Source organism: Coregonus clupeaformis, chromosome 24, assembly GCF_020615455.1.
Source record: "Coregonus clupeaformis isolate EN_2021a chromosome 24, ASM2061545v1, whole genome shotgun sequence".
NCBI classification, from domain to species: Eukaryota; Metazoa; Chordata; class Actinopteri; order Salmoniformes; family Salmonidae; genus Coregonus; species Coregonus clupeaformis.
Genome location: NC_059215.1, coordinates 38164395 through 38308573, shown reverse-complemented (window position 1 = coordinate 38308573; position 144179 = coordinate 38164395). Strand labels below are relative to the sequence as shown.

The following is a 144179-nucleotide window of genomic DNA, read 5'->3' as shown; positions in this document are numbered from 1 at the left end:
TGTGTTAACACACTAAACAGATAATTCGTGTCCGTGTCTAGTTCCTTTCATAACGCAGCAAAAATTAAACGTTGGCTAGCTAGCACATTAACATTGGAAACAACTCTCCACCGTTGCTAAACGTTACCAGTAGCTACCCGCTAGCTAGCTAGCCTCGTGCTTCGCCGGGCTCCGCCGTAAACAATACTTACCTACAATAATTACCTACGGAAACCTACAATAACTACCTAAATAACTACCTAAATAAACTACCTACAATACCTAACTACAACTACCTACCTACGATCTAAATACATGGTTTAAGCTTTACTCAACACCATATAAGAAGCCAAGCTTACCTCCTGCTAGAGAAAACACAACCTCTCCCGACCACATTAACTTTGTGAAGCTTTAACAGGGCCCCATTGTTTCAACAAACAGAGAAGCCTGTGTTTTAAAAAGAAAGAGCGCTGAGAGAATGAGCTGACTTGGATGACAGTGTTATTATGAGTGCTACCAATTAGGTTTATTTGACAAAGAGGGTATTGGAGTGGCATTGTTGACCTGTGAACAGTGAATTTCAGGTTCAAAGTGCAAACACGATTTTGTTAGGACACTTGATGTTGTACCCTTAAATAGCCTAAAATAATGGGGGGGACTCTATGTAGCCTATAGATATCAATTGCACAAGAATGATACATTTATCGATTTTTTTAAAGGTATTGTTTTCTCTTTATTCAACCTGCCCGCCACCAGCCCTTCATCCACACAATATTTAATTACCTACGCCAGTGTGTTGCTGGTGGGCTGCACAAAGAAGCAGCAAGCTACACTGGATAGGGTACAGAAAATGGCAAGCAAGATAATAACAAAAAACAGAGACATCCCACTGACCCTTCCACAACTACAGTCACAGAGAGAGCAAGCAGCAGTAAGATTGGGCACTCTCATGCACCAACCTGACCACCCTCTACATGATCTCCTACCACAGAGAAGGGGAGACAGCGCTGGCAGAGTCCTCCGCAACCAGAGCCAACTGTCCAGCCTTAATGCAAGAACAAATAGACTGAAAATTTCGACCATAGCCACTGACATCAGACTTCTTAAAACCAAATAGGCTTTTCAACTGTAATTGGTTAGGACCTTTTTAATTGAATGTAGTATCCTGTGTATTTTAAGCGTTTATCTAAATGTAACTGCATTCTGCATAATTCAGTGTCATCGACTACAAGCATGAATGAAATAAATCAAAATGAGGGTTATGAGTCAACCCGTGCATCACTAGAACACAACCCTGATCAAGGACCACATAGGGAACGCTGACCTGGTTATTATAACACTACATGCAAATTATCTGTGGTCCTCTGTAGCTCAGCTGGTAGAGCACAGCGCTTGTAACGCCAAGGTAGTGGGTTCGATCCCCGGGACCACCCATACACAAAAATGTATGCACGCATGACTGTAAGTCGCTTTGGATAAAAGCGTCTGCTAAATGGCATATCATTATATTATATCTGATGACTGCCTCCTCTAAATACATCCGATATTCTTCCAAAAAGGCGTAGCCTATATTTTGTTAGTTGAAATTATCAGAGTGGCTTGAAATATTACAGATTGTGGCTTTAAGAGTGACCACTATTCTAACCCTCAGCACATGCCCCATCCTCATCCAGTGGATGGTGGTATTAGGGATGGATGTGTTGTTTTGTTAATGTTAAGGGAGTCTAGCCAGCACTGCGTCCCTGCTCCCGGCATAAGGACCTGCCTCCTAATGGGATTGCTGTCTGGCTGTGTAACCACCCCACTCCGCTCCCCTCCCCGCCCCAGGCCATCCTGCAGAGCGAGATGGAGGGTGCACTTCTTAATTCAACCCCCATACCTTTTTGAACTACTGTTATTACCTCGCTAGCTTACTGAGTGGGTGGGTGGCAGTAGTTAAACATCTCTCAGAGTTATATGAAGCTACTTTTACTAGACAATGGTGTTCCCTTTCATTGCTCCCGATCCTCAAGCCTTCTTGTCTTTTTTATACCTTTGAAAATCAGTAGCCTGGAGCAGAACACCGGTTTAACTGACCACCCAAAATCTGCTGGCAAAAGTGGCAAATGATAGCACACATTCAAAAAGTCCCCTACACCAAAGGCAACTTTGCAGATCAAAAAGAAGACGATTTGCTTCATTTTGTGTTTTCAGTAACACTTTTCTATTTAGATGGTTCACAACATTACCAAAAGTATGTGGACACCTGCTCGTCGAACATCTCATTCCAAAATTATGGACATTAATATGGAGTTGGTTCCCCCTTTGCTGCTATAACAGCTTCCACTATTCTGGGCAGGCTTTCCACTAGATGTTAGAACATTGCTGCGGGGACTTGCTTCCATTCAGCCACAAGAGCATTTGTGAGGTCGGGCAGTGATGTTGGGCGATTAGGCCTGGCTCACAGTCGGCGTTCCAATTCATCCCAAAGGTGTTCGATGGGGTTGAGGTCAGGGCTCTGTGCAGGCCAGTCAAGTTCTTCCACACCGATCTCGACAAACCATTTCTGAATGGACCTCACTTTGTGCACGGGAGCATTGTTATGCTGAAACAGGAAAGGGCCTTCCCCAAACTGTTGCCACAAAGTTAGAAGCACAGAATCTTCTAGAATGTCATTAAATGCTGTAGCGTTAATATTTCCCTTCACTGGAACTAAGGGGCCTAGCCCAAATGATGAAAAACAGCCCCAGACCATTTATTTGTATTTTACCTTTATTTAACTAGGCAAGTCAGTTAAGAACAAATTCTTATTTACAATGACGGCCTACACCGGCCAAACCCGGACGACGCTGGGTCAATTGTGCGCCGCCCTATGGGACTCCCAATCACGGCCGGTTGTGATACAGCCTGGAATCGAACCAGGGGGTCTGTAGTGACGCCTCAAGCACTGAGATGCAGTGCCTTAGACCACTGCGCCTCTCGCGAGCCCACAGTTGGCACTATGCATTTGGGCAGGTAGCGTTCTCCTGGCATCCGCCAAACCCAGATTTGTCCGTCGGACTGCCAGATGGTGAAATGTGATTCATCACTCCAGAGAACGCGTTTCCACTGCTCCAGAGTCCAATGGCTTTACATCACTACAGCCGACGCTTGGCATTGTGCATGGTGATCTTAGGCTTGTGTGCGGCTGCTTGGCCATGGAAACCCATTTCATGAAGCTCCCGACGAACAGTTCTTGTGCTGACGTTGCTTCCAGAGGCAGTTTGGAACTCGGTAGGGTGTGTTGCAACCGAGGACAGACGATTTTTACGCGCTACGCATTTCAGCACTCGGCGGTCCCGTTCTGTGAGCTTGGGTGGCCTACCACTTCGCGGCTGAGCTGTTGTTGCTCCTAGATGTTTCCACTTCACAATAACAGCACTTACAGTTGACCGGGTCAGCTCTAGCAGGGCAGAAATTTTATACACCTGTCAGCAACGGGTGTGGCTGAAATAGCCGAATCCACTAATTTGAAGGGGTGTCCACATACTTTTGTATATATAGTGTATATAAAACGGTACCATTGAAGTCAAATGGCCTTTGTTAAATAAATTACCATGGTGGACATGTGTAGCTCAGACAGTAGAGCATGGCGCTTGCAACGCCAGGGTGGGTTTGATTCCTGCTAGGGAATACGTAAAATGTATGCACGCATGACTGTAAGTTGCTTTTTTTTAAAGTGATAAAAGTGTCTGCTAAATGGCATATATAAGTAGTATAAGCAAGCAGATACATGTTGACAGGTTAAAAACAGCCTTGATGTTTTTGGATGAGCTACAGAATATCGTACAAATTTAGCCTCAAGATTTTTTCATTTTGGTCACAAGCCTGGGGAACCACAGAGGTGAATCTCAGTCACAGTTGCATATTTTTATTTATTTACAGAGTAAACAACTATCTCTCCACGGATCTAGTCTCCAGAAGGACAATGAGTTATTCAACTGATACAAGTCTATGTACAAAGTAGACAAGCCCACTGATCTAGAATTATGGCTTGGCCATAGAGTAGTCTAACTGTGTAAATGACAGAAAAAGAGAGAGGGAGACATAATCTGAAATGCATGTTAGGCCAAAACAACGCACTCATGTAACTGAATCAAGGGGCGATTCTTGGCTATTCCTGAGTCGTTAACATATGTGGCAGTGGCAGCATATCTTAGCCATATCTCAGCTATCTTTACATGCATCGCTTACCTACCACACACAGGCGCACAAATCAATGTATTCTCTTAAATTACAGTGGCGTGCGAAAGTATTCACCCCCCTTGGCATTTTTCCTAGTTTATTGCCTTACAACCCCCAAAGTGAATACTTTGTAGAGCCACCTTTTGCAGCAATTACAGCTGCAAGTCTCTTGGGGTATGTCTCTATAAGCTTGGCACATCTAGCCACTGGGATTTTTGCCCATTCTTCAAGGCAAAACTGCTCCAGCTCCTTCAAGTTGGATGGGTTCCGCTGGTGTACAGCAATCTTTAAGTCATACCACAGATTCTCAATTGGATTGAGGTCTGGGCTTTGACAAGGCTATTCCAAGACATTTAAATGTTTCCCCTTAAACCACTTGAGTGTTGTTTTAGCAGTATGCGTAGGGTCATTGTCCTGCTAGAAGGTGAACCTCCGTCCCAATCTCAAATCTCTGGAAGACTGAAACAGGTTTCCCTCAAGAATGTGCCATCCATCATTCCTTAAATTCTGACCAGTTTCCCAGTCCCTGCCACCACCATGCTTCACTGTGGGGATGGTGTTCTCGGGGTGATGAGAGGTGTTGGGTTTGCGCCAGACATGGCGTTTTCCTTGAGGGCCAAAAAGCTCAATTTTGGTCTCATCTGACCAGAGTACCTTCTTCCATATGTTTGGGGAGTCTCCCACATGCCTTTTGGCGAACACCAAACATGTTTGCTTATTTTTTTCATTAAGCAATGGCTTTTTTCTGGCCACTCTTCCGTAAAGCCCAGCTCTGTGGAGTGTACGGCTTAAAGTGGTCCTATGGACAGATACTCCAATCTCCGCTGTGGAGCTTTGCAGCTCCTTCAGGGTTCTCTTTTGTCTCTTTGTTGCCTCTCTGATTAATGCCCTCCTTGCCTGGTCTGTGAGTTTTGGTGGGCGGCCCTCTCTTGGCAGATTTGTTGTGGTGCCATATTCTTTCAATTTTTTAATAATGGATTTAATGGTGCTCCGTGGGATGTTCAACGTTTCTGATATTTTTTTTATAACCCAACCCTGATCTGTACTTCTCCACAACTTTGTCCCTGACCTGTTTGGAGAGCTCCTTGGTCTTCATGGTGCCGCTTGCTTGGTGGTGCCCCTTGCTTAGTGGTGTTGCAGACTCTGGGGCCTTTCAGAACAGGTGTATATATACTGAGATCATGTGACAGATCATGTGACACTTAGATTGCACACAGGTGGACTTTATTTAACTAATTATGTGACTTTTGAAGGTAATTAGTTGCACCAGATCTTATTTAGGGGCTTCATAGCAAAGGGGGTGAATACATATGCATGCACCACTTTTTCGTTATTTATTTTTTATAATTTTTTGAAACAAGTTATTTTTTTCATTTCACTTCACCAATTTGGACTATTTTGTGTATGTCCATTACATGAAATCCAAATAAAAATCCATTTAAATTACAGATTGTAATGCAACAAAATAGGAAAAACGCCAAGGGGGATGAATACTTTTGCAAGGCACTGTACCCCGTCTCCTGATGCTTCAAAGTGATAGGGGGACACTGAGTGCATAGTGTTGACAGTAAGATCATGCTCTTTTCCTTGTCCACTTTGTAGCGTTCCTCAAAGGAGAGCCACGGTTTTCTGTTTGTCTGAGTATCCAAAGATAATTGTCTAGTAAGTGACATCTATGACAACCTTATGAAGGCATTATGTTGAAATACTTGACGTCCTAAAGAATGATGAAAGCAAGTGACGTCTATGACAACCATCTTTACAATAGGTGAAACATTCAAATAAAGTGTTTAAGAACATTGAATGGTTGGCATTGTAACTGAGCAAATACAGTACAACTAACTTCCTTGTGTTACTACCCACCTCTTTTCACTTTTATTCTCCCAATCGCTGTAAGTAATGTTTGCCCACAGGATGGTAAATAGTTATAGCATAGAGAACAGTCCGATGTTATTTGCTTCGTAACCATAAAATGTGATCTATCTCTCTCTCTAAGTCTGCTTAAGCTGCTGTCATCACTGTCCATACAAGGCTTACACTGATATAAAAGCAGATGTACATAACAGACAAGAGCCAATGTCAACATCACAAGCTCACATGGCTTTGGGGAAGCGGAAACTCAACCTAGAAATGATCCTGCACACACAACACAAGTTACATCATTGGTACCTTTTGATGTATGGCTGATACAGTATAATAATTCATAATGACGTGAACATTTGTCCAAAGTTGGTCACATTGTTTCCTTGACTCAGTGAGAAGGTCAAAGGTACAGTAGACATGAACCATGCCTGTGTGATAAGGAACCTTGCCAGAGACCTGAAACTCCCAGAGCTAATGCCTAGGTTTTAGCTCATCAAGCTAACACAGTCTTGTGTTGCGCTGGAGACCTGAGTTCGAACCCAGTCATTCCACAGTCTGTTTAGCCTCAGCCAAGGCGACTCTCCATTGACCAGAGAGACTAGACAGAGGAAAGCACAGTGTTTACTACATAGCAACAAAGCTGTGGACAGTTAAAGACTTCCCTGACATTGTAACACTATCCTCCATGCATTTAGTGGACAACAGAGAACAAAGGAAATGGCTGAATGAGTAGAAAAGACTCTCTGGCTTCCAGGTTGATGATTTCACATGGTTAGTTGATTGCTTGCGCTACTATGGTGATTGTGAGTAAACAGGCTACAGGGGTGTCTGCTCAAATGATCTGTGTTAGGATTTATACAGGGCTGACCCTGGGACTGCATTGACCAAACCGTGTGTGTGTGTGTGTGTGTGATGTGTTCCAGATGGGAGGAGGAGCTGTCTAAGCGCCAGCAGATGGAGGCCATGGTGGAGACACTACAGGAGGTGAGAGCTCATCTCTGCCATCTTAAATCATTACACCCATACCATACTCGCTCTTCTAGCTAACTGCATCCCAATACTCTGTATTTTCTCCTGAAGTATCCAGGCATGGGCAAGAGGGAGTTTCCAACATATTTCTTATACCAGTAATTTCCTTTTAAATCCAAAGTTCAAATGTCATTGGCCATTAAAGCTAGACTCCTTAGTTGCTATTAGTATACATAGTGGACAAAACATTAAGAACACCTTCCTAATATTGGGTTGCACCCCTCCCCTTTTGCCCTCAGAACAGCCTCAATTTGTCGGGGCATGGACTCTACAAGGTGTTGAAAGCGTTCCACAGGGATGCTGGCCCATGTTGACTCCAATGCTTCCCACAGTTGTGTCAAGTTGGCTTGATGTCCTTTGGGTGGTGGACCATTCTTGACACATACGGAAAACTGTTGAGCATGAAAAACCCAGCAGCGTTGCAGTTCTTGACACAAACCGGTGCGCCTGACACCTACTACCATAACCCGTTCAAAGGCATTTTTTGTCTTGCCCATTCACCCTTTGAATGGCACACATACACAATCCATTTCTCAATTGTCTCGAGGCTTAAAAATCCTTCTTTAACCTGTCTCCTCTCCTTCATCTACACTGATTGCAGTGGATTTAACAAGTGACATCAATAAGGGATCGTAGCTTTCACCTGGAATCACCTGGTCAGTCTTTGTCATGGAAAGAGCCAGTGTTCATAATGTTTTGTACACTCAGTTTTGTACACTCATTGACCCTTGAAGAATATAACGTATAAATGCCTCTTGAGCCTAGTTCGTATCCCATCAGAACCCAAAATATAAGCTTGTTTTACTCCAATGTTGTAAACAATATAAATATAAACAAACACTGTATAGCCTCAAAACATGGTTAAAACTATAATTTTGATTTCATGAATGATCAGTTATTACATTCATAGATCTATCTATGAATGATCTCTGTCTATGAGTGGTTATATTTCTCCATGCCAATCCCTTTAGCTTTTTACCAAAACAGAGGTGGGGTGACCCTTTGGTATTGTTTCAATGAAGGATTCTAGCTTTAGGGGACAATCCATGAAGGGAAGTGAACAGGTGCACACTTCGGGAGAAAATACAGGTTCTTGGGATGCAGGCTCAGCCTCTGTGCCATGTTTGTGTGTATTTAGCATTTTGCCAGTAAGCCCCCTATTCAGCAGTTGTGATAACTTATCTACGGATGCCTCTGACATACTGTAATGTGCTGTGTGTCTGTATGTCGTTTTACAAAACAGAATGAGAAAGTGAATGATAGAAAACAAATATGGGCGGGGAGTGGGGACTTCACATGCTTTAGTCCCTGTGTACATGTTAGTCAGTGGGAACCAATGATGGGCATGTAAATGCGTTTTAAAACCCCCCAAAGACCGAGATCACATTACCCCAAAAAACAGCCAAAAGCACTGACTCGCCCTGACTAGCTATGTTTCAACTGTTTCCTGCTAGCTACATTCCACATTACTTTTATTGAAGTTCTTGGCCTAAACCCAAGACTCAATCCACTTTGGAATTTTTTGCTGTGATGTATCAAAATAGTGGATTGTAGAGTAATAAAATGAATTTTCGAACATGTTATGCAGACTTCAGAAAGGGATATCAATCAAATTTCAATCAAATGTATTTATAAAGTCCTTTTACATCAGCAGATGTCGCAAAGATGTCACAGTGCTATACAGAAACCCAGCCTAAAACCCTCAAACAGCAGATACTCTTATAAAAGGAGTTACATTTACGTTTTTGTAAGGTGTTTTAGGACACATTTTCAAAACACATCCCTTCCGCATGGTTATTCATAAATGTGTGTAAAGTTTATTGAGCCATGGTGTGTCAGTAGATTAGATGTAGAGTGTGATGTGGCTGTCTGTTCCACGGTCTGACCTCCCCAGAGTGCCCAGGAGTCTGAAGTGGTTCAGGGGGAGCTCACTGTGACGGTGGAGAGACTCAAGACAGAGCTGGTGGTCTTCAAGAGCCTCATGACCGACAATGTAAGTATGACACTTAGGCTTTACTCAACAGTCCCTTATCCTCCTGATATTTACACAGAAATATCATGGTAAAAGGGAAAGTACATAGTAATCACTTAGTAGTTTGTGTGCTCCATTTAAACTAGGAACACCCAACCAACTTTAAATTATGCGGACTGGTTCAACTCACTGTAAGTTGCAAAGCTTTTTGACACTATTTATACTTTTTTTTTTTATCACACCCATTTATTACCACCTACCCAACGTAAATGTGTTCATCCATCCACCCACCTCTTCTGCAACTGATGCATGCTACCACTCTCACCTGTAGGTGATATGTACAGTGGGGGAAAAAAGTATTTAGTCAGCCACCAATTGTGCAAGTTCTCCCACTTAAAAAGATGAGAGAGGCCTGTAATTTTCATCATAGGTACACGTCAACTATGACAGACAAAATGAGAAAAAAAAATCCCGAAAATCACATTGTAGGATTTGTAATGAATTTATTTGCAAATTATGGTGGAAAATAAGTATTTGGTCAATAACAAAAGTTTCTCAATACTTTGTTATATACCCTTTGTTGGCAATGACACAGGTCAAACTTTTTCTGTAAGTCTTCACAAGGTTTTCACACACTGTTGCTGGTATTTTGGCCCATTCCTCCATGCAGATCTCCTCTAGAGCAGTGATGTTTTGGGGCTGTCGCTGGGCAACACGGACTTTCAACTCCCTCCAAAGATTTTCTATGGGGTTGAGATCTGGAGACTGGCTAGGCCACTCCAGGACCTTGAAATGCTTCTTACGAAGCCACTCCTTCACTGCCCGGGCGGTGTGTTTGGGATCATTGTCATGCTGAAAGACCCAGCCACGTTTCATCTTCAATGCCCTTGCTGATGGAAGGAGGTTTTCACTCAAAATCTCATGATACATGGCCCCATTCATTCTTTCCTTTACACGGATCAGTCGTCCTGGTCCCTTTGCAGAAAAACAGCCCCAAAGCATGATGTTTCCACCCCCATGCTTCACAGTAGGTATGGTGTTCTTTGGATGCAACTCAGCATTCATTGTCCTCCAAACACGACAAGTTGAGTTTTTACCAAAAAGTTCTATTTTGGTTTCATCTGACCATATGACATTCTCCCAATCCTCTTCTGGATCATCCAAATGCACTCTAGCAAACTTCAGACGGGCCTGGACATGTACTGGCTTAAGCAGGGGGACACGTCTGGCACTGCAGGATTTGAGTCCCTGGCGGCGTAGTGTGTTACTGATGGTAGGCTTTGTTACTTTGGTCCCAGCTCTCTGCAGGTCATTCACTAGGTCCCCCCCCGTGTGGTTCTGGGATTTTTGCTCACCGTTCTTGTGATCATTTTGACCCCACGGGGTGAGATCTTGCGTGGAGCCCCAGATCGAGGGAGATTATCAGTGGTCTTGTATGTCTTCCATTTCCTAATAATTGCTCCCACAGTTCATTTCTTCAAACCAAGCTGCTTACCTATTGCAGATTCAGTCTTCCCAGCCTGGTGCAGGTCTACAATTTTGTTTCTGGTGTCCTTTGACAGCTCTTTGGTCTTGGCCACAGTGGAGTTTGGAGTGTGACTGTTTGAGGTTGTGGACAGGTGTCTTTTATACTGATAACAAGTTCAAACCGGTGCCATTAATACAGGTAACGAGTGGAGGACAGAGGAGCCTCTTAAAGAAGAAGTTACAGGTCTGTGAGAGCCAGAAATCTTGCTTGTTTGTAGGTGACCAAATACTTATTTTCCACCATAATTTGCAAATAAATTCATAAAAAATCCTACAATGTGATTTTCTGGATTTGTTTTTCTCAATTTGTCTGTCATAGTTGACGTGTACCTATGATGAAAATTACAGGCCTCTCTCATCTTTTTAAGTGGGAGAACTTGCACAATTGGTGGCTGACTAAATACTTTTTTTCCCCACTGTACAGCCTGGCAGTCAGAATGCTCACCACACATTTTTATCATACCACACTCTCCCTTGAACCCTGAGGCCAATAAATTCCTTTTGAATTGGTTAAAGCCAAGTTAGCTTCACAGACAGAAAGGCAGGCAGACGGACGGATGGGCGGCGGGCAGACGGACAGATAGACTTGAGGCAGAGTAGCAGTGAGATGAGAAACCCTTGTGGCTCGCCTCACACAGCCTCCGCCTGTTCTTTGAGGCCCTGTGGTTTTGGCCAGCTTTCTAATGAACTCCAGCTGGGCTCTGGACTCTCCCAGTCTGTGGTCTGGAGTAGCTACGCTCACAGATTAGCCAAAACCCGCCCCAACTACCGTTTCACACGCAACCACACTTGGCCCTTCCCAGTCACTTTTGAACCCTTTCAAGTTAATTTTTTCATTGTCAAAGGGGAAGTTTACCTAAAGTCCAACATTTCCTAAGTGATTCCATACATTCAAACTATACTGACAGGTGTGGCATATCAAGAAGCTGATTATACAGCACGATCATTACACAGGTGTACCTTGTGCTGGGGACAATAAAAGGCCATTTTTTTTGCAGTTTTGACACACAACACAATGCCACAGATGTCTCAAGTTTTAAGGGAGCATGCAATTGGTATGCTGACTGCAGGAATGTCCACCAGAGCAGTTGCCAGAGAATTGAATGTTAATTTCTCTACCACAAGCCGCCTCCAAAGTTGTTTTAGAGAATTTGGCAGTACGTCCAACTGGCCTCACAACCGCAGACCACATGTAACCATGCCAGCCCAGGACCTCCACATCCAGCTTCTTCACCTGCAGGATCGTCTGAGACCAGCCACCCGAACAGCTGATGAAATTGTGGGATTGCACAACCAAATAATTTCTGCACAAACTGTCAGAAACCGTCACAGGGAAGCTCATTTGCGTGCTCATCGTCCTCAGCGGGGTCTTGACCTGACTGCAGTTCGGCGTCGTAACCGAGCTCAGTGGGCAAATGCTTACCTTCGATGGCCACTGGCACACTAGAGAAGTGTGCTCTTCACGGAAGAATCCAGGTTTCAACTGTACCGGGCAGATGGCAGACAGCATGTATGGCGTCATGTGGGCGAGTGGTTTGCTGATGTCAACGTTGTGGCACAAGTGCCCCATGGTGGTGGTGGGGTTATGGTATGGGCAGACATAAGCTATGGACAACGAACACAATTGCATTTTATCGATGGCAATCGGAATGCACAGAGATCCTGAGGCCCGTTGTCGTGCCATTCATCCGCTGCCATCACCTCATGTTTCAGCATGATAATGCACAGCCCCATGTCGCATGGATCTGTACACAATTCCTGGAAGCTGAAAATGCCCCAGTTCTTCCATGGCCTGCATACTCACCAGACATGTCACCCATTAAGCCTGTTTGGGATGCTCTGGATCGACGTGTACGACAGCGTGTTCCAGTTCCCACTAATATCCAGCAACTTTGCACAGCCATTGAAGAGGAGTGGGACAACATTCCACAGCCAAAATCAACAGCCTGATCAACCCTATGCGAAGGAGATGTGTCACGTTGCATGAGGCAAATGGTAGTCACACCAGATACTGACTGGTTTTCTGATCCACGCCCCTACCTTTTTTTCAAGGTATCTGTGACCAACAGATGCATATCTGTATTCCCAGTCATGTAAAATCCATAGATTAGGGCCTAATGAATTTGTTTCAAATGTACTTATATGAACTGTAACTCAGTAAAACCTTTGAAATTGTTGCATGTTGCGTTTATATTTTTGTTCAGTGTAGTTAGGTGTAGTTTGCCTTCTCCCCCTCTCTCTCCCTGCAGTCTAGAAATGGAAAGCTGCAAAAACAGGTCAGGTGACGTGTCTCTGTGCACTGCCAGCTCTGCTCCGTTGTCAGTGGACAAATTCTTTGTTTTATTGAAAGCGTACGTCCTAATGATACATTTTTATCAAAAGTACTATCGGTCAGGAAATGTGTAATTTTCCACCTAAAACAATTTGGATGATTTTATATCCTTATTTTATGTGGCCGACTGCAAGAACAGCAGAGATAGGTAACAACTGCGTATGTGCGCTCTCGTGAGGGAACCCTTTACATAAAAACTGCATGTACGGCCCTTAGAAACAATTACAGATGCAGGGTTTTTTCGGGGAAGAAGTGAAGACAGTAGCCTAGTGTTACAGATTAGGTATGCGAAAGTAAACAACAACCTACAACCATGTCTGACGACGAAATACTCGCGAGTGATGAATAAAACTACTGGAGGGGCGCTGATGGTGTCGTCTAACCGTATTTATTTGAGCCTGAGAATTCTGACAAATTGAACTTCAGATGGCCGCTGTCGCTCTTGCCACCGAGGCCGCAGCAACAGCAGGACCACAGCCCCAGCCTTTCCCAGGATGAAGGCAGATTGGTGGTGCAGTTGTGGTAACTGTGCTTCAATGTTGAAGAATGCTTATGCTGCAGAGAATTTAATGATGAGGAGCAGTTAGTTTGCTTTCGCGACCACAGGGATTTTGCTGTCCACATCAACTCTGGTGCCTGGAAACATTTGTACGTATCCCAAAAAGAAATTGGAGACGCAACCCCGTTCCGGCTGGGCTAAATGGACAGTTATCCAACGATTAAGTAGCTGAACTTATTGAACGATCACTTATCATAAAGCTCTATGAGCTGGACCGTTGTGGGTTTATGTTTTTACATTAGCCCAAACACTGTCCTGATATGTTTTCACATTATCACAGTGTTTTTGGCATCTTTTATTTGAGTAGGTTATAGGAAATATAGGCCTACACATTAAACTTGAAATAACAGCAACATATACGAAAAGAAAAGAAGAACCTGTTTTCATATTGTCAAAAAATTAAATGTTATAAGTACATGGCTGCTGCTCCAGATTCTCAAATCCACTTTGCCCTTTGATCTATAATTGTTAATCTAGACAGTTCAGTCTTCTACCGCATCATTTTGGAATGTGTCCTCCGCGGTGAGACACTGGGTTCAGGAGTCCGGATTCCTCTCCCATCCTGCATGGTACTAAATATCGCCCTATGGGGTCTACACTGTTTTTCAGGAAGTGAAAGACTCCCAGGACTTGTAAATAGTCAAAGTTACAAGTATGTGCTACTCCCAGCCTGTGATGGGTGTGTTGTGTGTCAGGTTAGGTACTGTGACTGCATAAATAAAGAATATCCATGCAAATGGACCAATAAGGCAAGTATGTTATTTTTAGTCATAAAAAATGTCCAAAAGAAAAGGGAAGACATTTGGTTGCATATAAAAAACAAAACAACCTAGTATACAACATAACTCTTGTATGTGCATCAAAAGCATTTGCCACAGAGGAGAGACCTGAGAAAGAGAACCTGGTCAGAAGACATCCCTCCAGAATGAGCAAGTAGCCACAAACAATGTTGTCTGGAAGGTTAGGCTTGAGCAGGTGGTATGAAGGATCTCTGTAAACCACCGTTAGATCCTATCGCCGCTCCAGCACCTGGTCAACCAGTTTCTCTCTGAACTGGAACTGTTTATGGTTCATACATTTTTTTGGCCACCCACTGCTTGCACTGTTTCGGGAACACAGCCTTGAAGCGTTTCTCACCTACACAATTAATGCAGAGTGCAATTAGACATATATATATTTTTACCTTTATTTTAACTAGGCAAATCAGTTAAGAACAAATTCTTACTTACATTGACGGCCTACCCCGGACCAATTGTGCGCCGCCCTATGGGACTCCCAATCACGGATGGATTGTGATACAGCCTGGAATTGAACCAGGATCTGTAATGATGCCTGTAGCACTGAGATGCAGTGCCTTAGACCGCTGCGCCACTCCGCAGCCCATTCAGGTTGCTTATGTTGTAACAGGGAAGATGGTACTTTATAGTATGCTAGACATAATTGTCTTCAAAGAGTGATGTACATGCAAGATAAAAGTAATATGTAAAGTAAATTGGGTTTATCCATTCATTCAAGTTCTTCAAGTAGCTGTGGCAGTTGTAGCTTGTTCCCTGCCCACATTTTCATTGTGGTCCATTATGGTCACTGGCCAGCTGGGTTCTTGCAACTATGGAGAGGGGACGAAAATGGAATCGCTTCTGGGTATACTTAAGCATGGTACTGTGGTATGACTCAAGCTCTCCTGTGGACAAACGTTTACATCCGGATATTAAAACACTTATTTTAAGTTTGTACAGTTCAGTCAACTTCAAATCACCTTTCAAGACAAAAATGTCTACCTATTACTGTTTATTAAACTGCATGACAGTTATAGTAGGACTTTCAAATCTCATATGTATTATAAAAATCACTACAGATGTGTTGTACAAAAAGTTATGAAATGATGCAAGTTTTACATGCCATTTGCTCCAAGTCCTTTTCAAGTCTTTTGTCCAGTGCAATGGCAGTCAAAGCTTTGTAGACCTCAGATGTACAGTACTGGAGATCCACCTTTTCTGTCTCTGCTTGTCCTCTGACAGGTCTGCATGAGAGCAGCTGTACTGCACTCAATTTTCAGTCCAACTGAGCGTGCCGCAAATGGAATAGAGGATGGATCGCCATATGCATTTTGATTTGAAACATAGTGTGTAAACAGGAACAAATGAGTTACCATTTCATGTAATATGCTTTTCCCTATGTATAGAATAATATCAGTCCGGACAGACATTTTATTTTTATTTAAAGGTTATAGCGGTTTGTGTGATTCAGCCAATTAATCGCAATACATATTTGTAGCATAAGGACAGGTAAGCTACTTATTAGAACACTGGGCGAAAAGGGTCAATAGCAGGGGATATCTTTATATATATACACAGTACCAGTCAAAAGTTTGGACACACCTACTCATTCAAGGGTTTTTCTTTATTTTTTACTATTTTCTACATTGTAGAATAATAGTGAAGACATCAAAACAATGAAATAACACATATGGAATCATGTAGTAACCAAAAAAGTGTTAAACAAATCAAAATATATTTTATATTTGAGATTCTTCAAAGTAGCCACCCTTTGCCTTGATGACAGATTAATTTCAAATATGGAACTAGGATATTCTCCATAATGGGACAGTTTCTACATGCATCCAATCTGGACCTCAGAAATCTCCCTGCTACAGGATGAGTCTAGGCATATATCTTTGGTGAGATCCCTTCAAGACATGCCCCTGATGCAAGTGCACCCCCTTACATATTTGTAGAATATTTTAACTCAGGAAAGGGTATGTGTCAACATGCTGACATATCTAAGCCTTTATATGTAGGCATGAAGTAATCCACATACTATCTGTAGTCATTACCTGATCATTTATGGATCCGTATTTCTGCAAAAATTCAGGATTTCAATAAATATCCTTACATGATATGTCATATTCATCTTCATATGTCTGGTCGAAAATGGACTAAATCTGACTCGTGATCAATGTCCAGCGCACAAATTATTTTACCTGTTCATGTGCCGAAAATCATTGTGCTTCTTCACATGGTGACATACACTACATTACCAAAAGTATGTGGACACCTGCTCATCAAATGTCTCATTCCAAAGTCACGGGCATTAATATGGAGTTGGTCACCCCTTTTCTGCTGTAACAGCCTCCACTCTTCTGGGAAGGCTTTCCACTAGATGTTAGAACATTGCTGCAGGGACTTTCTTCCATTCAGCCACAAGAGCATTAGTGAGGTCGGGCACTGATGTTGGGTGATTGGCGTTCCAATTCATCCCAAAGGTGTTCGATGGGGTTGAGGTCAGGGCTCTGTGCAGGCCATTCAAGTTCTTCCACACCGATCTCGACAAACCATTTCTGTATGGACCTCGCTTTGTGCACAGGGGCATTGTCATGCTGAAAAAGGAAAGGGCCTTCCCCAAACTGTTGCCACAAAGTTAGAAGCACAAAATCGTCTAGAATGTAATTGTATGCTGTAGCGTTAACATTTCCTTTCACTGGAACTAAGGGCCTAGCCCAAACCATGAAAATCAGCCTCAGACCATTATTCCTCCTCCCCCAAAATGTACAGTTGGCACTATGCATTCGGGCAGGTAGCGTTCTCCTGGCATCCGCCAAACCCAGATTCGTCCGTTGGACTGCCAGATGGTGAAGCGTGGTTCATCACTCAAGAGAACGCGTTTCCACTGCTCCAGAGTCCAATGGCGGCAAGCTTAACACCACTCCAGCCGATACTTGGTATTGCGCATGGTGATCTTAGGCTTGTGTGCGGCTGCTTGGCCTTGGAAACCCATTTCATTAAGTTCCCGACGAACAGTTCTTGTGCTGACATTGCTTCCAGAGGCAGATTGGAACTCGGTAGTGAGTGTTGCAACCGAGGACAGATTATTTTTACGCGCTTCAGCACTCGGCGGTCCCGTTCTGTGAACTTGTGTGACCTATCACTTCGCAGCTGTGCCGTTGTTGCTTCTAGACGTTTCCACTTCACAATAACAGCACTTATAGTTGACCGGGTCAGCTCTAGCAGGGCAGAAATTTGACGAACTGACTTGTTGGAAAGGTGGCATCCTATGACGGTACCACGTTGAAGGTCACTGAGCTCTTCAGTAAGGCCATTCTACTGTCAATGTTTGTCTATGGAGATTGCATGGCTGTGTGCTAGATTTTATACACCTGTCAGCAACAGGTGTGGCTGAAATAGCCGAATCCACTAATTTGAAGGGGTGTCCACATACTTTTGTGTATATATAGTGTGTCTTATACTGAAGAAAAATATAAACACAACATGTAAAGTGCTGGTCCCATGTTTTGCGCTTGTAATGCATCTCTGAAAAATATCTACGACAAACTTAATGAATACAACACAGCTTTGGTGACACCACTGTCTCAAAAACGAATGGTTTTGAGATTTGACCGCTTGGAACTTTGATTTAATGTAGCTTCTCCTCCCAACGGTGCAGTTCTACTCGTAAAATGACTACCAACTTTACCCACTTCATGGTAAAATGAAAAACTGCTATTGGGTAAAGTATATCTACTTGAATATGAAGTTGATCCCCCTTCTCCTAAAATTATTATGTATTAAGACAATCATATTTTTAAGTTCACGTTTATTGTCCATAATTGTCTGTTACACGATTATACGATAATTATGCCAGCCCTAGTGAAAAGTCAGTCGTTACAAACGATACAGGTACACCCTCTGTTCAGTATGGTGTTCAGCCCTCTCCGAAATCCAACTGATTCAATTGCCATTGAGCTGGTGGCTTCAGTGACATGTTTTGGAAAATACTAAAAACAAGAGGTATACAAAAACATATTTGAAAAACCATTAACATTTGACCATTCACATTGACTATACTGAAAGCAATAACTGCAATGAATGGACCTACCTGAATCACATCAGCTTGAATTACTTTCTTGGTCCTGTCATCCATGAAGCTGTATGAATGAAGGAAGGAATTAATTAATTATTTTTATGTCAAGTAGAGAACCCATTGTTTCATACATATGCTATGCAGAACTAAAATTCCCTTAACATTTTTGGGATTACGGGGCCTCCCGAGTGGTGCAGCGGTCTAAGGCATTGCATCGCAGTGCTAGAGGCGTCACTACAGACCCGGGTTCGATCCCAGGCTGTCTCACAACCGGCAGTGATCAGGAGTCCCACAGGGTGGCGCACAATTGGCCCAGCATCGTCTGGGTTAGGGGAGGGTTTGGCCGGGGGGGCTTTACTTGGCTCAGTGCGTGATAGCAACTCCTGGCGGGCCGGGCGCCTGCAGGCTGACCTCAGTCATCCGTTGAATGGTGTTTCCTCTGACACATTGGTGCTTCCGGGTTAAGTGGGCGGGTGTTAAGAAGCGCAGTTTGGTGTTTCAGAGGACACATGACTCAAACTTTGCCTCCGGAGCCCGTTGGGGAGTTGCAGCAATGAGACAAGATAAAAAAAGGGGGTAAAAAACAACATTTAATTATGATCTGGTTATCATTTCAATTACCTATATGTCGTAAATTTAGCGGAGTAGCCAGCCAAGGTTGTCCCTCCTTCCGTCACCACAGATGTGGACTGCCTTCCCTGCATTTCCATCCTGAACCATAGTGGAAATGATATTTTCGTGCTTCAGTCTGTCTGTAATCCTAGTTTATGACCGGTAGGAAGTAAGAGGACTGTGAAAAGTATATTGAAAAGTATGTTGTTTGTGAAGGGAACTGTATTTGACATAGTTCAGCCCAGTCATTTATGTCTGTGAAAGTGGCACCAGTGAACAGCACTGAAGAAGCTGCAACTACATTAGCCTGTGGCATCCCTCTAACATTTGGGCAAGATTCCCAACTTCCCATACATCCTTTAATGCACTCTGCCAGTTGATCTTGATTTGGCTTCCTTTTAATATTTTGCTGGTGTTGATTATGATAGACCCACACTTTTGGCAAACCTTCATGAGCTCCATGACTCATGCACAATCAACTTTCGTTGGGTCCACTGATCACGGTTGCTTTTAGATGTGGTTGAGTCTGACTTGAGTTTGAATCAAACGTGAAATCAAATGTGAAATAATTAAATGTGAATGTGTGAATGAACTCTCAAAGCATGTTTTCATTATGCAATGCCAAGTTCCAATTACAGAACTGGTTACCTTCTGCCTGATCTTCTTAGCGGTAGGGGACACATGGGTAGAAGGTCCAGAGCTTTAAGAGATGGGTAGGGGACCAGGATGCCTGAAGGACATCAGGCCCCGGCTGGGTGGACGGCCCGGAGCTTTGACTTGTTGCTGCAGTCTTTCATAAAACAGATGTAATGCAACATTAGCATTCTGTCAGTTCATACAGTATTTATATACAAAAGCAAATGTGACAGGGAATAATAGTTGATATAGTATGGGTTATATGCCAAATTATTATTGTTATGTGTATTGACAAAGAAAAACTTCCACCTTAACACACAAGTGATAGCATGTTTAGTAACCTGTTAAACATATGGCCATAGTGCTAAAAGTAATGGCCCCTATCGACGGTGGGAGGTGGGGGTTACAAATACACAATAGACCAGACTATGGGCAATCATATACCACAAGTGGTTCCTGGGGCCAGGTATTCCACGAAAGGCTATACAGTTGCCTGAAAGTTTGTCACACAAATAAGCCATGGCTAGCCACAGTGGTGGAAAAGTACCCAATTGTCATACTTGAGTAAAAGTAAAGTTACCTTAATAGAAAATGACTCAAGTAAAAGTGAACGTCACCCAGTCAAATCCTACTTGAGTAAAAGTCTAAAAGTATTTGGTTTTAAATATACTTAAGTATGAAAAGTAAAAGTAAAAGTATAAATCATTTCAAATTCCTTATATTAAGCAAACCAGACGGCACCATTTTCTTGTTTTGTTTAATTTACGGATAGCCAGGGGCATGCTCCAACACTCAGACATCATTTACAAACGAAGCATGTGTTTAGTGAGTCCGCCATATCAGAGGCAGTAGCGATGACCGGGATGTTCTCTTGATAAGTGTGTGAATTAGACCATTTTCCTGTCCTGCTAAGCATTCAAAATGTAATGATTACTTTTGGGTGTCAGGGAAAATGTATGGAGTAAAAAGTACATAATTTTCTTTAGGAATGTAGTAAAGTAAAAGTTGTCAAATATATATATAGTTAAGTAAAGTACAGATACCCAAAAAACACTACTTAAGTAGTACTTTCAAGTATTTTTACTTAAGTACTTTACACCACTGGCTAGCCAACACATTAGACATTGGGAAAAAGTGTGAAAATATCCAGTAGACAAGGTCAACTCACATTGGTGCCAGAGGAGCTTGCAGTTCTTTGGGGTCCATTGAAGAACAATCTATTGAGGCCAGAACCTGCGAGTGAGTTGGGGAAATTGACCTCACAGTTATTTGTGACACAATGGGAGTTCATGATACATACAATTCTAGACGTGAAAGGTATTCCTTCCAGTTCTCTGCTGCAAATGACTGGAACGAACTGCAAAAATATCTGAAGCTGGAGTCACTTATCTCCCTCACTAACTTTAAGCATCAGTTGTCAGAGCAGCTTACCGATCACTGCACCTGTACACAGCCCATCTGTAATTAGCCCACCCAACTACCTCATCCCCATATTGTTATTTACATTGTTATTTATTTTGCTCATTTGCACCCCAGTATCTCTATTTGCACATCATCTTCTGCACATTATTGCCTTACCTCCATAACTTACTACATTTGCACACACTGTATATAGATTTTCTATTGTGTTATTGACTGTACGTTTTGTTTTGTTTATTCCATATGTAACTCTGTGTTGTTGTTGTTTTTATCGCACTGCTTTGCTTTATCTTGGCCAGGTCGCAGTTGTAAATGAGAACTTGTTCTCAACTGGCTTACCTGGTTAAATAAAGGTGAACTAAAAATAAAAAGTATTGACAGTTGATATAGTATGGGTTATATGCTAAATTACTGTTGTTATGTGTATAAACTAAGAAAAACTTCCATCCTAGCTGTTAGATTCTAGTTTCTGGTACAATAATCCTGACGGACTCCAAGAAAAACTCAAGCTAGGTTTATTCACCACACTGGGTGTTGCAGCTGCAAAACCACCCCTACAGGTCACACAAGCACATATATTTATACCTTCCTATTAGGCGGAGTCACCTCCTTGTATTTCTATGTTAAACAATCAATCTCTGTTGTTGGGCAAGAACACTGAGTCTGTTCCTCCTCTTGGTGTTATCGTGTCCCAGCCTAAATCCAGAGCTTTTGTATTCCTCCATGCCTTTCACAGGTCTTCTTATCAGTCAGGAGAAGCCTTGAGTTATTGGAAGTTCACATTCCTACAGTCTACTGCAGTCCACTAGATAATTACACTTCTCATACACAAAGAGCTTAAACCTAACACTACTTTCAATCTCTAAGGATATATAAAAATGGGATATTCATATTAAGAGTATATAAGGATATAAAACAGTAAATATATAAGACAGTGTTATTGATGAGTAATTACGATCTATCAGCTCTAACTCCAGACACATGACTGCTATTCAACCCTTATGGAATCATTCTTGCCCCCTTTCCCTCTGCCCAAATACAATGCACATAGATCATTCCATCTAACCCATAACACGATAATTACTACTGCTACAAATACAATGCACATAGATCATTCCATCTAAACCATAACACGATAATTACTACTGCTACAAATACAATGCACATAGATCATTCCATCTAACCCATAACACGATAATTACTACTGCTACAAATACAATGCACATAGATCATTCCATCTAACCCATAACATGATAATTACTACTGCTACAAATACAATGCACATAGATCATTCCATCTAACCCATAACATGATAATTACTACTGCTACAAATACAATGCACATAGATCATTCCATCTAAACCATAACACGATAATTACTACTGCTACAAATACAATGCACATAGATCATTCCATCTAACCCATAACACGATAATTACTACTGCTACAAATACAATGCACATAGATCATTCCATCTAAACCATAACACGATAATTACTACTGCTACAAATACAATGCACATAGATCATTCCATCTAACCCATAACACGATAATTACTACTGCTACAAATACAATGCACATAGATCATTCCATCTAAACCATAACACGATAATTACTACTGCTACAAATACAATGCACATTGATCATTCCATCTAACCCATAACATGATAATTACTACTGCTACAAATACAATGCACATAGATCATTCCATCTAAACCATAACACGATAATTACTACTGCTACAAATACAATGCACATAGATCATTCCATCTAAACCATAACATTAAAATTACTACTGCTAGGCTAGTTATACAATTATAAATAGATTAAAACGGGCTCAAGTCAGTCTCCAACAGTAACACACAAGTATAATGTGAGACCACGTTTATAATCTGTAATACATTTTTTATGGCCATGGGGCTAAAAGTAATTATATTGTTAGGATAGTCATGGCCACTATCGACAGAGGGAGGTGGGGGTTACAAATACACAATAGACCAGACTACATGCAACCAAATAAGCCTACCCCAGGTGGTTCCTGGGGCCATGTATTTCATGCAAGGCTATACAGCTGTTAAAGCATGAAATGTTGTCATGCAAATAAACCATAGCTAACCAACACATCAGACATTGGAGATTATGATTATGAAAAAAGCGAGTAGACCCGATCCTAAGTAATTCAAATGCAACAACACCTTTCATTTTTATTCTGCAACGTAAGATGATACAATTACTGTCTATTACAATGTAAAATGACACTATTACTGTCTATAATCTCCTCAACCCCATTGTCATAAAGACAGGGCACATATCCTAACCGGAAGAGCGCCTAGGCTATGTCTACATGATATGGTGCAATGGTTACAACACAATAAGATCAACTCGAACTGCATTGATTAGACTACATACCTCCGCACAACGTGGTCTCAGAGCATTTCGTATTATTCTGTATGTAAATCCGAGACACTGCATTTAGTATGATATGTTACGTTTTGTATGGTATCTATTAATTTGTGGATGTCCATCAACCATTTCGTATGATATGTTACGAATTACAAGTCATATGATATGTTAGGAATGCAATTCGTGCAATATGTTAAGAATTTGCAAAAAAGTACAGTATGTTACGAATTTGCAAAACGTATTATATGTTACGAATTCCAATTTGTTGTGGCTAACGTTAGCTAGGGTAGGGGTTAAGGTTAGGAGTTAGGTTAAAGGGTTAAGGTCAGAGTGAGGGGTAGGGTTATCTAAAAGGGTTAGGGTTAGGGGAAGGGTTAGCTAAAAGGGTTAGGGGAAGGGTTAGCTAACATGCTAAGTAGTTGCAAAGTAGCTAATAAGTAGTAAGTAGCTGAAAAGTTGCTAAATAGCTAAAGTTGTCCGTGATGAGATTCGAACACATAACCTTTGGGTTGCTAGACGTTCGCATCATACACCTACACATCCACCCCGACCTACCACCCTACTTTCATTTTTGCCTTAACATCTTATTTACTGTTTTTTATCGCTACTAGCTATCTTCTGCATCTTTCAACGGAAAAGAGTGACATTTTTTGCCGTCTTCCCTAGATGTCTTATATAAAGTGCAGCCAGGGACCGAACACCAGCTTACTCTTGCTGCCATCTCTTCCGATTTCCACTTTTCAGAACTAACATTAGGCTACCTGTGATACGTTTTTCAACTTTGCTCCTTCTCCCCCCCACACACATCTGTGACGTCAAGCTCCAAACAAGGGCATATATGTCACAGCGTTGCCCCACGAGAGTGCACATGTGCAGTTCCTACCCATCTTCACTGTTGTTGCAGTCGGCCATGTTGTTGTTTACTTCGTATAACTAATCTGTAACGCTAGGCTGTCTTCACTTCTCCCCTGAATTGTTTTTGCATCTGTGATTGTGAATAAGGGCCTTACGTGCAGTTTTTATGCAAAGGGTTTCCCCCACGACAGAGTTACCTATCTCTGCTGTTGTTGCAGTCGGCCACATAAAATAATGATATAAAATAATTTAAAATAATCCCAATAGTTTTAGGTGGAAAAGTATACATTTCCTCATGCAAAATCGATAGTACTTTTGATTTAAAAAAGTATGTCTAATTTGGCCGTAGGCTTTCAATAAAACAAAACATTTGTCCACAATTCGCGGATTTCTCAATCATTCGTTGACTGAAAACAGAGCAGAGCTAGCAGTGCGCAAAGACACGTCACGTGACCCGCTTTTGCCGCTTTCCAGTTCTAGACTGCAGGGAGAGAGAGGGGAAGAAGGCAAACTCCGCCTAACTAGTTTCAATGTATGGAATCACTTGGATTTATTTTCTTCATAAACTTCCCCTTTAAGTGAGTTTATTACCTTTAAACTGCAAGTCATTGCCTTGAGATACTATGAGATTAACTAAAAAGATGGGATGATGTTGCGAGGTTGAGGTTCCGCCTCAGAAAACTGTACACTCTTACTTGCAGTATTGGGCAAATAGTAGACGGTGACACAGCTCATGGGTATAATATTATGTGATCATCATAACCAATGAAATATTTATTGTAGGAAATGTCAGACTTGGACACTGCGATCCAGGAGAAGGCCATGAAGGTGGACATGGACATCTGCAGACGCATTGACATCACGGCCAAACTTTGTGACGTGGCTCAGCAACGCAACTCAGAAGACATGAGCAAGATGTTCAACATGAGCCCACACATGAGCCCCTCCAGAGCACCCCCAGAGAGCAAGGTAACTGGATCACTTTTCATATGTACCTCATGTGAAAAATGGGACACAAATGTCCATGAAATATTTTCTCCACACACATACACGCACACATTTCCCCTCCCGTTCACACACAGCTGACTAGTGTGTGGTGTGTGTGGTTTCACAGGGGGCTGCATCTTGCAGGAGGAAAGAGTGTAAGGCTGTGAATGAGGAGAGGAGTCCTGAGATTGAAGCTGAGTCTGGTGCTGGGGAGGAGGATGAAGAGGAGGAGAAGGAGAAGGTCGTAGAGGCACTCAACATCACAGACGAGATGAAACGCATGCTCAATCAGCTGTGAGTGGCCCAACCTTTGTTTGACCTGTGTTATGTAACTTCTTGTTTAGCCTAAATTGCTAATGAGTGCTAGCTGAAGGACTAGGGTCGATATGTTATCCAACTAACTGTGTTGTTTGAGCCATACGATCTCATTCTGTGAATTAAATCCCCACTGTAGTCTGTCTCGTTAGATAGCATCTCATAGTCCGTTTCATGTGTGCTTTGTTACTTTGTCATGTTTTCATCTCTGTCAGTCACTGTCTCTGTTGTTTTCTCTCTTCCCTGTCCTCTTCATTTGAAAACCCTTTTAAAATGTGCACGCCTTTCCGTTTGGTTTTGGTTTTCCCCATTTTTTTGTCTTCTCTCTTTTCTCCCCTCCCTTTCCACCTCCATGTCTCCTCTCTTTTTCTCTGTCCCTCCCACTCCCCTCTTCTCCCTCCCTTTCTTGTATGCAGAACTTGCTCAGATGATAATTCCTTTGTCACCAGGAGGGAGACGTTTGACTTTGATGACGACTGTGACAGCCTGGCTTGGGAGGAGAATGAGGAGACACTGCTCCTCTGGGAGGACTTTGCCAACTACAACACCCCCTGTGCTGCAGCCAGTGCTACTGCAGGTGCCTGCACTGCAGCAGAAGGACAGGGGGAGGGCCCTGGGCAGGTTAGTGTTGGCCCCTACTGCTCATCCAAAAGCAGTGTCAGATACAGGTAACTGCCCAAATAAAGGAAACACCAACATAAAGCGTTTTAATAGGGCGTTGGGCCGCCAGAACAGCTTCAATGCGCATAAATTCTACAACTGTCTTCCACAAGAAATTCCATAATTTGTTGGTGGTTTCAGGTGCCGCTCCAGAATCTCCCATAAGTGTTTAATTGGGTTGAGATCTGGTGACTGACACAAACACAGACACAGACACAGACACAGGCATTTGAAACCCCTCTTTCAAAGTCACTGAGATCTTTTCTAAGTCATGGTAGCCAAAATAATGGGCAACTGGGCATTTGTATACATGGCCCTAAGCATGATGGGATGTTAATTGCTTAATTAACTCAGGAACCACACCTGTGTGGAAGCACCTGCTTTCAATATACAGTGTACTTTGTATCCCTCATTTACTCAAGTGTTTCCTTTATTTTGGCAGTTACCTGTATGTCTCTGTTGATTATTTTTTTAGGCCTTCCCTCTGTATCTCCTCATGCTGTTATGCTGTAAGGCATTTAGTCTGAGTGGCCTCAGAAACTGTTAAGGAATATGTGTAAAATACAATTGTGTAATTATTTATTTGAATTGATTGTTTGTCTAATTGTGTGTTGGTGTGTATTGCTAGATTGTGTGTTTGACCGATCCCACTGGGCAAAAACTGGTTGAATCAACATTGTTTCCACGTTATTTCAACCAAAAAAGTCAATGTGATGGCGTTGAATCAATGTGGAAAACTGATTGGATTTGAAAAAAGTAATCACGTATGGGAATTCCATCTTTTTTTAAACCAAACTTTTAACCTAAATCCAATGACATGGTGAAATGTTTTGTTGATTTCACGTTGAATTCATGTTAGTTGACAACTCAACCAAATGTAAATCAAAACTAGACGTTGAACTGACGTCTGTGCCCAGTGGTATGTTTATTTACCTCATCTGTCCATCTACATTTTACGACTGTACGAATGTAAATTGTGTGAAAGTGTTTATTATAAATAACGGTGTCTCCAAGCTGCAAAGTAAAGTCTACTACTGCACTTTGAACGTTGCTACAGTACACAGTTTATATGGGTCTGTTGGGGATTGTTAGGCCTCTCAGGATGGCAGTTTGGGCAGCCTGATCGATGAGACCGAGATGCTTTTCCAGAACCGAGAGAAGGAGTACCAGGAGACCATGGGGCAAATAGAGGTAAGAGACCAAGCGAAGAGAGGTCAAGGTTCATGTGTGCGACTCACTCTCCTGTGTGTTAGTCATCAATTATTACTGCAGAGGGTTTGGCTGCAGTCCGTCTTTGCCCCTTAATCTCTGCTTCTCCTTTCAATCCCTCTCTCTGACTCACCCTCTCACATCTCCTCCCACTCTTTTGCTCTTACTCTCTTACATCATTCACTTCTCTCACCCTCCTTTTGACTCCTCCTCTCTCCCACATCTTGGATTCTCTTTCTCTCCTCAGTATGAGTTGGCTACAGCTAAGAGTGATATGAACCGTCACCTAAAGGAGTACATGGAGATGTGTTCTATGAAGAGAGGCCTGGATGTGCAGATGGAGACCTGCAGGAGACTCATCAAGGGCTCAGGGGGCACCGGCAGGTCAGATACACCTCTTTCTCCACACATGGCACATGGCAAACAATGGCATTTCAATGTCATTGTGCATTGTTCCACTGAGACTTGTCTTGAGAAAGGCCTCGCTACACAGTAGGCATAATCACACAGATATCAATCACACAGATATCAATCACACAGATATCAATCACACAGATATCAATGACTGACATCTGTCCTTGTTTCCCCTCTCTCTGGTGCAGGAACTCTCCATCGTTCAGCTCGGTAGCAAGCAGTGACTCAGGGAACAGTGATGAGATCCAGGAGGAGCTGGAGAAGGACGGAGAGGCAGTAGGAGGGGTCAGCTGATAACTGACCCTTGACCCTCCGGCCCCTGGCTACACCATCACCTGACAAGGAGAAGATGATGGAGGAAATGCCATTGTTCCTCAATGCTGTGATCCCCCTTTTCTTCAGCAGGTTTCCAGTTGATCTAGGAGGAGTCCTGTGGAAACTATTGGTGCTTCACCGTTTTACCCATATATGGATGAACTTGTATTCCACAACAAGGTGCAGTGTTGGTTCCTCCTCACTGCTCCTCATTGGCCTACTACTGATCAGAGCGGTCACCCCTACTCAACACAAGTATCTACACACACACTCAACTTACTGTACACCTATGGTCATTTTACTGTGTATTCACCCCAGTATTCATCCTAACCATGTTAAGATAAAGGAAACCGGACATATTCAGCCATTAGTGGTCTAGCAAAGCATTCAGTGGTCCATATGATATATTTAAGCAATTAGGCCCGAGGGGGTGTGGTATATGGGTAATTTTTTACAGCTAAGGGCTGCTCTTAAGCACGGCGCAACGCGGAGTGCCTGGATACAGCCCTTAGCCGTGGTATATTGGCCATATACCACAAACCCCGAGGTGCCTTATTGCTATTATAAACTGGTGACCAATGTAATTAGAAGAGTAAAAATAAATGTTTTGTCATACCCGTGGTATACCATGGCTTTCAGTCATTCAGCATTTATTGCTCAAACCACCGAGTTTATAATTCAAAATAAGGGCTAGATTCTATCAGATCCACGCTAGCCGACACCTGCATAGCAGTTGTTTTCCACAAGTGGCTCCGGGCATTATACTTAAAGTGGACATTGCCATTAGCTGCATTAACAGAAATCCCATGCAGCGTTGTTTACAAGTTTGAACACTGAACTGTGAGATGTAATCTACTGAAGTAGGCTGATAGAAATCTTCATTATTTTGTTGAATGATTTTCAATTTGAGCATCATTATTTATTTCTCGTTCAGAACTTCTAACGCGAGTGGGATGGGTGTGGCATCGTGGCAATGATCACAAGAGCAGCTGCTCACCGATTTGACAGCGTCAACGCAGTTACACCCCCGACACCGCCACAATATCAGCTATGTGGGTGTCGGCTATCGCTGTTGATCTGATTGAATCTAGGCCTACGTGTTGGCAGGGAAAATCCATTTGACATACTAGACACAAGAGGTCAATCTTCACTCACTGAAGTCAGATTTAGATTCACTCTGAGATTGCCTTACTGTAGATGCCATTGCTTTTGCGCATACAAAGAAGGCCCGGAGTGCCTTTGCAGGTACTGTATAAATCGGTAAACTTGTCCAAGTTCCCCCATATCTGGACACAGCCATAACAGGAGGGGTAAAAGTGAGTTGAAGTACTGTACTATGCAATAAGCAAGCCTTATTTTTCTGGACTAACCTCCATTACTTGTCTTAGTTTTTTTGCTGGGTGATTATGATCCATCTGTTAATCTGACAGCCTAGAAGACTTGGGGCCAGATATACTTATCATTTGCACCAGTCCAAATTTTCAGAAGGGAATCAAAGAGACCAAAATACAAAGCTAAAAGCTCTTTACCTTTTCCTTAACTTTTTGTTTGAAATCTCTCTAAAACTAACAGTGCCCACGTTTAGCACATCTGGCCTCAACATGGTGTGTCAGATGACTCCACTCTCTTTGAGGAATGGTGTCACTCAGTATTTTCAGAGGGTAAATATCACCAAACATGGTCATCTAAATGAACCTGTGTGCCTACTGATACACTAGCCTGGTCTCAGATCTGTTTGTGCTGTATAGCCAACCATAGGAGTTGGCAAGACAGAGCAAACAGATCTGAGACCAGGCTACTGATATGCTGGACTCAGAATCAATATGAATTGCCTTATTACATAGTTTTATTTTTGTTAAATGCTACTTTAGCACTAACATTTATGATTTATATGATACACACAGCCTGTTATTGATCTATGTCTAGATTTCATTATCGTTTGTATGCTCTCCAAAAATGGAAGAGCCATTTTGAATCATATAAAGGGATAATCATGTGTAAGTTGTTCATGATTTTTGACATTCGTATTTGAATATATCTGTTAGTTTCTTTGGGAACAGTCATGGGTGCCAGGGATTTGCTGGCTGCAAGATTCATATTTTTATTTTATGTGCAGAATACAGCTGAATGCAGATGCTTGCAAATCTACTGTGTGACTGAACCGTATATTTAATAAAAATTGTTTTAATAAAAAGACTGCTCTTTATTTTAACGTTATCTCTTGGGGCAGATAGCAAATTGACAGCCTACTGTGTAAGATTTCAATTTGTGCTTCTCTTAGCTTGATGACAAAAATAATTAATCTGAATTACTAGAGTGGTGCTACAAATTTCAGACAGTTACATTCACCACTGTGTGAAATATGAGATATTAGATAGAACATTTATACTGAACAATATAAATGCAGCATGCAACAATTTCAGAGATTTTACATTTACATTTTAGTCATTTAGCAGACGCTCTTATCCAGAGCAACTTACAGTTAGTGAGTGCATACATTATTATTTTTTATTTCATACTGGCCCCCCCGTGGGAATCAAACCCACAACCCTGGCGTTGCAAACACCATGCTCTACCAACTGAGCTACATCCCTGCCGGCCATTCCCTCCCCTACCTTGGACCAATTGTGCGCCGCCCCATGGGTCTCCCGGTCGCGGCCGGCTACGACAGAGCCTGGATTCGAACCAGGATCTCTAGTGGCACAGCTTAGACCACTGCGCCACTCGCCACTTTTACTGAGTTACAGTTCATATAAGGAAATCAGTCAATTATAATGAATTCATTAGGTTCTAATCTATGGATTTCACATGACTAGGGAAATAGATATGCATCTGTCGGTCACAGATACCTTAAAGGTAGGGGCGTGGATCAGAAGACCAGTCAGGATCTGGTGTGACCACCATTTGCCTCATGCAGCGTGACACATCTCCTTCGCATAGAGTTGATGAGGCTGTTGATTGTGGCCTGTAGAATGTTGTCCCACTCCTCTTCAATGGCTGTGTAAAGTTGCTGGATATTGGCGGGAACTGGAACATGCTGTCGTACACGTCGATCCAGAGCATCCCAAACAAGCTCAATGGGTCACATGTCTGGTGAGTGCAGGCCATGGAAGAACTGGGACATTTTCAGCTTCCAGGAATTGTGTACAGATCCTTGCGACATGGGGCTGTCCATTATCATGATGAAACATGAGGAGAAAGCGGCGGATGAATGGCATGACAACGGGCCTCAGGATCTCGTCACGTTATCTCTGTGCATTCAAATTGCCATCGATAAAATGCAATTGTGTTCGTTGTCCGTAGATAATGCCTGCCCATACCATAACCCCACCGCCACATGGGGCACTCTGTTCACAATGTTGACATCAACAAACCGCTCACCCCCACGAAGCCATACACACTGTCTGCCATCTGCCCGGTACAGTTGAAACCAGGATTCATCCATGAAGAGCACACTTCTCCAGCATGCCAGTGGCCATCGAAGGTGAGTATTTGCCCACTGAAGTCGGTTATGACGCCGAACTGCAGTCAGGTCAAGACCCTGGAGAGGATGACAAGCATGCAGATGAGCTTCCCTGAGATGGTTTCTGGCAGTTTGGGTAGAAATTCTTCAGTTGTGCAAACCCAGAGTTTCATCAGCTGTCCGGGTGGCTGGTCTCAGATGATCCTGCAGGTGAAGAAGCCAGATTTGGAGGTCCTGGACTGGCGTGGTTAGACGTGGTTTGTGGTTGTGAGGCCGGTTGGACGTACTGCCAAATTCTCAAAAATGACATTGTGTTGTGTGACAAAACGGCACATTTTAGAGTGGCCTTTTATTGTCCCCAGCACAAGGTGCACCTGTGTAATGATCATGCTGTTTAACTTCTTGATATGCCACACCTGTCAGATGGATGGATTATCTTGGCAAAGGAGAAATGCTCACTAACAGGGATGTAAACAAATTTGTGCACAACATTTGAGAGAAATAAGCTTTTTGTGCGTATGGAAAATTTCTGGGATCTTTTATTTCAGCTTATGAAACATGGGACCAACACTTTACATGTTGCGTTTATACTATAGATAGAAAAGACCAAAGCTACAATTAAATAAATGCAATGATATTTAATGAGTTTATAATTAGACTTCCTCTACAGCATGTGTCAAACTCATTCCATGGAGGGCTGTGTCTGCGGGTTTTCGCTCCTTTTTTGCTCAATGACAACTTAGACAAAATATTGTTATTGTTACAATAAAATAATATAATAATAACATTTTAACCAGCACATCTGCATATCTCTTGTCTACCTTATAATTGATCTTGAACATATTTGACAGGAAGCTGAACTTCCCTCTGCCTTTCTGGACAGCCTCAGCTTGAGGAAGACTGGCATCGCTCCGTTTCTCAACAGCAGACTCAGTGGGGAGAACAGACGTCACCTCTCTGTCATGGATGTTGCCTCCATCTTGAGAGGTTCCTTGCTTTCCTATGGGCTCTATCTCCATTGAGGGTTAAGACAACTGGGAGAAGTCCATCAAGTAGCCTTTGTGAACAGATTCACAGCATTGGCACAGTCCTGTGAGGAGTTGTTAGAGACCAAAGAGCCTCCACAAGAAGTGCTGCTTGAGCTTTTCTGGCCAGACACCAGTTGGATCCTGTGAGGCTTCCTGATCTACCCCCAGGAAGCAGAAGGGATGAGAAGAGGGAGAAACAACCTCTTCACTGCCTCCTCAGTAAACGCATGAATAGGTTCAGAGGAGAAAAGCTTCCCTGATTGTTTTTGCCTCATTAAAAATGTCGAATCAGCTGCCACCGATTCCAAAATAAATAGTTGTTTGTGCTTCATAATTAGGTTCTGAAGTTCATCGACCAGTTGATCATGGGACATAGAGCAAACCTACCCCTGGGCAATTACTTCCTTCAGTCTCTTCAAAGCAGAATCAATAGGAACCTGCTGGAGTCCGGCTGGATTTACAATATCCAGGATGATACTCACAACGTCAGACATGGTTACAAAGTACGAAAACCTTTGCACTCACTACTGTAAGGCGCTCTGGATAAGAATGTCTGCTTAATGACTAAAATGTCAATGTAAATGTCAATAGTTGTACTCTTAACAATTGGACAACTAGTGACTGATACCTCAGTTGGAATAAGGGTCCCTGGGAGTGAAGTTTTAGTCCTAAAGACCTTGATAAGGAGGAAGTGGTCCTGGGTGGCTTGTACACCAGATCTCCATTGCCTTCACAGTCAACCTTTCTGACAGTTTCCAACATACTAGCCACAATATTATTAAGTCTGGCAAGCTCCCCTGCAGTCATCATGTCGTCGAACATGAACATGTCCTCCTGGATGGTCAGTAAGATTTGACTGATACATTTTGGGACATTAGCCACGGTAACACTGCTTTTGACAGCTCTCACTAAGCATTTGGTGCTCCTCTGTAGCTCAATTGGTAGAGCATGGCACTTGTAACGCCCGGGTAGTGGGTTCGATCCCAGGGACCACCCATACATAAAAATGTATGCACACATGACTGTAAGTCGCTTTGGATAAAAGTGTCTGCTAAATGGCATATTATTATATTATTTACCGACTGCGACGTCTTTTGGACATCTTTTTTGGAGACCGGCCATCTAATGTTTTGAGACCGGCCGTCTGATGTCCGGCCTTAATTTCAACGACGTCGATTTTTGGTCCGGATCGGACCAAATCTGAACCAATGTTTTTTATACATTGTAGAAAGAAAGAAAGATGTCCAAAAGACCAAATCTGAACCAATCATAGATATTTGTTTCACAAGTTTGGACAGCACAGCACAGTACAGTACAGTAGAGCACAGTAGAGTACAGTACATTACAGTACACAGTACAGTAAAGAAAAGTAGATTATAGCACAGTAGAGTACAGTACAGTAGAGTACAGTAAATAAAAATAAAGTATAGTGTCACGTCTCCTCCCGTTGCTCCCCTCCGGCGCTCTGATTCGCCGGTCTACTGAGCTACCGGTCTGAGCGCACCACCTTGGCAACACAGGAATGGAAACCCAATGCACCCTAATCACCTCCAGTGCACCTGCACCTCATCATCTCATCACCACCACTATATATCCCTGGACTGTTCAGTCATTGTTGTGTGTAATTGTTAGCTTCGTGTCGTTTACTCGCTCCTTGTTATTCTCTTTCTCTATGTTAAGTAAACCTTTACCTTGTTGATTCCTGCCTCTTCGTATCCTCAGTACTCGTCACAGAATTACACACCTCTCACGAAAATGGATGCAGCAGGTAATCCTCCTAGAGTTTCCCAGCGCCTCGACCAGCATCAGCAGCTGCTAGCCCAGTTGAACACCGCCATGCAGGAAGTGCTCCAATCTCTGCATAATCTGCCCAGCGCTCCGATTCCACATCAGGGAGCGGCGAGTGCACCCAGTCCACCTGTTCCCGTGCTATCACCAACTTCTGAGGGACCCCTCGCCCTACCGGAGCGCTATGACGGTAAAACTACTAAATGTAGCGGCTTCCTGCTACAGGTTTCACTTTATCTGGCGCGTCAGCCTGGGGCATATCCATCTGACCAAGCCAGGATAGCGCTGGTGATTTCGCTACTTAAAGGAATGGTGCTGGATTGGGCCACGGTAGTCTGGGAAGGAGGTGAGGCCGCGGCGCTTCCCTACTCCACCTTCCTCGCTCGGTTCAGGGCGGTGTTTGATCATCGCACGGAGGGAAAGGACGGGGGTGAGCGTCTCCTCCAGCTACAACAGGTAGAGGGGCCCACTTCCGAGTACGCTCTGAGCTTTCGCACGGTGGCGGCGTCTTCGGGCTGGAATGAGCGTGCTCTGTGCACAGCCTTCAGGGGAGGCTTACGGAAGGACATCAAGATGGAACTCGCATGTCGGGACGACGAGATGGACCTTGATACCCTCATCGCCACGTCCATCCGTCTTGATGACATGTTGAGAGACAGACGGCGTTCCCAACACCTCCCGGAGCCTCAACGCTCACCCCATCTGAGCTATGGAAGCCGCCCTGCCTCCGAGTCCTCACCCATGGAGGTGGGCAGCACCCCCTACACCACCACAGACCACAGATCTCCTGGCGGCTCCCAATCTAGGCGGTATGACTCCCGTCGCCACTCCGTAAGTGTTACGGCATCTCCTATCATAAAACCATTGTTTTTAGTTCCCATAACGGTGACTGGTCCTTTTCTTCCATTTCCACTGCAATGATAGATTCCGGATCAGCGGGGAACCTTATAGATAGGAAGCTGGTCTCTGAATGGGGGTTGCCCACCGTGCCACTGCCTTCTCCGCTACACGTCACCTCGCTGGACAATAAACCACTTGGATCAGGCACCATTACGCACGTCACTTTCACCATCACCATTCCCACACTACCGGAGCACCACGAGGAGCTGTCATTCCACATCAGCACGTCACCTCTTCACCGGATCGTCTTGGGATTGCCCTGGCTCAGACTACACAACCCCACCATCAATTGGATCACCAAGAGGATCACAGCCTGGTCCGTCCACCTCATGCCGGAAGACCTGCCTGCCGGTGGTTTGTTGTTCCACGTCAGTGGAGAATCCGGATTCCGCCCTCCAGCCCAACATTCCACATGAGCACGCAGATCTCTCCGATGTCTTCTCTTCATCAAAGGCTATGTGTCTCCCTCCGCACAGGCCCTGGGACTGCGCCATTAACCTGCTGGAGGGACAACACCCCCCGAAGAGTCGCATTTACTCCCTTTCCATGGCAGAGACTGAGGCCATGGAGAAGTATGTGGTGGAGACCATGAAACAGGGGTTCATCAGACGCTCTAACTCTCCTGCCTCCGCCAGCTTCTTCTTTGTGGCCAAAAAAGACGGTGGACTGAGGCTGTGCATTGACTACAGGGGGCTGAAAGCAGACACCACCAAGTACCGGTACCCCCTCCCTCTGGTTCCGTCGGCCATCAAGCAGCTACAAGGGGCCCGGTACTTTAGCAAGTTGGACCTGAGGAGTGCCTACAACCTGATCCAAATCCGGGAAGGAGACGAGTGGAAGACGGCATTCAGCACTATCTCAGGCCACTATGAGTGTCCTACGGCCTCGCCAACGCACCTTCTGTGTTCCAGTCCTTCGTCAATGACGTGTTCCAAGACATGCTGAGTAGACAGGTGGTGGTGTACATTGACGATATCCTGATCTACTCGGCTACGTTCGAGGAGCACGTCAGGGACGTCAGAGCTGTCCTACTCCGCCTCAGGGAACACAGCCTGTTGGTGAAGGGGGAGAAATGCGAATTCCACCAACAGGCCATCTCCTTCCTGGGATACAGGATCAGTCCTCAGGGGGTGTTCATGGAAAGAGAGAAGACGGACGCCGTCAGGTCATGGCCAGTCCCCACCACCATCAAGGGCCTACAGAGCTTCCTGGGCTTTGCTAATTTCTACCAGCGTTTCATCAGGTCGTTCAGCTCCATAGCCGCCCCGCTCACCTCTCTCCTTCAGGGTGGGCCTCAGAAACTGGCCTGGAACCCTGAGACTGACGCTGCCTTCAAGAGGCTGAAGGGGAGGTTCACCACAGCGCCCATCCTAAAACACCCAGATCCATCTTGTCCTTTCATCCTGGAGGTGGACGCATCTGAGGAGGGCGTGGGTGCGGTCCTCTCCCAGCGGCAAGGTAAGCCAGAGAAAATGTATCCCTGTGCCTTTTTCTCTAAAATGCTTACCCCTGCAGAGAGGAACTATGGAGTTGGAGACAGGGAGCTGTTGGCGGTGGTCCTCGCTCTGGAGGAATGGAGACACTGGCTGGAGGGCTCAGACCATCCATTCCGGATTCTTACTGACCACCGGAATTTGGAGCACATACGGGCAGCGACACGGATGAACTCTCGTCAAGCCAGGTTGGCCCAATTTCTTACTCGCTTTCAGTTCATTCTGTCCTACTGCCCAGGATCCCAGAATGTGAAAGCCGACGCACTCTCCAGGATGCACCATACCGGAGAAAGGAAGGACATGGGGGCCCTATCCTGGGGGCCCTATCCTGCCCCCGTCCCTCTCCACAAAGGAACTCTGGAGCTCTGTCAGAGTGACCATCGGGTTCTTGGTCACCTCCCTGACCAAGGCCCTTCTCCCCCGATTGCTCAGTTTGGCCAGGCGGCCAGCTCTAGGAAGAGTCTTGTTGGTTCCAAACTTCTTCCATTTAAGAATGATGGAGGCCACTGTGTTCTTGGGGACCTTCAATGCTGCAGAAATGTTTTGGTACCCTTCCCCAGATCTGTGCCTCGACATAATCCCAGATGCACCTGAGCTCAATTTCGAGTCTCATTGCAAAGGGTCTGAATACTTATGTAAATAAGGTATTTCTGTTTCATATTTTTAATACATTTACAAATATTTCTAAAAACCTGTTTTTGCTTTGTCATTATGGTGTATTGTGTGTAGACTGATGAGGGAAAAAATTAATTTAATCAATTTTAGAATAAGGCTGTAACGTAACAAAATGTGGACAAAGTCAAGGGGTCTGAATACTTTCCGAACGCTCTGTATATTTGTGTTCAGTATATATAAAGTGTAATATTGGGATGCAAACTCAAAATTGAATACATTTCAACTCTATATCTGACGGAGCCAATCGTCTCTGAACATAACATGAAAGGTCATTTTTTGACCTTGGACTAAAGGAGTAGGCTCCTTTTAATACATTATTGGGCTAGGTATACCGCTTGTCACTAGTTACCACAGCCACAAAGTCAAAATATTGCTATATCGTAAAAATTCATTAAAATAAAAATGAGGTTTCTGGTCTTCATTTAAGGTTAGCAGTGTGGTTAGGATCGAACTGACAACTGGAGTAACAAATAAGTGAGCAGCTGTTCAGAAAATACCTCAAAGAACTTAATTTGAGATGTTTTATTTATCTTAGTCACTAGAATTTAGAACCGTAGCTAATTTGGCCAGCTACTAGCTGAGCTAGCTAGCTAGGCTCGATAGGGGGGTAAAAGCTAACTGGTAGCCTAGCTAGCTAACAAGTAACGAAATTGCTTTACCTTCAGGGAAAAATAACAAGCCTCAAGGTGACAGCTAATGTTTTAAAACGTTTAGGCATATTTTATATTACTAGTTAATATAAGCTAGCTAACTAACTTGGCTAACACCTAAATTAACTCTCAAAGTCCTCCTGACTGTGTTGTGGGTCACGTGGGTCGCGTCAGCCAGGCTACATACAAGCTGCATTTCACTAAAATAACAATACAACATGATAATATTGCTGTTTTACAGTTTTTCTCAATCGCATGAAGCAATTTTTGGATCTGTGTTGAAGTATCTATAGCAGCAGAAGAGCAAGGCTCAAATACATTTACAGAACTTCTGATCCGTTTTCTTGCCTTTAAGTGTTTTGTTCACAGAATATGAAAACATTTTAATCAGAAGAGAAATGTGTTCATGGTAATACAAATTGAAGCCAAGTCTAGTAAATTGACCTTGTGTGTTAGGGTGACCATCCCATTTTCCCCGGGACAGCATCAGCCCGATTTCAGGTGTCCCGACATTTCAGGCTACAAAAAATTTAAAAATTGTCAGCAAGGCGCATCAATTAATGTAGGCCAAATCAATGGCAATTGCTGAATGTCATTAGGCACACTTTTTGGTGGTTTGTAACAGATGTCTATTTCCATTAATCAAATGGCGCAAGTAGGCTATACATGCAGGAGTATACCTGCAGTTTGGATGCTGGAATAATTTTGGAGTGGACGAACATACACAAAGGTAGCCTACTTTTAGAAGTGATTTGTTTGACAATCAGATGAAAATACACTGCTCAAAAAAATAAAGGGAACACTTAAACAACACAATGTAACTCCAAGTCAAACACACTTCTGTGAAATCAAACTGTCCACTTAGGAAGCAACACTGATTGACAATACATTTCACATGCTGTTGTGCAAATGGAATAGACAACAGGTGGAAATTATAGGCAATTAGCAAGACACCCCCAATAACGGAATGGTTCTGCAGGTGGTGACCACAGACCACTTCTCAGTTCCTATGCTTCCTGGCTGATGTTTTGGTCACTTTTGAATGCTGGCGGAGTTTTCACTCTAGTGGTAGCATGAGACGGAGTCTACAACCCACACAAGTGGCTCAGGTAGTGCAGTTCATCCAGGATGGCACATCAATGTGAGCTGTGGCAAGAAGGTTTGCTGTGTCTGTCAGCGTAGTGTCCAGAGCATGGAGGCGCTACCAGGAGACAGGCCAGTACATCAGGAGATGTGGAGGAGGCCGTAGGAGGGCAACAACCCAGCAGCAGGACCGCTACCTCCGCCTTTGTGCAAGGAGGAGCAGGAGGAGCACTGCCAGAGCCCTGAAAAATGACCTCCAGCAGGCCACAAATGTGCATGTGTCTGCTCAAACGGTCAGAAACAGACTCCATGAGGGTGGTATGAGGGCCCGACGTCCACAGGTGGGGGTTGTGCTTACAGCCCAACACCGTGCAGGACGTTTGGCATTTGCCAGAGAACACCAAGATTGGCAAATTCGCCACTGGCGCCCTGTGCTCTTCACAGATGAAAGCAGGTTCACACTGAGCACATGTGACAGACGTGACAGAGTCTGGAGACGCCGTGGAGAACGTTCTGCTGCCTGCAACATCCTCCAGCATGATTGGTTTGGCGGTGGGTCAGTCATGGTGTGGGGTGGCATTTCTTTGGGGGGCCGCACAGCCCTCCATGTACTCGCCAGAGGTAGCCTGACTGCCATTAGGTACCGAGATGAGATCCTCAGACCCCTTGTGAGACCATATGCTGGTGCGGTTGGCCCTGGGTTCCTCCTAATGCAAGACAATGCTAGACCTCATGTGGCTGGAGTGTGTCAGCAGTTCCTGCAAGAGGAAGGCATTGATGCTATAGACTGGCCCGCCCGTTCCCCAGACCTGAATCCAATTGAGCACATCTGGGACATCATGTCTCGCTCCATCCACCAACACCACGTTACACCACAGACTGTCCAGGAGTTGGCGGATGCTTTAGTCCAGGTCTGGGAGGAGATCCCTCAGGAGACCATCCGCCACCTCATCAGGAGCATGCCCAGGCGTTGTAGGGAGGTCATACAGGCACGTAGAGGCCACACACACTACTGAGCCTCATTTTGACTTGTTTTAAGGACATTACATCAAAGTTGGATCAGCCTGTAGTGTGGTTTTCCACTTTAATTTTGAGTGGGACTCCAAATCCAGACCTCCATGGGTTGATAAATTTGATTTCCATTGATAATTTTTGTGTGATTTTGTTGTCAGCACATTCAACTATGTAAAAAAAAAGTATTTAATAAGATTATTTCATTCATTCAGATCTAGGATGTGTTATTTTTAGTGTTCCCTTTATTTTTTTGAGCAGTGTATAATGACTGGTTGTGTTTATGCCACATTAAAAGGTAATTCATTTTTACAGTTTAAATGATTTCTTAATTGTTAGGCCCATTAAATGTTTTTGTGCACCTCAATAGAGACTCCCGAATGTCATGGTGTAATTCGCACTCTGTTTTCATCAGAAGAGAAATGTGTGTAATTGTGTTCACTGTTTTCAGCAATAAGTAAATAGTACTGCACAAAATTCTAAATCCCCCTATCAGTGTCATACCATGTACAATATAGGGTAAGATCTAGGCAATGGGGGCTGTCAATTATTATATCTTTTTTTTTTACAATATTACAGACATTCAGAGATGCAGAGAATGAAGTTGGGTTACTTCTAAGTAACTTTGGCTTACTCCTAAATCATCATCTCCAACATGTGACCTTCCATTATAGAGCTTTGCTTTGATGTGGATTGAGGCCTATACATTCATATCAGTTGTGTTCCTCAATTTTATTCACCTCTCCTTATTTCTATTGTGGATTATGTTTCTGTAAGCCAATGGAAAGTCTAGAAAACTATGAGCAAACCAGCCTATGTATTGATACATGGAATTGGATTGTGATGATTTTTAATTTTTTTATTTAACTAGGCATGTCAGTTAAAAACAAATTATTATTTACAATGACAGCCTCCCAAAAACCAAAAGGCCTCCTGCGGGGACGGGGGCTGGGATTAAAAATAAAAATATGGGACAAAACACACATCACAACAAGAGAGACACCACAACACTACATAAAGTGAGACCTAAGACAACAACATACAGTGCCTTGCAAAAGTATTCATCCCCCTTGGCGTTTTTCCTATTTTGTTGCATTACAACCTGTAATTTAAATGAATTTTTATTTGGATTTCATGTAATGGACATACACAAAATAGTCCAAATTGGTGAAGTGAAATGAAAAAAAGAACTTGTTTCAAAAACTGAATAACGGAAAAGTGGTGCATGCATATGTATTCACTCCCTTTGCTATGAAGCCCCTAAATAAGATCTGGTGCAGCCAATTACCTTCAGAAGTCACATAATTAGTTAAATAAAGTCCACCTGTGTGTAATCTAAGTGTCATATGATCGGTCACATGATCTCAGTATATATACACCTGTTCTGAAAGGCCCCAGACTCTGCAACACCACTAAGCAAGCGGCACCACCAAGCAAGCGGCACCATGAAGACCAAGGAGCTCTCCAAACAGGTCAGGGACAAAGTTGTGGAGAAGTACAGACCAGGGTTGGGTTATAAAAAAATATCAGAAACATTGAACATCCCACGGAGCACCATTAAATCCATTATTAAAAAATTGAAAGAATATGGCACCAGAACAAACCTGCCAAGAGAGGGCCGCCCACCAAAACTCACGGACCAGGCAAGGAGGGCATTAATCAGAGAGGCAATAAAGAGACCAAAGATAACCCTGAAGGAGCTGCAAAGTATCTGTCCATAGGACCACTTTAAGCCTTACTTTGCTCCATCTATGCCTGTATATATACTGAGATCATGTGACAGATCTTAGATTGCACACAGGTGGACTTTATTTAACTAATTATGTGACTTCTGAAGGTAATTGGTTGCGCCAGATCTTATTTAGGGGCTTCATAGCAAAGGGGGTGAATACATATGCACGCACCACTTTTCCGTTATTTATTATTTTGAATTTTTTTAAACCAATTTTGACTATTTTGTGTATGTCCATTACATGAAATCCAAATAAAAATCAATTTAAATTACAGGTTGTAATGCAACAAAATAGGAAAAACGCCAAGATGGATGAATACTTTTGCAAGGCACTGTAATACTATAGACATCAAGAAAGCCAGTCAGTTGATTATTGATGAGTTTTTCCAACACTTTTGATAAACAGGGCAAAATAGAAATTTGCCCATAACAGTTAGGATCAGCTTGATCTCCCCCTTTAAATAAAGGACATGATACCGATGAATGAATCATGCACACAATGTGCTCATTTTTTTATGTTATTTTTTATCAGGAATCAAATTTGATGTGTAACAAATTGTTTGGTGAAAAATGCATAAAAGGAGAGTAATTGCCCATAATTCTGCACCTTTGGATAGTTGTACTTCCAGTTTTGATCATCATGATTTAGTGACCGCAAAGAACATTTATGGATCTACTGGGATTTTTTTTAAAGACTAACTTTCTGTTTTGTCTTCTTAGACTCAAGAGATAAGTATAGTTGTGTTAATCTTTTGCAGGCAGTCTTGTTCTTTTGATGAATGTATTTGCAATTTTGACAGTATAATATAGTTTTGATTAATGTATTTATATTTTTAAAAGGCATTTACTGTTTTGCAAAAGGTCTGTTTCTTGTGGACTCTGTTTTGAAAATCGACAACATTGTTCCAAAAAATGCTTGTAGGCAATTGAGAAAAACTGTACTAAGACAGTTGCTCCCTGATTAAATAATACAGTCTGCTGAACAAAAAACAATTACAGCATTTGGTATTCATTTACATTTACATTTACGTCATTTAGCAGACACTCTTATCCAGAGCGACTTACAAATTGGTGCATTCACCCTATAGCCAGTGGGATAACCACTTTACAATTTTTTTGTTTTTTGTTTTTTTTAGGGGGGGGGTAGAAGGGATTACTTTATCCTATCCCAGGTATTCCTTAAAGAGGTGGGGTTTCAAATGTCTCCGGAAGGTGGTGAGTGACTCCGCTGTCCTGGCGTCGTGAGGGAGCTTGTTCCACCATTGGGGTGCCAGAGCAGCGAACAGTTTTGACTGGGCTGAGCGGGAACTATGCTTCCGCAGAGGAAGGGAGCCAGCAGGCCAGAGGTGGATGAACGCAATGCCCTCGTTTGGGTGTAGGGACTGATCAGAGCCTGAAGGTACGGAGGTGCCGTTCCCCTCACAGCTCCATAGGCAAGCACCATGGTCTTGTAACAGATGCGAGCTTCAACTGGAAGCCAGTGGAGTGTGCGGAGGAGCGGGGTGACGTGAGAGAACTTGGGAAGGTTGAACACCAGACGGGCAGCGGCATTCTGGATGAGTTGTAGGGGTTTAATGGCACAGGCAGGGAGCCCAGCCAACAGCGAGTTGCAGTAATCCAGACGGGAGATGACAAGTGCCTGGATTAGGACCTGTGCCGCTTCCTGTGTAAGGCAGGGTCGTACTCTCCGAATGTTGTAGAGCATGAACCTGCAGGATCGGGTCACCGCCTTGATGTTAGCGGAGAACGACAGGGTGTTGTCCAGGGTCACGCCAAGGCTCTTCGCACTCTGGGAGGAGGACACAACGGAGTTGTCAACCGTGATGGCGAGATCATGGAATGGGCAGTCCTTCCCCGGGAGGAAGAGCAGCTCCGTCTTGCCAAGGTTCAGCTTGAGGTGGTGATCCGTCATCCATACTGATATGTCTGCCAGACATGCAGAGATGCGATTCGCCACCTGGTTAACAGAAGGGGGGAAAGGAGAAGATTAGTTGTGTATCGTCAGCGTAGCAATGATAGGAGAGGCCATGTGAGGATATGACAGAGCCAAGTGACTTGGTGTATAGCGAGAATAGGAGAGGGCCTAGAACTGAGCCCTGGGGGACACCAGTGGTGAGAGCACGTGGTGCGGAGACAGCTTCTCGCCACGCCACTTGGTAGGAGCGACCGGTCAGGTAGGACGCAATCCAAGAGTGAGCCGTGCCGGAGATGCCCAGCTCGGAGAGGGTGGAGAGGAGGATCTGATGGTTCACAGTATCAAAGGCAGCAGACAGGTCTAGAAGGACAAGAGCAGAGGAGAGAGAGTTAGCTTTAGCAGTGCGGAGAGCCTCCGTGACACAGAGAAGAGCAGTCTCAGTTGAATGACCAGTCCTGAAACCTGACTGGTTTGGGTCAAGAAGGTCATTCTGAGAGCGATAGCAAGAGAGTTGGCTAAAGACGGCACGCTCAATAGTTTTGGAAAGAAAAGAAAGAAAGGATACTGGTCTGTAGTTGTTGACATCAGAGGGATCAAGTGTTGGTTTTTTGAGAAGGGGTGCAACTCTCGCTCTCTTGAAGATGGAAGGGACATAGCCAGCGGTCAAGGATGAGTTGATCAGCGAGGTGAGGTAGGGGAGAAGGTCACCGGAGATGGTCTGGAGAAGAGAGGAGGGGATGGGGTCAAGCGGGCAGGTTGTTGGGCGGCCTGCAGTCACAAGTCGCGAGATTTTATCTGGAGAGAGAGGGGAGAAAGAAGTCAAAGCATAGGGTAGGGCAGTGTGAGCAGGACCAGCAGTGTCATTAGACTTAACAAACGAGGATCGGATGTCGTCAACCTTCTTTTCAAAGTGGTTGACGAAGTCATCCACAGAAAGGGAGGAGGGGGGCGGGGGGGGGGGAGGATTCAGCAGGGAGGAGAATGTGGCAAAGAGCTTCCTAGGGTTAGAGGCAGATGCTTGGAATTTAGAGTGGTAGAAAGTGGCCTTAGCAGCAGAAACAGATGAAGAGAATGTAGAGAGGGGGGAGTGAAAAGATGCCAGGTCGGCAGGGAGTCTAGTTTTCTTCCATTTCCGCTCAGCTGCCCGGAGCTCTGTTCTGTGAGCTCGCAATGTGTCATCAAGCCACGGAGCTGGAGGGGAGGACCGAGCCGGCCGGGAGGATAGGGGACACAGAGAGTCAAAGGATGCAGAAAGGGAGGAGAGGAGGGTTGAGGAGGCAGAATCAGGAGATTGGAGGGAGAAGGATTGAGCAGAGGGAAGAGATGATAGGATGGAAGAGGAGAGAGTAGTGGGAGAGAGAGAGCGAAGGTTGCGGCGGCGCATTACCATCTGTGTAGGGGCAGAGTGAATAGTGTTGGAGGAGAGCGAGAGAGAAAAGGATACAAAGTAGTGGTCGGAGACATGGAGGGGAGTTGCAGTGAGATTAGTAGAAGAGCAGCATCTAGTAAAGATGAGGTCAAGCGTATTGCCTGCCTTGTGAGTAGGGGGACGGTGAGAGGGTGAGGTCAAAAGAGGAGAGGAGTGGAAAGAAGGAGGCAGAGAGAAATGAGTCAAATGTAGACGTAGGGAGGTTGAAATCCCCCAAAACTGTGAGGGGTGAGCCATCCTCAGGAAAGGAACTTATCAAGGCGTCAAGCTCATTGATGAACTCTCCAAGGGAACCTGGAGGGCGATAGATGACAAGGATATTAAGCTTAAATGGGCTAGTGACTGTGACAGCATGGAATTCAAATGAGGAGATAGACAGATGGGTCAGGGGAGAAAGAGAGAATGTCCACTTGGGAGAGATGAGGATTCCTGTGCCACCACCCCTCTGACCAGATGCTCTCGGGGTATGCGAGAACACATGGTCAGACGAGGAGAGAGCAGTAGGAGTAGCAGTGTTTTCAGTGGTAATCCATGTTTCCGTCAGCGCCAGGAAGTCGAGGGACTGGAGGGTAGCATAGGCTGGGATGAAGTCAGCCTTGTTGGCAGCAGAACGGCAGTTCCAGAGGCTGCCTGAGACCTGGAACTCCCGGTGTGTGGTGCGTGCAGGGACCACCAGGTTAGAGAGGCAGCAGCCACGCGGTGTGAGGCGTTTGTGTAGCCTGTGCGGAGAGGAGAGAACAGGGATAGGCAGAGGCATAGTTGACAGGCTGTAGCAAATGGCTACAATAATGCAGAGGAGATCGGAATGAAATGAACTAAACATCTGGGAAAGGAGAGAGAAGGGCCTCCCTCACCACAACTCCCAAATATAACTCTCCCAACTTCCACCTCAGAAACTATAATTGTTTCACTGAAACACCCGAATAAAACTCTCCCAACTTCCACTTTAGAAATTAGAATTGTTGCAAACTACAGCGGTTCAATGTTTCAAGGAATAGACTCAACTTACTTTATTCAGCTAGCTAACTATGACGCCATAGCTAACTAGCATGCTAGCATCCAATAACACACGGTTTAGCACCAATACTTGGTTACAACAAACTACCAGGCAGTGTACCATCCAAGGACTAACCAGGCCCGACCCTGCTTAGCTTCCAAGACCGGGCGTATTTAGGCTGGTATGGCCATAAGCCAATGACTGTATTGTATATATGATATGTATATATACTGTAAGCAAAGGAATAACTCTTTGTACACTATATTACGTTTATGTCACTTGAAAAAGTGCAGTGAGAAATCATAGAAATAGAATCAATGGGATAAACAGCCATAGTTACTTTGTAACACAGGCAGATGAATTACAAACCTTGTTTGTGAGGGTTGATTTATCTTTACAATGACAGGGGGTTCACCGTTCCTGGAGGTACTGCAATACCAGGTCGATGCGTGGAGTGGACGGAGCAAGCCCCTATTCCATCTCCCTGTTCCAAAAATCTATTTAATATATGGTCCCCAGATAAGGGATGTATCAGATATTAAACTGATAAGAACAGATTTTTTTTTTTTGAAAAATGTTTTTGTCACACCCTGGCTCTGGGACTCATTATGTTGAGCCAGGGTGTGTTCATTTCTATGTGTGTATTTCTATGTTGGTGTTCATTCTAGTTTGTTGTATTCTATGTTTGCCTGAGTGACTCCCAATCAGAGGCAACGAGTGTCAGCTGTTGGCTGGTTGTCTCTGATTGGGAGCCATATTTAAACTGTATGTTTTCCCTTTGTGGTTGTGGGTTTTTGTTCCGTGTTCGGTCATTGATACCGTGGACGTCACGAGTCGTGTTTTGTTTTGTATTTTGACGCTTTAACTAATTAAAGTCATGTTTGTTCATCACGCTGCGCCTTGGTCTACTCCTTACCTCGACCTTGACAGAAAAACCCACCATGCAATGACCAAGCAGTGTGTCCAGGGGCAGCTCTTGGGCTGGACATGGGAGGAAGCGCCGGGAGAAGAGACGGTGGAGGCGCGCCGTAGAGAGGAGCTACGGCGTGATCAGGGTCGTCGTCGGACGGTCGTGAGGCAACCCCAGAAATTTTTTTAGGGGGGCACACGGCATGGACGACGGGGCTGACGGAGGAGAAAAGGGGGCGGATCCAGAAGGCCACCAGGCCAGGGTACACCGCCCTGTACGTCCTGTGCGGATGCCTCACACAGAGTGTGTGAGGGTAGGCATTCAGCCAGGACGGGTGGTGGCCGCTCTTCACTCCAGGCCTCCTATCCGTCTCCACAGCCCGGTTCGGCCTGTCCCTGCTCCACGCACCAAGCCTACGGTGTGCGTCGCCAGCCCAGTCCGGCCTGTCCCTGCTCCACGCACCAAGCCTACGGTGTGCGTCGACAGCCCAGCCCGGCCTGTCCCTGCTCCACGCACCAAGCCTACGGTGTGCGTCGACAGCCCAGCCCGGCCTGTCCCTGCTCCACGCACCAAGCCTACGGTGTGCGTCGACAGCCCAGCCCGGCCTGTCCCTGCTCCACGCACTAAACCTACGGTGCGCGTCGCCAGCCCGGTCCGGCCTGTTCCTGCCACCCGCACCAAGTCTACGGTGCGCGTCGCCAGACCGACCCGGCCTGTTCCTGCCACTCGCACCAAACCTACGGTGCGCGTCGCCAGCCCGACCCGGCCTGTTCCTGCCACTCGCACCAAACCTACGGTGCGCGTCGCCAGCCCGGTCCGGCCTGTTCCTGCCACCCGCACCAAGTCTACGGTGCGCGTCGCCAGCCCGACCCGGCCTGTTCCTGCCACTCGCACCAAACCTACGGTGCGCGTCGCCAGCCCGGTCCGGCCTGTTCCTGCCACTCGCACCTAAGCCAGGGGTGCGAGAAGTCAGCCTGGTAAGGCCCGTCCCTCTTCCACGCACCAAGCCAGGGGTGCGAGTCGTCAGCCTGGTAAGGCCCGTTCCTCCTCCACGCACAAAGCCAGGGGTGCGAGTCGTCAGCCTGGTAAGGCCCGTTCCTCCTCCACGCACCAAGCCAGGGGGTGCGAGTCGACAGCCTGGTAAGGATCGCTCCTGTTAAGTCCAGTCCTGCTCCAGCCGGCGGGGCCAGACTGGACCAGGGGCACTATGGGGGTGTATTGGAGGGTGGTGGTCAAGGCCGGAGCCAGAACCGCCGCCGAGGAGGTATGCCCGCCCAGCCCTCCCCCGGGTTGTTTAGTTGAGGCGCGGTCGCAGTCCGCGCCTTTAGGGGGTACTGTCACACCCTGGCTCTGGGACTCATTATGTTGAGCCAGGGTGTGTTCATTTCTATGTGTGTATTTCTATGTTGGTGTTCATTCTAGTTTGTTGTATTCTATGTTTGCCTGAGTGACTCCCAATCAGAGGCAACGAGTGTCAGCTGTTGGCTGGTTGTCTCTGATTGGGAGCCATATTTAAACTGTATGTTTTCCCTTTGTGGTTGTGGATTTTTGTTCCGTGTTCGGTCATTGATACCGTGGACGTCACGAGTCGTGTTTTGTTTTGTATTTTGACGCTTTAACTAATTAAAGTCATGTTTGTTCATCACGCTGCGCCTTGGTCTACTCCTTACCTCGACCTTGACAGTTTTTTATTTTCATTTCACATTCAAATACAAATTCAGTGCATAACGTTGTACATCACATGGATTTATAAAAACAGTATCAAACAGTACCTTAACCGTATCAAAATAGCAAAACTCCTCAAAAAAGTGCTGTTCTGCGGAACCTGACCAGCTTATACAGTGCATTCGGAAAGTATTCAGATCCCTTTACTTTTTCCACATTTTGTTACGTTATACAGCCTTATTCTAAAATTTATTAAATTGTTTTTTCCCCCCTCATCAATCTACACACAATACCCCATAATGACAAAGCAAACGCAGGTTTTTAGACATTAAAAATTAAAGTTAAAGCACCTTTGGCAGTGATTACAGCCTCAAGTCTTCTTGGGTATGACGCTACAAGCTTGCCACATCTATATTTCAGGAGTTTCTCCCATTCTTCTCTGCAGATCCTCTCAAGCTCTGTCAGGTTGGATGGGGAGCGTCGCTGCACAACTATTTTCAGGTCTCTCCAGAGATGTCCAGGCTCTGGCTGGGCCACTCAAGAACATTCAGAGACTTGTCCCGAAGCAACTCCTGCGTTGTCTTGGCTGTGTGCTTAGGGTCATTGTCCTGTTGGAAGGTGAACCTTCACCCCAGTCTGAGGTCCTGAGCCCTCTGTAGCAGGTTTTCATCAAGGATCTCTCTGTACTTTGCTCCGTTCATCTTTCCCTCGATCCTGACTAGTCTCCCAGTCCATGCCGCTGAAAAACATCCCCACAGCATGATGCTGCCACCACCATGCTTCACCGTAAGGATGGTGCCAGGTTTCCTCCAGACGTGACGCTTGGCATTCAGGCCAAAGAGTTCAATCTTAGTTTCATCAGACTACAGAATCTTGTTTCTCATGGGCTGAGAGTCCTTTAGGTGCCTTTTGGCAAACTCCAAGCAGGTTGGCCTTTTACTGAGGAGTGGCTTCCGTCTGGCCTCTCTACCATAATGGCCTGATTGGTGGAGTGCTGAAGAGGTGGTTGTCCTTCTTGAAGGTTCTCCCATCTCCACAGAGGAACTCTGGAGCTCAGAGTGACCATCGGGTTCTTGGTCACATCCCTGACCAAGGCACTTTTCCCCCGATTGCTCAGTTTGGCCAGGTGGCCAGCTCTAGGAAGCGTCTTGGTGGTTCCAAACTTCTTCCATTTAAGAATGATGGCGGCCACTGTGTTCTTGGGGACCTTCAATGCTGCAGACATTTTTTGGTACCCTTCCCCAGATCTGTGCCTCGACACAATCCTGTCTCAGAGCTCTACGGACAATTCCTTCGACCTCATGGTTTGGTTTTTGCTCTGACATGCACTGTCAACTGTGGGACCTTATATAGACAGGTGTGTGCCTTTCCAAATCATGTCAAATCAATTGAATTTACCACACGTGGACTCTACAATCAAGTTGTAAAAACATCTCAAGGATGATCAATGGAAACAGGATGCACCTGAGCTCAATTTCGAGTGTCATAGCAAAGGGTCTGAATATTTATGAAAATAAGGTGTTTCTGTTTTTTATTTTAAATGTGGAAAAAGGGAAGGGGTCTGAATACTTTCCGAATGCACTGTATGCCTACATTCAAGAGAAGCATGTAAACAATTGCCTCTAACAATCTCCAAAAGCTGATCTTTTAAAAAAAAATCTCCTGAGTGGCGCAGTGGTCTAAGGAGCTGCATCGCAGTTCTAACTGTGCCACTAGAGATCCTGGTTCGAATCCAGGCTCTGTCGCAGCCGGCCGCGACCGGGAGACTCATGGGCGGCGCACAATTGGCCCAGCGTCGTCCAGGGTAGGGGAGGGAATGGCCGGCAGGGATGTAGCTCAGTTGATAGAGCATGGCGTTTGCAACGCCAGGGTTGTGGGTTCGATTCCCACGGGGGGCCAGTATAAAAAAAATATATATATATGTATTCACTAACTGTAAGTCGCTCTGGATAAGAGCGTCTGCTAAATGACGTAAACGTAAATGTAAATGTAAAAGAATACAACAATTATATAAATAAAAATATACAAATATACCAAAGTGAACTCTGAATAAACCTCAGTGTACATCAAATATTTACAAAGGCTTAGCCTATATTTCATTTTAAATTACAGAATATTATTATATATAGGCCTAGGCCTATATATAGGCTATAAAAACGTTTACAATGAAGGGAATATCCCTTTCCATCTAAGTTTTACTCATGTGATGCCCCACTTATCTATTTAGAATTGCATTTTTTCCTCAATTTCTTGTTTTATAAATTGAACTAATCCCGTCCGTGACCACTTGATGGTGTCATTGACCGCACCACATCTGGCCTCCCAAAGTTTGGTCTTGATAAGGGACACCAGTCACTAATTAATAATTGAGCCTTTCCACATTTTTTGGTTCAAATTTGGCCACCTCTTCATAATCTATGTTTTTTAAAATATCAAAATCTATTTTTATTTTTTCCAAACTAATTGGGCAAAGGAACATTCCCATAAAACATGGGGAATTGTTTCAATTGCGAAACAATTGTCCCTGGGACAACATTTATTCAGGGTCAAACGGACCGGAAGACGTATGTGTAAAACAAGCCAATTAAAATATTTCAGTCTGTTGTCTAAACCTTTTAATTGTATCCGTAGCCAGGTGGAAGGTGATATTGGTAATCGGTCTTTAGGACGACAATTTTCTATCAATTTCACATATAGCATTCTGTGGTTGAGTCCATTTTATTTTACTTTGCAGACAGGGTTTTTCCTTGCCCATTCAACTATTTTCTTAAAAGGTAATGGGATAATTTCAGCTTTTGGCTTACTATTATCCCACTCCACCATGAACCTTAACGGTACGGACAGTCAGAATTTGATTAAAATGTAATATTTGTGTACAGAAGACGACAAAACACAACAAACGTTTGAGTAGAACAACGTATCTAGTTTGAGAAGAATATGAGGGAAATCCCTTCCACCAGCCTCTATAGGCTGATACATCCGATCTCTACAGATGTACTCATACCCCCCCCCCAAAAAAAAAGAAATTAAACAGTACCAGTATGAACCTCCCATATGCTCCAAACCAAAAATAACTCTAAATACTTCCAAAAGATGACATCCAATTAAATCCCAAAAAACTACGTAAAACTCTTTAGAGTGCCCATCAACTCCTGATACTTTTATCTTTCATTCTTCAGTGCGATATACATTTAATCTAATTTCAATTCCCCATCTAATTGGTCTCTAATATCTAAAGGTATCTGCACATCCACACATTATAATCAATTGTTTGTTTTTGGAATAGCTGAGAAAAGTGCTGGGTAGCGACACTAAGCATGCCATCTCCATCCTCAACCGTCTCCCCGTCTTGGTCCAATAAAGACGAAATAGTCCTCCTCTTTCCCCTAGATTGAATTTGTTTGAAAAAATATGCAGAACACTTCTCATCATTATCCCATTTATCGTGCTGACTTTTAAACATGAAGTCTCGAGCTTTCTTTTATTTTTTATCTAAACCACCACCATTCAAATTACCTTAGATGTGCAGATCTTCTAGTTCATTCTGCAATTTTAATCTTTGTGTTTATTACGTACTTTATCTTTGTAATAATTCTGAATAAAAATCTTTATTCGTAATTTTGTCCTCTCCCACCACTTGACAGTAGAATAAAATGATTTCATCGTTACACAGCCCTGGGAAAAATACCTAAATCTTGTCTCAAATGTTTTTTAATGTAAAATGCTGTTATTAATTTTCCAATATCCTTTTCCAAATTCTATTGTTTTTAATTATACTGTCACGGACAGGCAACTGTGGTCAGAATAGAAGACCGGAGTGACGCGCAGAGGACACACCGAGTCCACACGGAACAAACACATAATATATGCGGCTCCTCGCTCCCCTGCTGTTTCCCCAGGTGAAAACCGGGATAATTTGCATGGGCCACTCTATAAGTATCAACCAAATTATATTTATCTATTAGATTTTTTACAAAATGCCCACCCAGATTACCCTGGTCATATGATACATTAAAATCTCCCCCCATAAAAACCTGTCTGTTTGTCATAAAAATAAGGTCTAGGGTCTAGGTTGTTAAGCATTTCCCTCCTTTCCTTGGGTGTCGATGGTGCATATACAGTGGGGAGAACAAGTATTTGATACACTGCCGATTTTGCAGGTTTTCCTACTTACAAACCATGCAGAGGTCTGTCATTTTTATCATAGGTTCACTTCAACTGTGAGAGACGGAATCTAAAACAAAAATCCAGAAAATCACATTGTATGATTTTTAAGTAATTAATCTGCATTTTATTGCATGACATAAGTATTTGATCACCTACCAACCAGTAAGAATTCCGGCTCTCACAGACCTGTTAGTTTTTCTTTAAGAAGCCCTCCTGTTCTCCACTCATTACCTGTATTAACTGCACCTGTTTGAACTCATTACCTGTATAAAAGACACCTGTCCACACACTCAATCAAACAAACTCCAACCTCTCCACAATGGCCAAGACCAGTGAGCTGTGTAAGGACATCAGGGATAAAATTGTAGACCTGCACAAGGCTGGGATGGGCTACAGGACAATAGGCAAGCAGCTTGGTGAGAAGGCAACAACTGTTGGCGCAATTATTAGAAAATGGAAGAAGTTCAAGATGACGGTCAATCACCCTCGGTCTGGGGCTCCATGCAAGATCTCACCTCGTGGGGCATCAATGATCATGAGGAAGGTGAGGGATCAGCCCAGAACTACACGGCAGGACCTGGTCAATGACCTGAAGAGAGCTGGGACCACAGTCTCAAAGAAAACCATTAGTAACACACTATGCCGTCATGGATTAAAATCCTGCAGCGCACGCAAGGTCCCCCTGCTCAAGCCAGCGCATGTCCAGGCCCGTCTGAAGTTTGCCAATGACCATCTGGATGATCCAGAGGAGGAATGGGAGAAGGTCATGTGGTCTGATGAGACAAAAATAGAGCTTTTTGGTCTAAACTCCACTCGCCGTGTTTGGAGGAAGAAGAAGGATGAGTACAACCCCAAGAACACCATCCCACCGTGAAGCATGGAGGTGGAAACATCATTCTTTGGGAATGCTTTTCTGCAAAGGGGACAGGACGACTGCACCGTATTGAGGGGAGGATGGATGGGACCATGTATCGCGAGATCTTGGCCAACAACCTCCTTCCCTCAGTAAGAGCATTGAAGATGGGTCGTGGCTGGGTCTTCCAGCATGACAACGACCCGAAACACACAGCCAGGGCAACTAAGGAGTGGCTCCGTAAGAAACATCTCAAGGTCCTGGAGTGGCCTAGCCAGTCTCCAGACCTGAACCCAATAGAAAATCTTTGGAGGGAGCTGAAAGTCCGTATTGCCCAGCGACAGCCCCCGAAACCTGAAGGATCTGGAGAAGGTCTGTATGGAGGAGTGGGCCAAAATCCCTGCTGCAGTGTGTGCAAACCTGGTCAAGGCCTACAGGAAACGTATGATCTCTGTAATTGCAAACAAAGGTTTCTGTACCAAATATTAAGTTCTGCTTTTCTGATGTATCAAATACTTATGTCATGCAATAAAATGCAAATTAATTACTTAAAAATCATACAATGTGATTTTCTGGATTTTTGTTTTAGATTCCGTCTCTCGCAGTTGAAGTGTACCTATGATAAAAATGACAGACCTCTACATGGTTTGTAAGTAGGAAAACCTGCAAAATCGGCAGTGTATCAAATACTTGTTCTCCCCACTGTACATTAATTAATTGAAGACATTTACCCCTCCAATCGATATCTACTATTAAAACCCTCCCGTGTACTGCCGAAAAACCTCCCACTATTTTTAAATCCCTATTTCTACATAGAACACCAACCCCTGTAGAATGCACCCCGCCGACACGCCACCTTGACTCTCCCTGAACCCATTCCCTCGTAAATCGCTCCACATCATTTTGATATTTTAAATGTACTTCTTGCAAAAAACAAACAGAAAAGCAAATGGAGGACAAATGGTAAAAAACTGTCGCCCTTTTAAGGGGGTTCCTAAGCCCTCTAGCATTTATTCTAGCTATGTACAAAAACTTTACGACATGGCGAAAGGAGGGAATCGGACAACTATCTAAATATGACATTCATTTCCAGACTCACTTTTAGTACAGTTCCTCGTTAGGAGCCCTGTCTGGGAAACGGTGGTCCCCAGTGGGAGGCCTGTCCACAAAGATAGGGGTCGGGAAAACACTGTCCTCAGAATGCTCCCCCTCAATCTGTGTGGGTGCTGGAAAACCACTGGGCGCAAGACCGCTGCTGTCGATGGAGCTCGCGCCTGACAGGGAAGGCAGTATCCTCTGCGCTGCCTGGGTTTCCCTCGCTTTTCACCTCAGCCTCCCAGCTTGCAAAACAACTGAAACGATTCCCCTCCAGGGAGGAATTCTAGGTCGCCTCCATGCGGATGAGTGGGGAAACAGGGCTCATCTGCTTCCTCTTGACAGAGCACTTCCTCCTCTCTCCCACGGTGGTCCAGCTCTCCGGAGCCGAGGGTGTTATGGGCTCTCCCGTCATGCACCCCACTAGTGGGTCAGGCGGCGCCCTACTGTCTGATTCATATTGCATGATTTCTGATGATTGTTCTCGATTATATCGACTGATTGGTTCTGTATCGGGTATCACCCGTAGCCTCCTCCATTTGCTTGCTCCAACTCCTGTCCCCCGCGCCGCTCTCCTCAGAAGGTGATGATGGCGCCCCACTCCCGCTCTCCTAGACCTCAGACTCTCGCAGTTCTCTCTCCATCACTAGCTCCTCCACGACCTCCTCAATAGCGCGTAGCGTCGTGACTTCTCCCTCATCTGCTATTTTCACGCTCACCGCTCTGTCGTAAGAGGGGGCTGCCTTCGGGCATTGACGGAACAGGTGCTCATCTGAGCTGCACAGACTGCAGCGCTTAGGCACCGTGCAATCCCTCATTACATGGCCGAGGGTCCCACAGGTTCTGAACCTTGTCTGGGTGCAGGCATCGGCGAGGTGCCCGTACATGCTGCACTTCCTGCAGAAGCGAGGCTGCTCAGCATACATAAGGTAGCCCCTGTCTGCACGGATAGAAAAAGACGCGGGAGGATGGAGGTAGCCATCATGGCCGCTCTCGTCCTCCTTCAGCTGCACGCGAAACTGCCTCTTCCCTGTCCAGATGCCTAGGGCGTCCTTAATATCTCTCACTCCTGGCAAGATGGTCAAGTACAGGCTGAGGTATCACACTAGCGTTTCTTCAGTGACCCTGGGGTTGAACATGTGCACAGTTAGAACCCTCAGATTGTGCCAGCACAGGGACTCAACATGAAAACCACTGAGGGCGGGCTGTCGCGTTCACTCGGAAGAGCCCTCTCACCTCCTCCAGCCGGGTGATTGTGTAGAAAGACACATCATAGAACTTCTTGGGTGTGTTTTGTTGCAGGCAGTGCACATCCTCTGCTGTCAGTTATAGGGTTCCAAAAAGAACGTCCTTTCCAAATCAAATGCAATTTTCCAGTCCATTGAAAACACAGTGTACTGTTTAGTCCAGCGGCTGCCGACTGTGAAGTGGCCGATGACACCATCGCCCCATCTTAAGGAACGCTTAGCTACTACACTATCTTGATCTTGATCTTAACCAAAAGGCCAGCTACTACTATACTTTACCTTAACCAAAAGGCCAAGAAGTGATATGACTATGCTTACGGGAGGAAGACGCAGTTCTCGGACATGTCAAAATCAACTATGGTTACAACAAAATGAGCTCTGTAAACTTTCCAACAAATATCAATGATAATGCTTTAAAAAATGGTGGCATAGATTGGGAGTTGATCAAAGTCGGGAATAACCACTTTCGACTGATCCAAAGTAACAAATTGGTAGGTTTCAAAGTAATGTGGTCATAGGCCCTCCAATCGGAAATGAGAGAAAGCATTGTTAAATTAAAACCAGATTAACAACTAAATTGGAATAATCTATCAAATACGGGCTGGGGAAACAATTTGGAGATAATAATATTGACATAACATTTGATCTTGTGTCAAATATCTCTGCTAGCATTGCTGCCACAAGGGAACTGAAGCAATTGTCCACTTGATGGCGCCAGAGTTCCACCGACCGTCGCTTTTTCCAAGCTGTCCTGTGTGGTCCATCAAACTGCATTTGAATGTTGAACCACTTGACTTAAATACATCATCAACGCAAATAATGTGTACAATATACAGTTGAAGTCGGAAGTTTACATACACCTTAGCCAAATACATTTATACTCAGTTTTTCACAATTCCAGACATTTAGTCCTAGTAAAAATTCCCTGTCTTAGAGGTCAGTTAGGATCACCACTTTATTTTAAGAATGTGAAATGTCAGAATAATAGTAGAGAGAATGATTTATTTCAGCTTTTATTTATTTCATCACATTCCCAGTGGGTCAGAAGTTTACATACACTCAATTAGTATTTGGTAGCATTGCCTTTAAATTGTTTAACTTGGATCAAACGTTTTGGGTAGCCTTCCACAAGCTTCCCACAATAAGTTGGGTGAATTTTGGCCCATTCCTCCTGACAGAGCTGGTGTAACTGAGTCAGGTTTGTAGGCCTCCTTGCTCGCACACGCTTTTTCAGTTCTGCCCATATATGTTCTATAGGATTGAGGTCAGGGCTTTGTGATGGCCACTCTAATACCTTGACTTAGTTGTCCTTTAGCCATTTTGCCACAACTTTGGAAGTATGCTTGGGGTCATTGTCCATTTGGAAGACCCATTTGCGACCAAGCTTTAACTTCCTGACTGATGTCTTGAGATGTTGCTTCAATATATCCACATAATTTTCCTTCCTCGTGATTCCCCCCTTTTCCTCCAAACATAACAATGGTCAATATGGCCAAACAGTTCTATTTTTGTTTCATCAGACCAGAGGACATTTCTCCAAAAAGTACGATCTTTGTCCCCATATGCAGTTGTAAACCGTAGTCTGTCTTTTTTATGGCGGTTTTGGAGCAGTGGCTTCTTCCTTTCTGAGCGGCCTTTCAGGTTATGTTGATATAGGACTCGTTTTACAGTGGATATAGATACTTTTGTACCTGTTTCCTCCAGCATCTTTACAAGGTCCTTTGCTGTTGTTCTGGGATTGATTTGCACTTTTCGCACCAAAGTACGTTCATCTCTAGGAGACAGAACGTGTCTCCTTCCTGAGCGGTATGACGGCTGCGTGATCCCATGGTGTTTATACTTGCGTACTATTGTTTGTACAGATGAACATGGTACCTTCAGGCATTTGGAAATTGCTTCCAAGGATGAACCAGACTTGTGGAGGTCTACAATTTTCTGAGGTCTTGGCTGATTTCATTGGATTTTCCCATGATGTCAAGCAAAGAGGCACTGAGTTTGAAGGTAGGCCTTGAAATACATCCACAGGTACACCTCCAATTGACTCAAATTATGTCAATTAGCCTATCAGAAGCTTCTAAAGCCATGACATCATTTTCTGGAATTTTCCAAGCTGTTTAAAGGCACAGTCAACTTAGTGTATATAAACTTCTGACCCACTGGAATTGTGATACAGTGAATTGTAAGTGAAATAATCTGTCTGTAAACAATTGTTGGAAAAATTACTTGTGTCATGCACAAAGTAGATGTCCTAACCAACTTGCCAAAACTATAGTTTGTTAACAAGAAATTTGTGGAGTGGTTGAAAAAATAGTTTTAATGAATCCAACCTAAGTGTATGTAAACATTTTCTTTTTCTGTAGAGCCTTGAATGAGAAGGCCATTGTGAGGAGGCCTTTATAAAGTTGCCCTCCTAAATTACTAGAGGCCAAACTTCAAAGATGTCCATGGCACTGGACTGCAGTGAGAGCTAGGCCTACAGTGCGGCCTACGGAGCGGTCCTGGCGTATGGTCCTGGCTGCCTAAATGTGTCCTCCACTTAGTAAACTGTACAAACATGGCACTTTTGAGACTTACTTTTACAATTAGGCTTACTCAGTCACTACAAGAAACTTCCTATCATCGACATAAAATGCCATTAGGCCTATTGAAGATATATGTAAGTTACTTGGTTGGTGTCTTGTGAATCAACCTGAATGCGCATCCCACCCAAACTGCACTCCGTCAAGTTTCCCATTGCAAACTTCAAATACCCGCAGTCTACATCATAAAGCAGTGATATGTTGTTATTTTTTATCTTTGTATAGTAGCCTAGTAGTAATCAGTCGGAGGGCGATTACGATTTAGGAAAGTATGCCTTTCTTATGCACACCTTTCCTAGAGCACTTCTCAGCAGTTGGTATTCACTTACCTTATGAAGGAAGGTGCATAACAGGCTTTGCAGGCATGGTTCCTTTGTGAATGCTGAATAAATGCAATTTAACCTGTGAAAACACTCCCACTTGCTGGCCAAAAGATTTTCTCTTGGAGTGTTCATTCAATAGGGTTTTCAGCAGAGGAGGCTGGTGGGAGGATCTAAAAGAGGACAAGCTCATTGTAATGGCTGGAATAGAATCAATGGAACGGTATCAAAGACATCAAACATATGGAAACCGCAAGTTTGACTCCTTTCAATTTATTCAATTCCAGCCATTACAATGAACCTGTCCTCCTATAGCTCCTCCCACCAGCCTCCACTGGTTTTCAGTACATCTATCTTAAGCCATCCCTTTAAATACAGTGTACCTTTAATTAGAGTTTTGGCAACAGACTAGAATACATGGAGAAGGGGTTCAGAAAATAGGGATCAATTAAAGAATGTCATCTATTCATCTTTGTCTCCGTTTCAGCACCAACTGGTAGATAATAAAATACTCTGATCTTGTAGATTATTTAGGCACATTTTAGGGTTGGGAAAGTATGTTGTATGAATCTTTAAAAAATAAAAACTGGTTTGGAGAGTTGTTAAGCACAAAATATATTGATGAACAAAAAATACAGTGGTTGGTTCATCCTGAAATACAGTGGTTGGTTCATCCTATTCAAGTTCAATCCATTAAATATTGGAAGGTGGAAAAAAGTGTACAATAGGGGTTAAACAATAGCCCTATAAATCTACCCCAATTCTCACTAATCATGGAACTGTATGACAACTGTCCAGTTGTCGTGAACCGTGCGCCAGGCTCCAGGTTTAACCTGCTATGTGTGGTCTGAGTTCCATAATGATTCAAATAGGCTAGATATCGCAAATTATTGCATAACGTTAGCCAAATATGATCCACTAATGCGACCCTCAGAAACAACGTACACGGACGTGACAGAGGAAAGAAAGGTAAGCAGAATGGAATGATGCAAAATGTTAGCTACAATTTCAAAAAAACTAACACTAAAGTGACAGTTATAAATGTATGTGGGTATTACTGATGGTGGCTCCCGATAGCGGCTAATATTTTACATCATAATTGTAAAATAAAAAGGAGAAAAGCCCCGGCATAGGCTATAATTAAACATTCTAAAGCGGAAGGTTCAGCCCTACTGAAGCCTATAACTTGGGTGTCCAAATTTCATCCTCGCAAATTATGAGGGCACACAATTAAAATTCTGAATAACTGCACAGCTATTTATAGCCCCTATTTCACTGTGGAAAAGGGGCCGCAATATATGTCATGTTGATATGATTTTCAGTTTGCTTCCATATGACTGGTTTCACATTCGTCTCCAGAGATTATAGGGAAAAGTTATCTAAAACAATTGTGTATTTACAATCCCTTTCTCCAAACGGATTACTCATTTACCTAGCTCTTATCAATAGATATTATCCATTTATAAATTACAGTGCATGGAGAATGCTGTTATTTCTATCGTTAAAAAGAAAGTAGATGCTTTTCCCACTTTTCCACTGGTTTACAGTCCACCTATCAACATGTCTGTAAACAATTGTTGTAGTGACATCATAAACATTCTATTGTCGTTTAAAAAAAGTATAAACACAAAATGACAGCCTCTGCATTACATCAGCAGCCAGGTGATACAAATAGCATACATTCTCTATTTTAACATCAATAAACCCATCCATTTAAAAATGAATTCAGTAAATGTCAACGTAGCAAGCCAGGCAACTAACAGCAATTTTCTAAACAATGTTTTGGTCCGTTGCTACTAGCTTGCTAGCCAGTTCAAATAATGACCAGAGTATAGCTGACAACATCTTAACATTAGCTACTTTTTATTCATTATTAAAGGAAAATAAACAACATGATAATTTACACGGAGAGCTTACAGAAAATAGCTTACTGTCACAGTGTGACGAAATAAAAGTAGGTCATTCTATATAAGAATTGTATAACTCCTGCATTATCTTGTCACAGGAGGATTTGGTCTGGCTGCTGTGGAAGTCTGGTAACCACTACAATGGACGTTGCCACAGTCCCAGAGACTCAAAGTCAAACTTTGTTCATGTCTGACATTTGCAGTGACGGTCTACAGAGATTCCACCGGAGTATAAATTAAATGTTGTTTTTACCAGCGATACTTGTCACATTCTAATTATCTACAGACGAAGTATAAACTGGCCTTTACATTTGGTGGTGGTTCGCAGGCCTGCGCAGTTGTTGGCTTTGTATACTTTTTTTGTGTATTTGGTCTGGAACGCACCCATCAGCTCGTGTCTTCTTTATGAAGATCTTTGCTGCCACCTACTGGGCTGGAAACTATATATTTTTTTCAACATTTGAGAAAGTAAGATATGAAAGGCAAATTATGATATTATAAAATGTAATATGTATTGAATGCATCGTGGTAAAAATTAGTAAATAAATAAATAAAATGGAAGCAAAGGTTACAGGTGATGTCAGATCGACTTTTCCGGTATACTTCCGGTATTGATTGAACACATGCCGCTGTAGCAGAGTAGTGCTTGCTGTCTGACTCTCGCTCCGTTACATTTTTTCATAATATCTTGATTTATAATATGGCTTTTGACCTGTCCTCAGCCAGTGCATCTGCAAATGCTGAGGCCTCGGAACTTCAGAGGATGATAGCAGTCGAGCAACAGAAAGCTCAGTTTCAAGCACAGGTAGCTAATGTAACTAGCTAAATTAGCTAGCTATTTTAAAGTGATAGCAAAGACAGTACAGTATGAAGATAGGCTAAAACTGCTTTTCCAATAGAAATCCCCGATCACAGTTGTAGGTGACGTTGGCTAGCTAAACTGATGCGTAGAAATACGAAATTGGGGAGAAAAAGGGGTAAAAAAAAATATGTGCGTGTATATGTAAAAAAAATATGTGCGTGTATATGTGTGTATATATATATATATATATATATATATATATATATATATACAGTGATCCCTCGCCACTTCGCGGTTCACTTATCGCGGATTCGCTATTTCGCGGATTTTCATAATGCATTATTTTTTTTTGGTGCATTGTGCTCTGCATTCTGATTCGCTAAAAACTCACTCCCGCTTCTTGTATCAAAACATGCTACGAATTGTGCTATCATTTTGTCGTCTCGTGCAGTTATGTGTACGTACATAAAACAGCTTGGCAAATTTACATTAAGTTGGCCAAATTATCTTGTAATTTCGAACATCTCCTAAACCCATAATGTCGACGAAACGGCCTGGACCGACAAAAGCACCTGCGGATGGGCCCAAACGGCGGAAGATGCTACCTATCTCAGATAAAGTTAAACTTCTGGACATGCTAAGGGAAGGTAAAAGCTATGCAGCCGTTGCTCGCCATTACGGAATCAATGAATCTTCCGTTCGTTACATAAAGAAGGAGGAAAAAAACATAAGGACGACAGCAGCAGTCAATTTTAATACGAATGCAAAAAGGGTTGTAACTGTCCGCAACAAGACCATGGTACGGATGGAGACGGCATTAGCTCTGTGGACTAATGACTGCAGGAAAAAAACATAACCCTGGATACAAACGTTATCTGCACAAAAGCGAGAATGCTGTATGAAAACTTTGCTGTCAGTGACGGGGAAGAGGGAGAGGATGCCGGGCCCTCAGCAAGTGCTGCTGACACAGTGGGAGAGGATGCCAGGCCCCCAGCAAGTGCTGCTGACAAAGTGCCAAGCGCATTTAATGCAAGCAAGGGCTGGTTTGAAAAGTTTAAGAAACGCTTTGGACTTAAAAATGTTTGTCTGCACGGTGAGATGGCGTCTGCGGATACCGCTGAGGCAGAAGCCTTCGTGAACAATAAATTCAAGGCGATCATTGAGGAGGGGGGATATAAGCCCGAACAAGTTTTTAACATGGATGAGACTGCCTTATTTTGGAAACGAATGCCCTCCCGCACCTTCATCATGCAGGAAGAAGCCAAAGCCCCAGGATTTAAAGTTCACAAAGACCGTTTGACCCTGGCTATGTGCGGAAATGCCGCAGGTTTCATGATTAAACCGGGGCTGATTTACAGGTCTAAAAATCCCAGGGCGCTGAAAAACAAAAATAAGGATGATTTGCCTGTTTACTACAATGCAAAGGCTTGGATGACAAAAGCGCTCAATCTGGATTGGTTCAAAAACTGTTTCATCCCGGAGGTCAAGTGTTATTTGAGAGGAAAGGGACTGGACTTTAAAGTGCTTCTGCTCCTTGACAACGCCGGAGGTCACGGTAATGATTTGGCATATGATGGTGTGCAAATCGAATTTCTGCCGCCAAACACTACATCCCTGATTCAGCCCATGGACCAAGGAGTCATCCGTGCTTTCAAGGCTCTCTATACGCGCAACACCCTGCAACATCTTGTTGACGCTATGGACTCGGATCAAGATTTCTCACTGAAGGACTACTGGCGTGGATACACCATCGCATCGTGTCTCCAAAACATTCAGAGGGCCATTCAGGAAATGAAAACGGAAACTCTGAAGGCCTGCTGGAAAAAACTATGGCCAGAGGCAGTGCAAAACGCAACCGGAGGCTCGCTTGACGAGGTCCACCACTCTGCCGTAGAAACAGCTGTGAATCTGGCTAAACAGATTGGAGGAGACGGCTTTAATGACATGAGTCCGGATGACATAAACGCCCTGATTGATGGAGACGCACAGCCGCTGACCGATGCAGAGCTGGCAGAAATGACAAAGCCACAAAGCGACGATGAAAGAGAAGAGGGAGAAGAGGACACGAGAGATGAGGAGGAAGGACTAACGCTTGGTCGCTTAGCAACCATGGTGCGAATGGCCACTGAACTTAAGCGAGTAGCTGAGGAATGGGACCCTTTGATGAGCCGTTCGTTACAGTTCTCCAACGTAATCGATGGTGGCATGTCGGTGTACAAGGATCTTTTTGCAAAGAAGAAAAAAGAGCGACAACAGCTGCCTATCACTATGTTCTTCTCCCGAACAAACACACCTGCACCGCGGGCTTCAGAAGAAGAGAACACTGCAGAGCGCAGTCAGGATGCAGCGGCCCAGTCTGAAGAGCAGTGAAACGGCCTACACGTGAGTCACTGTATTTGTATACATGTAATAGTTGCTAATTGTAAAAAAAAAAAAGTTTTCTATTTCGCGGATTTCACTTATCGCGGGTCATTTTCGGAACGTAACCCCCGCGATAAACGAGGGATTACTATATATATATGTGTGTGTGTGTGTACGTAATGGGGTGTAACGTCGTCTCGCGCCGAACTGCGCATGTACAGGCCGTCAAATCAAAGGCACTCCTTTGATATAAAGTATTTTTTTACGAAAATGAAAACATGTCAGGTTGGAGTAATAACATGTTGAACTACGTAAGACATTGGCTCGAATCTAGGTTGTGCCTTTGGATTTCGAGAAAATGAAAACTAAGGAATAATTGACTTCTCAAACCCCGGTCTGGTCTGGTCTGTTTCTCAAGCGTTGCCGGAAGTCTCGCGATGTTGCGCCTCTGGGTTTAGAAACTGGGGATCGCTAGCAAGTTAACTCCCCAAATACATTTCCCTATTGTTTTCTGGACTTAAAAGTTGTTGAAAGTCAGATCATTCAGTTATGTCTCAATATCAAATAAAGGGAAAGACGATTCCTCTATCCAGTCTATTTCCAATTGTGCAACTGAAATTATGTTGAAATGTTATTTTCTCTCAAGGTTTTAGGGTATTCCTTTACTATTAGACAGTATAATCAAAAATAGCTATTTGCAGGTGAACTATTGCGTAATCCCTTTAAAGACATTTGACTTATATCTTGTGTTGTGTTTATGGCGTTTTTTTCTTTCTTGTAGGTGCACACCTTCACCGACGTGTGCTGGGACAAATGCATGGACAAGCCGAGCAGCAAGCTGGACTCCCGGACGGAGACGTGCCTGGCTAGCTGTGTAGAGCGCTTCATTGACACCACCCTCACCATCACAAACCGCTTTACTCATATGGCGCAGAAAGGGGGCATGCATTGACTCAACTCAACACTCAACAGGGACAAGATGAAGAAAGGGGTTATGCATTGATTCATTCAGTCATTGAGCCAGACTTTCATCATAGTAGGCTTGTTAGATTTAACTCAACACTTCAGGGACAAGATCAAAGGACCTGTGCAACGATTATCATCCAGAAATGGTGTGTTCTCTTGGACTCTGTGCTATTGACAACAATTGTCCAATGACTATGCTGATCTATTTTAATTTTTATTATGTTATTTGGCAGGGACAAAGCACAACAAAAACATATTTCTCGTAGCACTGAGAAATGATGTTGCACCAGATTTAGCTAAAAGCTACTTTCCATCTGTAGTCCCCAGGCAGGTGAACATGTAAACATTATATACAAAACAGACAACATAAATACATCAGACATAAAAAAACCAGAGATTAGGACATAGATACATTTTTAACACAGAAGTCAACACATTGCCCATAGAAACACATTGCTGTTGGATAAAAAGTGTAATCTGTAATGATGCAGGCCTATTGACTTTGTACATCACGTTGTTACAGAGTTCTAATGTGAGATCTGTAATGGTATTCATTGCTCTGCTTTGAACATGTCAATAAAAGGAATAGCCTAATGAGCAAATAGCCAGATGGGAAAATTCTTTATTTTAAGGCAGACACTCCTCTCTGTGAATTATAGGGCGAGCACGTTTTGCATCGCCCAGTCCCCTGGCTGTTGCCTGGGTGAGAGGAGTAAGCACTTGACTTGCAATTTCAAATCAAGTTTTATTTGTCATGTGCCGAATACAACAGGTGTAGACCTTACAGTGAAATGCTTACTTACAAGCCCTTAACCAACAATGCAGTTTTAAGAAAGAATACCCTAAAAAATGAAATAAATAAAAGTAACATAATTAAAGAGCAGCAGTAATATAGCAATAGTAAAATAACAATAGCGAGGCTATATACAGGGGGTACCGGCACAGAGTCAATGTGCGGGGGCACCGGTTAGTCAAGGTAATTGAGGTAATATGTACATGTAGGTAGAGTTATTAAAGTGACTATGCATAGATGATAAACAGAGTAGCAGCAGCTTAAAATATTAGATGTTCAGGAGTCTTATGGCTTGGGGGTGGAAGCTGTTTAGAAGGCTCTTGGACCTAGACTTGGCGCTCCGGTACTGCTTGCCGTGTGGTAGCAGATAGAACAGTCTATGACTAGGGTAGCTGGAGTCTTTGACAATTTTTAGGGCTTTCCTCTGACACCGCCTGGTATAGAGGTCCTGGATGGCAGGAAGCTTGGCCCCAGTGATGTAATGGTCCGTACGCACTACCCTCTGTAGTGCCTTGCGGTCGGAGGCCGAGCAGTTGCCATACCAGGCAGTGATGCAACCAGTCAGGATGCTCTCGATGGTGCAGCTGTAGAACCTTTTGAGGATCTGAGGACCCATGCCAAATCTTTTCAGTCTCCTGAGGGGGAATAGGTTTTGTCGTGCCCTCTTCACGACTGTCTTGGTGTGCTTGGACCATGTTAGTTTGTTGGTGATGTGGACACCAAGGAACTTGAAGCTCTCAACCTGCTCCACTACAGCCCTGTCAATGAGAATGGGGGCGTGCTCGGTCCACTTCTTTTTCCTGTAGTCCACAATCATCTCCTTTGTCTTGAGCACTTGAGAGAGATGATGTTGTCCTGGGACCACACTGCCAGGTCTCTGACCTCCTCCCTATACGCTGTCTTGTCTTTGTCGGTGATCAGGCCTACCACTGTTGTGTCATCGGCAAACTTAATGATGGTGTTGGAGTCGTGCCTGGCCATGCAGTCATGAGTGAACAGGAGGGGACTGAGCACGCACCCCTGAGGGGCCCCCGTGTTGAGGATCAGCGTGGCGGATGTGTTGTTACCTACCCTTACCACCTGCGGCCTGTCAGGAAGTCCAGGATCCAGTTGCAGAGGGAAGTGTTTAGTCTCAGGGTCCTTAGCTTGGTGATGAGCTTTGAGGGCACTATGGTGTTGAACGCTGAGCTGTAGTCAATGAATAGCATTCTCACATAGGTGTTCCTTTTGTCCAGGTGTGAAAGGGCAGTGTGGAGTGCAATAGAGATTGCACAATCTGTGGATCTGTTGGGGCGGTATGCAAATTAGGGTGGGTCTAGGGTTTCTGGGATAATGGTGTTGATGTGAGCCATGACCAGCCTTTCAAAGCACTTCATGGCTACAGACGTGAGTGCTACGGGTCGGTAGTCATTTAGTCAGGTTACCTTAGTGTTCTTGGGAAAGGGACTATGGTGGTCTGCTTGAAACATGTTGGTATTACAGACTCAGACAGGGAGAGGTTGAAAATGTCAGTGAAGACACTTGCCAGTTGGTCAGCGCATGCTCGGAGTACACGTCCTGGTTATCCGTCTGGCCCTGCGGTCTTGTGGATGTTGACCTGTTTAAAGGTCTTACTCACATCGACTATGGAGAGCGTGATCACACAGTCGTCCGGAACAGCTGATGCTCTCATGCATGTTTCAGTATTACTTGCCTCGACGCGAGCATAGAAGTAATTTAGCTCGTCTGGTAGGCTCGTGTCACTGGGCAGCTCGCGGCTGTGCTTCCCTTTGTAATCTGTAATAGTTTGCAAGCCCTGCCACATCCGACGAGCGTCGGAGCCGGTGTAGTACGATTCGATCTTAGTCCTGTATTGACGCTTTGCCTGTTTGATGGTTCTTCTGAGGACATAGCGGGATTTCTTATAAGCGTCCGGGTTAGAGTCCCGCTCCTTGAAAGCGGAAGCTCTACCCTTTAGCTCAGTTCGGATGTTGTCTGTAATCCATGGCTTCTGGTTGGGGTATGTAGGTACAGTCACTGTGGGGACGACGTCATCGATGCACTTATTGATGAAGCCAGTGACTGATGTGGTGTACTCCTCAATGCCATCGGAAGAATCCCGGAACATATTCCAGTCTGTGCTAGCAAAACAGTCCTGTAGCTTAGCATCTGCTTCATCTGACCACTTTTTTATTGACAGAGTCACTGGTGCTTCCTGCTTTAGTTTTTGCTTGTAAGCAGGAATCAGGGGGATAGAATTATGGTCAGATTTGCCAAATGGAGGGCGAGGGAGAGCTTTGTACGCGTCTCTGTGTGTGGAGTAAAGGTGGTCTAGAGTTTTTTTCCCTCTGGTTGCACGTTTAACATGCTGGTGGAAATGAGGTAAAACGGATTAAAGTTTCCCTGCATTAAATTCCCCGGCCACTAGGAGCGCCACCTCTGGATGAGCGTTTTCCTGTTTGCTTATGGCTGAATACAGCTCATTGAGTGGCGGTCTTAGTGCCAGCATCGGTTTGTTGTGGTAAATAGACAGCTACAAAGAATATAGATGAAAACTCTCTTGGTAGATAGTGTGGTCTACAGCTCATCATGAGATACCCTACCTCAGGCGAGCAAAACCTCGAGACTTCCTTAGATATCGTGCACCAGCTGTTGTTTACAAATATACATAGACCGCCACCCCTGGTCTTACCAGAGGCTGCTGTTCTATCCTGCCGATAGTGTATAACCCGCCCTCTCAAAATTGACGACGAGGCTGGCTAGGAGGGGTGGAGTCAAAAATAACAAAACTAATGTGTTGAGACAAACTTCTGATCATTGATTAACAGTGGCGTGTATTCATGGGTGCCAAGGGAAGCCAGGCTTCCCCAGAAAATGTACAAAGAAAAAAACATATAAAATATATATTTAGTCTCTCTGTGTTTCATAATTTTGCTTCAATTCGCAAGAGGCTGAATGTATCTCACCGGAGAAAGCATGTGTAGGCCATCTATCTGATGCTGTCTGGTCAAAAAGAGTATGACATTGTTGCCACCCGTAGCATTGAATGCAAGAAAAGCCAGCGATCATTTGGCCTCCCTTGATAATTAAAAATAATAATAATAATTGGCAATCAGTGTTAAGCTAAACTGAGTGAGCTCAACTGTGAATGGTCCTGGCGCACCAACAAACAAAAAAAATGTCAAGGGAAGCCAGTTTGGATTTGGCTTCACTCCAAACACATCACATCGACATCAAATATGTCATTGATAGAAACAACTTGAATTGTTGCATCTCGTTGTGTTGTTGTCCTCCGGTGGCTAGTTAGCTAAAATTGGCCCTTTCCTAAATTAGCCATGAATGGAGGTAGGGATTTGTGGTTTTACTTAATTCTCCGTACTGGGCAGTGATTATAACGGCGATTCTGATCCCACCATAAATTCATACATTGTGCCCCCGGCCTGAATGGATGGAAGTTCAATATTTAGCCAGATGTAGAAGGCTAATGTTAACTAGCTAACGTTGCCCATGAAAGGAAGTTAGGCTAGCGAGGTAGCCTAGGACAACAAAAAATAAAAGTGTGTACTGTATGACAGTCATAGACCGTTTCGTCAACATGAAAGAGAGGAGGATGGCATTGGCGTTTCTGTACAAGTAGGGTGAGTCAACATGTTGTTTTCTACTTGCACGAATGCACACACACACATCAGAACCATGGACAGCCACATCATATTTAGCTTAAGTTGATTGGACTAAATAGTTTTCGGTATCTTTTAGTTGTCACTGTATTAGACTAAGCATAGGTGATTTGATGTTGTTGAAATGGAGCTGGAATAGTGGAGGCAGCTCCTGTTTTCTTTGCTACTTGCGGTAACTCTCTGCGGTTCTAAATCAATAGTTTAGTTAACATTAACTTGTTTGACCATGCTGTAGGTCATGTAACTGTGCGCCCATGATGATTTTGCGCCCATTATGATTTTGTGATGACAAAGAAAACTAGGGAATGGTCAACATGTTCTTCAAGTACTTCTAGCCCCTATAATCTAAAGGGTGATGACAGGACGTGGCCATTTGGGACGTGGCCTCCACCCCTGCGGCTACAGCTGACCAGTCCTTTACAGCAAAATACAGTGAGGCTGATTGACTGACTTATGGATGTCATATCATATCTGTCAGTTGTGAGAAGTCATTTCTCAGACAGATGTATGGGAGTCTGAGCCAGGTTACACCTGGGTTGGTATGTAGAGGAGAGTGGGACTGATAGTTGAAATGGCTTTTTCTGCTGACTGCAGTACATTATCATTTATCACATCCCTCAAAACAATATTTCATAGAATAGTTCCTGGGTTGTCAATAGTCAAAAAGACCAGTAGTTCAAATGAGGTCCTCTGTAGCTCAATTGGTAGAGCATGGCGCTTGGAACACCAGGGTAGTGGGTTCGATCCCCGGGACCACCCATACGTAAACATGTATGCGCACATGACTGTAAGTCGCTTTGGATAAAAGCGTCTGCTAAATGGCATATTATTATTTATTATTTAGGTTTGAATGAAATAATAACTGAGGGAGAACATGGTTGAGTAGGCCCTTTTTTCATGGTGATTTAAAAGGACAGAAGTTGTGTATGTATTGTGCAATACATTTCACTAACTTATGATCATTCCCTCAACCAATTGCATTTTTCTATTCAAGAAATGTTAGGCCTACATGAAAAACTATACTTGCAGTAGTGGTATGATATTTTTTTTCCTTACATCTTTTTGTTGTTGGAACAATTACATAGTTGCTTGAAGAATAAATAGGCTTATAGGCTACATGCATGACATGCCGAGGGGTATGTGTGTGTCACTTTAAGAACTTGAATGGAAAGTAAAAGAAGGGTTTGTAAGCATACTGGAGAATCAAAAGTGAAAGAAAAGTGATCCTATGTGTCGAAATAGCTTCACCTGTATATTTGGCTATACTTCCAACAGGTTCGTATAACGTTTAGAATGTATTTGACTGTGTATTTGGCATTGTCAATTGGTTATTTTATTAGGATATGATTACGTGATATATTTGGTCCGCCATAAGGCTACCTTTTGCCCTTGGACTAAAGAAATATAACTTCCACAGATACCGACTCATTTGCATTGACTATGGAACTACAAGAGATCACTTTTTCTGGCTGGACTGCGATTCAGGAGAAGAAGCTCCATGAAGGCGTGGAGCCCAAACAAGAGAAAGTTTACACCATGTACCATGGCACGTATCTCAAGTTTGCCCAGACTATCATCACCGGTGGGTTCCAGCGCTCCAGCGGTGGAATGTTGGGACCGGGGGTCTACGTGAGCCGCAATATCGATAAGGCAAAGTGTTACCCGCTGAATGCTGACAAAAAGGACGCGATAGTGTTAAAGTTAAAGGTGCGGGTTGGCAAGGTGAAGAAGATCGACATTGATAACCATCCGCTTCAGAAGACATGGCACCAGAACGGTTACGACAGTTGCTGGGTGCCACCAAACTGTGGCATGACCGCTATTAAATCTGGCCGTGAAGAGGATTGCGTCTGGGATCCGGCCCGGATTGTGGTGGTGGATGTGGCCTGCTGTCTGGACGATAAAACGCGCTGGGACCTCCGAAAGCAAATACGCGGAATGAAGAGCCATGGCGCAAAGAACGGGTGCAGCCAGTGCCATCAGAATACCTCAACCACTGGGTCTCACCCTATTCAAAGATGCTGGGCCTGCATCGAACAGATTTGCCCCTTTCAGAATAAGCATGTGTGCACAAACAACTAGTCCTACTTTGCGTGGCCTGTCTCGCTTTTTGACATATCACCCAAAATCTGGCCCATCACCTTGTATTCCATATCAAATTAAGCTTGTTTTAACGTGTTGTCGATGTCATAAAATGTGTTCTTGTATTTTTTGTAACCATTGCAGCCTAATCGTATTGGGATCCCATTGATTAGACAAATGAAGCAATATATAGGGCCAACATGGAATAAAATACTTTACATAATTTGACATAAAGAGTTTACATTGGTGATGAAGTTTTTGTCGTAGCCTATTCTTTTGCATGTGATATACGGTATAGCCTATGCTTAAAAAAACAAAAAAAAGAGGAGCCAGCCTAGTCTACTACGTTTACTGATAGGCTGCAGTAATATCAAACGAGCAAAATGTGTAATATTTGACAAGGAGACAGCTGTTTCTCATGCTGCGTTCACGTGCTTGTTAGAACTAGGAAACTCGGTAATGTCCGAATCGATGAACGGGGCACTTGAATAACTGTAACCAGTTAACAAGTCGGAAATTTCAGAGTGTCCTATTTCCGATTAGCACATGAACGCGGTATCAGTCAGTGGACACGCGTGTATTTACAGTCTTGTCAAGCTTCTCCGCTTCTTCTCCGCCTGAAGACCAATGGACAGGACATCAACTTCATGGGTCATCATGACGAGGTGCCGGGAGATATGCGCGTTAACCTGCAAGTCGGAACTAGGAAACTCAGAAATGTCCGATTTGCTGACTAACCGATTGAACGCGGCACGTGTATAACTACAACCAGTTAGCAAGTAGGACATTTTCAAAGTTTCCCAGTTATGACTAGCACATGAACGCGGCAATATCCAGGTGCAATAGCCAGGTGCAGAGTCATACAGTGTGTATGTACCTAGCCACCTACCTAGCCACCTAGCCATAGATAGGTATATATATAACCAGAGCTAGATAGAGCTATATATATATATATATATTCTCTAGCTCTATCTAGCTCTGGTTATATATATACCTAGCTATGGCTAGGTGCCCCATCACCACAGTAGGTGGCGGTACTTACTGTAAACGTCATGGACACCTATTTCTGAGATTAGAGCAAGATGGCTCAATGGGAAGCAGGAAGTAAATACATGTCATTGAAGAGATTAAAGCGAAGAGACTCAACAGAGCCTCGAGAAGAAGGTAAATTATGAGAATTTCATCACGTTTGGGGTAAGTTCTTGTGTCCTATATTGTTTTACAGTGGAACTATTATATGTTAAAAGGCAAAGCTTCATGAAAAAAACGCTATAGGTTGTCTTGTTGCACAGATTTTTTCTATAAACAACCAAACCACTGTTGATTAGCTTAATTTATGTGTTTGATTGATTTTAAAATATGATATTTGCTTGAGGTTAGCCCTGCTGCTGTGACAAACCTAGTTTGCCCATGGTAGAGCTGTCCTTCAGCACCACGAAGTTTGCCCTGACTACCATAGACAAGGGTTTGGGTTAATCCCTTGCCGATCAGCAGAGCTGTCCTTTCAGCACAACACAGACACTCTCGGGGCTAGTTTGTAGGCTAGTGGCCAATCCTCAAAAAGGGATTTAGTTTTTGAGATACCCTTACGTGGGGAATAACAAAGCAAAATCATTTATGAAATGGAGGGTTGTGTACAAATATTTTACTGCAAAAGTTTTAAAATGTATAGATATTGTGAAAAAAATGTTTTATAGCCAATCAGTGTTGAGCTAAACTGATTGAGCTCAACTGTGAATGGTCCCAGCGCACCCCCAAAAAAAGTCAAGGAAAGCCAGTTTGGATTTGGCTTCACTCCAAACACATCACATCAACATCAAATATGTCATTGATAGAAACAACTTTAATTGTTGAATCTCATTGTGTTGTTATCCTCCGGTGGCTAGCTAGCTAGCTAAAATTGGCCCTTCCCTAAATTAGCCATGAATGGAGGTAGGGATTTGTGGTTTTACTTAATTCTCCGTACTGGCCAGTGATTATAACTGCGATTCTGATCCCGCCATAAATTCATACATTGTGCCCCCGGCCTGAATGGATGGAAGTTCAATATTTAGCCAGATGTAGAAGGCTAATGTTAACTAGCTAACGTTGCCCATGAAAGGAAGTTAGGCTAGCGAGGTAGCCTAGGACAACAAAAAATAAAAGTGTGTACTGTATGACAGTCATAGACCGTTTCGTCAACATGAAAGAGAGGAGGATGGCATTGGCATTTCTGTACAAGTAGGGTGAGTCAACATGTTTTTTCTACTTGCACGAATGCACACACACACATCAGAACCATGGACAGCCACATCATATTTAGCTTAAGTTGATTGGACTAAATTGTTTTCGGTATCTTTTAGTTGTCACTGTATTAGACTAAGCATAGTTGATTTGATGTTGTTGAAATGGAGCTGGAATAGTGGAGGCAGCTCCTGTTTTCTTTGCGACTTGCGGTAACTCTCTGCGGTTCTAAATCAATAGTTTAGTAGTCCGAAAATGTCGGAAACATTAACTTGCTTGACCGTGCTGTAGGTCATGTAACTGTTTGTTACATGTAATATGCTTTGTGGACTTTCCCCGGACAGAGGTTGCTTTCTGGATTTGTGATGAAACAAAGGTGTGGATTCATTTATTCTGCCACTGTCTTCTTATCAGGGTCGCAAGGCATATGAACTAATGGTTATAGAGTAAACAACACAATTATCAGTACACATAGGTTGTAATATGGCTTTTTTTTCTGGCTTGGCTTCCCCAGTGATTTTACCAACGCACCGCTACTGTTGATTAACAAACATTTCAACAGCCATTTACATCATTTTTTTTTTTTTGTCATTTAGCAGACGCTCTTATCCAGAGTGACTTACAGTTAGTGTGTGCATACATTTTTCATACATCAAAGGCAAATGGAACAGTGTCATGTTGCTGTCTGTCATTAGTTACAGAAATGATTCTTGCCCTTTTAAGCTGACATTTCTGTCATGTTTTAGTTAGTGACGACATTCATCGCCCCCGGCTCTAAAGTACTCAATAACAGCAGCAAACTCCACCTTCGCCGCCTACGCAGTTCAGAGTCCACAGGGGGTGCAAAACGAGTGCGCCCATGATGATTTTGCGCCCATGATGATTTTGTGATGACAAAGAAAACTAGGGAATGGTCAACATGTCCTTCAAGTACTTCTAGTCCCTATAATCTAAAGGGTGATGACAGGTTTGAATGAAATAATAACTGAGGGAGAACATGGTTGAGTAGGCCCTTTTTTCATGGTGATTTAAAAGGACAGAAGTTGTGTATGTATTGTGCAATACATTTCACTAGCTTATGATCATTCCCCCAACAAATTACAGTTTTCTATTCAAGAAATGTTAGGCCTACATGAAAAACTATACTTGCAGTAGTGGTATGATATTTTTTTCCCTTACATTTTTTTGTTGTTGGAACAATTACATAGTTGCTTGAAGAATAAATAGGCTTATAGGCTACATGCATGACATGCCGAGGGGTATGTGTGTGTCACTTTAATAACTTCAATGGAAAGTAAAATAAGGGTTTGTAAACATACTGGAGAATCAAAAGTGAAAGAAAAGTGATCCTATGTGTCGCAATAGCCTCACCTGTATATTTGGCTATACTTCCAACAGGTTCGTATAACGTTTAGAATGTATTTGACTGTGTATTTGGCATTGTCAACTGGGTATTTTATTAGGATATGATTACGTTATATATTTGGCCCTCCATAAGGTTACATTTTGCCCTTGGACTAAAGAAATATAACTTCCACAGATACCGACTCATTTGCATTGACTATGGAACTACAAGAGATCACTTTTTCTGGCTGGACTGCGATTCAGGAGAAGAAGCTCCATGAAGGCGAGAAGCCCAAACAAGAGAAAGTTTACACCATGTACCATGGCACGTATCTCAAGTTTGCCCAGAGTATCATCACCGGTGCGTTCCAGGTGGAATGTTGGGACCGGGGGTCTAGGTGAGCCGCAATATCGATAAGGCAAAGTGTTACCCGCTGAATGCTGACAAAAAGGACGCGATAGTGTTAAAGTTAAAGGTGCGGGTTAGCCTATTATTTTGCATGTGATATACGGTATAGCCTATGCTTAAAAAAACAAAAAAATAGGAGCCAGCCTAGTCTACTACGTTTCCTGATAGGCTGCAGTAATATCAAACGTGTCTGTTTCTGGTCTCCTTGTGTTGATGTCCTGCAGTAGCTAGCTTGCTAAATTGGCCCTTTCCTAAGCCATGGATGGAGATGGGCTTGTGGTTTTGACTTAATTCTCTGTACAGGTCAATGATTATGACGGCGATTCGTGGTCCTCTGTAGCTCAGCTGGTAGAGCACGGCGCTTGTAACGCCAAGGTAGTGGGTTCAATCCCCGGGACCACCCATGCACAAAAAAAAATGTATGCACGCATGACTGTAAGTCGCTTTGGATAAAAGCGTCTGCTAAATGGCATATATTATTATATTATCTAACCAGGACTAAGATTGAATCCTACTACACCGGCTCTGACGCTCGTCAAATGTGGCAGGGCTTGCAAACTATTACGGACTACAAAGGGAAACCCAGCCGCGAGCTGCCCAGTGACGCGAGCCTACCAGATGGGCTAAATGCCTTTTATGCTCGCTTCGAGGCAAGCAACACTGAAGCATGCATGAGAGCACAAGCTGTTCCATTGCACCATTGAGAGCATCCTGACCAGGGTAGTGAGTACAGCCCAGTACATCACTGGGGCCAAGCTTCCTGCCATCCAAATCACATTTTTCAAATCAAATCTAATTGTATTTGTCACATGCGCCGAATAAAACAGGTGTAGACCTTACAGTGAAATGCTTACTTACAAGCCCTTAACCAACAATGCAGTTTTAAGAAAAATAAGTGTTAAGTAAAACATTATTTTAAAAATCATTAAAGAGCAGCAGTAAAATAACAGTAGCGAGGCTATATACAGGGGGTACCGGTACAGAGTCAATGTGCGGGGTCACATGTTAGTCGAGGTAATTGAGGTAATATGTACATGTAGTTAAAGTGACTATGCACAGATAATAAACAGACAGTAGCAGCAGCGTAAAAGAGGGGGGGGACAATGCAAATAGTCCGGGTAGCCATTTGATTGGACCTATATGCTTGGCGGTGTCAGAGGAAGGCCCAAAAAATTGTCAAAGACTCCAGTCACCCAAGTCATAGACTGTTCTCTCTGCTACCGCACGGCAAGCGCCAAGTCTAGGTCCAAAAGGCTTCTTAACAGATTCTACCCCCAAGCCATAAGACTGCTGAACAATTAATCAAATGGCCACCCAGACTATTTGCATTGAGACCCCGCCCCCCACCTACAGCTACTCACTGTTTATTATCTATGCATAGTCACTTTACCCCTATCTACATGTAGAAATTACCTTGACTAGCCTGTACATTGACTTGGTACCGGTACCCCCTGTATATAGTCTCATTTATTGTTTTATTTTGTTACTTGCCCATGCGAGGAAGTCAGGCTATGACAACAAAACCAAAAGTGTACTGTATGACAGAGTCATAGACCGTTTTGCCAACATGAAAGAGAGGAGGATGGCATTGGCGTTCAACTAGTCTACAAATGGGGTGAGTCATCATTTTTTGTTTTACTTGCGCACGCACACACACACAGAAATCAGTTATGGACAGCCACATGATATTTAGCAACATTGATTGGACTAAATCGTTTTTGGTATCTATACGTTTGTTTTCAGTGTATTAACAAAGCATATATAGCTTTGTTGATTTGATGTTTAAATGTTTACGTTGAGAATGTGCTGGAATAGCGGAGGCAGTGCGCCTGTGCTGCCTTGCGGTAACTAAGTCAGTAGTAAGCTGTCCAAAACATGAACTTGCTTGACCATGCTGCATGTGATATAACTGTATGCAATATATGCTTTGTGGACTTCACCGGACAGATGTTGCTCTCCGGTTTTGTGATGAACAAATGTATGTGTAGTTGAATTTATTCCGCCACTGTGTGACTGTTGTCTTTTTGTTGTCAAGGCCTTATTGTAAACTCAGCAAAAAAAGAAACTTCCTCTCACTGTCAACTGCATTTATTTTCAGCAAACTTAACATGTGTAAATATTTGTATGAACATAAGATTAAACAACTGAGACATAAACTGTTCCACAGACATGTGACTAACAGAAATTGAATAATGTGTCCCTGAACAAAGGGGGGGTCAAAATCAAAAGTAACAGTCAGTATCTGGTGTGGCCACCAGCTGCATTAAGTACTGCAGTGCATCTCCTCCTCATGGACTGCACCAGATTTGCCAGTTCTTGCTGTGTGATGTTGCCCCACTCTTCCACCAAGGCACCTGCAAGTTCCCGGACATTTCTGGGGGGAATGGCCCTAGCCCTCACCCTCCGATCCAACAGGTCCCAGACGTGCTTAATGGGATTGAGATCCGGGCTCTTCGCTAGTAATGGCAGAACACTGACATTCCTGTCTTGCAGGAAATCACGCACAGAACGAGCAGTATGGCTGGTGGCATTGTCATGCTGGAGGGTCATGTCAGGATGAGCCTGCAGGAAGGGTACCAGATGAGGGAGGAGGATGTCTTACCTGTAACGCACAGCATTGCGATTGCCTGCAATGACAACAAGCTCAGTCCGATGATGCTGTGACACACCGCCCCAGACCATGACGGACCCTCCACCTCCAAATCGATCCCGCTCCAGAGTACAGGCCTCGGTGTAACGCTCATTCCTTTGACGATAAATGCGAATCCGACCATCACCCCTGGTGAGACAAAACCGTGACTCGTCAGTGAAGAGCACTTTTTGCCAGTCCTTTCTGGTCCAGCGACGGTGGGTTTGTGCCCATAGGCGACGTTGTTGCCGGTGATGTCTGGTGAGGACCTGCCTTACAACAGGCCTACAAGCCCTCAGTCCAGCCTCTCTCAGCCTATTGCGGACAGTCTGAGCACTGATGGAGGGATTGTGCGTTCCTGGTGTAACTCGGGCAGTTGTTGTTGCCATCCTGTACCTGTCCTGCAGGTGTGATGTTCGGAAGTACCGATCCTCTGCAGGTGTTGTTACACGTGGTCTGCCACTGCGAGGACAATCAGCTGTCCGTCCTGTCTCCCTGTATCGCTGTCTTAGGCGTCTCACAGTACGGACATTGCAATTTATTTCCCTGGCCACATCTGCAGTCCTCATGCCTCCTTGCAGCATGCCTAAGACCCTGGGCATCTTTCTTTTGGTGTTTTTCAGAGTCAGTAGAAAGGCCTCTTTAGTGTCCTAAGTTTTCATAACTGTGACCTTAATTGCCTACCGTCTGTAAGCTGTTAGTGTCTTAACGACCGTTCAATAGGTGCATGTTCATTAATTGTTTATAGTTCAGAGAACAAGCATGGGAAACAGTGTTTAAACCCTTTATAATGAAGATCTGTGAAGTTATTTGGGTTTTTACTAATTATCTTTGAAAGAGGGACGTTTCTTTTTTTGCTGAGTGTATGTCACGGTGGCGTATGAACGAATGGGTTATAGACCGTAGCAGTGCGTGGATAAAATCACTGAGGAAGCCAAGCCAAACCATATTACAACCTATGTTGTGATAATTGTGTTGTTTGCTCTATAACCCAATCGTTCATACGCCACCGTGATATACAATAAGGCATTGACATCAAAAAGACAAGTCACACAGTGGCGGAATACATTCAACTACAAGCTCAAAACTCATGCTACAAGCTCATAACTTGGCAAGCTCATACAGTAACTCATGCTTTTATGGTTCTTCAGTTACTGTAGGTTTTTATAGCCTAATTGTTACTGAGTTAGGTAGCTGGCAAGCTAGTCTCAGTCTGGATGCAGACCGTTACTTTAACGTTATATTGATGGCTATCCATTTTGACTTTCCACATAAACTGAGTTAACGTTATGTCTTTGTCTCCCACTAGTCAGATACTAGAGGCTGCATGACCCTGACAATGCTTCTCCCAACACCAGTGTACTGAATGCAGGTAGCTACATATTGAAATGAAAGTAGTGTCTCAAATGTTGATTCACATTTACCCATTTTGTCTGTCCCCTAAAACCTTATGTCTTTGTCCCCCAGATACTAAAGACGACATGATCCTGAGAGTGTTTTTTCCACCACCAGTGTAACGAGTTGGAAAGAACACTGCCCGCCCAAGCATTGATGAGGCCCGAAAGTCATAATGTAGCTTAAGTATACATGTGGAGTATTGAATACTATTTAATATGGAATACTGTAAACCAGATGCGGGAAGTAACTAATTACAAATACTCTCATTACTGTAATTGAGTAGTTTTTCCTAGTACTTGTACTTTTTTTGTATTTTTACTTGAGTAAAATGTAATTGAAGTAAAAGTACTTCTACTTGAAGAGGCTATTTCAGTACTCTTTCCACTCCTGCTGTAAACCATGCACAAAGTGGCTGGACTCAACTCAATGCAGATTAACGTCTACACACAGCAATAGACTGTATAGGAGTATAGCATGTTCTGAGCAAAAGGAAAGGCCACAATTTGTGTGTGTGTGTGCGCGTGGCGGGCTTGTGCAAGAGTGTTATGTGTCTTCATTATTGTTCAACATTTTATAATAATATTCTCTAATCCCCTGGCTGGAACCAATATGGCTGAATATCTCCGCCAGGTGACCAAAAGAACAAGAAACCCGAACCCTTCAATCTGACTCTCGGGACAATCGCCTCTACTCCCTGGCATTCACAATAATTAATGGGCAGGCTCTGGAGCAGAATACATTTATTTTTTGTTTTACATAAGTTCCTATTGAAAATTGATACCTGGTAGTCTGCTAAATGACTAAAATGTAAAAAAAAATGTTGGGGGAATAGAGGGTAAAGTGTTTACCTTTCTTCCACCCCTTTCCTCAGCTTTAATTGGTAGGGCTGCTGTGATAAACAAATACAGTTGTATTCCTTATTTGTTGTTTATCTGTTGCATGACTTCATTTTGTAGCTGAAATTAATATCTGAAAATAAACATTTTGTATTTTATCTACTATTTGTCATGATTGGCCATATGTAATTTAAAGAATTTCATAGACGGTGTAGTAACATTGATTGTTGTTGTTAGAAGTATTTGTACATTTATAAAATTAACAGATTATGTAATAGAGAAAAGGTAGAAAAAAATAACCCAGCAATAAATTAAGAAATAACCCACTGCTTGGTCAAAAATGCATGAATAACTATAACCCAGCAAAATAATAAAAAGCAACCCACTGCTGGGTCAAAATAACCACCATTTTGGGTATATCATTCACGTAACCCAACAATGCTGGGTCAAAATAACCCAGTGCTGGGTATGTACTATAGTGACCCAGCGTCGGGTTACAGAAATTACCCTAATTGGGTCATTATTGACCCAGCATTTGAAAACAAGTGGGCTCATGCATTTTTTCCAGTCAAAGGTTCCTCTGTGGATTTTATGTTCAGCCCCTACTCTTGCAATTATGTTAGGGGGGGCCCTAGATTTGACCCCAAATCCAATAAGACGTCCAAATGCAATATGGCTGCCACAATATTATTAAAGGTCCAATGCAGCTGTTTTTATCTCAATATCAAACCATTTCTGTGTAACAAATAAGTACCTTACTGTGATTGTTTTCCATAAATTTTCAATTTTTTTTAAACAAAAGCTTCTTAGCAAAGAGCAATTTCTCAAGCAGAATTTTGCTAGGACTGTCTGGGGGTGGTCTGAGTGGGGAGGGGAAAATGAGCTGTTATTGGCAGAGCGGTTTGGAACTCTCTTTCTAATTGGTCTATTAACTAATTTGTCACCAGGCAGGCCAAAACTCAATTTTCAAACAGCTCTTACACTAAAAGGGCATTATCATAATTTTCACAATTTCACAGTATTATTACAACCTCATAGTGTGGAAATATATATAAAACACAGGAAAATCTAATTTTTGGTAAAATTCATGATGCCGTTGACCTTAACAAGGTCCACTGGAACAGTGGAAGCAAAATAGCCCCATAACATCAAAGATCCACCACCATATTTTACAGTAGGTATGAGGTACTTTTCTGAATATAGTTCTGTTTTTCATTGCCAAACCCACCACTGGTGTGTGGCCAAAGAGCTTTATTTTAATGTCATCTGACCATAGCACTGGTTCAAATCCAAGTGCCAATGCCCTTTATCAAACCCCAGGCGGTGCTATGGTCAGATGACATGAAAATAGAGCTCTTTGGCCATGCACACAAGTGGTGGGTTTGATGTCTACAAACAGAAGCATATGCAGAAAAGTACCTAGGGTAAAATATGGTGGTGCATCTTTTGTTATCGGGCTTTTTTGCTTCCACTGGTCAAGGGGCCCCTTTTAAGGTCAACGGCATCATACAAAGTACCAGGACATTTTAGCCAAAAACCTGGTAGGCTAAAACATGGCCACAAGTGGATCTTCCAGCAAGACAATAACCCCAAGCACACATCAAAATCCACAAAGAAATGGTTAATTGGCCACAAAGTCAACATTTTGCAATAGCCATCTCAGTCTCCGGACTTGAAATCAATTGAAAACGTGGTTTGAATTGGAGAGGGCAGTCCATAAGCGCAGACTAAGGATGTCAAGGATCTGGAAGGATTCTGTATGGAGGAATGGTCTAAGATCCCTCCCAATGTGTTCTCATTTGAATAAAACATTTTAGAAAAAGGCTCAGTGCCGTTATTCTCGCGAGGTGAGGTATTAAAAGGTATTGAAAACAGGGGTGTCAATAATATTGACCCTACCTTTTTCAGAAAAAAACTATTACTTGTTAAAGAAAATCTCTTTCTGTGAGCAATTTGTATTAGTGTAAAATGATGTCATTTCCCAAATTCTTTGAGCATACATTTGAATTATTTTTGCTCATTGTTATCAAGGGTGTCAATAATTTCGGACCTGACTGCCTGTGCAGTCGGAAAGTATTCAGACCCCTACACTTTTCCACATTTAGTTACATTACAGCCTTATTCTAAAATGAATTAAGTACATTTCTTCCCTCATCAATCTTCACACAATAGCCCATAATGACAAACTGAAAACAGTTATTTTGAAATTATTGCAAATGTATAAAAATCAAACAAACAGAAATAACTTATTTACATAAGTATTCAGACCCTTTGCTATGAGACTTGGAATTTACCTCAGGTGCATCCTGTTTCCATTGATCATCCTTGATGTTTCTACAACTTGATTGGAGTTCACCTGTGGTAAGTTCAATTGATTGGACATGATTGGGAAAGGCAAACAACTGTCTATAGGAGGTCCAACAGTTGACAGTGCATGTCAGAGCAAAAACCAAGCCATGAAGTCGAAGGAATTGTCCGTAGAGCTCCGTGACAGGATTATGTCGAGGCACAGATCTGGGGAAGGGTACCAACAAATTTCTGCAGCATTGAAGGTCCCCAAGAACACAGTGGCCTCCATCATTCTTAAATGGAAGAAGTTTGGAACTACCAAGACTCTTCCTAGAGCTGGCCGCCCGGCCAAACTGAGCAATCGGGGTAGAAGGGCCTTGATCAGCGAGGTGACCAAGAACCCGATGGTCACTCTGACAGAGCACCAGAGTTCCTCTGTGGAGATGGCAGAACCTTCCAGAAGGACAAACATCTCTGCAGCACTCCAACAATCAGGCCTTTATGGTAGAGTGGCCAGACGGAAGCCACTCCTCAGTAAAAGGCGCATGACAGCCTGCTTGGAGTTTGCCAAAAGGCACCTAAAGGACTCTCAGACCATGAGAAACAAGATTATCTGGTCTCATGAAACCAAGATTGTACTCTTTGGCCTGAATGCCAAGCATCAGGTCTGGAGGAAACCTGGCACCATCCCTACGGTGAAGCAAGGTGGTGGCAGCATCATGCTGTGGGGGTGTTTTTCAGCAGCAGGGACTGGGAGACTAGGGATCGAGGGATAGATTAAAGGAGCAAAGTACAGAGAAATCCGTGATGAAAACCTACTCCAGAGCGCTCAGGACCTCAGACTGGGGTGAAGGTTCACCTTCCACCAGGACAACGACCTTAAGCACACAGCCAAGACAACGCAGGAGTGGCTTTGGGACAAGTCTCTGAATGTCCTTGAGTGGCCCAGCCAGAGCCCGGACTTGTACCCGATCGAACATCTCTGGAGAGACCTGAAAATAGCTTTGCAGCGACGCTCCCCATCCAACCTGACAGAGCTTCAGAGGATCTGCAGAGACTTAAATGTAAATGTAAAGAATGGGAGAAACTCCCCAAATACAGGTGTGCCAAGCTTGTAGCGTCATACCCAAGAAGACTCAAGGCTGTAATCGCTGCCAAAGGTGCTTCAACAAAGCACTGAGTAAAGGGTCTGAATACTTATGTAAATGTGATATGGCTCATTAACCTTTATGGACCAAATAATGATGATCCACACTTCTTTGACAATATATATAATAAATTATCAACCCTGCAAGCAATTCAAGACTCTATTATTATGGTGGGAGATTATAATACCGTTTTAAATAGCTCAATGGACCGTAAAGGAAATCACACAACAAACAATCACCCTCATGCTCTTAAGGAAATCATGAATGTCATGGATACATTAGAACTAGTAGATATATGGAGGCTGAAATATCTGGATCTAGTGAGATATACATGGCGGAGACTCAATCAAGCTAGTTGTCTTGACTTCTTTCTTATGTCATTCTCGTTGGCACCAAAAGTTTAAAAAGTGTTGAAAGGGGACAGAATGCGGTCGGACCATCATATAATTGGCATATACATTACTCTTGCTGAATTTCCACGTGGGCGAGGATATTGGAAATTTAATCAAAGCCTATTGGATGATAACTTGTTTTTAACTAGGACAGAGGAATTCATAACTGATTTCTTCAGACATAACATAGGTACAGCAAATCCCCTTATTCTATGGGACACCTTTAAAATGTGCCTTTAGAGGCCATGCAATTCAGTACTCATCTCGAAAACAAAAGAAATGTAGGTCAAAAGAGTCCATACTAACAAAGGAAATAGAAGGTCTAACAGAACAGATAGATAGCAATAAAAACTGTAACATAGAGGCTCAGAATAAATTAGAGGAAAAACAAAAAGAAATGGAGAAACTTATTCAAGAAAGATCAAGTGTAATATATTATAATAATAAAGCAAACTGGATGGAATATGGGGAAAAATGCACCAAATACCTTTTTTAATCTTCAGCATAGGGATGGTACCAAAAATAATTTACTGAAACTGGTTACAAATGCCGGAGTCACCCATGATTCACCAAATGATATTTTGAAGGAGGAAACAAAGTACTTTAAGCATATGTTTTTGTTTCAGTCGCCTCCATCTCCTCTAACTGAAGCTAATTGTAGAGATTTTTTTCTATTGATAATGTAAAATTAACAGCCTGATGTGAAGGTGAAATTACAGAGGAGGAACTTCTGGATGCAATTAAAGACTTTAAGTCCGGGAAAACTCCAGGGATGGATGGCATACCAGTCGAGGTATACCAAACCTTTTTTGATATACTCAGAGGACCGTTATTAGCATGTTTTAACCACTCCTATGTAAATGGTAGATTATCAGACACTCAAGAAGAAGGTTTGATTTCATTATTACTGAAACAGGATACAAGTGGAAAATACAAAAAAAAGATCCAGTCCATTGAAAAAATTGGAGGCCCCTTACACTTCAGTGTTGTGATGCAAAAATTCTAGCAAAATGTATAGCTCATAGAATTAAAAAGGTATTGTCGGACATTATTTATTCTAATCAGACAGGTTTTTTACATGGAAGATACATTGGAGATAATATAAGGCAAGTATTGGAAACAATAGAACACTATGAAAAATCTGGGAAACCAGGCCTGCTATTCATAGGAGACTTCGAAAAGGCATTTGATAAAGTACGACTGGGGTTTATATATAAATGCCTGGAGCCTTTCAATTTTGGAGTATCTCTTATAAAATGGGTTAAAATCATGAATAATAACCCTAGGTGTAAAATAGTAAATAATGGCTATTTCTCAGAAAGTTTTAAACTGTCAAGAGGAGTGAAACAAGGTTGTCCACTATCAGCATATCTATTTATTATGGCCATCAAGATGTTGGCTATTAAAATCAGATCCAACAATAATATCAAAGGATTAGAAATCCAGGGCTTAAAAACAAAAGTGTCATTGTACGCTGATGATTCATGTTTTCTTTTAAATCCACAACTTGAATCCCTCCACAGCCTCATAGAGGATCTAGATGCATTTTCTAACCGCTCTGGATTACAACCAAATTATGATAAATGTACTATATTACGTATTGGATCACTAAAAAAATAAACATTTTACATTACCATATAGTTTACCAATAAAATGGTCTGATGGTGATGTGGATATACTCGGAATACATATCCCAAATGAAATAAATGATCTCACTCCAATACATTTTAATAGAACGTTAGCAAAAATAGACAACATCTTGCAACCATGGAAAGGTAAATACCTGTCAATTTGTGGGAAAATCACCTTGATTAACTATTTAGCATTATCCCAGTTTACCTATTTTCTTATGGTCTTGCCTACGCCTAGCGAACAGTTTTTTAAATTATATGAGAAAAAAAGATTCCATTTTATTTGGAACGGCAAGCCAGACAAAATTAAACGGGCCTATTTATATAATGAATATGAATTCGGAGGACAGAAATTATTAAATATTAAAGCATTAGACCTATCACTAAAAGCTTCAGTCATACAAAAGTTATACTTAAATCCGAACTGGTTCTCCAGCAAATTAGTAAGATTGTCTCACCCAATGTTCAAGAATGGCCTTTATTCAGATTACAACCTCACACTTTCAGTTATTTGAAAAGGAAATCATCTCCCAAATATCACTATTTCTAAAACAAGCCATAGAAAGTTGGTTGCAATTTCAATTTAATCTTCCAGAAACAACAGAACAAATAATGCAACAAATATTGTGGTTAAACTCAAATATACTAATTGATTAAAAAACATTTTTTTCTTTTGACAAAATGTTTAAAAAAGGTATAATCTTCGTAAATGATATCATCGGTAGGACTGGTGGAGTTATGTCGCACATGCAGCTAACAAAACCATATGGAAATGTCTGCTCTACCCAAAATTACAACCAAATAATTGCAGCATTACCGCAAAAATGGAAGAGGAAAGTGGAAGGGGGAAAATGTAAGGAACTTGTCTGTCGGCCTTGCATTAAAGAATATAATTGGTTAAAGAAAACTGTGATAAATAACAAAGTATACGAGTTTCATTTAAGGACCAAAGGATTGACAGCCGTCCCATATAGATTGCAAAATAGTTGGGAAGAGATTTTTGACGTACCGATCCCATGGCATAGTGTTTATGAACTGATACGCAAAACGACGCCGGATTCAAAACTTTGAATTTTTCAATTTAAATTATTATATAAAATTCTTGCTACCAATATAATGTTATTTATATGGGGGATACACTCTTCCCAGCTCTGCATATTTTGCTGCGAAGAGACAGAATCATTAGATCATTTGTTTTGGTACTGTCCATTTGTAGCTTGTTTTTGTACACAGGTCCAGGAATGGCTAAAGGATTGCAATATTTACCTGGAGCTAACCTTGCAGATAGCATTACTGGGTGATCTGAAAAGTCATAGTCAATCGATCAATAATATAATAATACTTTTAGCAAAAATGTTTATTTTCAATTTACAATCTGTATAAACAATGAGAATAGAAAGGTTCAGAACTTTTGTAAAACATCACAGTACAGTTGAAAAATATATGGCAAATAGAAATCCAATATGGATGGTGTTAAGAGAAAGATGGGTGGTGTTGAATGGAGTTGAAGGATGGGACTAATAACAACTAACAACAACTAATAACAACAAGATAACTAATAATGTAAGCATACTGTGTCCATAATAAGTATATAGGTTATAGGTTGAGAGCTTTTGAGAAAGAGCACAGTTAGAAAGATATGGCATATAGAAGCAAACCGGATGGACATCATGAAAATGATCGGAGAGGTTGAGGGTAGAGGAAGTTCAGGAGTAAAAACAAACAAAATAGAATTATTGTTAAATTGACTGTGTCCATAAAATGTACAGTGAGGGGAAAAAAGTATTTGATCCCCTGCTGATTTTGTATGTTTGCCCACTGACAAAGACATAATCAGTCTATAATTTTAATGGTAGGTTTATTTGAACAGTGAGAGACCTCCATCAAATGGTATTATGGCATTATTTTGGGAATTTGGACGCCATATTGGATTTGAGGTAAAATCCAGGGTGACCCCCAACAATAATCTGTGGCGGCCTCATTACTTAATTGCTAGAGTAGGGGCTAAAGATAAATTTTTTCAAGGAACATTGGGGCCCAAAACATTTTAATATCGATGTCTAAGCCCACTTGTTTTCTTTAGAGCCGATTACAGTAGCCACAACATAAAAAAACATGTAACTATATATCTTTTTGTCAGGCAGGCCCACACAGCACTGAATGAGAGCACATTTGATTTAGAAAGTTGTCTGTTATTCAGCTACCAAAAAGTAAAGCTTACATTCATCATAAATATCCATAGTTCATATTTCCGCCTATTGTATCTCTGTGTTTACAGGTGTATATTTCCAAAGAAGCATGCTGCAGACAACACTTGTATTCCAAATTTGAGCAATATCAGAGCTTGCAATATTGAATTACACACTGTAAGCTTATGTGGCACATCCCCCCCTCCAGCCAAGCATTATTCTGCACTTTTTGAGTTTAGGGGGTGTGTCACAATATCTATCGATTTAACCACATTTGCAGTAAAATATATTTACACAACCATCCATTTAATAGATGAGAGACCTTTATAGATTTGAAAAAACATTGTTGTGTTTTTTTATACCTCAGGTAGAGGTATCTATACATTTTGGGGGCCTTGCCACATATGGCATATAGAAGCAAACCGGATGGACATCATGAAAATGATCGGAGAGGTTGAGGGTAGAGGTTGAGGGTAGAGGAAGTTCAGGAGTACTTTAAGCATATAGATAGAATTATTGTTAAATTCACTGTGTCCATAAAATGTACAGTGAGGGTAAAAAGTATTTGATCCCCTGCTGATTTTGTATGTTTGCCCACTGACAAAGACATAATCAGTCTATAATTTTAATGGTAGGTTTATTTGAACAGTGAGAGACAGAATAACAACAAAAAAATCCAGAAAAACGCATGTCAAAAATGTTATAAATTGATTTACATTTTAATGAGGGAAAGAAGTATTTGACCCCTCTGCAAAACATGACTTAGTACTTGGTGGCAAAATCATTGTTGGCAATCACAGAGGTCAGACGTTTCTTGTAGTTGGCCACCAGGTTTGCACACATCTCAGGAGGGATTTTGTCCCACTCCTCTTTGCAGATCTTCTCCAAGTCATTAAGGTTTCGAGCCTGACGTTTGGCAACTCGAACCTTCAGCTCCCTCCACAGATTTTCTATGGGATTAAGGTCTGGAGATTGGCTAGGCCACTCCAGGACCTTAATGTGCTTTTTCTTGAGCAACTCCTTTGTTGCCTTGGCCATGTGTTTTGGGTCATTGTCATTCTGGAATACCCATCCACGAACCATTTTCAATGCCCTGGCTGAGGGAAGGAGGTTCTCACCTAAGATTTGACGGTACATGGCGCCGTCCATCGTCCCTTTGATGCAGTGAAGTTGTCCTGTCCCTTTAGCAGAAAAACACCCCCAAAGCATAATGTTTCCACCTCCATGTTTGACGGTGGGGATGGTGTTCTTGGGGTCATAGGCAGCATTCCTCCTCCTCCAAACACGGCGAGTTGAGTTGATGCCAAAGAGCTCGATTTTGGTCTCATCTGACCACAACACTTTCACCCAGTTCTCCTTTGAATCATTCAGATGTTCATTGTCAAACTTCAGACGGGCCTGTATATGTGCTTTCTTGAGCAGGGGGACCTTGCGGGCGCTGTAGGATTTCAGTCCTTCACGGCGTACTGTGTTACCAATTATATTCTTGGTGACTATGGTCCCAGCTGCCTTGAGATTATTGACAAGATCCTCCCGTGTAGTTCTGGGCTGATTCCTCACCGTTCTCATGATCATTGCAACTCCACGAGGTGAGATCTTGCATGGAGCCCCAGGCCGAGGGAGATTGACAGTTCTTTTGTGTTTCTTCCATTTGCGAATAATCGCACCAACTGTTGTCACCTTCTCACCAAGCTGCTTGGCGATGGTATTGTAACCCATTCCAGCCTTGTGTAGGTCTACAATCTTGTCCCTGACATCCTTGGAGAGCTCTTTGGTCTTGGCCATGGTGGAGAGTTTGGAATCAGATTGATTGATTGCTTCTGTGGACAGGTGTCTTTTATACAGGTAACAAGCTGAGATTAGGAGCACTCCCTTTAAGAGTGTGCTCCTAATCTCAGCTCGTTACCTGTATAAAAGACACCTGGGAGCCAGAAATCTTTCTGATTGAGAGGGGGTCAAATACTTATTTCCCTCATTAAAATGCAAATCAATTTATAACAGTTTTGACATGCGTTTTTCTGGATTTTTTTGTTGTTCTTCTGTCTCTCACTGTTCAAATGAACCTACCATTAAAATTATAGACTGATTATTTCTTTGTCAGTGGGCAAACGTACAAAATCAGCAGGGGATCAAATACTTTTTTCCCTCACTGTGTGTATATATATATATATATATATATATATATATATATATATATATATATTTGCGAGAGAAAAAAAACATATGGGGGATTGGAAGTGATGCAGACAATTACATTGATGGAAGTTACAATCTATCTGCAATATTAAAGCTGATCTACCCCATACATTTTTTTTTTTCTTCATGATTTTGCTTTGTCTTTGTGACACTCTGGCTCCATGGACTTTGAGTATTGAGCCAGGGTTGTTAATTTTTCTTTTGGGTGTATTTCTATGTTGGTATTCTGGTTGTTTCATTTCTATGTGTGGTGATTGTTCGTGATTATTCAGGTGACTCCCAATCGGAGGTAACGAGTGACAGCTGTCGGCTCGTTATCTCTGATTGGGAGCCATATTTATACTGTGTGTTTTCTCGTGGGTATTGTGGGTTTTTGTTCCATGTTTCTGTCAGTGTTACAGAGGACTTCACTATCGTCATTTGTTGTTTTTTGTGGTTGCTTTATTAAATAAAGTCATCATGTTCACTCCACGCGCTGCGTATTGGTCCGCTTCTTCAGACGATCGTGACAGAAAAACCCACCATAGAAGGACCAAGCAGCGTGTCCAGGAGCAAGACAGCTGGACATGGGAGGAAGCGCCTGGTAAGGAGCTCGAGAGGCTGGCGATGGCCCAGGTGGGCAAATCGTGGTCCTGGGAGGACATGCTCGGGGGCAAGGGACCTTGGGGGAGATCAAGGCCCTGGCGAGAGAGGAGCAACGGCGTCAGCAGGGCCATCATCGTTGGAAGGACGAGAGGCAACCCCAAAAAGTTTTTGGGGGGGGCACATGGCTTGACGGCTGGGCAGCAGGAGGCTGCTACAGGGAGACGTGGAGAGAAGGCTATCGGATTACGGGAGCCATTGGCGAGTAGAGGAAGGGAAGTTGTTGCGGCACGGCGTGAGAGACTGATGTGTGTTGCCAGTCCGGTCCGGCCCGTTCCTGATCCCCAGTTAAGGCCAGTGGTGTGTGTTCCCAGTACGGACCGGCCTGTTCCTACTCCACGCATCAAGCCCACGGTGTGCGTCGCCAGCCCAGCCCGGCCTGTTCCTGCTCCACGCACAGAACCTACGGTGTGCGTCGCCAGCCCAGCCCGGCCTGTTCCTACTCCACGCATCAAGCCCACGGTGTGCGTCGCCAGCCCAGCCCGGCCTGTTCCTGCTCCACGCACAGAACCTACGGTGTGCGTCGCCAGCCCAGCCCGGCCTGTTCCTGCTCCACGCACCAAGGATACGGTGTGCGTCGCCAGCCCAGTCCGGCCTGTTCCTGCTCCACGCACAGAACCTACGGTGTGCGTCGCCAGCCCAGCCCGGCCTGTTCCTGCTCCACGCACAGACCCTACGGTGTGCGTCGCCAGCCCAGCCCGGCCTGTTCCTGCTCCACGCACCAAGGATACGGTGTGCGTCGACAGCCCTGCCCGGCCTGTTCCTGCTCCACGCACCAAGGATACGGTGTGCGTCGACAGCCCTGTCCGGCCTGTTCCTGCTCCACGCACCAAGGATACGGTGTGCGTCGACAGCCCTGCCCGGCCTGTTCCTGCTCCACGCACCAAGGATACGGTGTGCGTCGACAGCCCGGCCCGGCCTGTTCCTGCCACCCGCACCAAGTCTGCGGTGCGCGTCGCCAGCCCGACCCGGCCTGTTCCTGCTCCACGCACCAAGGATACGGTGTGCGTCGACAGCCCGGCCCGGCCTGTTCCTGCCACCCGCACCAAGTCTACGGTGCGCGTCGCCAGCCCGACCCGGCCTGTTCCTGCCACCCGCACCAAGTCTACGGTGCGCGTCGCCAGCCCGACCTGGCCTGTTCCTGCCACTCGCACCAAACTGACGGTGCGCGTCGCCAGCCCGGTCCGGCCTGTTCCTGCCACCCGCACCAAGTCTACGGTGCGCGTCGCCAGCCCGGTCCGGCCTGTTCCTTCTCCCCGCACTAGCCCTGAGATGCGTGTCCTCAGCCCGGTACCTCCAGTTCCGGCACTACGCGCCAGGCCTAAGGTGCGCCTCAGACGGCCAGAGTCTGCCGTCTGCCCAACGGCGCCTGAACTGCCCGTCTGCCCAACGGCGCCTGAACTGCCCGTCTGCCCAACGGCGCCTGAACTGCCCGTCTGCCCAACGGCGCCTGAACTGCCCCGTCTGCCCAACGGCACCTGGACTGCCCGTCTGCCCAACGGCGCCTGAACTGCCCGTCTGCCCAACGGCGCTTGAACTGCCCGTCTGCCCAACGGCGCTAAAGCCGCCCGTCTGTACTGAACCTGCAAAGCCGCCCGTCTGCCATGAGCCTTCAGAGCCGTCCGCCAGACCGGAGCCGCTAGGAGCCTTCCGCCAGACAGGAGCCGCTAGAGCCTTCCGCCAGACAGGATCAGCCAGAGCCTTCCGCCAGACAGGATCAGCCAGAGCCTTCCGCCAGACAGGATCAGCCAGAGCCTTCCGCCAGACAGGATCAGCCAGAGCCTTCCGCCAGACAGGATCAGCCAGAGCCTTCCGCCAGACAGGATCAGCCAGATCCGTCAGCCAGCCATGAGCAGCCAGATCCGTCAGCCAGCCATGAGCAGCCAGATCCGTCAGCCAGCCATGAGCCGTCCAGCCAGGATCCGCCAGAGCCGTCCAGCCAGGATCCGCCAGAGCCGTCCAGCAAGGATCCGCCAGAGCCGTCCAGCCAGGATCCGCCAGAGCCAGCCAGCCAGGATCCGCCATTTAGTCCGGTGCTGCCCCTTAGCCCGGTGCTGCCCCTTAGTCCGGTGCTGCCCCTGAGTCCGGTGATGCCTCTTAGTCCAGTGCTGTCCCTTAATCCTGTGGGGTTTAGTTGGGGGGTGGTCATTTGGAGGAGGCTACGTAAGCGGGTAGTGACTATGGTGGGGTGGGGACCACGACCAGTGCCAGAGCCGCCACCATGGACAGACGCCCACCCAGACCCTCCCCTAGACTGTATGTTGGTGCGCCCGGAGTTCGCACCTTTAGGGGGGGGTACTGTGACACTCTGGCTCCATGGACTTTGAGTATTGAGCCAGGGTTGTTCATTTTTCTTTTGGGTGTATTTCTATGTTGGTATTCTGGTTGTTTCATTTCTATGTGTGGTGATTGTTCGTGATTATTCAGGTGACTCCCAATCGGAGGTAACGAGTGACAGCTGTCGGCTCGTTATCTCTGATTGGGAGCCATATTTATACTGTGTGTTTTCTCGTGGGTATTGTGGGTTTTTGTTCCATGTTTCTGTCAGTGTTACAGAGGACTTCACTATCGTCATTTGTTGTTTTTTGTGGTTGCTTTATTAAATAAAGTCATCATGTTCACTCCACGCGCTGCGTATTGGTCCGCTTCTTCAGACGATCGTGACAGTCTTTATGGGTATTGGGTGTAGATTGATCTGAAAAAATTTATATAATTTACAAAAAATGTAACCTCCATCAAATGGTATTATGGCATTATTTTGGGAATTTGGACGCCATATTGGATTTGAGATAAAATCCAGGGTGACCCCCAACAATAATCTGTGGCGGCCTCATGACTTAATTGCTAGAGTAGGGGCTAAAGATACATTTTTTCAAGGAACATTGGGGCCCAAAACATTTTAATATCGATGTCTAAGCCCACTTGTTTTCTTTAGAGCCGATTACAGTAGCCACAACATAAAAAAACATGTAACTATATATCTTTTTGTCAGGCAGGCCCACACAGCACTGAATGAGAGCACATTTGATTTAGAAAGTTGTCTGTTATTCAGCTACCAAAAAGTAAAGCTAGTAATTCATCATAAATATCCATAGTTCATATGTCCGCCTATTGTATCTCTGTGTTTACAGGTGTATATTTCCAAAGAAGCATGCTGCAGACAACACTTGTATTCCAAATTTGAGCAATATCAGAGCTTGCAATATTGAATTACACACTGTAAGCTTATGTGGCACATCCCCCCCTCCAGCCAGGCATTATTCTGCACTTTTTGAGTTTAGGGGGTGTGTCACAATATCTATCGATTTAACCACATTTGCAGTAAAATATATTTACACAACCATCCATTTAATAGATGAGAGACCTTTATAGATTTGAAAAAACATTGTTGTGTTTTTTTATACCTCAGGTAGAGGTATCTATACATTTTGGGGGCCTTGCCACTAGCCTATTGCTTGAAGTGTGCATTTTCAATGATTGTTTTCAACCCAGGTCTGTGTGTATCTGTTTTTCTCCCTGCAAATCAAGTCTATGAATTTAAAATGATATTATCTGAAAGAAATCACCAATGTCCTCATAAAATATGGTATACGGATATTTGCTTGAGATGTGCATTAATTTCTATTACTTGCTTTTTAACTCAGGTGTCAGCACTGAGGGGAATGCCTCCACCAGAGGGTCCTGGTCCTAACCCCTGGGCCCTCTCAGAGTTACTGGGCCAGCGGAGGCTTGTGGTGTTGGGGGTGCTAGTAGCATGGATGGTCCTCTTCCACCTCCTGGTGAACGTGTGGCTCCTCTGTCTCTTCACCAGCCTGCTGGTGGTCCTGGGTGGCTGGCTGGGGTCCCGCGCTGCCCTGGATGCCAACAGCCTGCTACACCTGGAGCACTTCGTCCCCTTGGGTAGATCAGAGAAGGCCCTCCACTCGCCTGAGAGCGAATGGAGGCTGGACCACGAGATCCACAGCGCTGTGCATAAAGCCGTCCGGGACTTTGTGTCATCCTGGTACCACACCATGCTGACCGAGGAGGAGGGGCCGGGGGAGTTTGAGCACATTATGCGGGACGCCATGCTGGATTCAGTGATGGAGCTGAAGGAGAGGGCTCGGCGCGTGGACAGGAGAGCGCTGGTCCAGAGGACCTTGGAGCTGTGTGGCTGCCACCTGCAGAGCTACATGACAGCCAGGGAGATGATGAAGCAGGCGGAGGCACGGCTGGGGATGCAGCACAGAGACAGCTCCAGCACCCCCAGCCTGTGGGAGTTGTATAGCCAGGCGGATGCCCCCCACCCAGCCCTGGCTAGTCCATCCACGGAGCTCAGCTATTCCCGGGCCGTAGTGGACCTCCTAATGCAAGTCCTGGTCCCGTTCCCTCACCTAGAGACCAGGACAGGGAGGTACATGGTGGGGGAGTTGATCACCTGTAACGTCCTCCTCCCACTGGTCAGTAGGGTGTCCGACCCTGACTGGCTCAACCTCACCATTGTGGACTTGTTCACCAAAGCCAAAGAATCACCGGATGAGTCCCTCGATGAGCTCCCTGATACTCTAGTCCAGCTGCACAGGAGTCAGACCCAGCAGGAGCTCTGGACCCGGACCCGTTCTACCTCCTGGCTCCAGACTCAGAGAGACCAGAACGAGTCCAGCAACAGCCCCACTCCTCCCAAGCCGGCCACTCCAGACTCCCTGGACTCCACGGAGTCCTACCATATGGCAAAGCCAGATCTGAAGGAGGAAACACGGCAGTACTGTGGAGCGATCCTGCCAATGTCATGCATTGGTCCATCGATCAGAATAAACAGTTGTCCTGTGTCTATGGATCTGCTGAGGTCCTGCAGCGGTGGCAGCCGCCTGTGTCAGGTTGTGGACTCAGACCTGGAGTCCCCATCGACAGAATCAAAACAGCTCTCTGTGGAGTCCCTAGACCAGATGGACTCCGAGGAGGACCAGACAGACGGTTTCTGTGACTGTGCCTCCCCTACCAACTTCTGCAGTGTGTTTGAAGATGAGCCGCCTGGATGCTTCGGCAACATGAAGGTCCTGGGACCCAAGGTTTGTTTGTTTATTGGTCTTTCAGCATTCCTACATGTTCTTAAAAACAGTTATTTAAAATGTATATAAATATAAAACAATACAAAGCATTGATGTAGAATAAATAAGGTTACAAATTGCTATGAATGGCTTTGCTAAAATCTTAAGGTGCAGGTATCCGAGCAGCCCCACTGGCCAGTGGGCATGGCAGAGGAGCTGCACCCACGCTGCCCTGTCCCTCCGGGGGGGCTGTGTCTGACCCCCTTCAGCTTCGAACCCCTCAGCAGCCCAGACGGACCCGTCCTCATCCAGAACCTGAGAATCACTGGTGCTGTGACAGCCAAGGAGCACCGCAGCACCGGCTCACACCCCTATACTCTATACACCGTAAAGGTAAGACTTAACGTTATGTCTTTAACACAGTGTAAAACCAGGTTAGATGTAAATTCCCCTAAAGAGGGGACTAGCGTGGTTCTGGTACCGGTTTTGACCGACATTTCCGTTTATAAATCGACCTGTGGACACAATAGATCGAAATGGCTTGCATTCAGCGATAGCCCTAGTTCTCACGGGGGAGGCTAGTTCAGTCAGTTGTCCTAATGAGCCCTCCCCAGCTAGCTAGTTAATTATTGTGGCTAGAAACTTCAGCATGAATTTGAAACTTTCCTGTCCAAGTTGGGATTTGGGAGAGTGTTTAGAATCATTCGGTTTTTAGCGGAGTAAAAATAAATAAATGTAGACGTTAATGCCGTAGTTGTACATTTTCGGTGAAAATCACTACTATAAATGTGCTTTAGCTGTCACCGTGGCATAATACCCTGCTCAAAAAAATAAAGGGAACACTTAAACAACACAATGTAACTCCAAGTCAATCACACTTCTGTGAAATCAAACTGTCCACTTAGGAAGCAACACTGATTGACAATAAATGTCACATGCTGTTGTGCAAATGGAATAGACAACAGGTGGAAATTATAGGCAATTAGCAAGACACCCCCAATAAAGGACTGGTTTTGCAGGTGGTGACCACAGACCACTTCTCAGTTCCTATGCTTCCTGGCTGATGTTTTGGTCACTTTTGAATGCTGGCGGTGCTTTCACTCTAGTAGCATGAGACGGAGTCTACAACCCACACAAGTGGCTCAGGTAGTGCAGCTCATCCAGGATGGCACATCAATGCGAGCTGTGGCAAGAAGGATTGCTGTGTCTGTCAGCGTAGTGTCCAGAGCATGGCGGCGCTACCAGGAGACAGGCCAGTACATCAGGAGACGTGGAGGAGGCCGTAGGAGGGCAACAACCCAGCAGCAGGACTGCTACCTCCGCCTTTGTGCAAGGAGGAGCAGGAGGAGCACTGCCAGAGCCCTGCAAAATGACCTCCAGCAGGCCACAAATGTGCATGTGTCTGCTCAAACGGTCAGAAACAGACTCCATGAGGGTGGTATGAGGGCCCGACGTCCACAGGTGGGGGTTGTGCTTACAGCCCAACACCGTGCAGGATGTTTGGCATTTGCCAGAGAACACCAAGATTGGCAAATTCGCCCCTGGCGCCCTGTGCTCTTCACAGATGAAAGCAGGTTCACACTGAGCACATGTGACAGACGTGACAGAGTCTGGAGACGCCGTGGAGAAAGTTCTGCTGCCTGCAACATCCTCCAGCATGACCGGTTTGGCGGTGGGTCAGTCATGGTGTGGGGTGGCATTTCTTTGGGGGCCGCACAGCCCTCCATGTGCTCGCCAGAGGTAGCCTGACTGCCATTAGGTACCGAGATGAGATCCTCAGACCCCCTTGTGAGACCATATGCTGGTGCGGTTGGCCCTGGGTTCCTCCTAATGCAAGACAATGCTAGACCTCATGTGGCTGGAGTGTGTCAGCAGTTCCTGCAAGAGGAAGGCATTGATGCTATGGACTGGCCCGCCCGTTCCCCAGACCTGAATCTAGTTGAGCACATCTGGGACATCATGTCTCGCTCCATCCACCAACGCCACGTTGCACCACAGACTGTCCAGGAGTTGGCGGATGCTTTAGTCCAGGTCTGGGAGGAGATCCCTCAGGAGACCATCCGCCACCTCATCAGGAGCATGCCCAGGCGTTGTAGGGAGGTCATACAGGCACGTGGAGGCCACACACACTACTGAGCCTCATTTTGACTTGTTTTAAGGACATTACATCAAAGTTGGATCAGCCTGTAGTGTGGTTTTCCACTTTAATTTTGAGGGTGACTCCAAATCCAGACCTCCATGGGTTGATACATTTGATTTCCATTGATAATTTTTGTGTGATTTTGTTGTCAGCACATTCAACTATGTAAAGAAAAAATTATTTAATAAGATTATTTCATTCATTCAGATCTAGGATGTGTTATTTTAGTGTTACCTTTATTTTTTTGAGCAGTGTTTATTGGCTACACTATCAAGCTACTGTACATCCCTCTCCTACTGTGCCCTGTGTTGTTGTGTTGCCGGCTTGCAGCGCTAACTTTCCCCGTTGAGGAGTAGACTGTATCACTATGACATCCAGATGGTTACTTACTACCAATATATTACAAGTTCGTTTTATACTGTATAATCGGATGGAATAAATTGGCCACGTTAGCTACCACCAGCGACGTGATACAGCTGCCCGGTGAAGCAATTGCTGCCCAGTGGGAAGGAGCTTGATATGCCATTTAGCAGACGCGTTTATCCAAAGCGACTTACAGTCATGTGTGCATACATTTTTACGTATGGGTGGTCCCGGGGATCGAACCCACTACCCTGGCGTTACAAGCGCCATGCTCTACCAATTGAGCTACAGAGATCACATTTTTCTTAAATGTATCTTCTTAAAATCGGATGTTAAACCTAATCCTAACATTAACCCTAACTTTAACCACACTGCTAACCTTATGCCAAACCCTAACCTTAAATTAAGACCAAAAAGCACACTTTTGTTTTCATGAATGTTTACGATATAGCCACTTGCACACTGTCGTTTTCCAACAGCAAGACTCAGATCAACATGGCAGTGTTGTCATTGTTTATAAAAGGTTATCTTTATAATGTTTAAGTAAACATGTATCTAACTCCCATATCACACACAAACTGAAATCATAATATAATATTATGTGTGTCCTCCTGTGTGGCTCAGTTGGTAGAGCATGGCACTTGCAAAACCAGGGTTGTGAGTTAGATTCCCATATGGGACCAGTATGAAAAAGTACCAAAATGTATGCACTCACTACTGTAAGTTGCTCTGGATAAGAGTGTCTGCTAAATGACTAAAATGTAAATGTACATCATGGTTAGGCTCAATTCGAATTGAAGTCAGTCAATTCAGGAAGTGATTTAAAATCCTACATTTTGAAAATAGATTCCATTTTTTCAATCACTGAATTTGAATTTCAGTTTACTTCATGAATTTACTGTCTTCAATTCGAATTGAGCCCAACCCTGGTGTACTTTGTACAGTCACTTAGTGAAAGATGGCCTCAGATATCACATTTATTTTATATATATCCACTGTACACATAAATCGGCAAATGGGTTCCTGTTTCAGTCATGTCTTTGGTCACGTTCGCGTGGGTCAAACAAAAACACCCTAATGATTGGTTGACAATAGAGCCTCCCGCAATGCAGTTGATGGCTGCAGGATGAAATTGGTGAGCAACTGCAGAAACTTGCAGTTGACTTCAGTCAAAACTTCATTACCTTTGATCACATAATTTTTGTAAAGTTCATGCAGTTGACATGTAGGTGCAAGTCTGACCATTTTTATCCCCAGAATGCAACACATTTTGAAAGGCGGTGACCATCGACTTGACAAAAGGGATCCGCTCGAATGCACCCTATATCAACTGGCTTACCTGGTTAAATAAAGCTGAAATAAATAAAATAAAAATCTCTTCAGCCTGTGTGACTCCCTGCTGTGAAATCTGACACCTTGAAGCTAGGATGTCCCCGCCTACTATTTCATTATTTCTTCCGACTGTCCAACTCCTGGCTAAACACTACATCACAGCCACTGACAAAGCACATGCCTGCAATCCAAAGGGTGTTTTTGCACTTAATTTTTTGTGCAATGTGAACTCAGACCCCTCAAAAAAGCCCCGAAGCGAACCGAAGTTACCGAACTGAGACCATCTCGAAAGGTTGTCTGAGTTCGGTTCGGTTGAATGTGAACACAAAGCTCCCCAGGTTTGCTTGTCATTATTCCCACACCACACACTAGACTACTGCAACACCGTTTCCCCTGCCATAACCCCTCACGTTGGTGCCACAAAAGAGAGAAGATGATGATGTGCAGGTTTGTGGAAAAGGGGCGGAGTTTGCTCATTTTAGACCATTCCATTGGTCCTTAAGTGAAATCTCCACCCACCCGGGGCACGGGCCATGCAAAACAAACTCCACAATTATCAAGGATACACAGAAATTCCAAAATATATGTGGAGTTCTTTACTGACATGATGTTCAGATTATTTGTTTGCAATATGTGATCTATAGGCTGAAACCTGTGCCACACAAAGTCATTTGGACGCAATTTCTGTTGCAGATGCAAGTTGCAAGTGACATAATCTCAAACATCTTTGCTGATACACAAAGAAATTCAAACACGTTTGAAATTGCATGCAACATCCAATCCTGTCATACATCACATCATGGTTTCATAAATGATTTGTTTATCCAAATGTTTGGTAATTGTAACAGCATCAATATAGACAAAATGCTGGCTGTACAATTTAGCTAGCTAGCCAAAATGTTGCCTATTACCAACCAAGTTTTACCAAGCTATCTAGCTAGCTAACCAAGCTAGCAATGAGCTAAGCTATCTAGCTAGCTCATTGATGTTGGACAATTTTAGTTGAAACTGGACAGAGAATGGTCTAGGTTCAATTTAACAAGTCATGACTGCCAGTCATATACATAAACCATGGTGTCTAGAATTTTTTACACATTTCCCATTTTTGGCATGTCTCTTTTGTCGTGGTTTGCAGCAGCACTTACAGCTGTGTTGACATGACAACTGGGTCGGAGTTCCGAACGGAAAGATATGACGAGTCATGTAAACTTGTTTCTGCTCACTGATTGGACATTACATACAGGATTCATTTACTGCATTTCTATACCACAGGAGGTTGGTGGCACCTTAATTGGGGAGACCAGGCTTGTGGTAATAACTGGAGCGGAATAGTGGAATGGTATCAAATGCATCAAACACATGGTTTCCAGGTGTTTGATGCCATTCCATTTGCTATGTTCTGGCCATTATTATGAGCCATTCTCCCCTCAGCAGCCTCCACTGTCCTATACAATTTAAAAACTCTAAAATGCTATTTGGAGAAAAGCAAAAACGAGCAAAAATGACCCCAGACATTATCACAATGGTTGCTGTAGCTTCATTCACCTCAGTCGATATACAAACACATAGCCTATTAGCTATACAATTAGCCGCTACACATTGACTCACATTAACTCGGCACTGGGATTAAAACCTATAATTGAGTAAGTACAGAGGGATATGTTAGCAGAAAAATGTAGCTGTTATTATCTCAATATCAAATAATTTCTGGGTAACAATTAAGTACCTTACTGTGACTGTTTTCTATTAGAATGGTAAAAAATATACAAAAATTGCTTCTTAGCAAAGAGCTATTTATCAAGCAAGAATTTTGCTAGTACTTTCTGGGAGTGGTCTGAAAACTAGATGTTATTAGCAGAGAGGTTTGGAACTCTCTTTCTTATTGGCCTATTAACTATTATACCGCCTGGTGATGCCACCAACAGCTCGTACACTAAAAGGGCATTATCATCAATTTCACAGTATTATTCCAACCTAATAGTGTGCATATATATATATATATATATAGCTCTGGAAAAAATTAAGAGACCACTGCAAAATTATCAGTTTCTCTGGTAATACTATTTATAGGTATGTGTTTTGGTAAAAATAACATTTTTGTTTTATTCTATAAACTACTGACAACATTTCTCCCAAATTCCAAATAAAAATATTGTCATTTAGAGCACTTATTTGCAGAAAATGACAACTGGTCAAAATAACAAAAAATGCAGTGTTGTCAGACCTCGAATAATGCAAAGAAAATAAGTTCATGTTCATTTTTAAACAACACAATACTAATGTTTTAACTTAGGAAGAGTTCAGAAATCAATATTTGGTGGAATAACCCTGATTTTCAATCACAGCTTTCATGCGTCTTGGCATGCTCTCCACCAGTCTTTCACAATGATGTTGGGTGACTTTATGCCACTCCTGGTGCAAGAATTCAAGCAGCTCGGCTTTGTTTGTTGGCTTGTGACCATCCATCTTCCTCTTGATCACATTCCAGAAGTTTTCAATGGGGTTCAGGTCTGGAGATTGGGCTGGCCATGACAGGGTCTTGATCTGGTGGTCCTCCATCCACACCTTGATTGACCTGGCTGTGTGGCATGGCGCATTGTCCTGCTGGAAAAACCAATCCTCAGAGTTGGGGAACAATGTCAGAGCAAAAGGAAGCAAGTTTTCTTCCAGGACAACCTTGTACATGGCTTGATTCATGCATCCTTCACAAAGACAAATCTGCCCGATTCCAGCCTTGCTGAAGCACCCCCAGATCATCACCGATCCTCCACCAAATTTCACAGTGGGTGCGAGACACTGTGGCTTGTAGGCCTCTCCAGGTCTCCGTCTAACCATTAGACGACCAGGTGTTGGGCAAAGCTGAAAATTGGACTCATCAGAGAAGATTACCTTACTCCAGGCCTCTACGGTCCAATACTTATGGTCTTTTGCAAACCTCAGCCTGGCTCTTCTTTGCTTCTCATTCATGAAGGGCTTTTTTCTAGCTTTGCCCGACTTCAGCCCTGCCCCTAGGACCCTGTTTCGAACTGTCCTCGCCATGCACTTCACCCCAGCTGCCGTTTGCCAATCTTTTTGTAGGTCACTTGATGTCATCCTACGGTTGTTGAGTGACATTCAAATGAGTTGGCAGTCATCCCGGTCAGTACAGAGTCGTTTTCGCCCTCTGCCGGTCTGTAGCTTTGTTGTCCCCAATGTCTGCTGCTTGAACTTGTTCTTATGAACCGCCGTCATTGAAATTTTAAGGATGGAAGCAACCTGACGCTCACTGTATCCCTCTGCCAGTAAAGCCAGAATTGAAACCTTCTTTTCCTCACTCAAAACTTTTGGCATGGTCTATAGTTTTTTGATTAATATTACTTTTGAGGTACTATTAGCACTGTTTTTGCCATCCAGCTGGTCCTATTGCAAGAGGATAGTGATGACCACAGCAGTGGTTTTTATACTTTTCCTCGTTAAATAAGATTTGGTTCAGGTGATCACCTAATCAGTACCTAAATCAGTAGAATGAGGTGTGCCTGTGTTGGAATTCAACAGACACTGGAATGGAATGGCTGTCATACATGTAGAGATGCTGATCTAAGAAAAATGTGCAGTGGTCTCTTAATTTTTTCCAGAGCTGTATATATACAGCACCAGTCAAACGTCTGTACACATCTACTCATTCAAGAGTTTTTCTTTATTTTTACTATTTTCTACATTGTAGAATAATAGTGAAGACATCAAAACTATGAAATAACACATATGGAATCACGTAGTAACCAAAAAAGTGTTAAGTAAATCAAAATATATTTTAGATTTTAGATTCTTCAAAGTAGCCACCCTTTGCCTTGATGACAGCTTTGCACACTCTTGGCATTCTCTCAACCAGCTTCATGAGGTAGTCACCTGGAATGCTTTTCCAACTGTCTTGAAGGAGTTCCCACATACACTACCAGTCAAAAGTTTGGACACACCTACTCATTTAAGGGTTTTTCTTTATTTTTACTATTTTTTACATTGTAGAATAACAGTGAAGACATTAAAACTATGAAATAACACATATGGAATCATGTAGCAAACAAGAAAGTGTTAAACAAATCAAAATATATTTGAGATTTTTCAAATAGCTACCCTTTGTCTTGATGACCGCTTTGCACACTCTTGGCATTCTCTCAACCAGCTTCACCTGGAATGCTTTTCCAACAGTCTTGAAGGAGTTTCCACATGTGCTGAGCACTTGTTGGCTGCTTTTCCTTCACTCTGCGGTCCAACTCATCCCAAACCATCTCAATTGGGTTGAGGTCAGGGGGATTGTGGAGCCAGGTCATCTGATGCAGCACTCCTTCTAGGTAAAATAGCCCTTAAACAGCCTGGAGGTGTGTTGGGTCATTGTCCTGTAGAAAAACAAATTATAGTCCCACTAAGCCCAAACCAGATGGGATGGCGTATCGCTGCAGAATGCTGCAGAATGCTGTTGAATTCAAAATAAATCACAGACAGTGTCACCAGCAAAGCACCCCCACACCATCACACCTCCTCCTCCATGCTTTACGGTGGGAAATACACATGCGGAGATCATCCGTTCACCTACTCCGCGTCTCACAAAGACACGGCGGTTGGAACCAAAAATCTCGCATTTGGACTCCAGACCAAAGGACACATTTCGACCGGTCTAATGTCTATTGCTCATGTTTCTTGGCCCTAGCAGGTCTCTTCTTATTATTGGTGTCCTTTAGTAGTGGTTTCTTTGCAGCAATTCCATGAAGGCTTGATTCACACAGTCGACACACAGTTACTTGAACTCTGTGAAGCATTAATTTGGGCTGCAATTTCTGAGGCTGGTAACTCTAGTGAACTTATCCTCTGCAGTAGAGGTAACTCTGGGTCTTCCTTTCCTGTGGCGGTCCTCATGAGAGCCACTTTCATCATAGCGCTTGATGGTTTTTGCGACTACACTTGAAGAAACTTTCAAAGTTCTTGACATTTTCCAGATTGACTGACCTTCATGTTTTAAAGTAACGATGGACTGTCGTTTCTCTTTGCTTATTTGAGCTGTTCTTGCCATAATATGGACTTGGTCTTTTACCAAATAGGGCTATCTTCTGTATACCAACCCTACCTTGTTACAACACAACTGAATTGCCCAAACGCATTAAGAAGGAAAGAAATTCCACAGATTAACTTTTAAAATGGCACACCAGTTAATTGAAATGCATTCCAGGTGACTACCTCATGAAGCCAAGAGTGTGCAAAGTTGTCATCAAGGCAAAGGGTGGCTATTTGAATATAAAATATGTTTTGATTTGTTTAACACTTTTTTGGTTACTACATGATTCCATATGTGTTATTTCATAGTTTTGATGTCTTCACTATTATTCTACAATGTAGAAAATAGTACAAATAAAGAAAAACCCTGGAATGAGTACGTGTGTCCAAACTTTTCACTGGTACTGTATATATAAAAAACACCGGAAAATCACGTTTTTGATTACACAGGGCCTTTAACTAAATAAAATATATGACTTTGCTTTACAGAACATTTCCTGCAATTCTACACGTTTTGCGATGGGGTGGGGAGAAATCTTTGCAGTTTTAAAGCTAATTTCCTGCAATTTTACACTTTTTGCCATGACTTATGCCATGTTAATATGATATCTGAATGAGAGTAACTAACAAAATCAATGGGGGCACCCTGGAGGTCAGGACCCCTGGGCACGTGCCCTGCATGCCCAATCAGTAAATCGGCATCATTACTACAAGTTTAGATAGGTGGCTAGACTAACTAGACTAATTTACCAATCTAAAATGTTTTTACTGACATGGGATAATTGAGTGAATGTCAATGGGTGACATATTGCACCTGGTGTATTCTATTATTCTAACTCTCAATAGTAAATTGAGACCCCGACTGAGTTCCCAATTTTTTTATAATAATGTATTTCTTTTTATTCTGAGTAATTACAGAGGTCCGGAACTTGGCGTCCTCATATGTAGTTTACGGCCCTGACTCTGACGTTGCCCCATTTGAAGTTGGCATTTAAAATGGTTAAGGTAAGGGTTAAGGTTAGGGTTGGGGTTAGGTAATGGTTAAGGTTTGGGTTAGGATTAGGATTAGGATTTAGGGTAGGGACGTTCCAAGGATCCCGGATAGCATTGACCACAAAATCAATGCTAGCTCTTAAAAGGGCAGTAGCCTACATTGGATGTAACATTTTCAATGGTGAAGGTGCATAAAAATGGCGGGCGGCCCCCATGTACTTACCAGAAACGCCTCATTTGCTAAGTTTGCCGTATTGTACAGTGCTCTCCGTTAGTCTTTTTTTGTATTGGCATTAGCACAGTATACATGATCCCAATTCTAGCTCCAAGACGGCATCAATTTCAAAAAAACGAAAAAGTAGATTGTGCTGATTTAGAGGCACATTGAACCATGTCGTGTGTGGATAGTGCTCAAACAAAGACTTCATACAGTGCATTCGGAAAGTATTCAGACCCCTTGACTTTTTCCACATTTTGTTACGTTACAGCCTTATTATAAAATGGATTCAATCATTTTTTCCCCCTCATCAGTCTACACAGTATTCCATAATGACAAACAAAAACAGGTTTTTAGAAATGTGTCTCTCCAGAGATGTTCGATCAGGTTCAAGTCCAGGCTCTGGCTGGGCCATTCAAGGACATTAAGAGACTTGTCCCAAAGCCACTCCTGCGCAATAATGTAACATATAGGCCTGAAACTCTTTTTATCATAAGGTTCAACGCTAAGGTCCCCCGCACATTGACTCTGTACCGGTACCCCCTGTATATAGCCTCCCTACTGTTATTTTATTTTACTGCTGCTCTTTAATTATTTGCTATTTTTATTATTTACTTATCTATTTTTACTTAACAGTTGTTGTTTTTTTCTTAAAACTGCATTGTTGGTTAAGGGCTTGTAAATAAGCATTTCACTGTAAGGTCTACACCTGTTGTATTCGGCGCATGTGGCAAATAAAATTTCATTTGGTTTGATTTGATTAATCACTTGTGACAGTGCTGGACATTAGTTTACACTTCCTTACCTTTAATACCTTTAATATTGATCTTGAAATTTTAACATTGGAGTACTTATTCAATTTTCTCAGTAAATCTGTAACCGTTTTCGTTCCCCAGTATGAGACTGTGGTTGACTCAGAGAGCCTGGGTACTCTACAACCTGTAGCCTACCACACTGTGAACCGGCGCTACAGCGAGTTCCTCCACCTTCAGACACGCCTGGAGGAGAAGCCTGACCTCAAGAAGATGATTAAGAGTAAGAAGTCCAATTCTATATATTTTTAAGTCTTTCGTATGTTTTTTTGGCTAGAGAGAGATTGAGGTGAAAGGTAGGAGAGAGTGCTGAAAGAGCAGTAGGCCAGATTCGAACCCATGCTGGCAGCGGTACATTGTACATGTGCTCCAGAGGTAGCGGCTTAGACCGCTAGACCACCCCAGGCCACTGTACTCTATTATAGTCAGTTAAAACAAATCATTTATAGTGTAGAAGAAGTCTTACATGTGCTGTATGGATATTTTATTCTCACCAAAGGGTGTGTGTATCTTTTCCATTTCAGATGTCAAGGGACCCAAGAAGATTTTCCCTGATCTTCCATTTGGAAACCCAGATATTGACAAGGTGGAAGTTCGAAAAGGACAGCTGGATACCTTTCTTAAAGTAGGAATTGAATTGTTTATCTAAGAAGATGAATAACTTCCTGATTTGTATGTTTTTGATATGTGACTGTTGCGTAGTAATCTGATCACTCCGCTTTCGTTTCCTCCAGCAACTGTGCACCATCCCTGAGACGGCCAACAGCGACGAGATGCAGGAGTTCCTGGCTCTTCACACAGACGCCAGCACAGCCTTTGAGAAGAAACCATTTGTTATGTCCAGGATTGATAAGGTGACTTATCGTTTTCAGTGTCACAACTTTCCGGTTATGAAATAAAAACAGTGCATGATAACTTGACCTAAAAACATGAAAAGTGAGAGATAATGGGAGAAAGGAGAAGATGTGGTTTCTGGTGACCTGTTTTTTCTGAAGCTAACCGTGGTGCTGTGTTTGTGCTGTGTCCTCCTGGGCCTGGTTGTTGGCGTCTACTGTAGATGATGGCAAATGCTGTAGACACTCTGAAGACAGCATTCCCTCGTTCTGAGGATGACCTGGATGGAGACCCTGCTGATGGGAGGAATGCCCCAGAAGGAAGGAAGAGGTGGGAGTCTCTCTATTTTCTCTCTCTCTCTCGCTCTCTCTCTGTCGCTCTCTCTTCCCCCTCTCTCTCTTTCTCTGACTGTCACAAATATGTACAGCCTGGCCAAAGCTTTTCACTATCATGTCTCTCTTGAAATACTCATTAAAACATCTGTAAACCACTTGCTGTAGTTTTCAATTCACATATGAAATTGAAAGCTGCTTTAGGAAAAATTAAGTTATTTGTGACTGCTTACATAACATTAAATTCAAACTATCTTGTTTTGTGTAATGTGTTTGTTAATTGTTGCTTGTTGTGTCAGGTCTGTCCGGCTGAGGTTCTCCAGTAAAGTTGCCCCTACTCTTAACATACCTGATATCCAGCCCAAAGTCATATACTGCTTCAATGAAGGCAGCACTGTAAGTTAACCATGGAAGTTTCATATCAATGAGTATCAATGAATAATAATTTAATATTAATGTAATCAAACTGTCTGTTTGAGTGCACTCACTCACTCACTCACTCAACCCGCCGATCCATCCATCCATCTATTAATTCACTCATTCATCCCTGTGTCCTGGTCTGTTTCTGCAGGTGTTCCATGACCTGTCCCTGTCTGGTCTGGAGGGCTTTATAAAGGACCAGGAGGCTCTGCTCTATGCTCCCCAGGAGAAGGAGGCTGACAGGAGGAGGTTCAGCGTGCCACCTGTCAAAGACAGGAAGGGAGGTGGGGGTCGGGAGAGAAAACTACGGGGGACAGGTACAGTTTTTCTAATGTCTACACGGGCCTGCATTATCAACCATTATTCTCTTACATGAAGGACTGTCATACAGTTGACTGAATATATAAGGACCGTCTCAGTGCAAAAACAGACATTATTATCATAATTATTAACTTTCCAAATTAGATCATCTATGAGCATACTCCACTCAGTAATGGCCAGGAGGAGGTAGTAACCTTGCAGAGCCTCTGTAGGCCAGTACCACACCACTGTTTTAATGAAGCAGTGTTTACTATCTATCTGAGGCTATCTGTCTCTGTCTGCCTTTCTGTTATTCGTGTTTCAGAATCATGTCCCAGTATTTGAATCTTCTTAGCAAGTTTTGTATCTGTTTTGTATCTGTTGCATGCGTGTGTGCTTGTATGTGTGAATCTGACTGTGCTGTGTGTTTGTGCAGACACGGCCGTGGCAGATGTAGCTCTGAACATCCTGTGTCTGCTGATGAAGGAGCAGTGGAGCTGGCTGTGTACTGAGAACATCCAGAAGACCATCAGACTGCTGTTTGGCACCTTCATTGAGAGGTATCACACCATATCATATCGTCATCTTCATAGACTAGAACAGGAAAGCAGTTTTTTAGCTAGGATTGTTAGCCCATAGTTTTTGTTGTAATGTTTGAGTCACTCAAATATCACATGAATACACGTCACTCAAATATCACATTAATACACATTAGAAATGGCTAAATGTATAGATTTTTTTTTAAATTAGCTTCAAACCTGCTAAATGTTCTCTCCACCATCAAGAGGGGTGTGAACAGCGAAACAGACATAGAAATAGACGTGGCATGTGTATGCGCGTACACAGGCGTGGGATGTTCCCCAATGCTGGAAGGGGGACCTGAGTGAAAGTTTGGGAACCCCTGGTGAGGTTTCCTACCGCTCTGTGGATCTTGACAGGTCTTCAGCAGAACATCCAGACATGGCCTTTTTTTCTCTTTGTATTTCCCGGAATGGTTTGCTGAGGTATTATGTAAGAGGGTTTTTCATCAGTCTAATAATGCAAGATGAATGTCCAAGTTTCTCTCCAAAAACAAGTTTTTGTAATATGGTTCAGCGGTCTAAGGTCTAAGGCAATACATCTCAGTGCTAGAGGCATCACTACAGACCCTGGTTCGATTCCAGGCTGTATCATAACCCGGCGGTGATTGGGAGTCCCATAGGGCAGCGCACAATTGGCCCAGCGACATCCGAATTTGTTCTTAACTGACTTGCCTAGTTAAATAAAGATTAATACAAATTTCAAAAGGTCCTTGGCTGTTCATTCAGAAGGGATCATTTTCCTCCATAACTTGGCTATGTTAAATGCTATTATGAAATAGCATTTCCTTTCATGTCTGGAGGGAAAAAAGAGACTTGACTTAGTTTAGTAGTCCATCAGTCTTAGTATTCAGGCCTGTTCACTGTTCATTGTTTTCTGAGTAGAATAATGCTTTAATCTGTCTGGGGTAAGTAGGAGAATAGGAAATATGGAGTTATGGCCAGTAATTGGTAGTAGAGTATAGTTGATGACCGGAGCTTAAAAGGCCCAGTGCAGTCAAAAACGTGATTTTTTTCTGTGTTTTATATATATGTTCACACTATGAGGTTGGAATAAATCTGTGAAATTGTCAAAATGATGATAATTCCCTTTTAGTGTAAGAGCTGTTTGAAAAAGCATCCTGAAATTTCAGCCTGTTTTGATGAGATGCAGTTTTGGCCTGCCTGGTGACATCACCAGTCGTTCAATTAGTTAATAGACCAATAAGAAAGAGAGTTCCTAACTTCTATGCCAATAACAGCTCGTTTTCAGTTTTCCCCTCCCCACTCAGACCACTCCCAGACAGTCCTAGCAAAATTCTTGCTTGAGAAATTGCTCTTTGCTAAGAAGATATTTATTTCTTTTTTTACCATTTTAATCGAAAACAGTAAGGTACTTAATTGTTACCCAGAAAGGATTTGATATTGAGATAAGAATGGCTGCATCAGACCTTTAAAAAGTGTTGAGTGAAGCTAACTTCTGTCTATAAAATGATGTCTGGGCAGTGTTCTGGATCTGGGTTTGTGCTCTACTCTACCCAGCTCTGCCCAGTGGTTGGTTGGGATTAGACCAGACCTGGGTTCAAATACTATTTGAAATCATTCAAATACTTTAAGGTTTTTCTCTAGCCTGCCTAGAGTGGCAGGTGGGCAGGGTTTGCACTTTTGGGACTATTGGTTCCATTGTGCCAGATAAGCTCAATCAAGCACAGATAAAGTACTTGAAATTATTTTAAATATTATTTGAACTCCGGTCTGGTTGGATGAGATTGGACCGGCTCATGAGGTGTGTCTAGTTCCACCTCTTCTCTGCACTCCTTTAAATGAATGACCACATTGTGTCAGTGATTTATGTAATGCACTTTGGCAGGAAGGAAGAAAAATATCAGCACCATGGATGTGAGACAAGATAGATCTGATTATGTACACAGCTACAAGTGCAACACTGAGTCACATTTCTAGGATAACCATTAGTTGTGATTTGTAGCCATACAAGTAAGCACAGACCGACATGCTCTGCCTTTATACCCAAATATGGACTTATCTTCATGCCCTTTCTTTCAAATGAATTATTATCTCTCGTATTGTCCCCTGTAGCTCAGTTGGTAGAGCATGGTGCTTGCAACGTCAGGGTTGTGGGTTTGTTTCCCACGGGGGGCCAGTATGAAAATGTATGCACTCACTAACTGTAAGTCGCTCTGGATAAGAGCGTCTGCTAAATGACTAAAATGTAAATGTAATTGTCCTTGTCCGGTCCTTGTTGACTGTTGAGCTTCTATCTAGATTAATCCGAACTAAGATCACTTGTATTGCTGGGTTCTGTGTCTGCAATAGATTCAACCCTTGTAACAAGGAAGATAGTTGATCAATGGTGCCACAACAAAACTGTGAAAAAATGAAACGCTGTAGTCTAGACACCCGTATGCCATGTAGTTATTGTATAGCCACTTTGCAAGAATCACTGTAATCCTTGGCCATATCTTTCCTGTGAATTTACTATTGGGAGGCACTATCTCAGCATCCAGGGATTGACGGCAAAGTCTGGGGAACTGGATGTTTTCAGTGATATGCTCCATGCATGAACTACACCCCAACCCCCTCCCATGGAGTCTTTTTAACAAGCCAATACTTAATTTGGCCAGACACAGAAACAACAGCATGACACATTAAAAGATTTAGACATGCAGAGGAGGTTACATAAATGTTTGATCTAAAATTACTTGGGAAGACCTTATACTGGAGAGGGATGACAGGGAAGTTGATTATGTCTGTCCACGAAGGTAGTCAGTCAGACTCGATCAGAATCTGGTGGTACTTTGCTAATTGATGAGGATGATGATGAAGATGATAATGATAGCATTTGAGGATGAAAGATTCCTAAAACCTTTTCAGTATGACCTTTAACCTCAAATATTTGATTCTGAAACTAATGTAACCCTGAGATGTAAAACGCAGCTCATAGTTCATGTTCACTATATTATATATTCCCAGCACCAAGAACCAAATCTCGTTGCACGCTGGTCTGGCCAGCTACGTCTGTCATGAGAGACATACCATTATGAAATGACTGTGAACACTAGACAGTACTCCATCTCATGTTGTTGGGAAACGTTGCATGTTGTTCCAACACTATGGGTTATCCCTCTTCGTCCGACCCTGAATTATCGGTCCCTAAACAGCGATTCTTGGTTATGGTCTGAGAACAGAGCAGAGTGTTTGGCTCAGTGTGGAGACTGTCTTTCCCAGGATGCTGCAGTCAGGAGACTATTCTTTACATACAGTGTGTGTGTGTGTGTGTGTAAACACGATGTCTCAGCAGGTGCTTGGTCCAAGTCCTCCAGCACCATTCACAGTTGGACGTGTAGCTACTTTGGCATGGTGGCCATGGAATGTTTTTAAACAGCAGAGCTATTACACAATGGTGCTGGTCCATTTTATCACTGTGGAGCCTTTCAGCACTCAGTACATTACACACTGTACTGTGCCTAAATGGAATAAGAACAAGACCGAAGAAGGCCAGTGCATGTTCCCTACTCCTCCTCCTCTTCTTCCTTCCCCCTACCTATTTTAATTGGCGAGAGAATACGCTCTCAAACCATGTTTGTCAAGTCAATCTGATGAAGTGAATGGTATGAGGTTTTGATGCAGTTTTAAAGAAGATATAGTTAGTATGGAGCTTCCTTGAAACTTGTTTAGAGTGTTGGTTTTTCTGCTTTCCCTAATATGACCCACCACTCCACACACCCCACTCTGCCTTAATAATATGACCTCCCCTCCCTCTTACTCCCTCCCTCACACACTTCCCACCTATGATGGTAAACATCCAACAGATGATGTCAGGCTGTGTAAATATAATTATATTCCCAAAACAGCCTGTGCTGGAAACCAGACCCCTAGAGGGGTTAATATTAGAGGTAATTCTGTGGAAGGGGTAATATTAGCAGCATTTGCGGTAAGCACTCTTATCCGTAAACTGTCAATGACATTAAGTCACTGGTTAATGTGGATAGTTTTAAAATGCAACCGAATCATCTCTCATTTCTCTCATCTCTCCATCCAAAATGTGGAGCAGTGGAGGGAAGCCACAGTGACAGCTCTCTAGCAAATCAAAGTTTGTTGTTGGTCGCGTACACAGATTTGCACATGTTATTACAGGTGCAACAAAATGCTTACAGTATGTTTCTAGCTCCAACAGTGCAGTAATATCCAGAAATACAATCAAAAATACACACATAATCCAAAAATCAGAACGAGCAATGTCAAGAGTCCGGAATATAAATATATATATATACAGTACCAGTCAAAAGTTTGGACACATCTACTCACTCAAGGGTTTTTCTTTATTTTTACTATTTTCTACATTGTACAATAATAGTGAAGACATCAAAACTATGAAATAACACAAATATAATCATGTAGTAACCAAAAAAGGGTGAAACAAATCAAAATATATGTTATATTTGAGATTCTTCAAAGTAGCACCCTTTTTCTTGATGACAGCTTTGCACACTCTTGGCATTCTCTTAACCAGCTTCACCTGGAATGCTTTTCCAACAGTCTTGAAGGAGTTCCCACATACACTACCGTTCAAAAGTTTGGGGTCACTTAGAAATGTCCTTGTTTTCCATGAAAACATACATTAAATGAGTTTGAATAGGAAATATAGCAAAATGAATAGGAAATAATTGACAAGGTTATAAATAATGATTTTTAATTGAAATAATAATTGTGTCCTTCAAACTTTGCATTCGTCAAATAATCCTCCATTTGCAGCAATTACCGCCTTGCAGACCTTTGGCATTCTAGTTGTCAATTTGTTGAGGTAATCTGAAGAGATTTCACCCCATGCTTCCTGAAGCACCTCCCACAAGTTGGATTGGCTTGATGGGCACTTCTTACGTACGGTCATGCTGCTCCCACAACAGCTCAATAGGGTTGAGATCCGGTGACTGTGCTGGCCACTCCATTATAGACAGAATACCAGCTGACTACTTCTTCCCTAAATAGTTATTGCATAGTTTGGAGCTGTGCTTTGGGTCATTGTCCTGTTGTAGGAGAAAATTGGCTCCAATCAAGTACCGTCCACTGGGTATGGCATGGCATTGCAAAATAGAGTGATAGCCTTCCTTCTTCAAGATCCCTTTTACCCTGTACAAATCTCCCACTTTACCACCACCAAAGCAACCCCAGACCATCACATTGCCTCCACCATGCTTGACAGATGGCATCAAGCACTCCTCCAGCATCTTTTCATTTGGTCTGCGTCTCACAAATGTTCTTCTTTGTGATCCGAACACCTTAAACTTCGATTCGTCTGTCCATAACACTTTTTTTCCAATCTTTCGCCGTCCAGTGTCTGTATTCTTTTGCCCATCTAAATCTTTTCTTTTTATTGGCCAGTCTGAGATATGGCTTTTTCTTTGCAACTCAGCAAACCCGGAGTCGCCTCTTCACTGTTGACGTTGAGACTGGTGTTTTGCAGGTACTATTTAATGAAGCTGCCAGTTGAGGACCTGTGAGGCGCCTGTTTCTCAAACTAGACACTCTCATGTATTTGTCCTCTTGCTCAGTTGTGCACCGGGACCTCCCATTCCTCTTTCTATTCTGGTTAGAGCCAGTTTGCGCTGTTCTGTGAAGGGAGTAGTACACAGCGTTGACTGACGAGTTTCAGAAGTTATTGGTTTCTGGCCATTTTGAGCCTGTAATCGAACCCACAATTGCTGATGCTCCAGATACTCAACTAGTCTCAAGAAGGCCAGTTTTATTGCTTCTTTAATCAGTACAACAGTTTTCAGCTGTGCTAACATAATTGCAAAAGGGTTCAATTAGCCTTTTAAAGTGATAAACTTGGATTAGCAAACACAACGTGCCATTGGAACATAGGACTGATGTTTGCTGATAATGGGCCTCTGTACGCCTATGTAGATATTTCATTAAAATCAGCAATTTCCAGCTACAATAGCCATTTACAACATTAACAATGTTATTTTAAAAGACAAAAAAATTGCTTTTCTTTCGAAACAAGGACATTTCTAAGTGACCCCAAACTTTTGGAACGGTAGTGTTTGCTGAACACTTGTTGGCTGCTTTTCCTTCACTCTGCAGTCCAACTCATCCTAAATCATCTCAATTGGGTTGAGGTCGGGTGATTGTGGAGGCCAGGTCATCTGATGCACCACTCCATAACTCTGCTTCTTGGTCAAATAGCCCTTACACAGCCTGGAGGTGTGTTGGGTCATTGTCCTGTTGAAAAACAAATGATAGTCCTGCTAACCGCAAACCAGATGGGATGGCGTATCGCTGCAGAATGCTGTGGTAGCCATGCTGGTTAAGTGTGCCTTAAATTCTAAATAAAACACTGACAGAGTCACCAGCAAATCTCCCCCACACCATCTTGGCCCAAGCAAGTCTCTTCTTCTTATTGGTGTCCTTTAGTAGTGGTTTCTTTGCAGCAATTCGACCATGAAGGCCTGATTCACGCAGTCTCCTCTGAACAGTTGATGTTGAGATGTGTCTGTTACTTGAACTCTGTGAAGGTTCTCTTAAGTTAACTCAAATTAACTTATCCTCTGCAGCAGAGGTAACTCTGGGTCTTCCTTTCCTGTGGCAGTCCTCATGAGAGCCAGTTTCATTATAGCGCTTGATGGTTTTTGCGACTGCACTTGACCTTAGGACTGGCTGGTTTCCAACCCCTTATGGTGTAAAAAGCAGGGAGACATACTCTCGCCCACTTTCTTTCTACTACATGTTAATGATTTAGCCCTACAAATCAAACATGCTAAACTTGGTGTTGAAGTTGCGGATATATTCCTGGCTATCTTGTTGTATGCTGATAACATAGTTATCCTTGCCGAGACCAAAGATGACCCCCAGAATATGTTGAATATTGTTAGTTTACGGTGTATAAATCAAGAGAAGACCCAGATTGTTCATTTCAGAAAGAAGGGGGTGCAGAGAAGTACACATAACTTTTGTTTTGGTACAACCCCATTATTCTACACTGGGCTCTATAAATACCTTGGTTTCACTCTGGTGAACACATGCATCCTGACTGGTTGCATCACCGCCTGGTATGGCAACTGCTCGGCCTCCGACCGCAAGGTACTACAGAGGGTAGTGCGTACGGCCCAGTACATCACTGGGGCCAAACTTCCTGCCATCCAGGACCTCTGTACCAGGCGGTGTCAGAGGAAGGCCCTAAAAATTGTCAAAGACTCCAGCCACCCTAGTCCTAGACTGTTCTCTCTGCTACCGCACGGCAAGCGGTACCGGAGCGCCAAGTCTAGGTCCAAAAGGCTTCTTAACAGCTTCTACCCCCAAGCCATAAGACTCCTGAACAGCTAATCATGGCTACCCGGAGTATTTGCATTGTCCTTGGTGTGCACAAACTTGGTGTGCACAAACCTGGCCATCTTTGGAGATATGAGTTGGGAACCATGTGTGGTTAGGCAAAAAGGTGACATGGTACGTCTATGGAACAGACTGATAAATATGGCAGAACACATAATCACAAAAGAAAGGTGGACGTTACTCATAACTATCCGTGGGCTAGAGAATTATCATTTTTTTTGTGAAACTGATTTGCAGAATAATCCAGGAACAAATTACCATATGGTGTTAACTAAATCAAGGACAAGCTTTTTCTGATCCACAAGAAAAAATGGGCAGTTGATGTTTGGTTTAAACCAGAATTTTGAACGTACACTCTTATCAAAAATAACTACACCCCTGTGCCTGATCCTAACAAAAAGCCAAAGGTCTGTTTGTGCACAACTCAGATCCGGCACCCTCCCTCTGGCTATAGATACGGTTAGATTTAACAGAGTGTCTGAAGAGGAGAGAATGTGCCTACTATGTGATCTTGGGGAAATCGAAAACTAAATCCATTTAGTGTTTTATTGCCCTCTGTATGACGATCTGAAGAAAAAACAATTGGTGATAACCCTGAGGAATTCTGGTTACAGGACGAACAGAGGCTTAAATTTTGTTTCAGACAGGGCATATTTGAGATTGCTCAGTTTGTTCATAATGCCTGGAGGAGAAGGAGAAATGTACTGTTTGTGTGGTGTGGCTAGATGGTCGCTGTACTGGCCATGATTATTGTATGCATATAATTTGTAAAACCTTATTTTGTTCTGTAGTGTCTTGTAAGCCCATGTGGGCCTTGCACCGGTAGGTGTATGACACTTAAATAAATTATATAAATCATCAATCAATCAGGTACAGACTACAGTCTGCAGTACCTGCACTGGGATCCATAAAGTTCCTGTCGCAATGTCACTTTCTACCGCTAGGAGGCAGCACACACCTGTAGAAGTATGGCCACAGAACATTGAGGAGGGTTTGGAGTTTCATAATGTAATGACTTGATATTTAATATTGAATGGCATATAAAGCATTGCCCTTGCAATTTCCATAGCTTTTATGTCAGAATCTTATATTCCATGCCTTAGACCTAGTCCTAGCCATATGCCGGGCGGCAGGTAGCCTAGCGGTTAAGAGTTGGGCCAGTAACCAAAAGGTGTTGGTTTGAATCTCTGAGTCGACTAGGTGAAAAATATGCCGATGTGCCCTTGAGCAAGGCACTTAACCGTAGTTGCTCTGGATAAGAGCATCTGCTAAATGACTAAAATATGACAAAATAGATACATATTTGTTGCACCACTGCACTGGGTTCTGTGACAGGATATGACATCAGAGACCAGGCCATTGTATCTGGGCGTGAGATGAGCAGGTGGTTTAGGCCAGCCATGGGGTTGGGTTGGGTTCATAATGCTAAACACACAGGGCAGGACAGGGCTCCATTCGATTCACTCTTACATCAGGTCCCTGCGTTATCACCGGGGCAACCCTGTAGTGTCAAAGGGCACTACACACAATTGGCTGGCCCACAGGTGGCTTGGACTTTTCAAGGTACTTTCCACAGACGGGCTGCCTGGGCAGTGTGTCTCTATCCGCCCACCCCATTCCCTAGTGTGAGGAGTCCGTCCAATTCATACAAGCCAGAAGCCCGACAATGGGACCAGGGGCCAGATTTCACCTCCAGGCCAGACCAGACACAGTGCTGCTGGGAAGGTCCTGACTGTCCTGGGAACAATGAGCTGCTGAGCTGTGTCTTTTCACACAACCAGTGGGGAGGGAGGCAGGGGAGAGATGAGACAGCACAGAGACAGTAACATCTACTGGTAGTAGTCATCCTGCAGACTGTCTCAACCACAGAGTCTGTACAGTATTATCAGACAGATGTAATGACAGTAAACACCTTTACCTGTGCCAATAGATGTGTGTGGAAAGACATTATCATGAAAAGTACCTTTTGTTTACAAATTGTGTAATTATGGAGACATCACCAAGACATTAACATCTGGTATCTACTGGTAGTCATCCTGACTGTAGACAGCCTTACACCAAAAGTAATCTTGGTTAACCCAGAACTAAAGTCTCATGTAATTGGTCAACTGCTCGATTAAGTTCTGGGTCCATACATGTTAAGAGATCAAGAAATGCTAGAATAAAGAGTGGAACCGGAATGAGGAGCTCCACCCTTTCTCTTTGCAACTTACGGGCCAAATGTCCCCTCCCCTTCCAAAATTCGAAAGATGCTAACACCTGCAAAATTATTTGTTCAAATAACCAGAGACGAAAAACGCAAACACCGTAACTACTGCTGCTCTTTTTCTACGCATGCTATTTAGTCCTGACAGATTCTCTTGGTTTACATGCAGAATTTGTCCACGAGAGATTACACCCACAGCAACTTCAACCACATAGCTGTATTATCGGAGAGATACAAACTGACTGTACTGTGAACACCTTTACCTGTATGGCCAAATGGATGTGCCCTGTTAAAAGTTGGTGGCAGCTCAGTTGCCACTAGTTTGAGTATTGCACTTGTGTGGAAACACTGTATGTTGTCATGAAAAGGATTTCTGTATACAAATTGTGTAATTGTGGTGTAAAGAACAGCATCTGAAAAGGACCTCTTAAAAACATGCTTAAATAACTGCATTTTCTTAAAGATAAATTAGATTTTATGTGTCCGGGGACCCGCCTGATTCTTTTTTAAATATGATTGGCATAAAGTGACTTATGATGGGTCAAAACGCATAAAACTTTTAGAATTTGTGTCTTGGGGCCTCCAGTTTTGTAGTCCCGTGTTGTTGGCATGGACATACTGTAGAGCACAGTCATGCAAAGCACTCCTAGCAATCTCATCTGATTCTGGGCAGAAAGAGTGCATGCTCAGACAGATTACGAGAGCAGCACTCATGATTCAGCCCAGCCATCAGATCAATACTGCAGACGAGGGCAAAGGGACACTGGCATGTTATCAATCAGGACAGGAACAATTCATATTCATCCATAAACTGTAGAAAAGATATTCAGAAACTGTATACATATTCCTCCATAAACTTAGTATGGGTGGAATGGCCCTCTGTGCTCAGAACATTCTCGTAAAGTGTGCCAGAATTTAGAAAATGCTAAATGCATTGTTTCAATAGTTGCCTTTTACCATGCGTCACTGATTTTCACTGGTTTATACAGCCATGGACCAGCAGGCTGTATTGAGTCTGGCATTCTGCCTCATTGCAAGCCATTTGCCTAAAGACAACCCTTCCATACTACACAGACCACCTGCCATAGAGATACACAGCCATTTAGACACACACGTATGGATTGCCGTAGAGAAACACAGTCATTCAGACACATAACATTACATAGTGTATGTGCGTTGGCCCATTATTAATGTCCCCCTCCCCTTTCAGTGACTCAGTGGGAGTTACAGTAAGAGGCCTGACTGAACATCAGCCATGAGCCACAGGACTGCAGGTGCAGTTCTGGAACATTCTGAGAATTTGTGGAATGGAAATCTTAGTTGTAGGGTTTCCTGTTTCAGAGCTTTGCCCTGTGCTATGCTAAATCCCACAGCTCAAGCCAGGCTCCCAAGTACAATGCTGTACACCCAATGGCTGTGATGCTGATTTTTCTGTGCTGGAAGCACACAACTCCAGAGGCCTATGAAGAATCCAGCTCGAGAGAGAGAGAGAGAGAGAGAGAGAGAGAGAGTCTAGGCACTGGATATCAAACGTGCTTAATTTAATGTTAGGATTAAAGGCGCTGCATGGTCAATCTGACGTCTGCATTGGCCATAAAATATTTACGGTGATACGGCCTCTGCAGAAGTCAAGGCATTCATACTTCCTAAGCTTCGCTGTTGTGAAGGAAGTTGTCAAGGAAGTGAGTTTGTGTTTATATAGGACCTCCCGCCCCCACCTACCGTCAACCAATCATGTCTATACGGAGCCCTCTGCATTGTTACAAAGTTTGGGAGGGCACAGCGATTTGGCCTCCGCACGCCTCCAGAGGCTCCGCAATTGTGTCACACCCTCCATACGGATCCTCCGGACAGCATTGCCGGATCAGGCATAAATCAGCTATTAGGCATTCAGGTTAGCAGTGTGGTCAAGGTTAGGGTTAATGTTAGGTTTGAGTCAGATTTGATGACTTTATGACTTTGCCAGCTAGTGACCACTCTGCAGAGCTGCCTCCAGAAGATGAATGATGAAAAACGTTAACCTGCGAATGTACTGTACATTCCATTCACTGTGTGTACGTATGCATGCACTTCTGCATATTTTTTGTGTGCCTCATCTCAGTGTATGTCACATCCCTTTTCTTTTTGACTCACCCTATTGTGTATGTACGTGCATGTATACATACAGTTGAAGTCGGAAGTTTACATACACTTTAGCCAAATACATTTAAACTCAGTTTTTCACAATTCCTGACATTTAATCCTAGTAAAAATTCCCTGTTTTAGGTCAGTTAGGATCACCACTTTATTTTAAGAATGTGAAATGTCAGAATAATAGTAGAGATAATTATTTATTTCAGCTTTTATTTCTTTCATCACATTCCCAGTGGGTCAGAAGTTTACATACACTCAATTAGTATTTGGTAGCATTGCCTTTAAATTGTTTAACTTGGGTGAAACGTGTCGGGTAGCCTTCCACAAGCTTCCCACAGTAAGTTGGGTGAATTTTGGCCCATTCCTCCTGACAGAGCTGGTGTAACTGAGTCAGGTTTGGAGGCCTCCTTTCTCGCACACGCTTTTCCAGTTCTGCCCACACATTTTCTATAGGATTGAGGTTAGGGCGTTGTGATGGCCACTCCAATACCTTGACTTTGTTATCCTTAAGCCATTTTCCCACAACTTTGGAAGTATGCTTTTGGTCATTGTCCATTTGGAAGACCCATTTGCGACCATGTTTTAACTGCCTGACTGATGTCTTGAGATGTTGCTTCAATATATCCACATAATTTTCCTTCCTCATGATGCCATCTATTTTGTGAAGTGCACCAGTCCCTCCTGCAGCAAAGCACCCCCACAGCATGATGCTGCCACCCCCGTGCTTCACGGTTGGGATGGTGTTCTTCGGCTTGCAAGGAACCCCTTTTTTCCTCCAAACATAATGATGGTCATTATGGCCAAACAGTTCTATTTTTGTTTCATCAGACCAGAGTACATTTCTCCAACAAGTACGATCTTTGTCCCCATGTGCAGTTGCAAACCGTAGTCTGCCTTTTTTATGGCGGTTTTGGAGCAGTGGCTTCTTCCTTGCTGAGCGTGTTATGTGGGCAGCTTGTCTCTCCCTTTTCTGTTTCCCTTCCTCCTTGTTTTGTCCCCTCTTTTTCTGTTGTATCTGTATGTGTGTTTGTCCCCTTTATGTGGGTGTGTCTGGAGTGGATCAGGGGGCGTGCTCAGGATCTGCCTCTCCTGTGCAGCTGCGGGTTGTTTCCAGTGATTCCTGCCTACGCAGCTGCATCCTATTCTCTCATCAACCTGCACTACTTATTCCTGGGCATGGCTCTCCACCGGCGCCAGATCGTTGTTCTTACCAGAGCGTTTCGGACATATCTCCCAACCTGCCTGCCTTCCTGCCTGTCGGTCTGCCTGCCTGCCTGCCTGCCTGCCTGCCTGCCTGCCTCAGCCTCCCCTTCCTCCGGAGCCGACTAGCCCACTCTGTTCCTTTACTTCAGTTGTTTTTGGACTAAGACAATTTTAACTTTGATTAAATATTTTTGTTTCTTCCACTCCCTTTGTCGTGTTGTTTCTCTGAGTGCTGGGTTGAACCATAGCCTAACAGAACGATCTGGCCATGGACCCAACAGAGAAACAGCACGGGGCAAACAAAGACAGCTTCCAACAAGCTATCCAGGCTCAAGGAACGTTGCTAGGACAGCATGACCAGTTGATTCGGACTCTTGTGGAAGATAATCATCAACTGCTGAACCAGGTGACTCAGTTAACTACACACGTCTCTAAATTGTCTGTTATCAGTTCTCCATCTCTCTCTGACCCCCAGTTTGATGCACCCCAAGTTGTTTCCTCGGACACTAGGCAGGCTTCGTTCCGTCGGGAACCCCCTGTCACGTCGCCTGAACCGTTCAATGGAGAATTGGACAAGTGCCGGGATTTTGCTTCAGTGTGACTTGATTTTTCGGCAGAGACCACTGTCGTTTTCTACTGATGCATCTAAGGTACATTATGTTCTGGGGCTGTTAAGAGGGAAAGCTCTGGTTTGGGCTGAGGCTGTGTGCTCAGATCAAACTTTGACTGGATTGACTTTTGCTGATTTCTCTGCTAAATTGAAGACTGTTTTTGACCATCCTGACCATGTGGGTAATTCCTCCAAGATACTTTTTAATTTGAGGCAGGGTTCTAACAGTGTGGCAGAGTACTCTATTGAGTTCTGGCGTTGGCAGCGGACTCCAAGTGGAACAATGTGGCACTTCAAGGAGCATTTCTAAACGGTTTGAATGAAGCCATTAAGGATGAACTGGCTGCTCGTGATGAGCCACATGATTTACATTCTCTCGTTTCCCTGTCCATCAAGCTTGACAATCGGTTGCGGAGAGGCGTCGGGAGAGAGGCGATCGGCCACATCTAGGAGGACGAGTTCCCAGCCTTCAACCACTCGAGTCTCGCCTCTCCGGAGTCGGCAGCTTCTTGTTCCTGATTCCATCCCGAGCACAGAGGAGGAACCTATGCAAGTGGGTCGAGCTCGACTACCTCCAGCAGAGCGGCAACGGCGCCTCCAGGCGGGTGAGTGCCTGTACTGTGGAGACGCCACACACATTCTGGCTACATGCCCTAAGCGGCCAAAAGACAAGGCTCGCTCGTAACGGTGGGTCTACTTGCGAGCCCAGAGTTAGATCCTGAACCCATCATTCCCCGATTACAAGTACCTGTAACCTTACGTTTCCAGAGTCATTCCCTGCCACTCTCAGCTCTCATAGACTCAGGTGCAGAAGATAACTTTATTAGCCACCAGTTCAGTTACACAAGCTCGTATCCCCATGGAGCCACTACCTACCCCCATTCGGGTCACAGCCCTTGATGGGCGCCTCCTCGTGGAGATAACTCATCAAACCACCCCCGTTTCCCCTAGTGATTTCTGGCAATCATTGTGAAAGCATTCAGCTAAGAGTTATGTCTGGCTCAGCTACCTCCCTAATCCTTGGCTTCCCCTGGTTGGCTCTTCACAACCCACAAATTGATTGGACACATCACACCATTCTCAGTTGGAGCACTAACTGCCATTCCGAGTGCCTGAGGTCAGCGGTTCCCCCCACTAAGTGTAACCCAACTCCTCCCTCAGCTCCTCTTGATCTGTCATCTGTCCCCAAAGAATACCATGACTTAGCGGAGGTTTTCAGTAAGGACAAGGCTCTGTCTCTACCACCACATAGGCCTTATGATTGCCCTATTGAACTGCTTCCTGGTGCTCCCTTGCCCTCTAGTCGGTTATACAATCTGTCCCGACCGGAAGAGAGGCAATGGAGCAGTACATTGGTGATTCTCTGGTCTCGGGCATAATCCGTCCTCGTCGTCTCCTTTGGGTGCAGGTTTCTTTTTCGTGGAAAAGAAGGACAAGTCGTTACGCCCCTGTATCGATTTCAGGGGTTTAAACAACATAACTGTTAAAAACAAGTATCCCCTTCCACTCATCAACTCAGCTTTTGAACCTCTGCATGGCGCCACAGTGTTTTCCAAGCTCGACCTCAGGAATGCTTATCACCTTGTCCGAATCCGAAAGGGAGATGAGTGGAAAACCGCTTTCAACACTCCACTGGGACATTTTGAGTATTTGGTCATGCCCTTTGGGCTTTCAAATGCCCCTGCGGTTTTCAAGCCATGGTGAACGATGTTCTTAGGGATTTTTTGAACCGTTTTGTCTTTGTATACCTGGATGATATTCTTGTTTTTTCCAAGTCACCCGAGGAGCATGAGTCACACGTCCGTCAAGTCCTTCAACGGCTCTTGGAGAACAAGCTGTACGTCAAAGCAGAGAAGTGTGAGTTCCACAAACAGTCTACATCGTTCCTTGGATTCATAATTGAGAGCGGGCAGGTGAAGGCGGACCCCGAGAAGATCCGGGCAGTGACGAATGGCCCACACCCACCACCCGTAAGCAACTTCAACGATTTTGGGCTTTGCTAACTTCTACCGTAGATTCATTAAGGGTTTTAGTAGAGTGGTGGCACCCCTTACAAGACTCACATCTCCTAAAGTCCCTTTTCGGTGGTCCCCTGAGGCGGAGCAGGCGGTAGGGGTTTTGAAGGAACTGTTTTCCACCTCCCCCGTGTTGATACACCCCAATACCTCTCTGCAGTTTGTTGTGGAGGTGGACGCGTCGGACTCAGGTGTGGGAGCAGTCCTCTCCCAGCGCTCCCCCACTGACCAAAAGCTTCACCCCTGTGCTTTTTTCTCCAAGAAATTGTCACCCACAGAACGGAATTACGACGTTGGAAACCGGGAACTGCTGGCGGTCAAGCTTGCACTGGAAGAATGGCGGCACTGGCTGGATGGAGCTGAACTGCCGTTTGTGGTCTGGACTGACCACAAAAACTTGGCTTACATCCAAGCCACTAAGAGACTCAACTCACGCCAAGCCAGATGGGCCCTGTTTTTTAGTAGGTTTAACTTTATTCTTACATACAGACCGGGGTCAAGAAATGTTAAACCAGATGCTTTGTCCCGCCAGTTTGCTGACCCTTCGGAGACCAGCGAGCCTGAGGCAGTCCTGCCTTCCTCATGCGTCGTGGCGGCTGTTCAGTGGGAGATCGAGTCTCTTGTGAAGACTGCACTTGCCACGGACCCGGGACCGGGTGATGGACCTCCCAACCTACTCTTTGTTCCCGAGACGGTCCGGTCTCAGGTGTTGCAGTGGATTCACACCTCCCGTTTTGCTGGTCACCCTGGGATGAGACGCACGTTGACGCTGCTTAGGAGACATTTTTGGTGGCCTTCAATGGAAACTGACGTTCGGGCTTTTGTGGCAGCCTGTTCAACCTGTGCTCGGGCAAAGCCTCCCATCAGTCCCCTTCGGGGCTGCTGCTACCCCTCCCAGTTCCCAGCCGTCCCTGGTCCCACATTGCCATGGATTTTGTCACCGGCCTACCCAAGTCTGAAGGTAATGATACTATACTTACCATTGTGGACAGATTCTCTAAATCTGTCCACTATATAGCATTACCAAAATTACCGTCTGCCAGTGAGACAGCGGACCTCCTAGTCCAACATGTATTCCGTCCCCATGGAATACCTGTGGACATCGTATCTGATAGAGGCCCACAGTTTACTTCCCGTGTTTGGAAGGGTTTCTGTTCTGCTTTGGGTGCTTCCGTTAGTCTGTCCTCAGGGTTTCATCCCCAGACCAACGGTCAAACAGAAAGAGCCAATCAAAACCTCGAAGCAACCCTTCGTTGTGTGGCTGCTCAACATCCATCATCCTGGGCCAAACATCTGCCCTGGATAGAGTACGCCACAACTCCCTCACCGCCTCTGCCACCGGTCTTTCACCCTTCGAGGTTACCATGGGTTATCAACCCCCCTCTGTTTCCTGCTCAGGAGAAGGAATTGGCTGTTCCTTCGGTTCAGGAGAACCTCCGCCGCTGCCAGAGAGTGTGGAGCGACGCTCGGGAAGCATTGCTTCGGACCACCGACAGGAACAAGACAACAGCGGATAGGAGCAGGACTCCCGCACCTGTGTTTCATCCTGGTCAAGAGGTTTGGCTGTCATCTAAGAACGTACCTCTTCGTACCAAATCACGCAAGCTGTCTCCTCGGTACCTGGGTCCGTTTGTGGTGGAGTCCATCATTAACCCCGCTGCGGTTCGCTTTGAAGTTGCCTTCAGCCATGAAGATACACCCTACTTTCCACGTCTCCCAACTGAAACCTGTGTCCTCCAGCCTTTTGTGTCCGCCGGCTGATCCACCTCCACCTGTTCGCCTCATTGACGACCATCCGGCCTACACCGTCAGTAGGCTCCTGGACTCTCGGAGGCGGGGTAGGGGTCTCCAATACCTAGTCGATTGGGAAGGTTATGGACCAGAGGAGAGGTCTTGGGTCCCTAAGCGTTTTGTGTTGGATCCTCAGCTGATCACGGACTTCCATCACGACAACCCTGACAGGCCTGGTGGGTCGCCAGGTGGCGACCATTGAGGGGGGTACTGTTATGTGGGCAGCTTGTCTCTCCCTTTTCTGTTTCCCTTCCTCCTTGTTTTGTCCCCTCTTTTTCTGTTGTATCTGTATGTGTGTTTGTCCCCTTTATGTGGGTGTGTCTGGAGTGGATCAGGGGCGTGCTCAGGATCTGCCTCTCCTGTGCAGCTGCGGGTTGTTTCCAGTGATTCCTGCCTACGCAGCTGCATCCTATTCTCTCATCAACCTGCACTACTTATTCCTGGGCATGGCTCTCCACCGGCGCCAGATCGTTGTTCTTACCAGAGCGTTTCGGGACATATCTCCCAACCTGCCTGCCTTCCTGCCTGTCGGTCTGCCTGCCTGCCTGCCTGCCTGCCTGCCTGCCTGCCTGCCTGCCTGCCTCAGCCTCCCCTTCCTCCGGAGCCGACTAGCCCACTCTGTTCCTTTACTTCAGTTGTTTTTGGACTAAGACAATTTTAACTTTGATTAAATATTTTTGTTTCTTCCACTCCCTTTGTCGTGTTGTTTCTCTGAGTGCTGGGTTGAACCATAGCCTAACAGAGCGGCCTTTCAGGTTATGTCGATATAGGACTCGTTTTACTGTGGATATAGATAATTTTGTACCTGTTTCCTCCAGCATCTTCACAAGGTCCTTTGCTGTTGTTCTGGGATTGATTTGCACTTTTCGCACCAAAGTACATTCATCTATAGGAGACAGAACGTGTCTCCTTCCTGAGCGGTATGACAGCTGCGTGGTCCCATGGTGTTTATACTTGCGTACTATTGTTTGTACAGATGAACGTGGTACCTTCAGGCGTTTGGAAATTGCTCCCAAGGATGAACCAGACTTGTGGAGGTCTACAAAATGTTTTCTGAGGTCTTGGCTGATTTCTTTTGATTTTCCCATGATGTCAAGCAAAGAGGCACTGAGTTTGAAGGTAGGCCTTGAAATACATCCACAGGTACACCTCCGATTGACTCAAATGATGTCAATTAGCCTATCAGAATCTTCTAAAGCCATGACATCATTTTCTGGAATTTTCCAAGCTGTTTAAAGGCACTCTCAACTTAGTGTATGTAAACTTCTGACCCACTGGAATTGTGATACAGTGAATTATAAGTGGAAAAAAATTGTACTTGTGTCATACACAAAGTAGATGTCCTAACCGACTTGCCAAAACTATAGTTTGTTAACAAGAAATTTGTGGAGTGGTTGAAAAACGAGTTTTAATGACTCCAACCTAAGTGTATGTAAACTTCCGACTTCAACTGTATGTCTACCGACCTCCATATTTATTTTGTCTAACCTCACCCCCATCTTTGCCCTCCAGGTGGCTGGACGTGGGCGTTGCCCACCTGACCAGTGCTCCCTGCTGGGTGATCTACCTCCAGGTGATGCAGGAGGCAGTGTGGCCCGGGGGTGTCCTCCCTGATGGGCCCCGTCCCGACCGCAGCCCCATCCAGAGAGAAGAGACCAGGCAGCAGTGTCTGCACTGCCTCACACAGCTACTACCAGGTCAGTGTCGGCACTGCCTCACACAGCTACTACCAGGTCAGTGTCTGCACTGCCTCACACAGCTACTACCAGGTCAGTGTCTGCACTGCCTCACACAGCTACCACCAGGTCAGTGTCTGCACTGCCTCACACAGCTACTACCAGGTCAGTGTCCTCACTGCCTCACACAGCTACTACCAGGTCAGTGTCTGCACTGCCTCACACAGCTACTACCAGGTCAGTGTCTGCACTGCCTCACACAGCTACCACCAGGTCAGTGTCTGCACTGCTTCACACAGCTACTACCAGGTCAGTGTCTGCACTGCCTCACACAGCTACTACCAGGTCAGTGTCTGCACTGCCTCACACAGCTACCACCAGGTCAGTGTCTGCACTGCTTCACACAGCTACTACCAGGTCAGTGTCTGCACTGCTTCACACAGCTACCACCAGGTCAGTGTCTGCACTGCTTCACACAGCTACTACCAGGTCAGTGTCTGCACTGCCTCACACAGCTACCACCAGGTCAGTGTCTGCACTGCTTCACACAGCTACCACCAGGTCAGTGTCTGCACTGCCTCACACAGCTACTACCAGGTCAGTGTCTGCACTGCCTCACACAGCTACCACCAGGTCAGTGTCTGCACTGCTTCACACAGCTACTACCAGGTCAGTGTCTGCACTGCTTCACACAGCTACTACCAGGTCAGTGTCTGCACTGCTTCACACAGCTACCACCAGGTCAGTGTCTGCACTGCCTCACACAGCTACTACCAGGTCAGTGTCTGCACTGCTTCACACAGCTACCACCAGGTCAGTGTCTGCACTGCCTCACACAGCTACCACCAGGTTAGTGGTTGTAGCTGATCAGTGTCTGCACTGCCTCAAACAACTACTGGCTCACACAACTACTGACAGGTTAGTGTCTGCACTCTGCACTGCCTACACAACTACTAACAGGTCACTGTCTGCACTGCCTCACACAACAACGACCGGGCTTAATGTCTATGCTACCAGGTACATGGGTCAGGTACGTGGGTCAGAGTCATGCTACCCAAGCCATTTAGATCAAATACTGTATTTTACATTTACATTTTAGTCATTTATCCAGACTCTCTTCTCCAGAGCAACTTACAGGAGCAATTAGGGTTAAGTGCCTTGCACAAGGGCACAGACAGATTTTTTTCACCTAGTCGGCTCGGGGATTGTAACCTCTAGGCGACCTGTATGGGAACCATATGGGAATCACAGGTGTATTAGGTAATTGTACTGTCCCCTTATTGCCATTTTAACGTGTTTGTGTGTGTGTGTTTGTGTGTGTAGACCTGATTTCTGACATGCTGGGTTCTGAGAAGTACAGGCTGAGCTGGGATATGGCACTGGAGTCTCTGCAGGACCCTAACATCAACCGGTGAGCCCCCTATCATCACTGGCTTTAGCATTTTGGTGTGTGTGTATAGTAGGGTTGTTAAACCTAAAATGTCAATGTCACATACAGGCCAAACATTGAGCGTTTGATCCATGTCAACTTCAATCTGACCTGTGGTAACCTCTCTCCTCTCTCTGTGTCTGGGAGATTCTACAGGCACCTGATCTACTGTATCTGTGACCTGCTGTTGGAGTTCCTGATTCCAGAGTCTTCGGAGGAGGGCTTTCAGAGATCTCTACTACACAGTCTCTTTGGGGATGAAGAGAGGCTGTCTGCTTCAGCTTGACGACACAGCAACACACAACCCCTCTCTCTGCTCCCCTGTTACTATCCCCATCTACCACCCTCGCATCCTGGTTGGCTCATCAATATGGTAACCATGGTCCTGCTAGGTTAGTTAGAATGGGAACTTCTCATGACGTCAGATAAGAGGAATGAGGAGAGGGAGGAGGAAGAGGGCTGGGGGAGACGTAGGAGGGGTGGGAGGGGGAGGAAGAGGGCTGGGGAGACGTAGGGAGGGGTAGGAGGGGGAGGAGGAAGAGGGCTGGGGAGACGTGAGGAGGGGTAGGAGGGGGAGGAGGAAGAGGGCTGGGGAGACGTGGGAGGGGGTGGGAGGGGGAGGAGGGGTGGGGGAGACGTAGAGAAGGGGTGGGAGGGGGAAGAGGGCTGGGGAGACTTGGGAGGGGTGGGAGGGGGAGGAGGGGGTGGGGAGACATAGGAGGGGTGGGAGGGGGAAGAGGGCTGGGGAGACGTAGGAGGGGGTGGGAGGGGGGAGGAGGAAGAGGGCTGGGGAGACGTAGGAGGGGTGAGAAGAGGAAGAGGGCTGGGGAGACGTAGGAGGGGTGGGAGGGGGAGGAGGAAGAGGGCTGGGGAGACGTAGGAGGGGTGGGAGGGGGAGGAGGGGTGGGAAATGGACTCTTGAACTTCTTACACTTTATAGGCAACGCTCTAAAAGGACTGAGACACTTTATTGAATGTATTCTAATGGCACTGTGTTGATGATTGTGCTAATATTGTGTTTTAATCAGGTGCTTGTGTAGAGAAACACATTTATGTAAATATGTATGTACAGTATATGCAGTAATTATTTGATGTTTATTTATTTATATGTACAATACAATATGTGTGATATCAATAGATATACACTGGGGTCCGAAATTATTGACACCCTTGATAAAGATGAGCAAAAATGACTGTATAAAATAAATAATTCAAATACTGAGCTACTGTATATTGTATGCAAATAAATAATTGGGAAATTATATTGTTTTATACTAATACAATTGCTCAGAGAAAGAGATTTTGTTTATTAAGTAATATATATATATATATATATATATATATTTTTTTTAAGGTAGGGGTCGAAATTATTGACACCCCTGTTTTCAATACCGTTCAATACCTCACCTTGCGAGGATTACGGCACTGAGCCTTTTTAACAAATGTTTTATGAGTTGGAGAACACATTGGGAGGGATCTTAGACCATTCCTCCATACAGAATCATTCCAGATCCTTGATATCCTTTGTCTGCGCTTATGGACTGCAGTCTTCAATTCAAACCACAGGTTTCCAATGGGTTTCAAGTCGGGAGACTGATATGGCCATTGCACAATGATAATTTTCTGGCCAATTAACCATTTCTTTGTGAATTTTTATGTGTGCTTGGGGTTATTGTCTTGCTGGAAGATCCACTTGCGGCCAAGTTCCAGCTTCCTCGCAGAGGCAACCAGGTTTTGGGCTAAAATATCCTAGTACTGGGTAAAGTTCATGATGTCGTTGACCTTAACAAGGCCCCCAGGACCAGTGGAAGTAAAATAGCCATAACATCAAAGATCCACAACCATATTTTACAGTAGGTATGAGATTATTTTCTGCTTATGCATTCTCATTTCACAAGGCTCCGTCCAAGGTCAAAGCTATCTTGGATGCCCTAGCTCCTCAGAACGTGAGCCAACTACATTCGTTCCTAGGGTTACTGAATTACTACGGACGCTTTAGCAACGAAGCTGAAGCCGCTGCATCAGTTGCTTTGCCAGGACTAAACATGGAAATGGACAAACAATGCGAGGAAGCATTCATGAAAACCAAGGAACACTCCTGACATCTGACGCACTTCGACCCGTCTTTGCCCATCCAACTAGCTTGTGTTGCTAGTCCATATGGTGTGGGAGCAGTCGTGTCCCATATCATGCCTTCCAGTGAAGAGAAGCCGATCGCTTTCGCATCGAGGACATTGAACAAAGCAGAAAGTAACTATGCACAGATAGAACGTGAAGCCCTAGGTAATGTTTTTGGAGTGCATAAGTTTCACCAGTATCTGCACAGATCATCGTATGCTGAGGAGCATCTTTGGATGCAAGCATTTTGATTTGATTTATTAGGATCTCCAATGACGACAGCTAGTCTTACTGGGGACCGACACAACGAAAAAGACGTTATAGACAAGATACTTTACATTTACATGTGCATCTATCAGTTACACATACATGTCAGTACATACACACAACAAGTAGGTCACATGGGGGAGAGGCGTTGTGCCGTGAGGTGTTGTTTTTTCTGTTTTTTTTAAACCAGGTTTGCTGTTCACTTGCGCTATATCAGATGGAAGGGAGTTCCATGCACTCATGACTTTGTATAATACTGTACGTTTCCTTGAATTTGTTCTGGACCTGGGGACTGTGAAAAGACCCCTGGTGGCATGTCTGGTGGGGTAAGTGTGTGTGTCAGTGCTGTGTAAGTTGACTATGCAAACAATTTGGAATTTCCAACACAATGTTTCTTATAAAAACAAGAAGTGACGCAGTCAGTCTTTCCTCAACTCTTAACCAAGAGAGACTTGCATGCATAGTATTAATATTAGCCCTCTGATTACAATGAAGAGCAAGACATGCCACTCTGTTCTGGGCTAGCTGCAGCTTAACTAGGTCTTTCTTTGCAGCACTATGTGACTGGACAATAATCAAGATAAGATAAAACTAGAGCCTGCAGGACTTGCTTTGTGGAGTGTAGTGTCAAAAAAGCAGAGCATCTCTTTATTACGAACAGACCTCTCCCCATCTTTACAACCATTGAATCTATATGTTTTGACCATGACAGTTTAAAATTGAAGGTAACACCAAGTAATTTAGTCTCCTCAACGTGTTCAACAGCCACACCATTCATTACCAGATTCAGCTGAGGTCTAGAACTTAGGGAATGATTTGTAGCAGAATGCAAAGGTGGGCTTTGTTGTTGTCAGCACACACCTACGACATCAAGTATTTCAAGTCAGAACTGCATTGCAATGCAGATGGACTTTCCAGGTTAACACTACCTGTCAAAACCAGAGTCACGCCAAGTGGACATCTTCTACGTCAGACAAGTGGAAAACGCACCAGTCACTTCAACACAAGTGCGGAGAAACACCAGAAACGACCCAGTGTTATCTGAAGTGATGGACATCACGCATACACGTCGACTTCGAAGACAGACTGTTTCTCGTGGTTGGAGAAGTGTTTTAGTCAGTTCGGATCGGCACTCCAACTCGTTAACGACAACGGGCGGCAGCTAGTGTCCCAAGAAATGGTCACGTTCCTACAGGTGAATGGCGTACAATACATCAGGTCCTCACTGTATCACCCATCTACCAACAGGCTGGTGGAGAGGTTCGTACAGACCATGAAACATGGCTTAAAAGTGTCTCAGGGTAAAGGAACAATGCACCAACGCTTGAACAGATTCCTGCTATCCTACAGGAACGTGCCTCACACAACCGCCAAGGCTTCGCCTGCATCGCTACTCATGATGAGAGAGCTACGCAAAAGCTTTGACCTACTCAAAACTCTGTACACAAAGGAGAGTGTGACATCAACAGGAGAGTCAAGTAAACATTTTCAACTGAGAGCAAAGGACAGAGCTTTCAATCCTGGAGAAACTGTTTTAGCTAGGAACTATGTCAAAGACCAAAGTCGGTTCCTGCTACGGTCATTGCTCAGACTGGTCCTGTGTCCTACACTGTCCAGACTGCAGAGGACCTCATCTGGAAAAGGCATACAGATCATTTACTGTTGAGTAAAGCCACACCAACAGAACCACCAGTCGTGAGTGGTCCAGAACTGTTACTGGGTGACACCCTGACCAAGTAGTCGTCAACTAGGGGCTCACAGTCACCTTCTCTGGATTATTGTTCATAATGGGGACAATTTAAGTAGGAGGGGAGGAGATTCAGGTAGGTAGTTAACTTGATCGCAAATGGGTCTTCCAAATGGACAATGACCCCAAGCATACTTCCAAAGTTGTGGCAAAATGGCTTAAGGACAACAAAGTCAAGGTATTGGAGTGGCCATCACCAAGCCCTGACCTCAATCCTATAGAACATTTGTGGGCAGAACTGAAAAAGCGTGTGCGAGCAAGGAGGCCTACAAACCTGACTCAATTACACCAGCTCTGTCAGGAGGAATGGGCCAAAATTCACCCAACTTACTGTGGGAAGCTTGTGGAAGGCTACCCGACACGTTTGACCCAAGTTAAACAATTTAAAGGCAATGCTACCAAATACTAATTGAGTGTAGGTAAACTTCTGACCCACTGAGAATGTGATGAAAGAAATAAAAGATGAAATAAATCATTCTCTACTATTATTCTGACATTTCACATTCTTAAAATAAAGTGGTGATCCTAACTGACCTAAGACAGGGAATTTTTACTAGGATTAAATGTCAGGAATTGTGAAAAACTGAGTTTAAATGTATTTGGCTGAGGTGTATGTAAACTTCCGACTTTAACTGTATAATGTTTAATAATTGAAATAAAAGTAATTATCTGAGCCTATTGGCTTTGGTTTGTAAAGGTTTTTTAAAACATTACATTTTACAGAAAACGACTAGAAATAGGCGTGAACCTCGAAAAGATTTAGGGCCTAATGTCAAGTTATTTGTGAAAATCGTTCTTGATCTAGCTACTTGCCAAAATATACTTGCTAAACACGCCTAACTACACTATGCTTCAAACTGCTTGAGCTGTGCAACTTTGGACAAGTGCTGACGTTGAAATCGAGGGGTGTCATAATGATGATGTCACAATTGATAGGCCACCTGCATCTTATATGGTACTGTACAAGCAACCAGAGTAGGCATGAAAAATAGTTCTTTGTAAACTGTACAATTTGTTTGAAAATGACTTTATAAACAAGGCATGTAATATAGCCTACTTTATGTAGCCTACATGTCAGATGATCTACTTTGAAGCGGCTATTTACTTTATAATGAACCTCAGGCGCTTTAGAGGCGGTGGCTATAGTCAATAATAATGGGGCAATATGGGATTGATACATCAGGTTTGTAAACAATGTGATTGTAAACATGGTTAAAACTGTAATTGTGATCACATGGATGGTGCTTGCATTCATAAGGGCGTCTATGAATTTGAGAGTGGTTACATTTTTCCAGCCCCATATCCCTAAGCTTTTTACCAAAAATAGTGGCAGGGATCCCTTTGTTGTTGTTCAGATCCCTGATTGTCCAATTGACATTATGCTACCCCCTGAATTCGTTACAGTATTATAGGCCCTTACAATAAAAAGTAGGCTAAGATGTCATTTAAAAAAAAAGTTTTTCAAATGAAGTGTGAACTAGCCTCCAAGACACAAAATCAAAATTTACAAACAATAACCACAGATGCATTTGTTGCCTATATTCATTCTCGATTCGGCCAAACGTATCTTCTAAAATGTCCGTGTCCACTTCCAGGTGGTTTGTTTGAATTTAAAAAATGCTCTGTGAATTCAAATAAACTAAAAATTGCTCCATTAACTATTCCAACAATGTGTACGCTGCCATCGTGTCTATTTTAAATCTTCTGTCATTCATTTAGACAGGTGGGTCCACCCCAAAGTGCCGCATGTCATGGTGACAATCACCTGTCTCTATCAATGAGAGAAGATTTGAATTAGACAAGACAGAGCATTTTCTAAATTCATATAATCACCTGCAACTGGACACAGACATTTTAGGAGATACATGTTAGGTTAGTTGAAAAATATATGGCTATGTTTTGAATATGCAAACCTGTAACGCCCAGTAATGGATACCAAACATCTTTGGTTATGTCACATTATCTGGTGTACAATCTGGAGCTAGGAAGCATGTAATTTCCATTATTTTGCTAAATCACTTGCTAAAACACTTCTGACCACAGTAGGCTACAAAGCGCTTATGAGCAAGATATGGCAGAAGTGCTGACTATAAATGCAGATCCTGGAGGTGTCATAAAGATGATGTCATAACTGATAGGCCCACTGCAGCTGATCTTACAAGCAACCAGAGTAGGTCTAGGCCTGTTATTAATTACAATAAGCTTACAAATAAAGAATAATATGCTATTATTATTATTATTATTATTAGGCCCTAGTTTCATACAATAAAACATCTATTATTTATTGTATTGTTTTTCAAATGTGTGTGAACTTGTGTTCATGACACAACATAACATTAACAAAGAAAAACCACAGATTCATGTTTTTCCACTCTTCCATGGCCAGAAACCTACAAATAGGCAAATGTTCTCAGTGAAAGTAACATGATAGACATGGAAATTTTGCCAAGGTTGTACAATGCTCTTACTTTACATGGTATTTGCGTCTGTAATAATGACGTTGACAAATTGTCCAATATTGCTGTCAAAACAAAGGGAAACTGTGGTCTCCTGTTGAGTTTGCAGATCCTGCAGTGTGTGATTATGAGGCATATAGGCTATTAGTGGTTAAACGTGTGTTTACACATGGGGCACAATCTGGGCCTCAAATGTCACTGTGGTTTTGCTGATAGACAGAGAATGGAAATTCAGCCCGACCAGGAGCAATAACAACTTGAGGAAGGTCTCTATATTGACTGTATCTTGCCCACCACTCATGAAAAATGTAGCAGATGATATGTTAAAAGGTTCTTAGTACCCTGAAAAGGTGCTTTCCCAAAAACATATTTAGGGATTCCCCTCCCCCTTCCCTCAGTTCCCTCAACATATGCTCCCTCAACCCTATGTTCCCTCAGCCCTATGTTCCCTCAAACTATGTTCCCTCAACACACACTGAACCAATTTCAATCAAAATTCAGAATCAGAATCACTTTTATTCGCCAAATACATTTACATGTACAGGAACTTGACTCTATTACATTTTACATTTTCGTCATTTAGCAGACGCTCTTATCCAGAGCGACTTACAAATTGGTGCATTCACCTTATTATAGCCAGTGGGACAACCACTTTACAATAAAACATTTTTTTATTTTATTTATTTTATTTTGGGGGGGTGGGTGGGGTAAGGGGGGGGTAGAAGGATTACTTTATCCTATCCCAGGTATTCCTTAAAGAGGTGGGGTTTCAAGTGTCTCCGGAAGGTGGTGAGTGACTCCGCTGTCCTGGCGTCGTGAGGGAGCTTGTTCCACCATTGGGGTGCCAGAGCAGCGAACAGTTTTGACTGGGCTGCTCTATGAAATGGTGCTACTACAAAAAACAGAAAATACAGACAAAATATGTAGACGCAGAATTTACACAATCCACACTATGAAGACTGAAGCTAAAAACTACAGGCTTCACTATAAACACTATAAGCTACATTATAACTATGTGTGTAGAGATGTATTAATATTAATATATTAATTTTTTACAAAATGATGTGCAATGGGGAAATATACAGTGCATTCAGAAAGTATTCAGACCCCTTCACTTTTTCCACATTTTGTTAAATTACAGCCTTATTCTGAAATGGATTTTATTTTTTTCTCAAAAATCTACACACAATACCCCATAATGACAAAGCAAAAACTGGTTTGTAGAAATTTTAGCAAATGTATTCTAAATAAAAAAACTGAAATACCATATTTACATAAGTATTCACAACCTTTGCTATGAGACTCGAAATTGAGCTCAGGTGCATCCTGTTTCCATTGATCATCCTTGAGATGTTTCTACAACTCGATTGGAGTCCACCTGTGGTAAATTCAATTGGTTGGACATGATTTGGAAAGGCACACACCTGTCTATAGGTCCCACAGTTGACAGTGCATGTCAGAGCAAAAACTAAGCCATGAGGTCGCAGGAATTGTCCGTAGAGCTCAGAGACAGGATTGTGTTGAGGCACAGATCTGGGGAAGGGTACCTACACATTTCTGCAGCATTGAAGGTCCCCAAGAACACAGTGGCCTCCATCATTCTTAAATGGAAGAAGTTTGGAACCACCAAGACTCTTCCTAGAGTTGGCCGCCCGGCCAGACTGAGCAATCGGGGGAGAAGGGCCTTGGTCAGGGAGGTGACCAAGAACCCGATGGTCACTCTGACAGAGCTCCAGAGTTCCTCTGTGGAGATGGGAGAATCTTCCAGAAGAACAACCATCTCTGCAGCACTCCACCAGTCAGGCCTTTACGGTAGAGTGACCAGACGGAAGCCACTCCTCAGTAAAAAGCACATGACAGCCCGCTCACCTTGAGTGGCCCAGCCAGAGCCCGAACTTGAACTTGTTTTTGCTTTGTCATTATGGGGTATTGTGTATAGATTGATGAGAGGAAAAAACAATTTTATCCATTTTAAAGTAAGGCTGTAACTTATCAAAATTTGGAAAAAGTCAAGGGGTCTGAATACTTTCTGAATGCACTGTATGTGGGAGTCAGTCCATGGCAGAGTGCAAATGCAGTGCAAAGAGCAATGTGTGCAGCTCTATTTAGCACAATTACAGTGGGGGGAAAAAGTATTTAGTCAGCCACCAATTGTGCAAGTTCTCCCACTTAAAAAGATGAGAGAGGCCTATAATTTTCATCATAGGTACACGTCAACTATGACAGACAAAATGAGAAAAAAAATCCAGAAAATCACATTGTAGGATTTTTAATGAATTTATTTGCAAATTATGGTGGAAAATAAGTATTTGGTCAATAACAAAAGTTTCTCAATACTTTGTTATATACCCTTTGTTGGCAATGACACAGGTCAAACGTTTTCTGTAAGTCTTCACAAGGTTTTCACACACTGTTGCTGGTATTTTGGCCCATTCCTCCATGCAGATCTCCTCTAGACCAGTGATGTTTTGGGGCTGTCGCTGGGCAACACAGACTTTCAACTCCCTCCAAAGATTTTCTATGGGGTTGAGATCTGGAGACTGGCTAGGCCACTCCAGGACCTTGAAATGGTTCTTACGAAGCCACTCCTTCGTTGCCCGGGCGGTGTGTTTGGGATCATTGTCATGCTGAAAGACCCAGCCACGTTTCATCTTCAATGCCCTTGCTGATGGAAGGAGGTTTCACTCAAAATCTCACGATACATGGCCCCATTCATTCTTTCCTTTACACGGATCAGTCGTCCTGGTCCCTTTGCAGAAAAACAGCCCCAAAGCATGATGTTTCCACCCCCATGCTTCACAGTAGGTATGGTGTTCTTTGGATGCAACTCAGCATTCTTTGTCCTCCAAACACGACGAGTTGAGTTTTTACCAAAAAGTTCTATTTTGGTTTCATCTGACCATATGACATTCTCCCAATCCTCTTCTGGATCATCCAAATGCACTCTAGCAAACTTCAGACGGGCCTGGTCATGTACTGGCTTAAGCAGGGGGACACGTCTTGCACTGCAGGGATTTGAGTCCCTGGCGGCGTAGTGTGTTACTGATGGTAGGCTTTGTTACTTTGGTCCCAGCTCTCTGCAGGTCATTCACTAGGTCCCCCCGTGTGGTTCTGGGATTTTTGCTCACCGTTCTTGTGATCATTTTGACCCCACGGGGTGAGATCTTGCGTGGAGCCCCAGATCGAGGGAGATTATCAGTGGTCTTGTATGTCTTCCATTTCCTAATAATTGCTCCCACAGTTGATTTCTTCAAACCAAGCTGCTTACCTATTGCAGATTCAGTCTTCCCAGCCTGGTGCAGGTCTACAATTTTGTTTCTGGTGTCCTTTGACAGCTCTTTGGTCTTGGCCATAGTGGAGTTTGGAGTGTGACTGTTTGAGGTTGTGGACAGGTGTCTTTTATACTGATAACAAGTTCAAACAGGTGCCATTAATACAGGTAACGAGTGGAGGACAGAGGAGCCTCTTAAAGAAGAAGTTACAGGTCTGTGAGAGCCAGAAATCTTGCTTGTTTGTAGGTGACCAAAAACTTATTTTCCACCATAATTTGCAAATAAATTCATTAAAAATCCTACAATGTGATTTTCTGGATTTTATTTTCTCAATGTGTCTGTCATAGTTGACGTGTACCTATGATGAAAATGACAGGCCGCTCTCATCTTTTTAAGTGGGAGAACTTGCACAATTGGTGGCTGACTAAATAATTTTTTCCCCCACTGTACATGTTTATTTTTATACAATGATTATACAGAACATTCAAGAAAATGGTCCACCACCCAAAGGACATCCAGCCAACTTGACACTACTGCAGTGGTGTAAAGTACTTAAGTAAAAATACTTTAACCTCTACGGGATCGGTGTCCCATAAACGGGATGATTGAGTTAACGTGGTTTAATGTGATTAGCATGACTATTGTAAGTAACAGCAAACTTTTCTGGACATAGACATGTCTTATATGGGCAGAAAGCTAACTGCACTGTCCAATTTACAGTAGCGAATAAATACCATGCTATTGTTTGAGGAGAGTGCACAACAACAAAACACGTATCACGGCAACTGGTTTGATACATTCATCTCTGAAGGTAAATAATGTACTTACATTCAATAATCTTGCTCTGATTTGTCATCCTAAGGGTCCCAGAGATAAAATGTAGCATAGTTTTGTTTGATCAAATAATTTTTTTTATTCAAATGTAGGGACTGAGTTCTACAGTTTGAACCCCTGCTGTCTCTGGCTCCACACCCACTCCGCCCGGCCATCTAGATGTGTGAAAGTTAGTGTATAGGCTAATGATCCATCATGTATGACATTCCTGGGAGTGTGTAAACTTAAATGTTGTATTACCATATCATTTTTGTATGTTCTCTATAGTTACAGTGGGGAGAACAAGTATTTGATACACTGCCGATTTTGCAGGTTTTCCTACTTACAAAGCATGTAGAGGTCTGTAATTTTTATCATAGGTACACTTCAACTGTGAGAGATGGAATCTAAAACAACAATCCAGAAAATCACATTGTATAATTTTTAAGTAATTAATTTGCATTTTATTGCATGACATAAGTATTTGATCACCTACCAACCAGTAAGAATTCCGGCTCTCACAGACCTGTTAGTTTTTCTTTAAGAAGCCCTCCTGTTCTCCACTCAATACCTGTATTAACTGCACCTGTTTGAACTCGTTACCTGTATAAAAGACACCTGTCCACACACTCAATCAAACAGACTCCAACCTCTCCACAATGGCCAAGACCAGAGAGCTGTGTAAGGACATCAGGGATAAAATTGTAGACCTGCACAAGGCTGGGATGGGCTACAGGACAATAGGCAAGCAGCTTGGTGAGAAGGCAACAACTGTTGGCGCAATTATTAGAAAATGGAAGAAGTTCAAGATGACGTCAATCACCCTCGGTCTGGGGCTCCATGCAAGATCTCATCTCGTGGGGCATCAATGATCATGAGGAAGGTGAGGGATCAGCCCAGAACTACACGGCAGGACCTGGTCAATGACCTGAAGAGAGCTGGGACCACAGTCTCAAAGAAAACCATTAGTAACACACTATGCCGTCATGGATTAAAATCCCGCAGCGCACGCAAGGTCCCCCTGCTCAAGCCAGCGCATGTCCAGGCCCGTCTGAAGTTTGCCAATGACCATCTGGATGATCCAGAGGAGGAATGGGAGAAGGTCATGTGGTCTGATGAGACAAAAATAGAGCTTTTTGGTCTAAACTCCACTCGCCGTGTTTGGAGGAAGAAGAAGGATGAGTACAACCACAAGAACACCATCCCACCGTGAAGCATGGAGGTGGAAACATCATTCTTTGGGAATGCTTTTCTGCAAAGGGGACAGGACGACTGCACCGTATTGAGGGGAGGATGGATGGGGCCATGTATCGCGAGATCTTGGCCAACAACCTCCTTCCCTCAGTAAGAGCATTGAAGATGGGTCGTGGCTGGGTCTTCCAGCATGACAACGACCTGAAACACACAGCCAGGGCAACTAAGGAGTGGCTCCGTAAGAAGCATCTCAAGGTCCTGGAGTGGCCTAGCCAGTCTCCAGACCTGAACCCAATAGAAAATCTTTGGAGGGAGCTGAAAGTCCGTATTGCCCAGCGACAGCCCCGAAACCTGAAGGATCTGGAGAAGGTCTGTATGGAGGAGTGGGCCAAAATCCCTGCTGCAGTGTGTGCAAACCTGGTCAAGACCTACAGGAAACGTATGATCTCTGTAATTGCAAACAAAGGTTTCTGTACCAAATATTAAGTTCTGCTTTTCTGATGTATCAAATACTTATGTCATGCAATAAAATGCAAATGTATTACTTAAAAATCATACAATGTGATTTTCTGGATTTTTGTTTTAGATTCCGTCTCTCACAGTTGAAGTGTACCTATGATAAAAATTACAGACCTCTACATGCTTTGTAAGTAGGAAAACCTGCAAAATCGGCAGTGTATCAAATACTTGTTCTCCCCACTGTATGTACTTGAAAATGTATCAATTGACCAATTCGGCACATTTGGGCAGACTTGAAACCATATAGTCCAGTATTGCAACGCTTCACTGGATCAATCTGAATCTAAATTGTGCCTAAACTGCAATATTATATTGTGGCCTTTCTCTTGCATTTCAAAGATGATAAAAATAAAATAGAAAATAGAAAACATGTTTTTTTGTTTGTTTTATCTTTTACCAGATCTAATGTGTTATATTCTCCTACATTAATTTCACATTTCCACAATCGTCAAAGTATTTCCTTTCAAATGGTATCAAGAATATTCATATCCTTGTTCCGGGTCCTGAGCTACAGGCAGTTAGATTTGGGTATGTCATTTTAGGCGAAAATGGGAAAAAAGGGTCCGATCCTTAAGAGGTTAAAGTGCTACTTAAGTAGTTTTGGGGGGAATCTGTACTTTACTATTTATATTTTGACAACTTTTACTTTTACTTTACTATATTCGTAAAGGAAATAATGTACTTTTTACTCCATACATTTTCCCTGACACCCAAAAGTACTGGGCAGGAAAATGGTCCAATTCACACACTTATCAAGAGAACATCTATGGTCATCCCTACTGCCTCTGATCTGGTAGACTCACTAAACATATATGCTTTGTTTGTAAATAATGTTTGCGTGTTGTAGTGTGCCCATGGCTATCCATAAATAAATAAAAAAACAGAAAATTGTGCCGTCTAGCTTGCTTAATATAAGCAATTTGAAATGATTTATACTCTTACTTCTGATATGTAAGTATATTTTTGCAATTACATTTACTTTTGATACTTAAGTATATTTAAAACCAAATACATTTAGACTTTTACTCAAGTAGTATTTTACTGGGTCTCTTTCACTTTTTCTATTAAGGTATCTTTACTATTACTAAAGTATGACAATTGGGTACTTTTTCCACCACTGCACAACTGTGGGAATCATTGGAGTCAACATGGGCAAGCATCCTTGTAGAACGTTTTCGACACCTTGTAGAGTCCATTTCCCGATGAATTGAGGCTGTTCTGAGGGCAAAATGGGGGGACCTACTGAATTATGTTCAATCACTATGACCTTGACTTTTTGTCAATATTCCAGCAGCCTGAATTGCATTTTCTCTTTTTTAAAGAGTATCTCAGCATCTACTCAAGTAATTTTTAGAATTGGCTCAAATATGTAAAATGATAGGGCCTTAGGACCCACTGAAGTAATGAATCATTGGTGACCGGTGACTGGAAGTTGAAAAATGGCTCTTCCTCTCATTTGGTTTGCCAACCCCTGGTTTACAAGATAGAACTGAGGGAACATAGGGCTGAGGGAACATGGGAAAAGGGAACATAGGGCTGTGGGAACTGAGGGAACATAGAGTTGAGGGTGTCGTAGAAATTCACCACTAAGGACTCAAATTCAAAGTAAATGAAGCAATGTAATTATATAATCACGGCCGGAGAGGTTCACAAACTCAATACAAGCCTGATGAAACTCTGAAAAGGGGCGTTCCCTTTTCAGTCCTTTTATATGGCTACAAAAACAAGTCTTATAAGCATGGTTGGTTCCTACATGAGACTGACTGATACCACACCAGGCTTTCTACCTTGAAACTGAGATACTCCTTTTGGTTACCAGAGCAATGTTCTGGGTGTACTGCCAAATTGCTTATACAGTGATTGTGTGGATTCCTCCCATGTACAATTAATCAGTCACTCGCATGAACCTAACCAAGTTGCTTATTAGAAAAGCAGCATTATGCTAAACATACGATCTGATACACACAGAGTAAATGTGAACATAGAGTTG

The 144179-nt window shown here is 43.8% G+C and overlaps 4 protein-coding genes and 1 pseudogene across 8 annotated transcripts in view; 4 read left to right on the top strand and 1 right to left on the bottom strand.

Annotated features, from left to right (window-relative positions):
- The window catches only part of LOC121538179 (intermediate filament family orphan 2-like), a 39915-nt gene extending 11213 nt beyond the window's left edge, over positions 1 to 28702 (top strand). The window contains exons 2-10 of one of the 4 annotated variants that reach the window (XM_041845988.2): positions 6969 to 7029; positions 8969 to 9067; positions 9193 to 9237; positions 25029 to 25214; positions 25360 to 25526; positions 25997 to 26168; positions 27300 to 27398; positions 27664 to 27800; positions 28019 to 28702. In XM_041845988.2, the coding sequence (XP_041701922.1) occupies positions 6969 to 7029; positions 8969 to 9067; positions 9193 to 9237; positions 25029 to 25214; positions 25360 to 25526; positions 25997 to 26168; positions 27300 to 27398; positions 27664 to 27800; positions 28019 to 28124 (1072 nt within the window). In that variant the 3' untranslated portion in view covers positions 28125 to 28702. Of the gene's footprint in view, positions 1 to 6968; positions 7030 to 8968; positions 9068 to 9192; positions 9238 to 25028; positions 25215 to 25359; positions 25527 to 25963; positions 26169 to 27299; positions 27399 to 27663; positions 27801 to 28018 lie in introns of all 4 variants that reach the window. The other 3 variants (XM_041845987.2, XM_041845990.2, XM_041845989.2) reach the window with 3 other exon arrangements.
- An 18011-nt stretch (positions 28703 to 46713) lies between these two features.
- Positions 46714 to 46888, bottom strand: LOC121538684 (annotated as a pseudogene).
- Positions 46889 to 61663: 14775 nt separating this feature from the next.
- Positions 61664 to 65789, top strand: LOC121538181 (mitochondrial import inner membrane translocase subunit Tim8 A). Its single transcript, XM_041845992.2, has 2 exons — positions 61664 to 61857; positions 64997 to 65789. Exons 1-2 carry the CDS (start codon positions 61753 to 61755, stop codon positions 65165 to 65167), a joined length of 276 nt encoding a protein of 91 aa, XP_041701926.1. The 5' UTR covers positions 61664 to 61752; the 3' UTR covers positions 65168 to 65789.
- Positions 65790 to 70616: 4827 nt separating this feature from the next.
- On the top strand, positions 70617 to 71966 carry gig2o (grass carp reovirus (GCRV)-induced gene 2o). The gene is made up of 2 exons (XM_041845081.2): positions 70617 to 70905; positions 71048 to 71966. The coding sequence occupies exon 2, from the start codon at positions 71071 to 71073 to the stop codon at positions 71710 to 71712; it is 642 nt and encodes a 213-aa protein (XP_041701015.1). The 5' UTR covers positions 70617 to 70905; positions 71048 to 71070; the 3' UTR covers positions 71713 to 71966.
- Positions 71967 to 72740: 774 nt separating this feature from the next.
- On the top strand, positions 72741 to 130261 carry snx19a (sorting nexin 19a). Of its 2 annotated transcripts, none has more exons than XM_041845994.1 (13): positions 72741 to 72906; positions 94683 to 96086; positions 96240 to 96458; positions 107032 to 107170; positions 107472 to 107572; positions 107682 to 107801; positions 108005 to 108111; positions 108413 to 108509; positions 108685 to 108850; positions 109270 to 109393; positions 128211 to 128395; positions 129698 to 129785; positions 129960 to 130261. In XM_041845994.1, exons 2-13 carry the CDS (start codon positions 94701 to 94703, stop codon positions 130087 to 130089), a joined length of 2862 nt encoding a protein of 953 aa, XP_041701928.1. In that variant the 5' UTR covers positions 72741 to 72906; positions 94683 to 94700; the 3' UTR covers positions 130090 to 130261. The 2 variants fall into 2 exon arrangements, with proteins under 2 accessions (XP_041701928.1, XP_041701927.1); XM_041845993.2 differs by having other exon boundaries at positions 96234 to 96458.
- The last annotated feature ends 13918 nt before the right edge of the window (positions 130262 to 144179 follow it).

Excerpts from the sequence above, each read along its gene's own strand:
- gig2o (XM_041845081.2), top strand. The coding sequence starts at position 71,071 with ATGGAACTACAAGAGATCACTTTTTCTGGCTGGACTGCGATTCAGGAG.
- LOC121538181 (XM_041845992.2), top strand. The coding sequence starts at position 61,753 with ATGGCTTTTGACCTGTCCTCAGCCAGTGCATCTGCAAATGCTGAGGCC. Across the intron at positions 61,858-64,996 it reads AAGCTCAGTTTCAAGCACAG|GTGCACACCTTCACCGACGT; the intron begins GTAGCTAATGTA and ends TCTTTCTTGTAG.
- snx19a (XM_041845993.2), top strand. The coding sequence starts at position 94,701 with ATGCCTCCACCAGAGGGTCCTGGTCCTAACCCCTGGGCCCTCTCAGAG. Across the intron at positions 107,573-107,681 it reads AGCTGGATACCTTTCTTAAA|CAACTGTGCACCATCCCTGA; the intron begins GTAGGAATTGAA and ends CGTTTCCTCCAG. Across the intron at positions 109,394-128,210 it reads TTTGGCACCTTCATTGAGAG|GTGGCTGGACGTGGGCGTTG; the intron begins GTATCACACCAT and ends TTTGCCCTCCAG.